The sequence below is a fragment of the Mustela erminea genome, chromosome 12 (genome assembly GCF_009829155.1).
Source record: "Mustela erminea isolate mMusErm1 chromosome 12, mMusErm1.Pri, whole genome shotgun sequence".
Classification (NCBI taxonomy): domain Eukaryota; kingdom Metazoa; phylum Chordata; class Mammalia; order Carnivora; family Mustelidae; genus Mustela; species Mustela erminea.
In genome coordinates, this window is record NC_045625.1 from 1,178,593 (window position 1) to 1,291,673 (window position 113,081).

At 63.3% G+C, this 113,081-nt stretch overlaps 7 protein-coding genes and 1 long non-coding RNA gene across 17 annotated transcripts in view; 4 read left to right on the top strand and 4 right to left on the bottom strand.

Moving 5' to 3' along the window:
- Positions 1-1,902: 1,902 nt before the first annotated feature.
- LOC116570582 lies at positions 1,903-4,653 on the top strand. 2 transcript variants are annotated; one of them, XM_032307862.1, is made up of 3 exons: positions 1,903-2,409; positions 3,759-3,803; positions 4,199-4,653. In XM_032307862.1, exons 1-3 carry the CDS (start codon positions 2,220-2,222, stop codon positions 4,651-4,653), a joined length of 690 nt encoding a protein of 229 aa, XP_032163753.1. In that variant the 5' UTR covers positions 1,903-2,219. The 2 variants fall into 2 exon arrangements, with proteins under 2 accessions (XP_032163753.1, XP_032163752.1); XM_032307861.1 differs by having other exon boundaries at positions 3,759-4,390.
- Positions 4,654-5,595: 942 nt separating this feature from the next.
- On the bottom strand, positions 5,596-14,647 carry MYMK (myomaker, myoblast fusion factor). Of its 5 annotated transcripts, none has more exons than XM_032307867.1 (5): positions 14,389-14,647; positions 10,018-10,132; positions 9,126-9,274; positions 6,367-6,483; positions 5,596-5,869 (listed from the first exon to the last, which is right to left on the bottom strand). In XM_032307867.1, the coding sequence occupies exons 1-5, from the start codon at positions 14,521-14,523 to the stop codon at positions 5,615-5,617; spliced, it is 771 nt and encodes a 256-aa protein (XP_032163758.1). In that variant the 5' UTR covers positions 14,524-14,647; the 3' UTR covers positions 5,596-5,614. The 5 variants fall into 5 exon arrangements, with proteins under 5 accessions (XP_032163758.1, XP_032163760.1, XP_032163757.1 ...); XM_032307869.1 differs by having other exon boundaries at positions 6,367-6,477; positions 10,018-10,135; XM_032307866.1 differs by having other exon boundaries at positions 10,018-10,135.
- On the top strand, positions 13,198-16,476 carry LOC116570596. The gene is made up of 3 exons (XR_004277485.1): positions 13,198-13,415; positions 14,323-14,412; positions 14,756-16,476. It is a non-coding gene; the product is annotated as an uncharacterized LOC116570596 (long non-coding RNA).
- Positions 16,477-22,023: 5,547 nt separating this feature from the next.
- ADAMTSL2 (ADAMTS like 2) lies at positions 22,024-53,330 on the top strand. 2 transcript variants are annotated; one of them, XM_032307825.1, is made up of 19 exons: positions 22,024-22,311; positions 23,900-24,133; positions 24,652-24,794; positions 25,646-25,721; positions 26,831-26,933; positions 27,416-27,561; positions 27,695-27,818; positions 30,355-30,435; positions 32,924-33,099; positions 38,776-39,124; positions 39,542-39,914; positions 44,041-44,138; positions 47,378-47,504; positions 48,297-48,510; positions 48,592-48,747; positions 49,245-49,415; positions 49,749-49,925; positions 51,744-51,888; positions 52,713-53,330. In XM_032307825.1, exons 2-19 carry the CDS (start codon positions 24,044-24,046, stop codon positions 52,829-52,831), a joined length of 2,868 nt encoding a protein of 955 aa, XP_032163716.1. In that variant the 5' UTR covers positions 22,024-22,311; positions 23,900-24,043; the 3' UTR covers positions 52,832-53,330. The 2 variants fall into 2 exon arrangements, with proteins under 2 accessions (XP_032163716.1, XP_032163717.1); XM_032307826.1 differs by having other exon boundaries at positions 48,399-48,510.
- A 1,349-nt stretch (positions 53,331-54,679) lies between these two features.
- On the bottom strand, positions 54,680-82,516 carry FAM163B (family with sequence similarity 163 member B). Of its 3 annotated transcripts, XM_032307879.1 has the most exons (4): positions 77,674-77,764; positions 77,490-77,531; positions 57,328-57,465; positions 54,680-56,785 (listed from the first exon to the last, which is right to left on the bottom strand). In XM_032307879.1, exons 3-4 carry the CDS (start codon positions 57,418-57,420, stop codon positions 56,387-56,389), a joined length of 492 nt encoding a protein of 163 aa, XP_032163770.1. In that variant the 5' UTR covers positions 57,421-57,465; positions 77,490-77,531; positions 77,674-77,764; the 3' UTR covers positions 54,680-56,386. The 3 variants fall into 3 exon arrangements, with proteins under 3 accessions (XP_032163770.1, XP_032163768.1, XP_032163769.1); XM_032307877.1 differs by lacking the exons at positions 77,490-77,531; positions 77,674-77,764 and adding an exon at positions 82,181-82,516 and having other exon boundaries at positions 57,328-57,443; XM_032307878.1 differs by lacking the exons at positions 77,490-77,531; positions 77,674-77,764 and adding an exon at positions 61,917-62,006 and having other exon boundaries at positions 57,328-57,443.
- Positions 62,312-66,817, bottom strand: LOC116570579 (translation initiation factor IF-2-like). Its single transcript, XM_032307855.1, has 2 exons — positions 64,691-66,817; positions 62,312-64,657 (listed from the first exon to the last, which is right to left on the bottom strand). Exons 1-2 carry the CDS (start codon positions 65,720-65,722, stop codon positions 64,568-64,570), a joined length of 1,122 nt encoding a protein of 373 aa, XP_032163746.1. The 5' UTR covers positions 65,723-66,817; the 3' UTR covers positions 62,312-64,567.
- LOC116570578 lies at positions 77,765-80,408 on the bottom strand. The gene is made up of 3 exons (XM_032307854.1): positions 78,435-80,408; positions 78,230-78,287; positions 77,765-78,128 (listed from the first exon to the last, which is right to left on the bottom strand). Exons 1-3 carry the CDS (start codon positions 79,179-79,181, stop codon positions 77,785-77,787), a joined length of 1,149 nt encoding a protein of 382 aa, XP_032163745.1. The 5' UTR covers positions 79,182-80,408; the 3' UTR covers positions 77,765-77,784.
- Positions 82,517-100,470: 17,954 nt separating the features above from the next.
- The window catches only part of DBH (dopamine beta-hydroxylase), a 19,573-nt gene continuing 6,962 nt past the window's right edge, over positions 100,471-113,081 (top strand). For both annotated transcript variants that reach the window (XM_032307834.1, XM_032307835.1), the window contains exons 1-6: positions 100,471-100,799; positions 103,225-103,371; positions 104,971-105,228; positions 106,016-106,192; positions 106,803-106,905; positions 110,214-110,380. In XM_032307834.1, the coding sequence (XP_032163725.1) occupies positions 100,482-100,799; positions 103,225-103,371; positions 104,971-105,228; positions 106,016-106,192; positions 106,803-106,905; positions 110,214-110,380 (1,170 nt within the window). In that variant the 5' untranslated portion in view covers positions 100,471-100,481. The remainder of the gene's footprint in view (positions 100,800-103,224; positions 103,372-104,970; positions 105,229-106,015; positions 106,193-106,802; positions 106,906-110,213; positions 110,381-113,081) is intronic.

Below are 113,081 nucleotides of genomic sequence, written 5' to 3' on the forward strand. Positions count from 1 at the left end.
GCCGTGGGCTGGCTGCCTCCTGGGTGGGGATCTCAGTCTCTCGGCCGAGGGCTCCCTGGAGGGCTCCGCTGCGGTGCACAGGGCTGGGTGATGGGAGCTCATGTGTCCACTCATCCCCGACGGCAGCTCGACAGTGTCGCCGGTTTGCCGGTCAGATTGCGGGTCCCGTGTGCCTCCGCCAGCCTTCCCGAGCCAGGATGGGGTTTCGGGCAGCGGGGGGTCGTGGGAGGAGGGGCCAGCCCACCCACTGCCCTGCTGGACGGTCCCAACAGGATAAGCAAGGGGCTCTCCTTCTGGAGGTGTCGGGGGCTGGAGGGTGACCAGGGTCACGTGGCCCTGGGGAGTGAGCACTGCAGAGACATCTCCTTTCCAACACTGGCCCCTCCATTGTGTTCCTGGCGTGCGGGTCGGCAAGGGGTCGAGGCCAAGGCTTCTGAGGTTACTGGCGAGCCATTTATCCCATGCGGGCTCTTCGAGGAGCCGCGAGTCTGCCCTCGCCAAGACATGGAAAAACCCACCCATTCCTGTGTTGAGAAATGTTTGGTAACTGTGCGTGGGGAGAGGCCGACATCCTCCTCCGACCCACCGATGGGACCTGCTCTGCAGAGCCTTCCCCGACCCTTGTGCCTCACTCACCTCTGTCTCCACTGCCCCACTAGCGGGTGTGTGGCGGGAAGGCAGAGCCCGGGGATGGCTCCCGGGGCGGGGGGGGCTCCCCACGAGGACCCTAGGCTCGGACAGCTGCTGGCATGGGTGGCCACTGTGGGCACCCATCCCATGGCCCTTTCTCGTGCAAGGCTGAACCCCAAGGCCAGCACACACCTGCTCTGATGTCCTGTTCACGGGCTCGGGTGACGGCACGCCCCACCCCACCCTGGAGCGTGGGCAGCCCAGGAGTGCGGCTCCTCCCCCTCCCCCTTTGGACCCTGAGCATGCCAGGCGACACCTGTGTAGCTCCCTCTGGCCCTGGATCACAAGCCAGAGTCGGAAGCAGGGAGAGCCCAGCCGTGGAACCTTCCCTCCGTCAGGGCAGCCGTGCTTCTCTCGTGGCTCTGATGGGAAGGAGACAGGAGGGCGGGGGAGGTACGCGGCACAGAAGACAGTCGGACTCAGAGCTGTGGCACGGTGAAGCTGGCATGGACGAGGCTCAGGGGCCAGGCATCTGCAGGCTCCCACGGCTCAGGCCACTTTGCCTTTTTGGTTTCAGATTCGAACCTGCCTCTTCCAGGCAGCCTTCCTTGCTTACTTCCTTCATCCATAACAAACACTTGTTTCCTTGGCAAATGGAGGCATTTGGTGCCATATCTGGGGTGAACGTCTCCTGGTGATAAGGGCCCCTTCGCTTGTTTGCCCGTGACCACTGGTAATGGAAATAACGACGCCCTTTCTTAAATGCCATTTATCCAACACTGTGCTAAGTGCTCTGTACTCAGTGACCTCATTCAGTCTTGGCAACGACCCTGCAGGGTGGGGTGGGCACTGCTACAGAGGAGGCCGAGGGAGCCGGGAGGGGGCTGGGAGCCCACGCTTGGTCACGGGGGAGAGCTCCACCCTCGTGTCTGCACCTGACCTCCCAGCCCAGCCTCCTGCTTCCTCTTTCCCAAGACCAGTCTAGCCAGCCCTTGACTCAGTTTACCCCATGGGCCGGACTGGGCCTGCAGGCAAGGCTGCCGTCCCTGGTCAAAGGCGAGGAAACCCGGTGTGGAGATGGGCCGACATGGGCCGCAGGGCCCCGTGCCGGGAGGGGTGTCTGCGGTGGCACGTGCCCCGTGCGGCCACTAAGCAGCTCGTGTTCTTTTTTTTTTTTTTTAAGATTTTATTTGTTTACTTGACAGACAGAGATCACAAGTAGGCAGAGAGGGTGGAGGAAGCAGGCTCCCCGCTGAGCAGAGAGCCCGATGCTGGGCTCGATCCCAGGACCCTGGGACCATGACGCCCAGCAGCTCGCGTTCTTAAGCGGCTGACCAGCCCCCCGGTTACGCCCTGGGCCTTCCGCGGGCTCTGCAGAAGCGTCTTGCCCACATACCCGGCACTCCTTCCCGCAGCTCCCGATTGCCTTACTGCGGGTCCTGGGCCAAGCCCCTGAGGCCGAGCCCAGGGCGGATTCCTGCCCGGCCTGCTTTCGCTAGCTAGAGCTCAGCCCCTCCGGCGGCCTCCACGAGGTAGATGGGGAGCTGTAAAGCCTCTTTAAAAGGGGCAATAAAAGTTTTGGGTTTCAGATGGTCTTACTGAAGAAGCGAGTAACAGAGACAGGAAATGTCGGTAGCAGCAGACGCCGGCCAGAGCGCACAGACCGCCTCCTTCCCAGCACGCAGGCTGCTGGCTCCTCCCGGCCCCACGGCCCTCGCCTGGCTCCCAGCTCCTGGGGAGACGCGGGGGCCCCACATACACTGTTTCGTCTGCGTGGTTGTAAGTGTTTCTAACACTTCTCCGTTTGCCGCGTTGGAGGCGGGCCACGCCCCTCCAGCGGAGCCCCACATGCGAGTGTGCGTGTGTGTGCGGGAGGTGGTGTGTGCTTGGGCCCGGGGCACACGAGGTCTCCAGCAGGGCCATCGGCTGCGTCCGCTCTGTGCTCCGCAGGGCCTGGAGCCCGGGGCTGGCCCCAGAGAGGCCCATGTCTCCTGCAGCCCCAGGTTCAGGGGCGTCCAGCAGGGGGAGGACGCCGCCCCGTCCTGCGTCCCACACGCTCAGCCCTTCTGCCCGCGTCACTTGGTGTCACTCAGGAGCCCCAGACCACACGTCCAGGGGGCTGCCCTGCTGCTTTAGTTCCCAACGGGCGTGCCGTCCCGAGCCGTAGCTGTGGGCCGTAGCCACGGGGAGAGGGTTGTCCCATGAAATACAGGGCACTGTGTCAAAGTCGAATTTCAGGTCAACAGTGATTCTTGGTTTAGTGTAAGCATGTCACGTGTAAACGTGTTCCAAATACCCCAGGAGATTTACGCAGGCAAAGTCATTACTTTTATCAGAAATTCATGCATAACGAGGTGTCCGGAGACCCTGCATCACTGCCCCTGCAGCAACTTGAATTTAAATTAATGAAAATGAACGGATACTTAGCTCCTCTGTAGCTCCAGCCACGCGGTGGGAGGGGCGGCGAGCAGCGGGCGAGCCCGAGGGCCCCAAGCATCTCTCGGTCTTGGAGCACTGTCTACCACCCGGTGCTCCGGGTTAGCCGGCGGCTAACCTCTGGGACTCCACGTTCGCGCCCCGCTGGAGGCAGACTCAGGACTTCTGGTTCCCTAATCCAGGTGGGTGGTGGGTCCTGTCCAGAGCCCCCGGGGATCTGGGAGGGCCTCGGAGGTCCTTGCTGGCTCCAGGTGCCGTGACTGTCCAGTTCTAAGGCCTGAAGAGCCTGGGCTGGGCGGCACTGGGGTTCGGCACTGTTTGATCTGAAGACCGTGACCTTCTTCCTTGTTAGTCTTGAGGTGAAGGGGCGGCCATTCCGGGTGGCCGCCTCCCTTGCGCCCCCTCCCGGGCCTCATGCCCTGGCCCTTCTAGAGCCACCAAGATGACAACGTGAGCCTTTGAGCTGGAGGAAGATGCCACTAGGAGGGGGAGTGAGACCCTGGGGACAGCCACCTCCGCAGCCAGGGTCCGGAGGCTAGGACCGGCCACTGCGCCCGGCCCTTCGTGTCCTCCTCAGCACGGTGGGTCTCCATGGCGCTGAGCCTGCTTGGAGTGGCACAGCGGGCCTAGAGCCCGAGAGGCGGATGGGGCTGAGGGCTGGAGCGCGCCTCCTAATTGTCCATGACTTACAGACTTGGCCGGGCTCCCGGACAGCCTCATAAATCAGCGCGGCCACAGTGAGGAGCCTGTTCGTGTGGGCCTTACGCGCTTGGCAGGCCCTCGCCTCCTCCCTGCTCGGGAGCACGCTGCTGCCTCCCATTTTCCATGGGCCGCCGCAGACCCGGGAGCTGGGATGTGCTCGCGGGGCATGGGGGGGCTGGGGGGCTGGTGGAGGGCTGGGGAGGAAGCCACCACCTTGGGGATGCCCGCTTCCAGACTGCTCCCCCAGGCCCCTGGCGTGGCCCTCAGCACCTTCCCTTCCCCTGCCGCTGGGTGTCTCCCCTCGTGGAGCCGGGAGCCGGGCCTGGTGGGAAGTCACTGCAGGGCGCTCTGTCTCCTCCTGGGCGAGCACACGCATGTGGCCTGCACGTGTGTCTACAGTACATGTGAGTGTGCCCACATCCCCCACCAGATAAGAAGCCACTGGAAGCAGCATCTGGCCATCGTGGCACCGGAGAAGGCGGGGACACGTCTGTCTGGGTGGACGGCACCGGAGCATGGAGACTCAGTTTCCTCATCTGGGAAGCAGAACTGTGGTGCATCCCTGCTGCCCGCGGCCCGGCCGGGACACAGTTCCAGCGTGAAGAGCTGAGCGGCTGCTCTGTCGTCACCGGCCTCCAGCGACAGAAAGGGGCTGAGCCGGCAGGAGGCCGTGGGTGTCCAGTCCCCCACGCGCGGGACCTCTGGTTGTCAGGGAGGCTGACAGACAGAGGGGCCAGGCTGAGGGGTCAGGCTTGTCCCCAGCTCTCTCCTGGCCCCGGAGGTGAGCAAGAGGTGACTTTAGGACAAGCTACGGGCCGCCCTCTGCCGTGGGGCTGGGTGCGCCTCTTCTGGAAATACAAACAGGCCCCAGACAGGTGTAGGTAACTTCCTGCCTGACAGATGTGCCCACATCATTCGGGAAGCTGGGGCTGCTGGGGAGGCTCAGGTTTGTGAGGTGACGTCTGGGAGGCCTGATGCCACCGCCCCCGGGGCTCAGTGCAGACGGGCTCGGGGCCGGGGCTCGCTGGCCTCCCACTGCACTGCGGCCAGCCGGCCTCGGGTGTCCAGCTGTGGGCCGCTGGCCTCCGCTCAGGTTTCCCTGCGCCCGGACCCCCTCCCCACACTGGCTCTGAGCTCGGGCGGAGTGCTGGGGTGCTCCGAGGACCCACACAGGTGTTCATGCCCGCCCGTGGGACGGCTCCCGGGTCAGGTGGCGGGCACGGCTCTGGGACCGGCGGGCTGGGCTTGGGGCCCAGCTCTGCCCTCACTGGCTTGGGGCCTCAAGCCCACCATTCCCTCTGAGCCTCAGGCTTCTGTCTTTAGAGTGGAATGATCGTGCTTTACTGCAGACTTGTCTGATGGATTAGATCAAGGGCTGAGTACACAGCTTTGGGAACCAAGTAAGGCATTGGGGAGTTTCACAGGTCTCCATTCCTGAAATGGCTTGATTCAGGGACCTGGCTGGAGGGCTGGCCACACGGGCCTGGGCCAGGGACAGAACTGCCCCTCTTCTGGCCTCGGGAATCCCGACCGGGTATATTCGGAGCCGGAGGGCACAGGGCATAAGTGGTGACTCTAGTTTCCAAGAGAAAACTGATGCTGTGAGTAGGGGGCGCGTGCAGAGCCCCTCTGCGGCCGGGGCTGGGCCGGAACTTCTGGGTGACGAGGGGAGGGCTGATGAGGTGGACACACAGGTTCCAGGCTTCTGTAGACACACCTGTTGGCCATGACTGTGGAGACGCAGCAGGAGGAGGAGGAGGGTGAGGGAGGAGGGAGGAAGGTCTTTTCTTTCCAGCATGATGTTTGGCCAGAGTGGAAACCTAGTACCTGGGGTCTCCAGGAGCACTCAGGGTGGGCCCCAGATCCCTGGGGACCTCTCAGGCTCGGAGGAGACGTTTCTCCGGGGCGCTCCTGGGTGTGAGATGGGGGGAGGGCAGGGGCTTGTGCGGGGGACGGGGACGGGGGCGGGCGGCCATGTCAGATACAAGCGCAGCAAAGGGTAGAGCAGTCCAGCTTGGCGGGGGGCCCTGCGCTTCCGGCCTTCTTGTTGACCTTGGGTAGCAGGAGGACAAAGGACATGGCCAGGGCACAGTGGTAGAAGCTGTGAACATAGGTGTAATCCCAGTCCTGCGGGGGCGGGAAGGGGGGTTGGGCTGTGGCCCCGGGCGGGCTCCGCCAACCCTCCGTGCCTCGGGGCACCTGCCGGTCCCCTCCCACCGGATCTGGCCGAGTACCTCCTCTAAGGGGCCTCCCCTCAGCGTCCAGCCCGTGGGCAGTCTTTCCCGACCCCAGCCCCTGGGGTGCTGGAGGGGGCGAGTGGACGTTCGGCACCGTGTGCTGGGCCTTTGACCGGGAGGCCGGGCTGCTCCCCCTCCCGCCCCCTCCCCCCTCCCCCCCCGCCCCCCTCCCCCCGTCCTGCAGGTGCCCCAGCCTCAGGCCCCATCCTGGCTGGGTGCCTGGTCTCAGATCGCCGCAGACAGAGCTGGGGGCCACGGGCCGTGCTGTGGTGGGAGGGGGCCTCCCTCCGCCCACCGGGAGGGGCAGAGGAGGCAGCAAGGGCAGCTGCCGAAGCCCCCCGAGGAGCCCCGGTCCCCGTACCTCGAAGAAGAAGCGCAGCATGAGGGCCAGCGCCCCGAAGCAGAGGCCGGGGCCTATCTGCTGGGTGTAGACACTCTTGTCGGGGTATAGACCCTTCTTCTCCTTCATCTGCTGCAGCTGCGGGGAGAGCGGCCGGGCAGGGCTCGCCCGGCAGGGAGGCCGTTCATGGCCGGCTGGAGAGCCGGCCCCAGGCACCCACGTGTCCCTTGGCTACCCTCGGGCCGGGGCATGGGGCTCAGGGAGGTGCCCTGCGTGCCTGGTCCTGCGGCGGCAGGCCCCCAGGGAGCCCCATCCTGGATGGCTTGGTTGGGAACCCCTGGACCAGTGTGCCCAGTGAGGACCGCCCCCATCCCTGCCTGCCTCTTTGGGCTAACAAGATAACCCTTGCACACACACCCCTGCTGGGCAGCGGGGACCCCCAGGGGACCAGACTCAGCGAGGGGGTATTGGAGGGCTTGCCCCGCCCACCGTGCGGCCCACAGGGATGCCCGTGTTGGGGTCCGACAGACCCTCCAGTGGCCCGTGGATCAGGACCCATGGTAGTGCTCCGGAGACACTGACCAGCGAGGGACTCTCTGCTTGCCCAGGTGTGCACGTTAGTGGGAGGCGTGAGCCGGCACTGACTCCTACAAGGATGGGTTCACGCACACGGACAACACGCAGTAAACGAGGGCCCACACCCTGCACCTTCCAGCCCCTGGGGCCGAGGTGCCTCAGAGGGCCGCTGTTGGGGATCTCAGCACAATGCACACCGTGGATCGTGGACTCCTCCCCGGCAGGGCTGGGGCCCCCCACAGCCACACACACCTGCTGCAGGGGAGCCCCGTGCCAGTCGGGGCGGGCTGGCCCACCAGAGTCTGGGTGCGGTTTTCTGGAATTAGCCATTGCTGATAAAACATCAGGCCCAGACGGCAGGTGGGCGCGGTTGTGGGGTCTGGGTGTGGTTGGCCACGGCCCTGTGCCTGCCCAGGGTCCCGTCCTAGCCTGGCCCGGCCCGCGGCCCCCACACCCGCCTCTCTCTGCTTCCCCTCCCTGAGGGCTGCTGTTCCCAACTCGGGCTCGAGAAGGGACGAACCTCTGGGAGAAAAATCCACCCTCATCCCAGGGAGAAACTGCCCTTGAAGATCCAAAATAAACACCATGCTAAATGGTCTGAAAAACACAATTTGAGCCCCAGATGTAGGGAGCCAGGCAGACCTCTTGGCTCCCGTGGCGGATCCACAGCCCGAGGGCCGTGGAAGTCGCCGTGGTGCTTTCCACGGAAACTGGCGAGTGGCTTCCATTCTGGCTAATTACAATCAAACACAGATCCAGGCCCGCCAAGTCCTGTGGGAGGAACAGCCCCCCGGGGCAGCCGGTCCTACTTCCTGCCGGGGGAGCGAGCCTGCACTATCGCAACCCGGGCTCTGTGTTTATGCATTCCGGCACGTTCATTAACGCGGTCTCTCCCGGGACACGGCAGACCCAACAGGCCTCCCCTGCTCTCACGGCAGCTCCGGGGGCCTCCGGGGTCAGCCTTCCCCCTTGGGGAGGCTGGAGGGAGAAAGAGACCCCTTCCTTTCTCTTGGGAAGTCAAGGCCTGACTTCAGCCGCTGCCGCGTGACTTCTTGTTGCTTGCTGACCTCTGTGAGCCCTACTTCCCTCATTAACTGAACGGCAGGACGAATCCTCTACTCCCTGCTGTGGGAGAAGCAGGACTTTATTTTCCCTCCCGCAGCTGTAAAATGGGTTGAGGGACACCTTCTGCGCCACCTGCCCAGCCTGACCCCTGTTCCCAGAGAACGGCCCTCCGCTCCCTAGGTGGCCTGAAACCCCTCCACCCCATCCCCTGAGGCCCTGCCATCTGGGCCTTAATTTGGGGTCCTTGAGTGGGTGTGTGCCAGCACATGGAGTTGGGACACCCCGAGATTCCGGGTGGAGCTCCAAAGGGGCGAAAATGTGGCAGAAGGAGGAGGTCACCTCGGGGCCTGCGCTGCTGCATGGCTGGAGAGTGGGTCCAGCCTCAGGCCGGCCAGCAGGCCGGGCCTGTGTTCTGGTCCCTGCAGGGTTCAGCTCCTTCCCTTCTGGGGTCCCAGGAAGTGCCCCTGGGTCCACTCTGCTCTGGCATCCCTTGTCAGCTGGGGAAGCGTGGGTGGCTTTCAGGCCTCGCAGCCAGGAGGGCCTTGGTACAAGAGAGCTGTGGGGAGGCCTGGGGACTGTGTGTCAGGACCCCCAGGGGACCCAGTGAAGAGATGGCAGAGTTGCAAAGTCTGGCTCAGGCTGCCTCAATGCTTAGGGGTTGTTCCAACTTCCTGTCCACTACACACCACAGCCTCCCTCCTCAAGGCTCTCCGCCTCCGTGAAGTCCTCCTAGAATCATCTAGGCTTTCGCAACTCTAAAGCAGTCATTCTCTGCAAAGAGTAATAATGATAGTGGCTGTTGCTCCCACGTGTCGTGCACATTAGAAGCCAAGTTCTATGCCAACACTTTTAGATACATTAACCCAACTTCTTTGAACCGAACCTCTGAAGCAGGTACTGAACTGTTCCCATAACAGCCACTTTCCAGACATGGAAACCAAGGCCCAGAAGTGGAGTCACTTGGGTTAGGTCCAGAGCTAGTGGGGACGGAAGGCACAGACGGTCCGTGGGGCCAGGGGCCCAGTGTTCCCCGTCTCCGTGCTCTAGGGGAAGCCCCGAGACAGGGACAAACGGAGACCCCGAGGTGGAGGCGTCACGGGGCGGGTGTCCCCGTCCTCCGAGGCGCGCATGGTACGCACCCACTTTGTGGCGATGATGAGGACAGCCGTGCCGATGGGGCCCGAGTACACCCCGTAGCCCCAGCGGTCATGGTGGATCCGCACCGCGATGGTCAGGACGCCAAACATCACGAAGGTCGACCTCTTGGGTTCGTCAAAGTCGGCCAGCGCTGCGGGTGGGGGAGGAGCCGGGAGGGGTGAGCAGCCCCTCGCCCCCCCACCAGCCACGGCTCCCACAGACCCACCCCAGAGGCACCCCAGCCAGAGAGACCCCCAGGGCCCAGCCCAGTCACCCTGAGGCCTGAGCTCCGGCTGGGTCTAAGGTACAGACTGGGACAGAGCTGCGTGGGGGTCACGGGCAGGGCATGGCACGCCTGCCCCTGAGAGCCCCAGGACCGAGGACAAAGACACGCAGGAAAGAGACAGGAAAGATGCGGGTCCTTCACGGAACCTGGGCAAGTACCAGGGAGCCCGCGCGACGGGGCCCGTGTGTCCTGACGTTGCCTCCAGACGGCGCTAAGTGAGAAGAAAGTCGCAGAAACTACGCTTTTGAGCAATTCCAGCCTCGTAGAAGCCTGAGCTGACGGTGGTGGGCACGGCGGCTGGTAAGGGCCTCAAGAAACGCCTTGGGGGCAAACCCTGGTGTGCAACAGCGGTCTCCCAGGCGGGGGGAGCTGGAAGCCCCTCCACGGGTTCCAGGCCAGGCCCTGCCGCGTGAGGCGCTCCGGACAAGGCCTCGTTCACATGGGGATTGAGCCGGTGCAGCCTGTCTCATCCATTACACCGGGCTTCGAAGCCCAGGAGAGGGCAGAGACGCTCCCGGTGCGGTGGGAGTCAGAGGGCTCGGCTATTTCTGGGAGCGGCAGGTGGACGGTGGGGTAGGGACACTGGGCGACAGGGCGCGGCCACTCACCCATCAGCGAGACCCACATGCTCAGCGCGGTCCCGTAGACGCTGAAGTACTCCAGGACGTCGTGGCGCATGAAGCAGACCACCGACAGGCCGGGCCCGTCGCAGGCGTGGTGCAGCTGCTGGGAAACCGCGGCGGTCAGCGGCTGGAGGGGACAGCACAGGCCCCAGCCGTGCCCGGCCCCCGCCACTCCCCGCCAGCCAGGCCACTCGCTAGCCGCGAGACTCAGGCAAGTCATTTCGTGCCTCAGTCTCCCCACCTGAAAAATGGAGGTGCCGCCAACCACTCCCCTCATGGTGTCTTGTGGGGATTCGACAAAACGTTCCCCTGAGGGGTTGGGAGCCTCGGGTGTGCTCAGAGCCCGGCTGGGCCTCTCCCGGTGCGTGTATGACGTGACCACACGGAGTCCAGGCATCAGTCCGTGAAGCCCGCCGAGGCGGGGACCCCGAAGACGCGCCCTGCAAGTTCCTTCAGCACCTGAGTTTACCCAGAGCAGGTGTGTGTGCGTTCCCTCAGCATCTTTGGGTATGAAGCCGTGGCCTAGTTTTTGGATGCCCGTCAGCCCTACAGGGGCCTGGGAGGGCCTTCTCCTGTCGTGAGTGGGCTGTCCCAGCGGGGAGGTCCTCAGATGTGAGTGGGCACCAGAACCCTGCGGGGGGAGGGGCCGGTGAGGACTTGCGCTGCTCCCCCTGCAGGGCTGGGTGGCGTCCGAGGTTTGCACTGTTAGGAGTTTCTTGGGGTGCTGCCAGCCACCCTTGTGGAGCCCACTTTGGGAACCTCCGGCCTGTCATTGTTTAGCTCCAGTTTCCTTAAGGTCCTGGGAGACTGCGGAGACCCCGTGTTGAACACGGCACGGCACGTTCTCCCGTCTCCCGTAGTCTCCCCAGCACCCTATTTAATAGCAATTAAAAAAGATATTTTATTTATTTATTTGGCAGAGAGAGAACAGAGTAGGGGGAGAAGCAGAGGGAGAAGCAGGCTCCCCACGGAGCAGGCGCCTGACATGGGACTCGACCCCAGGGCCCTGGGATTGTGACCTGAGCCAAGGGCAGACGCTTAACTGACTGAGCCACCCAGAAGCCCTTTAATAGCAATTTTTAAGACAGAATACCTCTGTGGAGTATTCTCAAAGCAGTCAACTGAATTCTTACAGAAAACAACAACTCTCTCCTTTTGCATACACATTTCATCACTTTAAGTAATATTTAATTATGTGATGTAATTATTTTGACAAGTCCCACGGGTGTAAACGAGTTTGGGAACCAGCACAATCAACTCTCGGTGAGCCCAGCTCAGCAGGAGGGAGGGGGCGTCCAGGAGATCAGCCCAAGTCTGGAGGCCCAGGGATGTTACAGGGGGAGCAGGAGCCCTGGGTCGCCTGGTGAGTCAAGCAAGTCGGGCTTGACTTAGAGCTCTTATTGGTTACAATCATAGGTGACCGAAAAGAAGGGTGCACCCAGGAGGCATGAATAGAGGTATAGTGTCCAGAACGAGGGAGGTGACAGTCCTACTTCTCTGCACCCTGGTCAGACCCACCAAGAGAACAGGGTTGAACTTTGTATGCTGCACCCTTTGAAGTGACGCAGGGAAAGAGGATGCAGGAGAGCAACTAGGCTGTGGACATGACTGTCTAGCTGGGGAAATATAAGCTTCAGGTAGGGCCTGATCAAGGTGCTCAGACCTTGGGGATAGGGCAAGGAGAAGGCCTCTGGATGCGCATAGTTCTGGCAGGCAGAGCTAGGCCCTGGGAGTGACATGGATATTCTCCTGCTACTTCTGGAACTACATCGCTCCCCACACTGCCCATCCCCACCATCTGGGGCTTCGGCTCCCCGGCCTCTCCTCTGTAGGACAGATCACCATGTATGATCATGGACTTAATCACTGTGAGATGATTGGGAGTGTCCACCTCGGCCCCATGAAGGGCAGGAGAGCTCTGTCTCAGCCTGGCCAGGCAAACACAGGGTCGGGGAGGCAGACTTTGGGGTGGTTGGGAAGGGAGCTGACCCAGGAGGCGTCTCCCCCAAGGCCCTCGATTCATCTCGATCAGGCAGGTGGGGAAGGGGAGACTCAGAGCAGTGCCACCTGCCAAGGGCGCTGGGCAGAGCAGTGCCTGGCATCCGGCCTCCCTGCCTGTGAAGCCTGCCTCTCTCGACGCAGGGGTGCACTGGGCCCATGATGGGGCTAGCAGAGGTGGAGTGCGCCGGGGGTCTGCTGGGAGATAGCACAGCCTCCAGAGGCCCACCTAACGGATCCCTGCTTTGTGAGCTTAGGTGGGTGGCCGGCAGCCTGGGGCCTCCTCTGTCGAACAGGGATGAGAATACCCGCTCTCGGGGACGGGCCGGGGGACTCTGTGTGACGGGGCAGATGGCACCGTGTTGGACACTGAAGTAGCGACTGCGGCAGGAGGATTCTGGCCAGAACACGGAAGAAGCCACATTGGAGGCAGAAGGGGCAATGGTGTCGCTTGGGGCTCTGGGAGAAAGGGGCTGAGTGGGGCTTTGAGGCCGGAGGACATTTGTCACAGGAGGCAGCTGCTTCTGCCACTCTGGGCGGGACAGGGCGGGACAGGGTGGGCCTCTTAGGTCAGCCTGGAGGCAGCTGGGGGCCAGCCCAGCCCAGCAGGGAGGGGCGGCCTGGCATGTCTGTGGTTTCCGGGGCTGGGTCTAACATAGACCTGGGAACAAGACCCCCAGCTCCTCTCCCTGACCCTAAGACCCTTGTACCCGCGGAGAAGTCCCAGGTCCACTCTGTGTCTGGGTTTCTCATCTGTCAAATTGACTTCTTGGAGCTCACCCAAGCAGGGCTCCCTTGTGGAGCTAACAGAATGGCATTGGACGAGATGCCTTGAATGAGCTGAGAGCCCCAGAGCGCATCTGCGACACTCAGGTTCTTCATCTGTCCAATGGGCTGGTCACAATCCCAGGCTCACGGGGAGCCGAGAGGACTACATGAGACAGTGTGTCCACAGCACGGGCACGGCCTAGAGCCTGGACCCTGGCCCACAGCCAGAACCACCGCGCCCAAGATCTCTCCCACCGGGCGTGGAGACAGAAACCCTAGGCAACCCCCAGTCCCAGGTCCTGCTGCCTGAGGGGGCACCAGCCCATGCGCACACAACCTCCCCCGTGGCAGATGAGCGCGGGTTCGGCTCACGAGGAGGTCGGCGTGACAGGTGCACGCATGTCTGCAAACACGTGCATGTGTTCACAGACCTGCCCGCCCAGGGCTGCCCCGAGGACCCCGACCCCCGCCCACAGAGGCCTGGCTGCTGGAGCAAGGCCAGCCGGCGGTGGGAGCCGTGCGAGCCTTCACATGTCTGGCGCTGCCACAAGGCAGTGGCTGGGAACGCTCGCCTCCCCCGTGCAAGCTTCTTGCGGGGAGCCGGGCTGCAGAGAAGGGTGAGTCTGACTGGAGCTGGGGCGGCAGACCGTGGCGGGGGAGGACTCAGAGGGATACAGGTCGGCCCGGAGACACGGGTCGGGGATGGTTAGAGGGATGGGTCGTCGATTAGGTCGGTAGAGCGATGATTAGAGGGAGAGGTACGTAGGTCGGAGGGTAGGACCCACAGACAGACCGAAGCTTCAGGATGGGAGACAGAGCCGCAGAGACACGTGGGGGGCCCGGGGGACAAAGCCAGACGGGGAAAGACCAGGAGGTTTGGCCCGAGAGCAGGTTCTGTGGAGACAGAGCTCCAGAAATCAAGAGGGACCCAGACACAGACACTTAGAAAGGGAAAAAGGCAAAGGTGGAGAAAACCAACAGGAAAAATGCAGATGGAGAGCGTGCTGCTGGGAGGGACGGACGGACGGACAGTCGCCAGCCTGTGCGCGGAGGAAGAAGGACTCGGAGGGAGACGCGAGCCTCCGAGAGGGAGAGACGAGCAGACGTGAGCAGGCCCTCCTGACCCGGGGCCAGCGCCGGAATTCTGGAATCAGAATCACCCAGGCCTCCACGTTCCCTGAACTCCACTAAGCCCCCCAGGCCTGGCTCAGCCCCTTCCTCGCGGCCCCGCTGCCCGGTGCTTGTAGCTGGGAGTGGGGTAGGAGCGGCGGTGGGGGAGGGAAGGGGGGGCCTGGGGTGGTCTGTCGGCAGCAAAAGGAGGGGCCCCCCAGGAGACTCGAAGGGCTCGTCCTGGACCAGCCGCCGCTGGCCCGCTGCGGGCTTGGTCTTGCGCACACCAATCCTAGGGTGGCTTCCCGACCCAAACTGAGGTCCAGAGAGGAGGAGGGGGGCCCCCAACCCTCTCTCCCGGTCTCCAGACTCTTTCCTTCTCCTCCAAATCACTTTTCTTCCTCCCCGGTGTAGGCAGGTGACGGAGAGATGACCCCTTCCCTGTGTCCCTGTGCCTTCGGGCGAGTGGCCCAGACTCACCGCTACAAAGAACATGGTGAAGAGGTAGACCATGGCCTCCATGTGGAACCGCCGCTTGGCAGCGATGCTGACGGTGGGGAGGAAGGCCAGGCTGCTGAGGGTCGGCAGGAGAAGCTTCGCCGCGAGCGTCCCCATGGGCCGGGGTGGAGGGGAGGGCGCAGGCCTCCCGGGTCCCCAGGGCGGAGGAAACCAAAAGGGACGAGTCCTGCTCCCTTGAACGGGGGCTCGGAAGGCAGCTGTGGTTCGAACGCCCTGGAGGGAGGCAGGGACAGGAGTGCATATGTGAGAGCCCAGGGATGGGGTCCAACAGCTGAGATGCCACGTGACCAACACTTGTCTCTGATTTTTTTTTTTTTTTTTTCTCGAGAGACCAGAGCTGTTGGTTCCAGGAGACCACACTTCTTTTCTTGCCTTCAACCTCGGCAACAACCTGGCAACAACCTCAGAGTAAAGTGGCCCTGAGTAGAACCCTCAGCTTGCAGCCTCTTTCTGTCCTGGCCCTCTCCCCCGGGCCCCAGGGAGCCGCCAGCGGTCTCGGCTGCTGGAGCCCCGTGTCTGCCGGCGGCTGGAGGACAAGGTGTAGTCGATTCTCGTCAGCAAAGAGCCTCGCCGACCAGCGCGGTGCTTTGCCAGCCCACGCCAGGTCCTGCCTGCTCTTTCCCCACCTGGGTTTCCTTGGCAACTGGACTAATGCGACAGTGTTTTCTCCTCGGCCACATTGTTTCGCATCTGTAGCAAACGGCCGGGCCATCCCTCTCTCCTGGGCTCCCAGGCCGAGGCCGTAGCTGGCGCGGCAGCCTCCCTCCGCTGGCCTTGGGGAAACCAAGGCCCCCCTTCCCTTGTTGTAAGAGGTTTTAGGGGCACTGTCTGGCAGGGTGTCCCCTGTCCTCTGGCCTAGGAATGATGGCGGTGGTGAGCTACCCAGGCAGACTCTCTCCAGCCTGATCGCTTGTGTCCTGACTGGTCTGCTTTCTGCCTGAGAACCCTCTTTAGTTCTACTCTTTTTTCATCCTGATATAGTTCACATAGGACAAAGTGCACGGTTGGATGAGTTCTGACAAGTGCACATAGCGATGGGACCACTGCGTCTCCCCATCAGCCTAGGGTGAGCCCTCACGCCCTTGGCCAGCATAAGCAAGCGCTGCTCTGCCGCACGCCTGACTTGGCCTGTTCCAGAATTCCGCACAGATGGGACCATGTGGTGTGCGTTTGGGGTCTGACTTCTGCTCCAGCGACAGAGCGTCCCCGAGAGTCGCCCACGTTGTGTGAGGTGGTTTCTTTGGTTGCCAGGCGAGTGGGGCTCTACCACGTGGACGGGCCACGCTTCTGTTCTCCTGAGAGCTGGACCGCCGAGGGCGACCACGCTTGGACAACAGGAACACAAGTGACAGGAACCTTTCTGCGGTTTGCAACAACGCATTCGGTGGTGCCGTTTCCCCGCTTCGGAGCCTTCCAAGGCGCCTACCATCCCTGGGGTAGTGTCCACGGGTCGAGGAGCACCCCAGGCCCCGCCGGCCCACACACGCGCGGGTCTCCGCCGCACTCTAGACCCCGTCCCTCCTCTACTCCACCCCCCGCAAGAACATAGTCCCTCCTCCTCCTCTTTCGGCCGTTGGCTCGATAGCACCGTCCGTGGGGAGGGCCGTGCCCCCCGCCTGGCGCCCAGGCAAACCGAGGTGCTCCTGTGCCGGGCCCGAACCTGGCACACCGTAGGTGTTCGACAAACACTGGCTGAATGAATGACTTTGTTCAAAGAATGAATGAAAGTCCAGGGAGGCCAGGCTCCTGCACATTTCAGTCTGGCACCGAGGAGCCCCGTTCCCTCTCCAAATGGGAAAACCAGATCCTGCTCTGCGTGCGGCTCTGGGCAGGGCAGGAGGCGGCGACCCCACGTGGGCCGTCCCAGAGGCCTGGTCCTCCCTGCCCACCTCTCCACCCCTCCGCTCCGGCCGCACCCAGCTCCCAGCCCCCGTCCCCGGAGGAATACAAACCCCGTGGTGTGGAAACGCGAGTAGATGTCAGGTGCTCAGAGAACCCTCTGGAGCCACAAACCCCGCGCAGAGGCAGGAAGACATTCCACAGTTGGTTTTGTGCATGAGTGTGTGTGTGTTTTCTTTGCAGCTGTGAACTCCAGGGCCAGGGCTGTAAGCTTGGGAAAGGGAAAAAGAGAAGGGGGAGGTGTCGGAGGAAGGCAGGGGTGCGGTTGGTTGGACATGTGTTGCAGTGATTAAAGCAGAAGGGGGTGGAGGGGGGGTTGCCCCAACGTGGGGAGACAGGTGACCGGGCCTGGGGCAGCCTGGGGAGCCGCTGCAGACCGGCCGGAAGCCCCAGGCCAGCGTGGAGGTGGGGACGGCGCGCGTGTGGCTCCCTCCGAGACCTGGCCGCCTGGAGACCGACCAGCTGGCTCGGGGGAGGGCGTCCAGCTCTGAACAGGACTGAAATGACCCTTGGCTCTCCCTGCAGCTGGCGAAGCCACGGGCCTGGGGGCCGGGAGAGGGGGAGGCTGAGTGGGAGACCCCGGCCGGCCGATTCAAGGGAGCAGAGAAGTGGGGGTGAGGGGCTAGGACGGGGCGGGGCTGGAGGCCCACCCCACTGGGGCACCCCACCCACTGGGCCGGATCCACCCACGGGCTGGAGTGACCAAGGTGCAGCCTGTCCCCGTCCTCTCCACTTTCCTGTGACCTCCGCCTGCCGGCCTGCCCTGGCCACCCCCAGCCCGCCACCCCCCAGCCCGCCACCTGCTCTAGTTCTGGCCACACCCAAGCCCACAGGCCGCACACCCTCCTTCTGCCTGGACGCTCACTGCCGGTGCCTCCCCCTTTCGTCCTGTCGCCCTCAGCCTCTCCTGACCCCTGCCAAGGGGAGGTCTCTGCCTTCTAACCCCACCACACTGTGTGCGTCTTGAAGGCCGCTCGCACACACGCAGACACGGATACAGCGCCGGCTGTGTGTAGGGCCCTGTGCCAAGCACTCTTGCTGCTTTGTCCTGTCGGGTCCCGTCAGCAGCTGGGGGGTGGGGTGGGGGGCGCCGTGTCTCCCCTCCCCATTTCACGGGGCGGCAGACCGAGGCCCAGAGAGGAGCAGGTTACTGGCGCAGTGCTGGGGGAGGGTCTCCGGATGGCCTGGCCTCCCCACCCAGCCAGAGGCGGCATCCCTCCTCCGCCCAGCAGATGGCGCTGGCCCTGGGGGGGACCCCGCAGGCGGGGATGGGGGGGCAGCCGCAGGGGGAGAGGGAGCCCACCGCCCGTGCCCCCTTCCCGCGCCCCCTTCCCGCGCCCCCTCGGGCCATGGAGCAGGCCGCGTTTTATAGAGGTGCTGAAATGCCTGGAATGCCACCCAGCTCCCGTCTCCCGGACAGCTGTCTGTCTGCTCGGCAGGCCCGAGAGCCAAGCCAGCTGCTGCGCCTGCGTCCTCCAAGTTTTGAACACCCGACCCACGGCTCTCGGTCACTCCAGAGCTCAGCGGCCCTCGTGCCCTGGCTGTCCGTGTAGGGGCCCGCTGGGGCGCCCCTGCACCTGGCCAGAGGGGTTTGGGCTTTGATGTTTTCCCGCTTGTTCCTTGGGGGCCCCCCCATTACCCCCCCGCCCCCGGACTGCCAGGCAGGGGGTCTGCTCCGAGCACGTGTGCGGGTCTGCAGCCGAGCTTGGGGTAGCGATCGTGCCTTGTCTGCCGCCGCCGGCTGAGGAAGCCACCCCCAGCCTCTGAGCGCCCACCCGGTGAGCCAGGCTGAGGGCTCCGTCCCTGCCTCACAGGGTCGCCGGGACGCTGATGAGAGTGCGGCCCTCTGAGCGGTAGCCCGGCCACCGTCGGGCCTCGGGGCTGCGTTTCCCGGGAGCTCCCGCGGCGGGCTCGCGTCTCAGCGGCGCCGGGCTTCTCACGCCACAGTCCTTGTTCCGTATTTGGGTGGAAAGGAGCCTCCTGTGCAATCTGAGAATCAGAGAGGCCGACGCACTTCCCGGGTGCCCATACTGGAGCTTCAAGCCTCGGCCTGACAGAGCTTAGGGCTTCTGGCCGAGAAGGAAGGACAAGGAAACGAGAAGCCGGGGTCCGGCTTCCACCTGCTGACCCCCAGGAGTTGGCAGGAGGACATTTTCCCTGAATGTCCAGCCCCTGGGCCTGGGGCAGAGAAAGCTGTCTTCTGCCTCGGGCTGGGCAGGAAGCTTATGACAAGGGGCTGGCTGCCGCTGGGGCTGCTCTCTGGGGCCTGGTCCTCTTCTGGGTCTGGCCAGTGACCGCCAAGCTGGCCAGATGACCCCTCTGGCTGAGGTCCCCCATGCTTCTGAGCTCTGCGGCAGACGCTTTCCTGGACGGGACAGCGCCCGGCTGCCAGCGTGACGGTTTGACTGCCAGCACCCCCAACCTGGTCACCCCATGGCCCCCCAGTGTCCCTCCCCGGCCCTGGATCTTTTCTTTGCCCTGAGCCTGCTACTTGCTGTGTTCCGCTGCCTCTCCTCGGCATCTGGTAGAAACATGCCTGTTTTCCTGTTTCCAGGCTTCTCCCCAGACATCCAGAAGGCTCTGGTAGAAAGACCGTCTACTAAAACACAGGTGTCTGCAGCACCCCTTCCCCAGCCGGGGCCCCAGGGAGCAGTGCCCCAGGGTGGGGTCCCCTGGAGGAATCAGCATGCCAGCAGGGAGCTCTGCCTCCGGAGAGCGGAGGACCTCTTGGCTTCAGGAGCGGCTGCACAAGTCCAGCCCTTTGTTTACTGAGCCCCCAGTATGTCTAGAACATGCTGGGCCTCAGAGGTGCCGTGTGAGCCAGGAGCAGCCTCCGCTCTGTGGGGTCCCAGCTGAGGGTACGGAAAGAGCATGCTGAAGCCTCAACAAAGCACTGGAACACCTGGGGGCTTCCCAGAGGAGGTGGCCCCAGCAGATCCTCTGGGGAGCTGAGTATGTCCAGAAGGGTGCAAAGAGTCGGGGGCAGGGCCCGACATGGGGGCCCAGAGTCCTCTCTTACAGTGACTCTCCAGGGAGCCCAGACGGTTTGGATCCCGGGAGGGACAGAGCCAGGAGGGAGTGACCCCACTAGGTGATCTGTGGGGCTCAGTGCAAAATGGGGGACCTTTGTTCAAAAAGCAGGATGAAACTTTTTCTTTCCTCCGTGGATTCACCGGACTGATTGTGTCATTTTTTTAATTTGAAGTTTGTCGCGTTCCTTTGGGCACGAGGATACTTTGGGGATGAGTGGTCACCCTTCCAAGTACCCAGGACCCCACCCGGAGACTTTCAGCCCTGCTCCGGCCCCTTGGGGGGCAGAGGGCGGCTGTGGTTGCTGGGTCCGGGCTGGGGGGTGGGGGTCAAGAACCCCAGAGGTGGAGGGAGGCGGGCCGAGGCGCTAAGGCCCAGCGTGTGCTCCATCGCCCCGTCCCGTGCCACTTCCAGAACACGGATGCAAAGACCGCATCATTCCGACCGCCAACACGGTGACCGCAGAGCCCCAGCCCCGAGCGTGGGTCCTTCTGAGCACGGGTCGAGCCGCGGAGCGGGTCCTGTGTGGCCGCTGGGCGGGAGGCTCCTCGGGCATCTTGGGTTTCTGCCGTGAGCTGGGCCCTGAGGGCACCAGGAGGCCCGGCCTCTGCAGAGGCCTCTGTGCTCGGAGCACAGTGAGGCCTTCGGGGAGGTGCTCCCTGCTTATCCTTTGTCCGTCACCCCCCCAATTCCTAGGGTCTTTGGGGGCCCCAGGAGCCTTCCGTGGCTCCCGGGGTCTCCCTCAACATCTCCGGGGCCACTAGGAGGTAAAGCAGCAGCCGTGGGTTCCCGTGGGTCTCGATTGGGGGGCTCCCTGTGTTGCACGGGGGGAGGGCCTGGACGGGCTCCTTCAGGTGGAGGGCGGGGTGGGGCGGAGGCCGCGGGCCCAGGGTCAGGCACCTGCGGGCGGTGGCGTAGCTGAGGGGTGGCAGGCGCGTCTCCCGGGCGCTGTCCCGCCGGGCTGAGAGGAAGCGCTAGGGTGTTTGTGTCGGCCGGCTGTGGGGGCCTCCCAAGGGAAACCATTAGTCACCCTGGCGCTGGCTAGACGTGGAGCCAGAAACGCTGGGAGTTTCGGGACCACGCCAGGGGGGTGCAGGGCCCTGGCGCTGGGCTGGAGGGGAGGGGACGGCGGCTGAGGCTCTGAGGGCGCCCTGGCCCTGTCTGTCGTGTGTCTGTGGGGCGGGGAGGGGGTGCAGGCGTGGGTGTGTGTCCTCCAGACTGCCCCAGAGACCGGCTCTGTCCTGTCTGTGCTTCAGCACGCGGACCGCAGGGGGCAGTGTGGACCTGGGTTCAAGTCTCCATCGCAGGGACTAGCCCAGCAGCCCCGGGGGGGTGGGGGGCGCTGAGAGGAGCAAGACCTGCCCTCCCACTGTTCTTGGTGGGGCGGAGGGTAGCACGAATGCGCGTAAGAACCCCTGCAGACACAGAGGATAGGGTGAGGGACAGTGGTGGGGTCCCTGCTGTGCCACCGACCAGATGTGTGACCCGGGGCGTCATTCAGCCGTCTCACAGCCCCAGTCCCTCCATCTGCAAAATGGGGATGGTGAGGATGCCGGTCTCAGAGCCCTCGGTGCCCAGGAAGGACCCCATGCAGGATGGGAGGCGGTGTGGCCCTACTCTGACTCCTTCTCCACTGCTCCTGTCGGGGGCCAGACACCGGGCGGAACTTCCCCAGGGCTGGAATGACCCTCAGCACCCAGGACGCCGCTGAAGGAGGAGCTCACCTCACAGTTCCTCTGGCAAGGGGCGGGGACGGAGGAGGAGGTTCCCCAGGGGCCGCTGGGGCCTAGGCCACCTGCACAACTGAGGCAGGGGCTGGATGACGTGCTCCGGAGACCTTACATGCTGCTTCCACCCCGACCTTGTGTTTCCAGGAAGGTGGGCTGGTTGGGGTAGGGGTGGGGGTGTTCCAGGCCTGGCTTTGGGTATACAGTTTGCAGAATCTGGGGTCTGCCTGGGTTCCTGGGGGCTGGAGCTCACGCCGTGTGCTCCTGTGCTCTGCCCTCCACTCCATGCTCTGACTCAGCAAGAACACAGGCCTGGAGCCCCACGTCTGGCCTGCCAGGGGCTGCCCGACTGGCCTGGGCCCAGGCAGGCCGCTGGGCCCTGCCAAGCCGGTGCTGCGCATCTGCACAGAGTTCCCCCCAGGCCTCCCCCCAACTGGCCCTGGCCATTTCAGCTGTCTGGTCGGCAGACCACCGGCACCCCTGCCCCTTCCCCGGAGCCCTCGGCGGGGGCCACTGGGTCTCCCTTCCTCACCCTACCTGCAGAGGCCTCTTCTCTCAGGAGAACCTTTCCAAGGCCGTCTGGGTGATCTGGACCTCACCTTTCCCATCTGTAAAATGGAACTGGGCGACTGGACACCTCCTACCACCCAGGGACCATGGCGGCGAGAGTCAGAGACTGGGCCCCTCCCCGAGGCAGCAGTCAGACGGACCTAGGCAGGGCTCTGCCTCCACCAGCCTTCCCGTGACCCCAGGCCGGCGGCTGCTCTGTCTGGACACCCCAACACACGGTTCCCAGTGCTGGACCCGGGAAGGCGGCCTCCCTGCTTGCTGCTCTGGGCCGCTGCCGAGGCAGCAGTCAGCAAGCAGCTGGGCCGGCCTGGCCGGGCTCCAGAGGCGCGGAGCGGGTTAAAGTGTGCGCCAGGCCGGCCGGTGGCGGGCGGGGGAGCAGCCTGGTGGGAAGTGTGAGTTCCTCCCTGTCTGCCTGACAGCTATAAAGGCAGACTGGCCGCAGAGCCGCCACTGGGCTGCACGCCTCCCTGGGAACCCCCTCTCCTGGGTGCTCTTTGAAGTGGAGGCGGGAGGCGGCAAGGGCAGGAGGAGGAAGGGCGCGAGCCCGCAGCGCAGCTCTCTGCACTCTGAGCCTCCCCCGCTCGCAGCACCTGGCGCCGCCTGCCCGCCGCGGCGCTGCCCCTTTCCCCAGGAGGACAACCTGCTGACCCCGGGCCAGGTAGGCCACCGCTGCATTTCCTCTTCCCCACGCAGCCCTCCCAGGGCCTGGGTGCACTCCGGGCGGGCTGGGGGGCGCCGAGCACCCCCTAGCCCCCTCGGGGGAGCTGTTATGTAACCAGAGGAGGGCTCATGGGGAGGGTGGAGACCCTCAGAGCGCAGAGCGGGCGGCCCCTCAGCGCCCAGCCTCGGATGCCTGAAGCTCTTGGCGAGGCAAGCTTCTGCTGCCGGCCAGTGGCTGGTTTTGGACCCCAGGGAGGGATGGATCCCGCGTGAGCCGGACCTGGCCTGTGGCCAGCGGTGTCTGGGAGCCTTAATGAAAACCAAGTGTGGGGCCGGCTCAGCACCTGTCTTCAGCCCGGCAGGCAGGGGCTAGGGCACCGATGAGCCAATGGGACCGCCGTGGGGTGGGGGGCGGGGGCTGCAGATGGAGGCCTGCGGGGGAGGGGTGGCGGGCGGGGTGGGGAGGTGGCAGGCAGGCAACAGGGGAAGTGGGGGTCGCTAGGACTTGGGCTCTGAACTCCAGGGTCTCCTGCTGCCTGGTCCCCGCAGAGACATTCCGAGGATGCACGGGGGTTGGCGGGCATAACCGGGGATCTGCAGGTGCTTGACCTGCCATGGCTGATGGAGGGGAGAGGGGACAGATCTGGAGGGGGCTTTGGGGCTGGTAAGGGTGGGGACAGCTTTCACACCTTCTGCCTTGGAATCAGCGGGTGCAGGGAGTCCCTGCGTTTACTCTGCTCTGTGGCTTCAGGCAAGTTGACTTCCTTCTCTTGGGTCCAGGCTCTAGGGGGTAGGTTTGCTGGTTTCTGAAACCCCTTCTCGGCCTTGCTGGCACGCGACACTTCCGACCAGGGACAAATCTTAGAAGCCGCAGAGGTCCCTGTGCCTCCCGGGAGGCAGGCGTCCACACAGAGAAACCAGATAGGGGAGCCAGAGAGCCCAGGAGGCCGGAGGCCTTGATTTGACCCCTGGAAGGAAGGTCAAGTGGTGTTTGGGGCTGACAGTGCTGACTTGTCAGGAAACAGACGGTCCAGTAGCTCTGGGCTGTCCTCACATCATACTCCGGGGGCAGAAGTGTCCATCTTGGTTGGGGCAAGTAGGGGCACAGATGCCCCGATTCTGCCCAGCCTGAGATCCCTGAGGGTCCTGGGCCCAGCCCCCTCGAGGGCAGGGGCAGGGGTGGCCAGGGAGGGGAAGGGCCAGGCAGAGCAGGTGGCCTCCGTGGGCCCCTCCAGCAGCCCCACGTGGCTGGCGGGGGGTTTACTCTCCCATGTGGGCAGCCAGCCCTGAGGGGATGAAAATCCCCAGGAGTTCTCACTCAGGCTGGTTCTGCCAGGCAACGAGCTCTGGTGTTTGGCTCCTTCATACAGTGGGTGTGGCCTGGGCCTGTGGCCTCCTCAGCTGTCCGTGGGGTTCTCCACAGGCACTACCTGAGGGGCTCAGGTGGTCCGAGGCAAAGCATGGAGCACGTCCCTGCCTGCCCTTCGAGGGGGCGGGTGGGGGGACAGGGTCAGCAAGCACACCTCGACCTACGACTCTTGCGCCTGCGCAGACTTCCTTAATCACTCACCGACCTCTCCCAACAGGCCACCAGGCAGCCACCAGCAACTGATCCCAGGTAGCCTCCCGGCCTCTGTGCTGTGTGGGCCCCGAGGACTCTCCCCTCTTCCTCGTCAGCCGTCAGAAGATCCGGGCCTGGCCTAGCAGTGACTGTGGTCTTGCTTCCTAGGATGGATGGCGGACGGCAGCCTTCACTCTGGGTCTGGTCCCTGCTGGCTGGGGCATTGCTGGCTGGGGGCAGGGCACCCACTGGGGCCACGGTGAGTGGCGAACAGCGTCCCTCACCCGGAGGGGCTGAGCTTGGAGGGGGTGTGGCCGGTGTGGGGCAGGTGTCCAGGGATCCCTGCACGCATTCCCAGAGCCCCAAGCAGCTCCCAGGACAACCCTTACAAGCCCGACCCCGGCCACTCAGATCCCTCTCTGATTTGGCAGGATGAGGTTGGAGGGAGCCGAGGGCTCCCTTCCAAGAGGGGCCTGGAGCAAGGCGTGTAGAGGGGCCTGCAGAGCCCGGGCTGGGGCCCAGGCGCTCGGGACAGAGAAAGCAAGGACGCTCCCACCAAGCCCCCGGGATGTTTCAGACTCAAGAACGGGAGGACCCATGGCCCACAGCTTCCAGGGTCTTCCCTCCAAGACCGCCCTGGAGACGTGGGCCCGGGGAACGAGTGACCCAGCCGGTGGGCATCTGGGGACCGTGTACTCCCGACCAGGGCACGGGGATGGCAGGCCAGTCCTGCCCGGGGCTTCAGCCTTCTAACCGTCTGTGGGGACTGCCGCCCAGGACAACAGTCCAACGTCCAACAGCCTGGAGGGGGGCACTGACGCCACCGCCTACTGGTGGGGAGAGTGGACCAAGTGGACGGCGTGCTCCCGCAGCTGTGGGGCCGGGGTGACGTCCCAGGAGCGACACTGCCTGCAGCAGAGGTAGCGGCTCGGTGTGGGGGTGGGGCCGCAGGTGCCGGGGGAGTTGGGGTGGCTGGTGGGGGTCGTCTCAGGTGGGAGGGGGTCTTCTGTTGGAGGCCTCACAGGCCAGGTGAGCCACAGGCTTTTCACGGGCCTGTCAGGGCTGAGGCTCTTGGGCGACTGTGTCCCGGGCTCCACCTTGCTCCGGGGTCGTGGGGACAACACTTTCATGAGAGCAGGATCCATTTCTTGGGAACCCCGCTTCTTTCTCTCCCTCGCTCTCTCTTTCTTTCTTTTTAAAAAGAGATTTAGACCCAACGTGGGTTTGAACTCATGACCCCGAGATCCAGAGTGGGTGCTCTAGCAACGGACCCAGCTGGCCGCCCCTTCTTGGGATTTTTCAGTGAGGGGTGAGGTCCTCCCTGGCTTTCTCTTCTGAGGACACGAGTTGCTTGAACATGGGGAACAGCGTACGGCCCAGTGGTTACCGTCAGACAGACCTGGGCTCAAACCTTGCCTCTGTCGCTTCCTAACTGGGTGACCTTGGCCAAGTGACTTAACCCCTCTGAACATCGGTTTCCTCATCTGTGCTGCGGACATCACTAGGGCCTTCTACCTACCAGCCCAGGGCTGGGGCACAGTAAACGTTCTTGGTTTTACTCTGAGTTCCGTGTACAGAGACCCTGGGCTCTGTGCCCGGAGTACAGAGGTGAGTTGGATAGCATCCCTCGCCTGGGCTGTGGTGGAGCCGTGAGGGTCAGAAAAACTAGGGGGGCTTCTGGGGCCCAGCCCAGAGGCCATCTGGAGTAGGAGTAAGTTTGGTGCCTGTAGCTCGTGGCTCCCAATCCTAGCTCAGCCCGTCTTCCCACCAGGAGAACATCCGTCCTAGGCGCTGGGAATAGGACCTGCACGGGGACATCCAAGCGGTACCAGCTGTGCAGAGTGCAGGTGAGGCCCCCACCCGGTGTGATTTCAACACCCCTCCCCCAAGCTCTGTCCTGGGCCTGCCCCCTATTTCCTGCCGAAGAGAAGGGTGGTGAGGCGTCCTGGGCTCCAAGCCCCCTTCCTGCCTCAGATCGAGTCTGTCCTGCACCCGCTGGGCTCCGTACTCACAGGGAGGAGGCTTTGCTTCAGGAGGGGGCTCAGAGTGGATCCTCATGGTTTGAGATCTCTGGCCACGGCCCCCCACTCTGCTCACAAGTCCTGTACCAGGTGCTCACCAGGAGACAGGCAGTCACCAGGCGTCCCCGTCCCCACCTGTGAAAAGTTCCACGGCAGCGCACCCCAGCTCCCCCAGGCGCTGGTGCTGTCAGCCCCCCCAGGAGGGAAGGGGGGGTCAGAGGCACTGACACTGGCTTAGCCTCCAGGTGGCTTTCAGTGGGGTCCGAGCTGGTCTGCACCCAAGCTCCAGGGTGTGGGGCAGAGGGACAGCAAGGCTTTGGAGTCTCTGTGACTATGACCCGGTATCCCTGTGGCTGTGTCTCTAGCTATGCACACGAGCAGGGAGTTAGGGCCTGTGTTGGCGTCTCTGGTCTGTTCCCTCCTGGCTGCCCATGAGCTCCAGAGGGAGACCCACCTAAGCCCGGAGTGACCAGCTGCCCCCCGCTCCCAGTCCCGGGGTTCTTCTTCTATGAACTCAAGCCCCCCTTCAGTCAGTGAGCCATGTTCCAGCACCGTGGCCATAGCCACGGACACCCGGGTGGGCCTCTGCCCAGGGACACAGGGCGAGCAGGCGCCAGTGCAAGCCCTGCCCACGCCAGGGCGCCTTCCCCGCCCCAGCGCGTCCGGGGAGGAGGCCAGGCTGGCGGGGACAAGGCAGGACCCTGCCCAGCGCAGGAGGAGGGCCGGCGCACGGACGTGCTCACGGACGGCAGCTGCCCTTTGCTTGTCCTTGCTGCTTCCAGAGAGCAAGTGACACTGAGGGAGAACGAGAGGCCACCATGTGGGCCTCGCTCCGGCCCGGCCATCCCGGCCGCAGCCGCTTCCTGCTCGGCCCGGACAAAAATGCCTTTGTCAGGCTGAGCTCCTCCTGGAGCCTCCTGTCTGTCGCCCTGCAGGACTGCCCGCCGGACGGGAGGAGCTTCCGGGAGGAGCAGTGCATCTCCTTCAACTCCCGTGTGTACGACGGGCGGACGCACCAGTGGAAGCCCCTGTACCCTGGTACCCGGCCTGGGGCGGCCCAGCGGGGGCGGAAGGCCGGGGCATGCCCCACCCCCCACCCGATGGCTCCCTAATGCAAACGGGTGGGCAGGCGGGAGGGTGACACCCGGAGGGAGGGGGCTGGTCCAAGGTCACAGGCGACAGAGAGCATGAGCTGGTCTCTCTCACTCGTGGAGTAAGTGCCGGGGGCCCGGGACCCACAGCGCAGGGCCAGCCGTTGGTTCCGACCTGCTGAGGAGAGGGACCTGCCCTCCACTTGCAAGGAGGCAGAAGCTGGAACTCATGGACCCCAGGCTGGGCCAGAGCCCCCGCATCTTGGTCTGATTTTGCCACTGAGACCCCGGGCAAGCCCCCTCACGCTCCAGGCCCGAGTTTTTCCATCTGCGCAATGGGTGGGCGGAGCTCGGTCTCCGTGGAGGGGGAGGGGGGCCCCAGTCCCACCCCCCCACCCCCCGCCCCTGAGAGCCTCCGTCTCCCCTCAGACGACTACGTCCACATCTCCAGCAAGCCCTGCGACCTGCACTGCACCACCGTGGACGGCCAGCGGCAGCTCATGGTCCCCGCCCGCGACGGCACGTCCTGCAAGCTCACCGACCTGCGGGGGGTTTGCGTGTCTGGAAAATGTGAGGTTGTTAAACATTGTAGCAAAAGTCCTGCTGGCCTCGGTGCACTGAGCGCCCGCCTGTCTGCCTGTGGCCGTCGCGGCCCCCGGGCCCGGGTCCCGGCGCCCTCCCAGCGGCCCTCTCCCCTCCTTCCTGCAGCCCATCGGCTGTGACGGGGTGCTCTTCTCCACCCGCACGCGGGACAAGTGTGGCGTCTGCCAGGGGGATGGGAGCAGCTGCACCCACGTGACCGGCAACTACCGCAAAGGGAACGCCCACCTCGGTAAGAGCCCGCACCCGGGGCCCCCCGGGAGCCTGGCCCCGAGCTGCTGAGCGCCTCTGAGCAAGTTCCCTTCCCTCTCGGGCCCCTGATCCTCCCCACTGGGCCCTGGGTGGCCCCGCCAGGTGCTCCGGGAGACCCCCCTTTGGCTAGGAATCCTGGGCCGTTCTTTATTGAGTACCTACTGCGTACCAGGCGCCTCAGGGCACCCTTGGGTGGGGGATCATGTTTGACCATTGCAGCAGCCCCAAAAGGGGGAAACTGAGGCACATTTCCCCCTCTTCACAGCTGATGTGAGATTTGAGTCTGGGTATGAGGATTCTGGGGCCTGAGCCCCCGAACCTGAGTTTCGGGGGGCCGAAGAGGTGCGGAGGCCGATTCCGGCACCGAGTCAGCCTCGCCCTTCCCCAGGCAGCGCACGTCCAATCGTCCGTCTGGCGTGCGGGTTTGGTGTGGCTCGGCTGGGGCTGGTGGGGCGTGGCGGGCAGCTAGGGGGGCTCAGCACGTGACAGTTTGTGGTTTGGAACAATGCACTTTAGCCCTCGGTGTGGAGCTGACTGCATTTCTGGGTCTCAGTGAATACTCGTGCGGTCAGACTGGGGAAGGCGGGGCGCGTGAAACCCAGCCGGCACATGGGGAAACCGAGGCCCGCCATGGGAACGCCGGCTCAAGGTTCCGGAGGGAAGCTGGGCAAGTCTGGAGTCGGAGCCACCTCGGCCCCGGGGCCGTGGGGACCCCAGCCGTGTCCTGGAAGTCCCACTCCCCACAGGAGGGCTAATTTCGGAGTTAATGACAGGCTGTGGATGAGAGATGGGCAGGCCGCACTGAGGAGGGACAGGATAACGGTAGGAGGGTCTGAGATGGGGGACCCAGAGCCAGACAGCCAGCGGGGGTCTGAAGAACACACAGCCAGGGGGCGGGGGGCTTTCTGCCAAATTCCGGGGCATGGAGACAGCAGCGCATCTCCCTCTGAGTGCCCAGGGCCATGTTCTGGGGGCTACACGAAAGCCTGGGAGACACGGTCCATGCCCCATGGAACTGCCCCCTTGGGGGGCTAGAGGCTGACACTTCCAATCCTGCCGACATCTGCTGGGTCGGTCCTGGGTGCCGGGCCAGGGCTCTCACACCTCAGAACATTGCCAGAAAGGGATGGGCACGCGGCAGGTACCAACACAGAGAGCAGCGAAGAAACTGGCGTGAGGTCACACAGCCAGAGGTGGCAGAGTGGGGTCCCAGCCCAGACAGCTTGGCTCTGGGGTCCGGGGTCCTAAGAGCCCCCCGCATGCTTCCCTGATAAAGGCGGGTGCGCTTACCGTGGCGCCAGCCCTGCCGGTGCAAAGGCCGTTATTAAAGGCGTAGGAACCTTGTGGGCCGGCTACTAATTTAAGAAGGAATTCTCTGAACCCTACAGTTAGAGAAATGGCCATTCACCGAAGCCTCCTCTCCCGCGCTTTCCCCACTCTCTGTACTACCAGTGTGCAGCGGAAACACTGCCAGGGCGAGGGGGCTAGTGCGCACCTCCCACCCCGTTCTCTCCACGCCCAGCCCAGCACTCAAGGAGCCCAAGCTCCACTGCCATGGGGGCGGCTAACACCGCGGGAATGGGCTCCCGCTGCAGACCACAGCCCCCCTGTCCCCCGTGCCCCGGCCCAGAGCCGCTTAGCACCCTCTGGCTGGGAGGGGCCAGCTCAGGGCTGGGGGAGGGGCAGGCCTGCAGGGGGCGGAGGCAGATGCCCGGGACTCTCCTGGGACACAGGTGTCACCCTCCGCAAACCTGATTTCTGAAAGCCCCATCACCAGTGTTTCCTGGGAAACGTTTCCATCTCCAGGCTTTTAAAATCTTTCCTCCTTCTCCTCAGACCACCCTCTACTCTCTGCTGGGAGCACCTCTCTCGTCCTCAGACCCCTGTCCCCCAAGACCCTAGGTCCCGTCATTGGGGGTCTCTGCGGAGGGTCCCCACGGCTGCCTCCCGTCCTCTGCAATGGGCCCTCAGCTCGGTGCCTTCAACCCATCCTTGAAGGCAGCAAGTGTTTGAAATCCCTGTGACGCTGGGACAGCATGGGTTTTTAAAATAATAGTAGTGACAGGACCCTCAGGGCGAGGCTCAGTGCCCTGCAGAAACTACCCCATGGGCCTTGAGTGGGAGCCAGTGTCCTAGATGAGGAGACAGAAGCCCAGGGGCTCAGGGCCATCTCAGTGGCACAGGGCAACGTAGGACCTAAGTCTGAGGGCCCCTAGCAGATTTAGGGTATCTGTGGCCTGTGGGGTCTGTCCAGAGGGGCTAGGGCAGGGACTGAGGAGTGTGGTCACCCATGACCTTGATAGGAGAGGGTCATGGAACCTGGGTGGCAAGCCAGGCCTCCAGTGGCACAGGGCTTTTCTGAGGGCCTTGGAGTTGGGTCTTGGGTCTGGGTGTAGACGTTCAGGGAGGGCTGCCCCAGCCCCTCACCCCCAGGAGCACGGGACGGTGGGGACGTCCCAGCCAAGAGGTGGTGGCCGTGGCGGACCCACTGTTCGCTCTCATCCCGTTTCCCCCAGGTTACTCTCTGGTGACCCACATCCCAGCCGGGGCCCGAGACATCCAGATTGTGGAGCGGAAGAAGTCTGCTGACGTCCTGGGTACGTGAGTGGGGCCTGGTGCTGCCTGGCGTGGGCTTCGGGTTTTGTAGGCTGCGGAAACGTCTGGATGCAGGAGGGGCGCTTGACCCTGGACCTGGCCCACAGGAGACGGTCAGGCCCCAGGAGCCAGAGCTTGACCTGCGTGTGTGTCTATGTGTGTCAGGGGGTGCTAGGGAAACGGACCTCACCCCCACGTGTGGAAGGGCCTATCCTCAGAGCCGCTCGACAAAGGGGGGGCCGGTGAGGACAGGTAGCAAGTTCCCCGTCCCTGGAGAGCTTGGCACAGGCAAAAGCTGGAGCTGGGGTTCTCTGGCTGCCCCCCCACCCCAGGGCACAAGAGTGAGACTCAGGAAGTGAGTAGGTTGAGACGGAAAAAGAGCAGGTCGGTGGCCAGCAGGAGGCCACGGGGCATGTGAAATAGAGGTTCGCTTCAGACTCAGGCCTGGTGGCTCTCAGGTCCAGGCGCTTGCCGCTGGAGGGTCTCTGGGAGGCCGCCGGGCCGGGGCAGGGAGGGGCCTTCAACTTGAGGATTCTGTAGTGATTAGCGTGTGTGGCTGAGGTGGGGAGGCCCCAGGCTGGTGACAATTTCTGGAAAGTGTCCCTGTGTAGTCGGAGAGTTGGCCTGGCAATGTCCTGGTCTACACTCCCGGAGGGCAGCCTGAGGCCCTTCTGGCTGAAGTGGGTGGGTGGGCGCGGCCGCTGGTAAGCCGTCCTGCACCTGGCCTTGCCCGGGGCGGGGCAGGTCGGGGACCCCGGCAGGGAAGCCTGCCCCGACGCCTGGCTCACTCCCCCGCATCTCAGGGCAGTGCGTGAGAGCCAGGCCGGGCGGGGGCACGCCCACCCTTCTCGGCGGATGCCGTGGGTGGGGACTCTGCCAACGGTCCCCCAGGAGGGACCTGGCCTGGGCTCTCCGTCCTTGAGGCCCCCGAGCCCTGCCCCCTTGCCACCAGCGCTGCACACTCCGGGCCCCAGGCCCCGCCACCCCAGCTCGGAGCCAGGCCTCTGCCAGGCTGGTGACTCTGTCCCCCGCTGGGAGGGTGGCGAGGCCCCGAGACACTGCGCTCTCGGAGCTGGCTGCAGAGTATCGGCCCGGAGACACTGCGCTCTCGGAGCTGGCGCAGAGTATCGCTCTTGAACCAGACGTGTGGAAACAGCAAGGATAGCCTCCGAGCCGCGGGAGAGCCGCAGGAAGGAAGGTCGTTACTGTCAGGAAACAGGCTTTGGAGGCCCGTCGGTGACTTAACCCTGTGCTCATACCTGGCTGCAGTACGTGTCCCAGGGCGCAAAGCCTGGGTGGTCATTCACGCTCTTTTCTGATATTGCTACCTCGAGGGTGTTTCTCCAGCAGATGAGTCTTGCTTGTTGCTCTGCCTGATAGTAAATGACTGGCCAGGCTCCTCTGCCCGGGTTGCATCAGGAGCTCTGGCAACGGAGCTCTTCCCCGCCCTCAGGCCCGTTTCCGGACCTGGCTCTAAAGACAGCCTCTGAAAGGCGCGCCGTGCCCCAGCATGCAGACCGGCTCCTCATTCCCGGCCCCTAGGCCCAAGGCCCCCAGCCCCTCTGCCAGCCCTCCACAGCCCAGGCCACCCAGCGGCCCCAAACAATCAGCTCTGGGCAGTGGCTCCGGCCTCTGGGGCTGGCAGGAGACGGGTGCTGAGGGTTGCACGCACGTTCCTGCTGTCCGGACGTCATCAGGCCCGGGTCAGGCCCTGGGAGTGGCCGTCCTTCGGAGGTCCTCTTGCCAAGCGTCCACCCACACCCCGTCTCAATGAGAGGGTGACTAAGCCTGTGCCCAGGCTGCCCTCTGCCACACTGAGGAGAACGGACGGATTGTGTAAATGGTCCTGGTCACGGCAGCTCTGGCCACAGAATGTCAGGGCTCCCAGGGACAGCAGGGAGCTGGTCGGCTGGCAGTAGTCCGGCAGGGCCCGCTGGGGCCGCTGGGACAGCGTTCCGGGCCAGTCAGACCAGGGCTACAGTGTCACCCCTGGGGTCCCCTCCCCACGTGTGGTCCCTTTTCCAAGGTGGGAAGCTTAGTGGGCGGCAACTCACCCAGGGTCACAGAGTGAGTTTTCAGCAGGGCCGTGCCGAGGGCCCAGCCCCGAGCCAGCCAACACCTGATGTCCGCCGTGTACCTTCCCCAGTCTCTGAGCCCTTCTGGTCCTCCTGGTCCCTTAGCCCTGATGCTGCTCATTGTGCCTCTTTAGAGGTGGCTGGACGGGACCACCAGGCTCCAGGCCAGCCCGATCCATCTCCTGGACAATTTAGGCTGATGGGAAAGTATGTTCACTCCTCCTTACTGTTCCCAGGGCAGGACCGCGTGCCCGACGTGGTCGGAGCCCCTGCCTGCCTCGAAGCAGGGAGTGTCCCGGGGCGGGTCACGGGGCTGAGCTGGCCGTGGCCGCCTGGGTGGGTGATGCGGGGTGCTCCACGCCCCTCCCCCTCCTCTGGCCCGGCCGGCTCAGGTGACGGGGCTTTGCCCTTCCAGCCCTGGCAGATGAAGCCGGCTCCTACTTCTTCAACGGCAACTTCAAGGTGGACAGCCCCAAGAACTTCAACATCGCGGGCACCGTGGTCAAGTACCGGCGGCCCATGGACGTCTACGAGACCGGCATTGAGTACATCGTGGCGCAGGGACCCACCAACCAGGGCCTGAACGTCATGGTGGGTGAGCCGGGCTGGGGCTGGCGGCGTCGCGGGGGGTGCCTGGTGCCCGGGCACGGACGGCCCTTCTGGCCCGCGAGGCGGAGTCTCCCGGTCGCTCCCTCACTCATCCGCCGCCCGGGGCCTGTCGGTCATGTCGTCTCCAACAACCCGTTAGTGCGTCAGCTCGTTTACCTGGTCACTGCCCGGCCGCCGCCGTCTCAGCCCCACGCCGGGGTCGGCAGCCGGTCCGGCACTGGCTCGCACGTCCGTCCGCTTGTTCCTTCACTCACCATTTCATCGGTCACTCACTCACTCATCCGTGAGTCGAGTCACCACGGCTGTTGGGGACCCTGGGTCACCCTGGGTCGTCGGGATCAGCGGGAGTTGCTGAGGACGCGATGCTAGTCGGGGCTGCGGGGAAAGGGGCCCCCCCACTCCACACTGGGGTTTACCCACCCCCCGGCCTAGTTCCCTGCCCCGCTCCACTGCCACGGGCATTCTTGCCAGGTCCGCAATGCTGATGTTGTGGGACCAGGGCAGTGCTGGTGGCCCCTGTTCCGTCCCCCACCACCCCTGCAGGATGCTCCTGGCTTCTGGGGGCAGGGCAGGGAGGGAGCCGAGGGGAGGAGGGAGTTTGCGCCAGCTCTGCTCAGCTTACCACAAGCTTTCCCATGGCCACTGTCTAGAACTGAGTGCCATTGCCGCTTGGTGCCCCAGCATCAAGCAAACGGGAGAGGACTTGTCACTGAAATCAGGGGACGTCAGTTCTGACATTTTTCAAAGTCTGGTGGCTGCTGTAGAAGCCGAGGGAGGCGCTGGGGCAGAACCCACCCACCTGACCTGTGTGATTTCCAGATCCCAGCAGGATGCGCCCCCATATCCCCCCTTGAGAGGAGAGGCCTGGGCACGTGGAGCCAGTGACCGGCGCGGGCCCAGGCTGCTCTGCGACACCGCTGGGCTGAGCCAGGTCAGCCCGCCGCCCCAACCAGTCGTTTCTGTAACGGCTGTGCGGAGCCGTCTGGAATCGGGGGCTGCCCGCCGCTCCCCACACGGCTTCTTGGCTGAAGAGCTTCCCAGGATGGTCCCAGAACCTCCTGGGGGCCACAGACCTCTGCACCTTCCGTGGGAGCGGCCCCTGAGGCAGGTTGGCTGCCCAGCTTTGCCCCAGCTGGGGGAGCCGTGTTGCAGGTCGGGGTCCCAGGACCTTGGGACAGAGGTCTGTGGGGCGGGGTTGGGGATGTTCTCAGGAGACGAGGTGTGGCGTCTCAGCTGACCCCCCGGGGGTCCTGGGGTTGCAGGGACCCCTCAGAGCCGTGTCAAGTTGAGGCAGAAAGGCCGGAAGCTACGGGGGAAAGGGCGTGACCTTGGGAGAGGCAGGTCTCTGGCTGAGGTTAGTTCCTGGGCCAGGTCTCGCTGCGAACTGTCCAGAGACACTCTGGGCATCTCACTGAACGGCAGGGCCTGGGGACACAGTGCCACACCTGCTCCTGTCCGTCTGCTCTGTGGAACGGGCTTACCTGGGCTCTAGAATTCTGGTCGGCTTCTTCCCAGGGAGCCTCCCAGGAAGGCTGGTGGAACGGACTGCGGCTCGTCGGCGCGTCACGGGGCTGCTGCGGCTCCTAGAATGTGCCTCCTCCCGTAGCCACTCCGGCCAGCCCTCTCCTAGTCTAGGTGGCTCACCTGGCCAGGAGTCCGTGTCCCTCTTACCGAAGGGGTCTAGGCTCCCCTTTCTTACCCAGTTACCCTCCGAAGTGGGCAAGGGGGAGCCGGAGGGGCCCCAGCGGGGAACCGGATACGTTCTCTGCCCCTAGGGTTGAAGCATCCTTGGCGGTCAGGGTTAATTCCGCGCCAGGGCGGCCGCTCCTTTCCCGATGCCGTCCTGACACGAGGCTCCCAGGTGGACCAGGTGGTGGTCAGAGCTCACAGTTGAGTGACATTCTTGCCCTGTCTCCTGCTGACAGCGTCCCTCACCCCCACCCCACCGCCGGCAAGCACAACCTATAGACCTGCAGACCCTCGAGCCCCAGGGCCCGGGAACCCCAGATGCCCGCAGGGGCCCAGGGAAGGGTGACCACTGCGGTGTCCGTTCTGTTTCCCAGACCCATGCAGTCTGCCCACTGGGGACCCGGGACATGGTGTAACAGAGTGTCCCCCCGCCAGGCCCCCCGTTTCCCAGCACCTTGTTCTCAGGCAGGCAGCATCTGCGTGATGCAGCCCGGGGTGGTCCCTGTGGATCTCAGGATCACGTACCCGCGTGGCGCCTCCTTTGCTAGAAAGTAGGTCCCTTTGTCCTATGCAGCGTCCCTGGCAGCCTGTCTCAGCGGATCAAAGGCCCTGTGAGCCCTCGGGTGTGGGCGTGAGGACTTGAGGGCGGGAAAGGCCACCTCAGCATCAGAGAATCAGTCACTTCCCCTGCTGGGATAGAACGTGGTCTCCAGCATTCACCTTGCCCTCAGAGAGCCAATGGCCCCTCAGGGCTGCGAGCTAGCTGGAGGGTCAGTGCCAGACGGCCTGCACCGGACGGAGAGACTTCCCGTCGTGGAAGTAGCTAGTGCTGGCGTGGCGGGTGAGCACCCTTGCCCTTGGGCTACGCCTCGTCTGCCCCTTGCCACCATGGCTGTGCCCATCCCACACCTGCCGTCCGTGGGCGAACGGATGGCAGAGGCTGGCCTGGGTCCACCCGTCACACGGTGGCTCAGCCCCCCCGTGGGGACACTCCCCGCTGTGCGCGGCATCTGACGCCCACGGATCGAGCCCCAGCATCTCCTCCAGACCTTCTCCTCCGCGGTCTTACACCTGGGCCTACAGGACCCCAACCCGCCACCCAAGCCACAGGCCACCCTGCCACGAGTCAGGACATGTCCTCACCTGTGCTGCTCTGCGTTTGCTACAGAGCAGGGCTCGCGCCGCACACACAGCAGGAAGCCCGCTGGGAGGAGTTCCCTCGGCGGCAATTTTGCGAATCCGCCCCTGAATGGGGCCCTCGTGAAGCGGGTCCCGTTTTCAGCTCGTGCCCCACACGGAGTGACCCCACCCAGGCTCGTGAAGCGGGTCCCGTTTTCAGCTCATGCCCCACAAGGAGTGGCCCCCCCCGGGCTCGTGAAGCGGGTCCCGTTTTCAGCTCGTGCCCCACACGGAGTGGCCCCACCCGAGCTCGAGTTTGGTTGTTTCTCTCCTCTGTGACTTCGTCGTCATGGCACCGCGCAGCGGCCGCTCTGAGCGGTAGGTGCTGGGTAGGGGCTCGGAGGCCGAGGGCTTCCATCAGCTGCGATCCAGCCTCTGCCCGGATTGTGCCTCGTCCTGGATGGGACGATGCCGGCTCCCCGTGGACCGCTGCCGGGCCCTCCCGACTGAGTAACTTGGCGGAGTTCGCGCTGGCTGCCCGGGTCCCTTGATGTCCTGGGGTCCCACGGTCCATCTCTAGCAGGCCCGGTACCGTGTCAGAAGCTCTTTTCCAAACACTGCATATTGGTCTGCCGCGGGCAGCACGGCCTTGCTCCAGAACGCCAGGGGACTCCTTTGTCACTGCCTTGTGGAGGCTGCCGGTGCGGTCCGCGTGCTGTCTTTCCCCAGGTCTCTCTGTTACTGTTTGCCCCACTGCCTTGACGGCCACAGAGCCCTTCTCCCCAGGACCCCACTGAGGCCTGGCAACTGCCTCAGGCGTCCAGGATGCGGGTGGGATCAGCATTCCCGGACACGAAATACGCTACGTCCCAAATCCGTCGTAGGGAGGAAGTAAGACGCAATGACGCGATCCTTACTTTCAAGGAGGTGTCCTGGCGCGCCCAAGGCCACCGAGTCCTGGGGTGTTTGCCGGTGGGGGCTGGGCACTGAGTCTTTATAGGGTTGAACATTTGATCCTCCGGAATACAGATGCTTTACCGAGGCCTCCTGGACCATTTCCTGGTCCGCTGGTCCGGTAGACACGATGTTAGCTGTGAAGAAGACCCGTGTGAGGTTCTGTAGAAAGGTCCAGACCCCTTGCACTGTAGGAAGTCGGGGAGCGGGATTTGCTGAACACCGCCCTGGGGCAAAACTGCCAACGTGTACTGTTGTCCGTCCCAGGAACGGAAACCACTCCTCCCTGGTCGGGCTCGAAAAGCAGACATTTGCCCCATGAGCGACCACATGCGATCAGCTTGGGGTCATGCTCATCTGCTCCAGGCAAGCGCCGTCTCTGTCGCAGGGCTGCCGCTGGGGCCCCGGCTTGGGCGGGTATGGGGGGGTCTCCATCGCCCTCCTGGACCTGTCTTGTTTCCATCGGGGCCAAACTGTTGAGTTCGGTGGGGGAGGCGGGGGCCACTGCCTCGTCTTCTTCAGGCTGCCAGGAGTGACCCTAATCTCTGTAATTTCCCCAGGATGCAATATTGTTTTCGATTTGCTTTCTCAGATGGGGATGGGGAGGGGCTTGGGCCCATGAGCTTCCGCTTAGCTCTCCCCGCTATAGTAGCTCTTACCTGATGGGCTGAGGAGCCGACTACCGCCATGAACTTGGGAACCGGGGAAGCCTTGCTTCCAGCAGATACACAGTGAGCCAGACTTGGGCCATAGTTGGGCCACTAGTCCCCCATATGCCCTCACACTCACAGGGGCCAGGGATGATGGCTTGGGTCCCTGATTAACCGTGACAACCCGGACCCTGATTCGCTAATACCGACCCATTTCTCCAGCGAACCTTAACTGTCAGTGACGGTCGGCTCTTCGGGAGAAGAGCAGGGAGCGTCGTTACCCTATAAACTTGTGGCCTTCTTCCAAGGCCCTGGCCGTTGGTCAGTGGTTTGTGGGTCTGAATGCCGGCCCTGGAAATCCGGTGGAGATGGGATTTCCCGGGGCAGCTGCCCTCGGTCCCTTGAATATTCATCCTTGATTCTCTTTCGAGCTTATAGATCAAGAAGCTGGTTTTCTGGGCTGGTTTATTTGTCCCCTGGGAGACCTTTGTCCTCCTGGCTGTGTGCAGAGGTCTCTGTGGGACAGGCCTCCTGGCAGCCGGCCTTGTTGCGACGATTGTGGGGATTCTGGTTATACGACGGTGTGTCCTGCCGTCTGCTGTGGTCCGTGGACACTGAACGGCATCCCTCCTTGTCCCTCCAAGTGATGCCAGCGCGTCCTCACAGGCACAGTTCCTTTCACGCTGGAGAACAGAGGGTCCCCCCGGGTGCTCCTGTGGGAAACGGTCGCTCGGAGGGATCTGCCGCCTTTCCTTAACGCCCCCACCGTCTGCCAGGGCCTCACCCTTCACTTAGCGTTGGCCCCCTTTCTCCAAGCCTCCTAGAACTACCCCGGCGGCAGGTTAGCACTTTCTCCCAGAGCTACACCCGTGGGATTTCTGGCCTGTGGTGAGAATCAAAAGCAGATCGGGTTATAGTCGGCTTTGTGACTCGTAGAACATCCTCCGGGCACCTGCCACGGCCTGTACCTGGGGAGGACAGCTCCCTCCGCCCGTCCCGGGGTGTGCCCCTGCTCCCCAGGCTTTGGGTCGGGCTGCCTGAGGGGTGAGGGGCAACCCGGGTGGAACCCCCTTCTTTGGTCCGGGGTGAGTCCCTGGGAAGGGCTCCGCTGCGGGCCACGGCCGGAAACGCGTCTGGCAGCTCGGGACAAAAGTGCATCTTTGCCCTCGGGGCTGGGGGTGCGGAACCTCGGCGCCCCTCCAGGCTCGTGTGGAAGGGGCGGGGTCCCAATTCCTCTCCCCCGCAGGTGTGGAACCAGAACGGCAAGAGCCCCTCCATCACCTTCGAGTACACGCTGCTGCAGCCGCCGCACGCCCACCGCCTACAGCCCGTCTACTACAGCTTCTCCGAGCCCGCCTCTGAGAGCGCAGAGAGCCAGGAGCTGGACGGCGCCGCGCTGCTGGGCTTCCTGCGGCACAACGGCTCCTTCTACGGCCAGACCTCCTCCGAGCGCCTGGGCCTGGACAACCGGCTGTTCGGCCACCTGGGCCCGGGGATTGAGCTGGGTCTGAGCAAAGGCCAGGAGACCAACGAGGTGTGCGAGCAGGCCGGCGGCGGGGCCTGTGAGGGGCCTCCCAGAGGCAAGGGCTTCCGAGGTAACCAGGAGCGACAGGCTGGGGCGGGGGCTTCCTAGGAAGAAGGGGGTCTTCTGTCCCCAGCAGCCCCGCAGACGGGAGGCTTGCTACGTGTGTCTTCCTGGGACAGGCAGGCCCATTTCAGATAAGCTCACGTGCTGAGGTCCAGGCCAGTGGGAGCTCTGGGGGGACCCTATTTAATCCACGGTGGAATCAAGCAGATTTTCCTGCCAGAGGGTGTCCGGGCCGGCTTGCACATGCACCTTTACTTGGCACCCTGCACCCCGTCCCTTGGGCAGAAACCTGCCTCTGGGGGGCTCCCGGTTCGGGTCTTTGCTGCCGGCCACACCAGCCCCCCTCCTGCCCCCTGCTCCCAGGGGCAGCCCTCGCGCCCACACGAGGGAGCGCTTGAGAGTGAGCTACCTGTCTCCCTCATAGACGGCAATGCCACTGGGACGGCTCTCGCGGGGGACAAGGATGACCAGGAGGTGGACGCACGTCTCGCCTCTCAGCGGCTCCTCTCTGCCAATGTCATCTCCGACCAGCTCTTGGGCGCAGGGTCTGACTCCAGGGAGCTCCCCTTCAACGAGACTGGCAACAGCATCTTCGCGCCGGGCGGGCCGAGGAGCCCGGCAGCCGAGAGCCTGTACGCGGACTACGAGGAGAACGGAGGGGGCGGTGCTTATCTGCTCAATGGGTCCTACCTGGAGCTGCACAGCGACGGCATGACCAACGTGTCCTCCGAGGCCCCGTTCCCCAACGCCAGTGCCAGCCTCCCCACGTCGGCCGGGAACCGGACGCACAAGGCCAGGTAGGGCTGGAGCTGCCGGGCGAGGCTCGTCGGGTGAGGCCAGACCCTGGGGCGGAGGCGGAGAGCCCTTCCTGCGCAGGCTCCTGCCCCCCGGGATCTGAGGAGGCGGCAGAAGCCTGGCTTTTAGGGAGCCCTTCCCGCCAGTTTGGACCGTGAGTCAGAGGGGGTGCCGAGCGCCCATGTGTGACCCCAGCTCTGGTTCAGGAGAACCATTCTGAGGGGTCATCGTGAGCCAAGCTCGGGCCAAGCATCCACGCGCATGGAAACACCTGTCACAACACTGTGTCGGACAGTGATAGGGACCCAGAGGGAGTTGTGCCGTGGAGCCCAAAGGCCTGGGATCCGGCGGGTGCTCCAGGCTCCTCAGTGCGTGTGGAGTGGCTCGGCTCGACCCTCCCTGCAGGCCAGAGAGGAAACGGGAAAAGGTCCAGTGGGGCCTCGGCGAGTGGCCAGACCCCAGAATCAGGCCTTGGGAATAAGTCCTTCTGCTTCAGGGGCTGGAGGTACCCCTAGGATATGTCAACCAAGGGTCTACCTGGGGCCAGGGCCCCAGAGCTGGGACACACCTGGAGACACCTGCACAGTCACAGCTGGCTCTGGGTTGGAGGCTGTTGGGAGCAGCGTGGCCCCAGTCCTGCTGCTATCCCGGCCAGGAGACAATCCCTGGTGACAAGTCCCTTGTGCTGTCGATGGCCACCATGGAGGGTCTCTTGCTGTTCCCCAGAAGCTCGGGGAGCAGCTCCAGCTGTTTCAAGCAGAGCGAGTCAGGCTCGGCTGTCGCTGGTGGAGGCGGCGGGGCGGGGGTGCTGGAGGTGGGAAGCACTTGGCGGTTTCTGTTTTGTCTCTGGAGACCCACCCGAACCCCCGGCTTTAGACCTCAAACAGGAATGGGGCTGAGGGTGCGGAGGTGGGCTTCCTTGGGACCCTGGAGGACTGGGTTTAATAGAAGGTTTGGGCTTCACTCACAAGGTGACATGGTCGGGGTGACCCTCTCACCCGTGAGCCTGGGGACAAGAGCAGCAAAGTGGCCTCCCTCTGGGTGGAATTCTTTGCAAATGTGGACAGTGAAGCTTCTGAGGCTGCCCTTCTTCCCGCGGGGCCCGCCAGGGCTGTCTGCCCACCTGCCTAGAGACCCGCAAGCTTGCAGGGTATGGGGCCTGGGGGCACGTGGGACCCAGCGGCGGGAGGGGCGGTGAGCTTTGCTTCTAGGAGCACGTCGAGTCAGAGAGTGGGGTCCAGGGGCAAAGGGCCGGTGTTCACCACGAGCCAGCACCCGGGGGGACAGCCGGTTCCTGAAGCCTCTGAGCCTGGTCTCCATGTCTTTCGCTGCCCTCTTGTCGGCTCCAGGCCTGCCTGGAGGGTGACGGTCTATCCCCAGGGGAAGCCCCGGATGAGGACTCGGGAAACAGAACCGGCAGTAGCGCGGAACCTCCAGCGTGGGGCCGGGGTCCTTGCAGGCGCCCGAGACGGTTGGCGTCCCTTTCTGAATGGCCTTCTTGGGGCGGCGCAGAGGCCCGGCTGCCTCGTGCGGCTCACTGCGCGGAGAGAGCTCAGGAAGGCGCATCGGGGCCCCCGGCCACCGTCCCGACTTCCTGCGTGACTCAGGCGTGTCTCCTGTCCACTCCCGGCTTCCGTTTCCGCATCCCCAAGTGCGGGGCTAGGAGGACGCCCCAGGGCCTGCCGGTTGGGCAGCCCGGGATCCCCAGGCCAGACCACGAACACACGAGCTTTTGGGTCCTTAAGCCACGTAGACAGTGTCTCCCCTGCCCCAAACCCAGACGACTGTTCCCCCTTCCCCTGCCCCGGGGCCTCCTGGGCCATAGGGATTGATAGGATTGATTGTGGCCACTCAGCCAGCCTGGCCGGTCCCAGGCGGACCTGGGGAGATGCGGCGGCGCCAGCCCCAGCCATTGCCCGTCAAAGGATGCTGCTGCTGGGAGACCAAAGATGGTTTTTGGAGATAAAGGGCCCAGGGAGGCCGTGGGGAAACCAGCAGGCCAAAATAGCCCGGCCGGCGCGCTGTCCAAACACAGGAAGTTGTGTCTGCTCCGAGAGGCCGAAATCAAAGGGGCAGCTCAGAAAGGAAAGGTTATTTTCATCTCTGCCGAGCAGCCACAAACAATCAAGGGAGGCCCCTTGGTCACCAGGCGCAGATGCTGGGAACCAGCACACGGGGACTTAGCACCCCCCACCCCCCCACTAGCCCCGGAGCGGGCAGAACGGCACCAGGCTTGCTGGTTCGCTTGTAAACAAGAGACTCGGCCACTGTCTGAGCGCGTCTGGCCGAGAGGGGCAGCACTCTCTTCCTTCCAAAAGGAGGCAGGAGAGGCGTGGGTGGCGCAGAGATCCTGGGGGTGTTTTCCTCCTGGGGCGCTCACTCCTTCCAAGAACAGAAGCTGGCAGGCGCGCTGCGGTGTTGGGCACGGGCGCACTGGGTTTTCTAGAGGGGCTCTGGTGGCCTGATGTGGGCCGTGGGAGAGAGAAGCGTGGGCAGCCCCTCCAGAAATACAATTTGTGTTTCAGCCCCGAAGGGTTATTTTGAAGCCGGCTGCTCGCTCGCGTGCTCTCTCTCTCTCTCTCTAGTCGGAATGAGTCACGCAGCCTGCTGGCTAAGGAGTGTGTAATTAGTTGAAGATAGTACAGCTTCCCCATGGGGGGGTGGGCACGGGTGGGATCTTTTCATCTTTCTTGTTCTCGGGGAGAATTTAAAGTCACGGAAAGGGGGGCACCCGGGGAGCCAGGTTCCAGTCCTCCCAGCCAGGCACTGGGACGGGGGCTCCCTGGCCCTTCCTCCCCGGAGGACTTGTGCAGGGCAGCTGGGGCTCCCTTCCAGGTTCCTGTGGGTCCCTTGCTCTGAGATGACAAGGTCTTAGGTGGGTGAGGGGCCCAAGCACTTCTTCTCGCTCTTAAGGAGGAGGGAGGGGAACCTCCCCCCGCCCTGGAGGTCCGTGAGACGGAAGGGCTGGCTGTTGGCTGTGAAGTCACCAGGTGAGGGGCTCGGTGGCTTTAGCAACATGTGCCTTCAGGGCCACGTTCCCCGAGAGTGGACCGTGGGGCTGGTCCACGCAGCAAACCCGGAAGCAGAGCGAGCTCCCAGTTGAATCCAAACCAATGTCTCGGTCGCAGAGGCGACGGGCAAGCCCTTCAGAGCATGCGCCCTGGGACCTGTACTGAGCCCGGCCACCGAGGGAGCCGCAGGTCCCCGTGAAGGGACCTGGGAACGTGCCCACGTGGACGCCTCGTGGAAGGGTGGCGGCTCGGGGCAGTCGTCAGCCGGCCCCCACGGGCGTGAAGGGCAGGGGCGCGGGGCAGCAGAGCAGTGTCCGGTGTGCCAGCGGCGCCCCACGTCCCCTTCTGGGGGCCGCCCTCCAGCGCCGGTGGCCACACCTTGGAGCCGAGTCTGGGGCGCCGCTTCCCTCCTCCCCCGCTGAGCCCAAACCCGGCCTGCACGGCGGATACGGAGGCCCCAGCACACCAACTGGTTCAAAGAAGCAAACAGTCCTAACAATAGTTGGCTTCAGCCGCCCGGGCTCTGGCCAAGAATCATAGCTGGTCGCTGGCACGGCCTCAGCTCCCTCTCCCTGCACAACAGCCATCGCAGACCTGGGCAGAGGCGTCTGGAGGGGACCGGCCACTCCCCTGTCTGCCGCTGGGCTTTGCTGTTTTGATCCTGGGAGGCCGAACGGCCAGTGTCCGCGTTCAGGCTGCGTCCTGAGACGGCACGTTCTCAGCGTGGAAGGGGCCTTCCGCGTCCCTTGCGGGGCAGTGGAGGAAAGCGGCTCGCTTGCCCGGGCTGGGAGGCGGCCGCGCGGAGCCAGCACGTGTGCGGGGAGCCGCGGCCATGCGGCTGAGCCCCGAACTCGCCCCCAGCCTGCAGCCGGGGCCGCTGCCGTGCCGTGTGCCGGGACGGCCCCCGGGCGAGGACAGAGAGAGGCCAACGTCTGCTGCTCCCAAAACGTGCCTCCCTGCGGTGCCGCCTCCCGTCCCCTGTTCTGGACAGCACACGGGCTGACTCTGACGGTGTAGACTCTGCCCGGGGCCAGGGCAGGCTCGCTATTCCCTGGGGGCACGGCCTGGGGGCCCAGAGCCCCTCCGGGAGTGCTCACGCCCTCTCCGCACCTTTCAGGACCAGGCCTAAGACGCGCAAGCAGGGCGTGAGCCCGGCGGACATGTACCGGTGGAAGCTCTCGTCACACGAGCCCTGCAGTGCCACCTGTGCCACAGGTACGGGCCGCCGGACGGGCCACACACGCTCAGCCTGCCTGCACCGGGGTGGGGTGGGGTGGGGGGAAGCTGCGGGCCCCCTTGCCCCCGGGAGCTTATCTCCTGATTTCCTGATGGGAACGGCATTGTGAGGGGACAGGAGTCGGCGTCCTCCGGCTCCCAGGGGCCGCACCAGACCACAGTCCGGCCTGGCCTCCTGGGGCTCGTGCCGGCTGCCCCCTGCACACCGTTGTCCGCCGTTCTTTGTATGGCATTTTGTTAGGGCGGACGTCCTTTTGGTTGAAAGTTAGACCGCCCAAGTGGTATGGATTTTACTTCTGTTCACAGCAGTTGAGGAAGGGGAGCTCGACCCACGGGGGCCGGGGGCAGAGTCGAGGACCCTGTCAGGGGAGCAGCTGGGAACAGAGACCCACCCCCAACCCCCACCCCCGCCTCGGTCGCTCCTAGACAGACAGACACATGTGGTCAGTTACAAGTGTTGAGCTGAGGTTCGGGCCCGCGTCTGTCTGCCCACGCGGCCGGCCACCTCCGCGCTGGGACCCGGGCTTCCCTCCCCGGGGGCTGCTACAAGTTCAGAGTCAGACCCAGGGCCCGCGCCCGAGGGAAGCATTGCAGGGAGACCCCGAGGGCCGCCTCGCCCGCGCCTGCGACTTCGTATTTGGGTCAACACCCGGGGCAGCTGCTCGAAGTGTGTGATGCCCCAACCCCGTCCCACAGCCCCACATCGGCCTCTGCCATCTCTGGCCTGCGGGGGGATGAGATGAGGCAGGCCGCGGGTGGTCGGGGCGGGCTCACGTGCGCCTCCTGCAGCCCTGGTTAGCATAGGAGATGCCCCGGGGGAGGAGCTCGCACATGGGCACCGCCTCCACGACGGCCACCCTCCGCTGCCCCCCCGAGAGAGCCTGCTCAGCGGGCTGACCCGAGGGGGCTGGGCACGTGGGGGCGGGGGGTCAGGTTTGCCAGAGGCTGTCTCAGCAGTGCACAGACGGGGCCGGACAGAGCCGCCCGGTCTCCCGGACGCTGCGGGTGTTGGAGTTGTCCTGACATTCTGTGTCCGGGAGCCTCTTGTTTCCCTCCCAGAGGCAGGGCTCCCTGCGGAGCTGACAGTGCTTGAGATGGGGTGGGGGGGCAGTGCCTGGCCCTGGGCAGAAGACAGTCCCCAGCAAGGACACAGAGCCACTTTTCCTGGGTCACAGAGCGGCCAGGCAGGGGACGGGCTGGCTCTGCCTCTTGTGAACCAAGGGACACGGGAGGGCGAAAGAAGAAGGGAGGCCGACAGACAGGCCGGGCTCTGCTCTAGGACGCGCTCTCCTTTACCCGAGGCTCCCCGTCACCAGGAAGGCACCCGGCTCCGCCCAGGTGGCCAGAGGCAGAAATGGCCGAGGCGGGTTCCTGCTGAATAGCCCCCCGGCCACCACCTCTTGTACACGCCACCGAATTGGAAGCTTGTGACTCTGGCCAGCTACTCTGGAAACCCCATTCTGTAGGGTGCCGAGGCCGGGCCAGGTGGTAGTGGGGTCACGCGCCTTCTGGGGCCCACGGAGTCTGTGCGGGATCACAGGCACACAGCAGGGGCCCCTTGGCACCTCCGGGGTGAGGGCTGGGAGTGGTGGGCCCGGTGGGCCCTGAGCCCCGTCCCCTGCCCGTGCAGCACGCCCATCTGTGTTTCATGAGCCCAGGCTCCCTGCTCGCTTTGGCTTAAAGGGAAGGTCCCGTGCGTGAGGAGGTTTGAAAAGCTCTGCACTCGAGACGGATGTGACGAAGTAATCTGGTACCTCGACTCACCCAGGCTCTCAGGGACGTTCCCAACCTGGGGGTGACCACGCTGAGGCCTGGAGAGTCTGACAGTGTTCCTGCGACCCTGCCGTGATGAAGGAGACAAGGAGCTGGGTCTTGAACCCCAGTCCCTTTTGCTCCAGCCCTGCCATGTTCCCGGTCAATGGTGAGGTCTGAATGGATAGTCAGGCACTTGGCAAGGGTCTGCAAGTCCCCAGCGTTGGACCTCCCTGGGCCCCTGAGCTGGTGTCTCCAAGGCCGGGAACATTACCAAGCAGACTTGGCCAGGAAGGGCCCCCTCCTCCCCGCACCCCCACCGGCCCCAAGAGAGGGCAAAAGACGACGCAGCCCAGGGCTGGCCCCGAGGAGCGAGTGATTGTAACCTGGCTCGTCCTCTACGGAAAAAAGAAAAAAAAAAAATCCCCTTGTAGGCTGCTTCCCAGGCAGTTTCATTCCGTCCAGGCCTGGGGCTTGGAGAGACGGCGGCTTTCAGACACGCGCCGCCGGGAAGGGAGGGCTGGGGCTCTCCATCAATGGGGAAATGGATTTCCTCCTGGGGCGCCGGCAGCCCCATTGAGGAGGACTCCGCTGTCTCCGTTACTCAGGGAGGTTGGGTCTCCCCATCTCTCTCTCTCGCACACGCACACCAGCAGCAACAGACCCCAGCCCCACCCGGCCTTCACCGACCCCCTCCAGTCCCACCGCGGCATCCTGCTTCCTTCGCAGGGACACAGCCGCTGCTCAGCGCGTGGGGCCCAGGTGTCCGCGCAGGGGCGCGGCAGGGCTGCCGGGGCAAGAGGACCAGAGGAGGGATGGGGGTTGGGGGAGGGTCAAAGAACCAAGAGTAACGGGCGACAGCCGGCCCGTCACACAGGGTCCCCCGAGGGGATTTACGGAGTGCTGGGGCGCCAAGGGGGGGGAACACACATAGAAGCGGCTCGAGAATGTTCCCGAGAGTCGGCTAAGGGTTCCGCTGTGCCACAGGAGGGCAGGGAGAGTCTGAAGATGGACTGTAGCACCTGGGGGCGGCCCGGCGGGGCCGGAACCACGCGCGCTTCAAACACGGCCGCCCACGTCCGTCCGCCCGCCCACCGGCCCGCTCGACGGGGAGGGGGCTGCTGAAGGAGTGAAGTTGGTCACACGCGGCTGTGCTTCCTCTGGGCTGTAAAGGGCCGGTTTGAGCCCGGGCTTTGTGACAAACGAAGTGGGCGCCCGCTCCGAGCTGGATGGCGCCGGGGTGGGGCTTGCGACGAGGGCTCAGACCCGGAGGCACAGGCGCGGAGAGTTCAGGTCCACGAAGCCCTCGTCCCTGGGCTCTGCCGCTGTTCTAGAAGCCGGTTGTCCCCAGCGCGAGCCGGGGGACCTCTGAGAGGTCGGGTGACCTGTCTGTGCTCGCGTGGCCCACCCGCTGGTCTCCAAGGGACTCGCCTGGGCTCACGGGCCCTTCCTGTGTCCTGAACCAGGGGTCCTGTCGACCTACGCCATGTGTGTGCGCTACGACGGCATAGAGGTGGAGGACAGCTTCTGCGACGCCCTCACCCGTCCGGAGCCCGTCCAGGAGTTCTGCGCCGGGAGGGAGTGCCAGCCCAGGTACCTGCCACCCAGCGCCCTGGGCGGGCGGTGTGGGGGCAGCTGGGGGGCGGCTTTACCTTGGCCCCAAGGAGCAGCAGGAGTTAGCTAGCATCCGGCCCCCACCGCCGGCTTTGTGGGTGGGGGCTGGCGTGGGCGTCCGAAGCTGTTCCGCCCTGTCCCACGCTGCAGCACAAAGGGTCAGAGACTGGGCCCTCAGCACGTTCTCTTCCTAGTCATGACCATGATGGGGTCCCCAGAGGAGCGCAAGGCTACAGGCCTCTCCCCCTCCAGCTTGCCTCATCTGGGCCCTCTGTCTCCTGCATATTTGCTCCCTTCCAAGAAGCTGGTTATGCGCTGGGGCCTGCCCTTGCCCCCCAGGAGCCCTCATAGGGGGCAGCACAGGGCTCGGGGACACTGAAGCATGACCTCGCATAGAAGCAGGGAGGGCACTTTGGGCGGAAGCAACAGTATAGGCCACGGAACAAGGCCAGAACGTGGGTCCTGAAGTGGCGGGAAAGCCAGGGGTTGTGGGGAGGGCGGGTGAGGGAGGCAGATGGAGGTTGTGTGGGCTGCTAGGCAGGGGGGCGGGCGCAGGCTCTGGGCAGGGGCCCCCACGCCTGACCTTGGGTGACTCCCGGGGGGCTCAGGACCTCCACCCTGAGGCCTCACCAGGTCCCGGGGAGGGGGGGTGCTTAGGCCGCCGTGGCCGTGGACGCGGTCGGGGGTACGTTCCCCCCAGGGCCAGGGGTTGCATGGGGTTCCCGCCGCGGGGAAGGGGGCGTCTCTGAGGGCGGCCCCGTCCTGAGGCAGGTGGGAGACCAGCAGTTGGAGTGAGTGCTCGCGCACCTGCGGCGAGGGCTACCAGGTCCGCATCGTGCGCTGCTGGAAGATGCTGTCCCCCGGCTTCGACAGCTCCGTGTACAGTGACCTGTGCGAGGCGGCCGAGGCCGTGCGGCCCGAGGAGCGCAAGACTTGCCGCAACCCGGCGTGCGGGCCGCAGTGGGAGATGTCCGAGTGGTCCGAGGTGAGCGCGCGCGGCCGAGCGGGTCCGCCCAGGGGCCGCGCACGGGCCGCCCTGACCCCGCGCTCCCGCGCCTGCCCGCAGTGCGCCGCCAAGTGTGGGGAGCAGAGCGTGGTGACCCGGGATATCCGCTGCTCGGAGGACGAGAAGCTGTGTGACCCCGACACCAGGCCCGTGGCGGAGAAGGACTGCACGGGCCCCCCCTGCGACCGCCAGTGGACTGTCTCCGACTGGGGCCCGGTGAGGGCAGGGCCCGGCTGGGGCGTGGCGGGCTGGGGAGGGCGGCTGCCACCCCTGCCCGGGGACGGTGGGTCCCCGCCCCTCGCCCTGCGGCCCCTCAGTCTCCCTATTTGTCTCGAGTAAGGACGTGGGGTTCGAACACCCAACCAGCCGCCCTCCCTGCTATTGTGAGGAATCTAACCCTTTCTTGTGACCTCCCCGTCTGTCTCTGGGTCACAGCTGCTCAGCTGCTCACTGGGGTCCCCTGTGGGTGCTGGGTACACGATGACCTTTTTAGGTATTTTAGGTGTGCTTTTCTGTGTCTGTTTTTCACCGAGCATGGAATATTTCTGTAATTAGAACAGAAAATGTTATTTAAAAAGTGGTAGCCATGGCAACTGCTCCCTCCCCCACGCTGCTGCTGCCCGGGGAGCCCGGGAGCCGGTCCTCTCTGGGAACGCAGCAGGTGGGGGGACTTGGAGAGGGCCCCGCCCCTAACCCCAGCCTCCCCCCTGCAGTGCAGCGGGAGCTGCGGCCACGGCCGAATGATCCGGCACGTGTACTGCAAGACGGGCGATGGCCGGGTGGTGCCGGAGTCGCAGTGCCAGACGGAGACCAAGCCTCTGGCCATCCACCCCTGCGGGGACAAGAACTGCCCCGCCCACTGGCTGGCCCAGGACTGGGAGCGGGTGAGTGCCGGGGGCCAGCAGCCATCTGTTCCCGTGACCACCTCGTCTGCCCTCTGGACCCGTGGTTCCCACCAAGCTGCTGCGGGGGGCCCACTGTTCGCCGCATCCGCTTGGGACAAATGGTCACGCGCCATTCTGTTTCAAAACAGTTGGTTTTCTGCACAATTGCTTTTGATCCAATGTGTCTGGGGCCCGATGGTTTTCGACCAAAGAGCTCACCCATCTGCCAGGGGCGCCTTACGGACCGGGCCGTATCCCGTAGTCGCGTGTGCGATGTTCTGGTCCTCCTGGCCTCTGGCCTCTGACCCGGCTCCATCTGTCCCCTGGCCCCAGTGTAACACCACCTGCGGCCGAGGCGTGAAGAAGAGGCTGGTCTTGTGCATGGAGCTGGCCAACGGGAAGCCACAGACCCGCAGTGGCCCTGAGTGCGGGCTCGCCAAGAAGCCCCCCGAGGAGAGCACTTGCTTCGAGAGACCGTGCTTCAAGTGGTACACCAGCCCCTGGTCCGAGGTGAGCACGCCGCCGGCTCCTGCGCTCGCGGCCGGCCCTGCGTTCCGGTCCTGTCGTAAGCGGCCCTCACTCACCCCCGCTGCGCTATCCCCATGTGTCCTTAGCAGCAACGCCCCTCCTGGGCCCCCAGACCTCTCTCCACCTAGTGACCCACCCAGGGACGGGGTGGGGGGGTCCACATGTGGTCTTTGAACGTCCCTGGGGAGGGGGCAGAGAGCGGGAGCCCCGGGGCCAGTGCGGCTGTGGCCAGGCCATGTGACCTGGGGTCTCCAGAGCCTCCGGCCTCCGTGACCTCATGGGCACTCATAATGGGGGGAGCAAGGGGGACACGAGATGGACACTGCGGGGTGTCGCGTGGGACAGGGAGCCTCAGACACTCAGCCGTGATGTTCTGCCGTGTTCCTCGATACACACACCCCAGGCTTCCATGGTCTTGGTCGCTAGGATGATGGAGGCCAAATGCCCCAATCTTAGAGTTCAAGGTGAAGACTTGGGGAGTAAGACAGGGTGAGTCTGGGGGCTCCACGAGTGCCGCGCCCCCACGTGGGCTCAGGGTTCCCCTGGAAAGACTTAAGGTGACGCCAGTCTTGCCCCACATGGGACCTCTGCCTTCTACAGCACCCACGCACGCTCATTCAAGAGCAAACCTCCACTCTGCGTCGCCCACGGGAGGACCCACCTGGGGAGAAGGAAAGGGGCTGAGGGTGGGGTCAAGGTCTGCCCTCCCCTCCCTGGCCTGGCTGGGACGGAGGGTGGGGAGGGCCTCAGGTGGGGCTGAGGGGCTGGTGAGGGAAGAGCCAGCTTCAGAGGACGGGGCGGCTGCGGAGGTGGGCCCGGGGCCTCGCAGGGGCGGGTGCTGTGCTGGGGGTTGGATGCCAAGACCTGGAAGTGAGGGGAGCCACAAAGAGGGAGCAGGTCCCCCCCAAATGGGCTGAGAGCTAGGGGGGACATCCCCGTATTGCCCTGTTGACGATGGGTGGGTGCGGGGTGACTGAGGCGTTGGACCTCTGGCGTCCTGTCCCTGCGGCCGCCCCCCAGGATGCGGGCTCCACAGGCGCTCACTCCTCTCCAGTCCCCCCCGGGCGGAGGGTGCCCTCCGGGGACACAGTCAGAGGCTCCTCAGGGTCCCCGCAGTGGGCGGTCCTCTGCGCCAGTGCCCATCTGACCTCCTCTTGGCCCCGACGCCGGGAGGGGCTGAGTCTAAATCAGTTAAGTGGGGTGAGTCCAGGGCTGGGGCCTTCCCCCCGCTTGGACCCCTTGGGGAACCGAAGGCTCAGGTCCCAGATGTGCCTGGGTGACGCGGGGTCACCCAGAGCCGGGGGAGCGAAAGGGATCCACCGCCCGTCGGATCTTGGAGGCCGGCGGGGCGTCTGGGGTCAGCAGATGTCCCTGGTGTTCAGGGTAGCTCAGCGGGGTTTTCCAAGGGGAACATCTGGACGGGGGAGCCGCGGGGGGGGAGTGGTGACTTTGGAAGATGGGTTTAAGTGGCCCACGACAAACACAGTTATTTTACCGGAAACCAGTGTTCTCCGTCAGCCATGGCCCCGTGAGTCTGGAGTGTTCCGTTCCACGGGCCCTGGGAAAGCTGAAACCGAAGGACCCACCCAGGGACAGTGGGGGGGGGCACGACTGGTAAAGCTGGTAAAGCTGAGTAGCCCTGGGTGGGGACGAGTGTCAGGCCTTGTGACCCCCACCCCTACCCCTGCCAGCGCGCTGCGACTCAGCAGCCTGCGGGGAGGGGTGGGCTCCCTCTTTGGCCAGAAGCCCTGTCTTGCCAGGTGGGGAGGGGGGCTTAGGTCATGCTGTCCCTCTCATCAGTGCACCAAGACCTGTGGTGTGGGCGTGCGGATGCGAGACGTGAAATGCTACCAGGGGACAGACATCGTCCGGGGCTGTGACCCACTGGTGAAGCCTGTTGGCAGGCAGGCCTGTGACCTGCAGCCTTGCCCTACGGAGCCCCCAGGTAAGAGGGGGAGGCCGACAAAGGTGGGCAGAGCCAGAGGCCGAGGGGTGAGCAGGTGTCCACCGAGGCGCCAGGAGGACTCAGTGGTTTAGTGGCTGTGACGGCAAGTCCTACGGGAAGCAAGGCTCCCCCCGCCCACCCCCTGCAGAATGGCTGAGCCTGGCTGGGAGGTGGGGTGGGCAGGACAGCAAGTGAGACCTGACCGGGAGCTGCGCGGAGACGGGCATCTGGCTTCAGGAGGTGGGGCCGACTGTGGGCGAGGTCCCCCAATCCAGGGTGGCTTGGCCTAAACAGGGCGCACAGCTCAGGGGCCGGGCGCAGGAGGCTGGCTGGTGCGGGCCGACGTGGGGCTTGAGTGCCCGGAAAAGGGGCCGGGTGCTGGGCTCCGCGGGGGCACCCGGGAAGGTGATGAGTGGCTTCGTGCCTGCTCAGCAGAGGGGACGCCTGTGTGCCTGTGGGCCTCCTGGGAAGTGAGGTCAAGGTGTCCTCCCGCCCTGGCTCTGGCGTTGCCCTTCCCGTGCACAGGTCAAACCCTGGGGGGGTGCTGGGCCCTCCTGGGGAGCTGCGGCAGGGGCAGAGAGGGCCGGCAGAGGAGCGGTGCTCAAGGGCCCGAGGCGGGCCGGGGGGCCCCACTGCCCCTCACCTGAGATCATGGGCAGGTAGGGGCCACCTGACCCCGGGTGTTCCGCTGCCTGGACCACCCGCGAGGAGCCCCAGTTCCCGCAGATGGGGAGATGAGGTGGGGGTCCGGTCCTGTTGAGTTCTCACCCCCCGGCCGTCTCTGATGCCCGCCTCCCCTCCCCCACACCGTGTCCCTCCCCCAGATGACAGCTGCCAGGACCAGCCTGGCACCAACTGTGCCCTGGCCATCAAGGTGAACCTCTGCGGCCACTGGTACTACAGCAAGGCGTGCTGCCGCTCCTGCAGACCCCCGCACGCCTAGGCCCTGGGCCGCCCCTCGGACACCCGAGCGCCCCGCCCCTGGGGGCCCCCCACGGACACCCTTCCGGAGGGCGCCGGGCTGTGAAGACCCGCCCTGAGCCTCTGTTCTCCCCCCGGGGATGGAGAGCACTCCAGCAGAGCCGCCCCTGCCTGGGAAGGCGTTTGTTTGTGGTTCCCACCTGCAGCCCCCGGCCCGGCGCCCGGCCCCCCCGGAGGAGCCTGGGAACGTCCTCTCCCGCCGCGGGGAGACGGGGTCGAGGAGGGCTGCGGCGGTCGGGGGTCCGGAGGCCACCTCGGACCCGGATCCTGTCTAGGGGAGCTCCTTCCAGAGGAGTCGTATCTCGCACTAGCATCCACTTGCCTCGTTACACGAAGCTGCCACGCGCACGAGGGACCCGCTGCACTTTACGCCCCGGGAGGAGGCACTGTTCCTCACGCTAGGGTATGGTCGTCTGTCAGTACTCCTGTATGTCAATAAAGTGGTCGTATTTATGGTGGCATCATGGGCTCCTGGTGGCTCTGGCAGGAGGGGTGGGGTGGAGTCGGGCTCGGAGAGCCAGGCCGTCCAGCCCGTCCAGCTGGCGAGTTCCGGAAGGTTTGCTGAGGCCACAGGCAGAGCTGCAGCGTCTCCCTGGAGAGGTCCCGTCGGGGGCAAGCAGAGAGATGTGGGGCCCCTGTGGGGGTGGGGGGGGGGCATCAGGACTCTGATGTACTCAGAACAGAGCCAGTCTCATGGCCACTCGCTGGTGTGGAAGCTGGGGACGGGGTTCGGGGGTCTGGAGGGATTGCGTGTCCTGAACCTCGGGAGAAAAGCCCCCGCCTCTGGGTGTGTGCAGGGAAATCAGGCAGGTGGGGCACTCAGGAACGCCCTCCGTTGCTACTATTTCTGGATCTCGTAGAAGGGCTACTTAATCTGGATTTCGCGGGGGGGGGCAGGAGGGCTTCCCGGAGGAGGTGATATTTAGGCCAGTCCGGCAACAGGAGTCCTTCCCCTGGATGAAGGGGTGGGGAAGGGCGTGCAGAAGAGGAAGCAGCAAGCACAAAGCCTCGGGGTGGGGGGCGTGGGGAGATGCTGAAAGCAACCTGCTCTGGCTTCGGTGGAGGGAAGGACCGGGGTGTCCACCCGTCGCTGGATGGGAGAGGGCCGCAGGGCCCAGGAGGCTACAGGAATTGTCTCCTTCAGGGACGGGTGGCTTCCCTGGGATGCACAGCCTGCTGCTCCCCAAACCGGGGCCAGAGTAGGGTCACCGCACGGTGTTCAGGATGGCATTAGGGGGGCTGTTATAGGGGTGGTTGGTAAAGGCCACTGAGGCCGTGGGGTCCCCAGCTCAGCTCCAGGAGAGGTGGGTCACCTCAGCCCAGGGGTCTGGGCCCCCGATGCACCCTGCTGCTGTGCCCTGTTGTCACCCTCTCCTCTCCCTCCCCCCACCTTGGCCTGCCCCCCCACCCCCCGCTTTCCAGCAACATGTGCACTCACTGTGGGCCGGGCTCTGTGTCACACGTGCCCTAAGAGCCCCGTGGAGCGGGCATCCATCTCACCCCACCGTGTTGCCGCTAGCACAGGCCCAGAGACCATCCAGCCCTCGTCCCAGGTGACCCAGCCCGTCTCCTCTGCCCTGTGCTCCAGGACCTCAGCGTCTAGGCCAGTGGCTCCCAGCCCCGGCCCATAGACACGACTGCTCTGGGAAACACCCTGAGACGCGGCGTGCTGGGGCCGACCTCGGATGGGAGAGGCCAGGCCGTCTCCGCCCGGCACGGGGCTGCGCGCCACCCCTTCCCAGGAAGTGCGGGGGAGGGCTCTGGGCTGGCCTGGAGTCCCGGGGGACTGAAGGTGGCGGCAGTGCGGTGGTGCTGGAGATGACTTTTATTGGTTTTCGCTTATCCCAGGGAGCACCCGCTCCCCGCAGGTCCCCGCAGTGCGGCTGCGTGAGCTCACACGGAGGGGTGCTTATCTCATTTCAAGAGGATCTATGAATCTACACAGAGACTAGAGACCAGAGAAGGAAAGAGGAACCCGGAACAGGACCGCTGCAGGGAGTGCCACCTCCCGGGGCTCGCCCCCCACCCCAGCCCACCCCCCAAGCAAATGCACAAAACAAAGTCATGGGGCCCCACAAAGGCGGGGAGCTTGGGCTGTGGGAAAGTTGGGGACGGATTCCACGGGTGTGTCCAGACTGAGGCAGGAGGAGAAAGGAAGAAGGAGAAATAATCCAGAAAGCTAAGAACAGTTCCGTCTTCCCCAGCTCTGCTCACGCCCGACCACTCCACCCTTTGGAGCCTCCGGCAAGAAGCAGGTGCTCAGGCTGCCCTCGGCTCAGGGACCCTCAAAGATCAGTTTGCTTTTTAGGAAGGGGCTTAACTGGGGAGCTTGGCCTGTCTCCCGGCAGACAGGGGCGACCTGACCCTGGGGGCTCCGTGGCAGGCCCCAAGAGGGCAGGGGGCTCTGGGGCCCTGCTGCAGAGCAGGAAAGGCTGCCTCTGGCTGGGTGGGGGAGCTGCGTTCCCCATGCCTGGGGCCCCTAGGTTTGGACCATTTTCCTGGGGTGGCCGTTGGGCATTGCTTCCCCAGCCGGAGGGAGCGAGCTGGAGGGTGGGCTCCCAGGGGGACCCCGGCCCTGCTGGGAGGCTGGCGGTGAGTGGGCTAAGAGGTCCTCCATGGACCGAGGGCAGGATCACGGGCCTTGCTCCCAGACCCCCCCCGCTGAGACACAGGGGCTGTGTGGGAGAGCTTGGGGTGTCTCCCCTGGGGACCAGAGCTTGAAGGGCCCCTGGAAGCTGAAGCCCAGTGGGTGGGAGGGCCTGTCCCAGGCCTCACGGAGAGATCGGAGGGCTTTCAGGTCCTGATCCTTGCTCTGTCTGCCCAGCCCCCCGGAGCTTCGGACCTGGGCGCGTCCCGAAGGGTGCACGCTCCTGAGGGAGGTGGTCGGCTCGTGGCTTCCTCCTCCCTCTGGGCCTCTCTCTTTCACCAGAAAGCCAGCTGGGGCTGGGAGCGGCCCCTCCAGCTCTTTGAGGGCAGAGGGCCCGGCCCAAAGAGAGTCTCAGCAGCCCGGCACTGGGAGCCAGGGGTGCGTGCGTGCGGGGGAGGGAGGCGGAGGCGGCGGCCCCCTCCCAGGACAGGATACTTGGTCTGTACCTGCTTCCGGGCCAGTGGCATTACGGCTGCTGCCTCCTTGTTGAACAGGTGGGAAGGCCCAGGGATCGGGGGACGGGGTCAGCTTCCCAGGCAGGGATGGCCACATTCCGGGGCAGGGCAGCCTCACTCTCGGGAGCCTGATGTCTCTGCCCTGGAGCCCTGCCCTGTCCTGCGACCTGCTCACCCGGGAGCCTCGGCTCACCTGTGCCCGCCTGCCCCGGGCTCGCAGCCCCTGCCTCTGGTGGCCACCCGGGTGTTCACTGCGCCTCACCCCTGCTGTGAGCCACCGAGCTCCCCGGTGGCCCCCCGTGGTGACAGAGAGGTGCGGAGGGCTGGCCCGAGCCCTGGTCCCGGCCTGGGGCCAGGCCGGTGTGCCCTGGACACCCCACCATGGTCTGGGGAGCCGTGGGGCGGGCGGCGCGGCTCAGACGTCGGTGCTGACGCTGCGGCTGCGGGAGAAGGCCTCCCGCATGGCCGACAGGCGGTTGGGGTTGAGCGCCTGCAGCCCCCCAAAGCCCCCGGGGGACAGCTCCGCGTCCTCCTGGCCGCCGCTCTGGTAGGCCACGCGCTCCCCGCCGTTGCGCACGCCCTCGTCCTCGGGCTCCCGCAGGAAGAAGGTGGGCGGCTCGTAGTGGGAGCAGCTGCGGCAGAGGGCGCGGGCCTGCGGGCTCTTCTGGCTGAAGGAGGTGGAGGCGGCCGGGTAGAGTGCCGGCCCGTTGGTCAGCACGAGGCCGCGGCCGCCGGGCAGCGGGGGCAGGTGCGACACGGCGAAGTCAGGCTCCTCCTCGTCCTCCTCCGACTCCTCCCTCTTGCAGCAGTAATACTGCGGGCGGAGGGCGGGTGAGCTCCGGCCCCCGCCCGCCCCACGCCGGGCGGCCACGCTGCGGGGAGCACGCTCCGGCCAGACCCCCCCACCCCCCGAACACTGCAGGAAGGACCTGGCTGGTTTCATCCCCGCAGGAGGCAGGGCAAGGGTCATCGCCATTTTGCCGGTGGGGAAACTGAGGCACAGAGGGCTCAGGCAGCCTGACGGTGGGTGCTGGGTTGGGCTGCCTTGCTCTGCACTCAGGGCTTCCCCTCCCCTCGGGGAGATGTGGAGGGCCCAGGGGCTCACCCGCGCTCCCCTGCTCGGCAGCTGCGTGCCCCTGGCTAAGCGCCTCACCCTCCCTAAGCCTCCGGGCCTCTCCTAGGTGAGGTGCCCCCGGTGGCCCCCACCCTGAGCCCCCAATCTGGGTCCCAGGCCAGGGCCGTCTGCTTTGCCCCTTCTGCAGGACCTGACCCTTCCCCTCTTCCCGGGCCCCAGCCCTCGTGGGTAGGGTGGGGGGCTCCCTCCTCACACCCCCCTCAGCGCCCGGGGGGCAGTACCTGGAGCCGACAGTAGCACAGAACGGCGATGATGCAGAGCAGAATCACAGTCGCCAAGATGCCCCCAGTGATGACCACGGTCCCGGCTGTCATCCGCCCCCTTCTCCATCAACAGCCTGCAACACAGGCCACCGGCGCCCCTGGAGCATCCTCGCCAACTCGCGGCCGAAGCAGCCCTCCCCCCTTGGGGAGTCAGGGAGATGGGCTGAACGGGGGACGTGGAAACCCCAGGGCATCCGCGCGGGAGGGAGGGGCAGGAGGAGACCCAGGCCGGCTCTGCCCTCCCTCTCCGGGCCTGGCCTCCACACCTGGAAGGGCCGAGGCTAGCCGCACGCCCCGGCCTGGCTCCCGGGGCTCCCAGAAGATTCCGGGAGGGCGGGCGCCCTCCGGCACTCGGCGTAGCACGCTCTCAGGGAATGGCGCCCTTCCAGCACGGCTGTCCCGAGCTCACGCATTTTTAAATTCACCCAAACACAGTCAAGCTGAACATATGGTTTGTAACCTAACAGGATCTTCCTTATTTTTCCATATCATTACATCTTCTCCCGCGACATGATTTCTAGGCATAGCCCATCCTGTGACATAACCGATCTGGTTTCTTATAAAAATTTTGTGTTGGGGTAAAACGCGTATCGCGGTGGTCCGAGAAAAGATATTCCAAGTGGATGTGTTTCAGTAAGCGCTGTTGTGGCTAAATGCTTAGAAGTGGGCTTTCTAGGCCAAAGGACAAGGCCCTTTGTAAACGCTCCGTCACGGCACAAGTCGCAGACACCCAAACAGGACGGACATGCGTCCTTGGCCGCGCTCCGGTTAGCCGTTCCGACCGTCCAGCCGGGCGCCGGTGAACCCGGTCTAGAACGAAAGCTCCCTGAGGGGAGCAGTCACGGACGCCGATTCTCACCAGGGCCTGGTCCAAGTTACAAAGGTTTGACGACGGCTTGCAACGTTCCGGGGCGGCGAGCAGGGCTCTCCCGCGAGCCGGCGGTCGCTAGCTCCTACACACCCTGCTCTAATTTGCCGTCGCTCCTCTGCAGGGGTGTGGCGTGCGGTGGGGGCGAAGTTAAGGATAGCACAGGAAATCCCAGAGCGCATCAATTTGGTGCAAAGTCGGGCAGATAAAGACTTAAAAAAACAAAAATACCCGGTCTGTGTTCAGCTTCCTTCCATCAGCTCCAAAATGCCTTTCTACAGTGCGTTCAAGTCAGGCTCCAGTCCCATTTGGCTTTTTCGACTCTAGAACACGTCCGTTCCCTCCCTCTCCTCGTCCACCCCCCGCCAGGTTGTTGATCGAAGAAACTGGGCCATTTCTCTGACCTGGAGCTGGCTGGGTCTCCTCCAGTGGCCGTGGCCCCCTATTGCTGTTTTGTCCCCTACACTGGCTTCCGGTCACATCATCTCCAGGACTGAGACTCCGCCCCTCTCGTTGCCGTGTCAAGAATAACCAGTGGGTTCAGCTGCGGCCGGCCCAGCTCCTCCTCCGGAAAGTTGCGCATCGGCCCCTCCACCTGGTTGAATTAACAGCCTGTGGGCTTGGCCCCGAGACCCATTATTTCATCAGGGACCGCAAAGAGTGACCTTTTGAACACTATGATTCCTTCTGCTTTTCTCAACTCTGGTCCCTCTCTAAGGAACTCTCCTCCCTAAGACCTACGTGGTTATCCTAAAACACAGTCTGCAGGGAAAGGCCCGGAAGTTCAGTTCTGTATCAGTTTTCACGACATGTTGGGTCCCCGAGAGCTGTGTGGTGGTTTCCTAATACCACTGTGATCTCGTGGAGTTTTATATATTGAATGTACTTTTTGGGTGTTCAAAGGATCCCAGTGGGATTGTGGGTTTGGAGGCCCCTCCATGTTCACTCCTATGTCATTTGGATGGGACTCTCCCCAATCCTTGATAATAGTTGACTTTTAGGCTTGTAGGTTGCAGCTCATCTTAACTTTGGGACCTACGGTTCCTCTGCCACAGCTGGGGTCTCTTAGTGGGAAGGGGTTTGTAGAGAACATAGTCTGAGCACTCGGGGTGTTAGCTGCCCCTGGGTTTTTATTGGTTCTAGGCTTTTTCAGATTCCAGAGCCAGGGAAGGAATGGATACACACACACACACACACACACACACATATACATGTATACATATATATGTTTTAGGAAGAGGAAAATAAAACGTAAGTCTATGTTGACTTTATTCCTTATTTATTTTGCCCTGCTATATACAATAATTTTGAAATAACATCACCAGTATTTTTACTAACACGTCTACTGAATGCAACACGGTACTTACTGTGTTACCCTTTTTTGTTCTTACCCCCTAGGGGTGGATGGTAAAAAGACTATCTCAAAGTCACTTGAAATAATTCCTAGGATGGCTTTTCCAACTCGATACTCAGACTCACTTATTCCAGTGAGTTCTTAGGTTTTTTTCCCCTTAATCGATATAGTCTCTGCCTTGTAATGGTAGAGAACATTTGGGTCCAAAGTCAAAAGCATAAAACCAGGTGCATTCGGAGAGGTCACCCTTCCTGGCTGCCCCCTGATCTATCCCAGAGGAACAATTTTACTTAGTTCTAGGTTTACCACCCATGGCTTCTTTCTAAAAATACAAGCGAATATATCTTTCTTTCCTTCTCTTAAGCCAGAGGGCATTCGGCAGATACTTCCCGCCCCTTTGCCGCCTCCCCAGGCCGCCTATCCCTGCATGGACCACATGCGCCCTGGTCACACGGAGCACCCCCAGGGACCCCTGTGGAGCCTGGCTGCTTTTCTGGGCTCCGTCGTGCTCTGTAGCGTGGGGAAGGCGAGCTTCCTCAGCCAGGCTCTATGGGGCACCGTTCCCATTATTTCCTCCTTTTTATGATCACAGGAACGTGCAACGAAGAGCTTTGTGGCGTGCGCGTTTCTAAAGTTTTTGGATAAACCTTGCCAAAGACTTGCTGGAATCTGGGCCCATTTTTCCCCCTTCCAGGAATGTGTGAGATTTGACATGGGATTTTCATTCGGAGACTCAAGATCTGAGCAGTTGGTGCATGGGAAGGGAGGGGCCGGGCCCCTGCACCGGGGCAACAGTGGAGGAAGGGGTCCAGCAAGGGGGAAAGGGCAGGGGTTTCCCTGCAGACTCTCCGGTTAGCTGGGGAGGGGCCCAGCACCCCGTCCACAGATGGCGGGGAGCACAGCCCTGCACTGACATGGAGAGTGGGCTGGGCTGGGAACCCAGACTCTGGACAGACAGACAGACAGTAAGGCAGATCTGGACAGACGCAAAGTGATGACACAATGAGACCCAGACTCACAGACAAACTCAGACAGAGGTGCGGACAGGGCCCAAGCCAGGAAGACAGAGTGCAAGCCGCAGCAGACAAAGCAGGAGCCCCGGGGACCCCCGCATTCCTGGGCACCCTGCCGGGCAGCTCCCACCCGCCTTGGCCCCCCAGCCGGCGGAGGCCAGCTGGCCTGCTGGCCCTGCCAAGGGTGCAGGCCGACCTGGGGCCGGATCCAGGGAGCTGGGTGTGCAGGCGAGGCGGCTGGCGGGGGGAGGCTGTGTGGGGGCCAGGCCTGCTGTCCAGATGCATTTCATGCTTTTCCCTGAGGTGAGGCAAAGCAGAGCCGACAGCCGCTGGCCCGACTCCCCTGCACCCTGCCCTCCTCCGGGGCTCTCAGGGCACCACAGGCCCCCTCATCCTTGTCCCGAAGGGGCCAGGAAGCGGCAGGGGAATGGACCCCAGGCAGCCCTCCCTAGTGTCCGTGGCGCCGTAGGAGGGCCGAGCGGGCCCTGGCACCCTGACTTTGCACACATGAGGTGAGGTGCGGAGATGAGCAGCGCCATTTCCCGCGGCCCAGCCAAGCCCCAGCACCCCATCCAGGTGGGCTGGGGCGCACCATTCCGGCCCACCACCCAGAATCCGGGGTCTCCCAAAGGGCCCTGGCCTCTGCACCGTCCTGCCCAGCACTTGCCAGGTGGGACCCCCGGGAGACCCCGCGGGTGTGGTGGTTCCCACACCCACACATTTGAAGATGAGCAAACCAGGGCTGCCGGGGGCCAGCGCTAGTCGTTCCGGGGCCTGGGCGGAGGTCAGACCGGCCGCAGCATCACGTTTTGGGGCTGAGCCGGGCCCCCATTGTCCCCCACCGTGCGAAGCCCTGCAGCCCGCGGGTTTCCGGGCGCTACCCAGCCCCGCTGTCCTCTCCAAGCCTGGTCCTCGGCCGTGTGTTTGTATCCCGCCTGCCCGCCCTCTGGCCGTAACTCGCCAGGGTCGCCGTGGACGCATGTCCCAGGCTGAGCCAGTCCTTCTCTCTCCCCCAAGAAACGGGCCCGGGACCCAGCCCTGCCCTGTCCCTGCCGGTCATCCAACCCAAGGCGGAGAGACAGGTGCCCTCAGCCACGCACGCAGGCCGCCCGAGGAGCTGGCCCTGGCTGGGGGGAGCGGAAGCACGCGGCGCCCAGAGACGGCCCGGCTGCGGCCCCGACCGGCGGAAGTGCGATTCCCTCCCCGCATGCGCACAGTGACTCACTGTGTGACTGTGTCACCTTGCCTGAGTTTCTGTTCTTTATGTCCCAGAAGATAATTTCGCTCCTGCTTGGTCACTGAGGGCACTTACTCAGCTCGCAAGAGTCAAGAGACGCCGCACAGGGATTGAAGCTCTGCTGGGCAGTCCAGCGTGCCCAGGCCCCGGCACCCCGCAGACGCCCTACAGCCAGCCTGGCTCCCCCCCCCGTCCGCTAGTTGTGCCTCTGTTCTCGCCTGGCCCGGCGGTGATGTCAAAGGTCCCACCAGGGCCGGCGTCCTGCGTTCGGATCGCTACCGGGATCGCTACCGGTAACACACGTGTCCCTCCCCAGCTCTAACTGCTCTGTCAGGTCCGGGAGGACGACGGGGGAGTGGCCGTGGTGGCCACAGGGCCCCTCTCCAGCGTCTGAGATCCCGGAGGCCCCTTGCTCGGCCTGGCTCTCGGGGTCCCTCCAGCGGCAAGCAGCCTGCTGGCGTGATGGGAAGGGTGCCGACCCAGGCCGGGCGCCCAGGGCTGTCAGCAGCCACGGCTCCAACACCAGGGCCACGTCCAGCTGGAGCGTCTCCGTCTCGCTCTGCAGATACACGCATGCCGAGGGCAGCAACACCCGCGGCGGGCGCCAGTCCCGGGGCCAGGCCCGGCCAGCAGACGCGCACACGGCTGGCGGGTCTGCCTCAGCCCGCGCCTGTCATCCGTCCACAGCTAACTCCAAACACCCCTTCTGAGGGACATGGCCTCCCTCGGGCCCACCCTCCTGCCACCCTCTGTCCTGGTGGTGTCCATCCCCAGGACGCCCTTCTAAGACCCAGAGCATGCTGCCACCTCCTCCAGGAAGTCTTCTTGAATTTCTCAATCCTGGGAATGCCAGGGCTGGGATGTCCCACTCCTCTACTTAGTGGTGGAGGCTGGGGAGGCCGAGGCCGGCAACGGGGAGCGGGTGTGGCTCATCCATGACCTCACACGTGCGTCAGTGGAAGAAGGGCTGTCAGACGCGCGCTTCTCCGACACCATGGGGACGAGCCCGAGAGGCCCTCATCCTGCCCAACACGGGGGTGGGGGCAAGTGAGGAAAGTCCTGCCATGTACTTACTGGTCACCCTGGGTCAGAGGCCTCTCTCTGGGCCTCAGTTTCCTTATCCTGTAATGCGGGTATGCCCGGGTTTAGAGGCCAATTTCTGCAGCTCTGGACGTGAAACATCTAAGTTTGTGTCTCTAACCAGCCCAGCCTGCCGGGGGCTGGGGTGATGGACACGCAGGGCAGACGCTGAGGATTGCAAAGGTAAAACAGCGTCAGCCATCGATCTGGACCGTACAGCAAAACGGCATCCCCCAGGGCGGGCAGAACAGAGAGCTGTGGGCTCATCGGGTGATGCTTCCCCGGGAGCCTAGAGGAGATCGGGCTGCCCCGGTGGCCCCTGGGCACCTGTGTCCTGAGCATGGCAATGCTGAGGGCCCAGGAGACCAATAGAGGGCTCTGGGGGTCAGGGCTGTTGACAGGTGGCCTGCCCTGGGGTGACCCCAGGGGGCTCCCTGGAAGGAGGGGCTGGCTGGGCTGCCGGAGGAAGGGGATGGCGGGGGGTGGGGGCTAGCAAAGCAAAGGCGGAGCAGAGAGGCGCTGGCAGACCCAGGGCCGGCCTGGTGGACTTCCTCCGCTGAAGTCTTCACCACCCTGCCGGCCGAGACGGTTTGGCCGGGATCGCGCTGAATTGTTCATCTGGCCCTCGGGACCATAAATGGTTTTAAAGCTTTATAAACAGCTTTGCTTCCCTGTCCCCACCCTCGGTTTTTACAGGGACCGGCTGTGAGATGGGGCCTGCCTGTGTGCCCCCGCCCCCACCCCTGGCGTCTGGGGAGGGGGCTGGGCAGGGGAGCCAGCGGCTTTCGGAGCTCTGGTTGTCTCCGGAGCAGGAAGACCCGATGGGCTGGTGTCGGGGCTGGGTTGCAGGAAACACCTGGTGGCCCAGCCAGACGCCAGCCTCCACCTGCCTCCCGCCACGGAACCCCCTCCCCACAACCACCCTCCTCTGGCAGAAGACCCCCGGGCGGCTGCCATCTGGACCACACGTCCTGCACCAAGTTTCAGACTCCTGTTTTCCTGTTCCTCTCGCCCCGTCCCCCTGCCAACTCCCCCCACCCCCCAGCCCCAACCCGTGCAGGGTCATGAAAGCTTCTGTCCACTGCATTCACCTTAGATGCCCGGTGCTCCTTTAGGAGCCAAAGAGAAGCCGAGCCCAGCACCCTTGAGCCCCAGCCGGGCCTCTGGCTCTTCTCCACCAGCGACTTCCAAACCCACCAGGTACCAGAACGTGGGGGCGCCTGGGACACACGTGGATGCCCGGGCCTCCCTGAGTCTGTAGGGGGCCCTTGGCATCAGCTTGTGGGACCAGCAGCCCTTCCAGCCAAGGGATGAGGTCGCCACTCGCTTCCAGATGGGGAAACCGAGGCTAGGGGAGCCCAGCAGAGGGTCCTGCCTCCCTGCAGGCTTCGCCCTGTCCCGCTGTCTCGTCAAGGGCTTATGGAGCGCCGGCCCGCCTTTTCCTGCACAAACACGTCTGTCTGGTTACAAAAGCGCTCCTGCTACCTGGAAGCCCAGGGGCCCCGTGGTCCTGAGCGAGAGCGGCCGCCGAGTTCCTGTCTAGACCTCCTCCACATTTGTTCCTAATTTCACGCTCCGCGGGCTCCCGGATTCCTGTGTTTGGTAATGAATAGACAGGGCAGTTCTCAGCAGCTCTGCGGCTGGTCTCAGAGATACTCTCCAGAGCCTGGCTGGGCTGGGCCGGGTCGGGCTGGCGGCGGGGCCTGGAGGCCTGGAGGCCTGGAAGGGTGCTTCCCAGCGGCCCCTGGAGATCTCCCCTCCAAGCTCCCCAGACCACAGCCCACCTGGAGCCGGGCCCAGAGAATATCCATGTGGTGGTGTGGGGGGGGGTGGGCACGGGGTGGGGGTTGCCTAGAGCCACCGTGTACGGCTGGGGAGCGGGTGCCCTGGGCTGGCCTGCCACACGCCGTGGGCACCTTGAAGGACTGCCATGAGGGGCACAAGGCACTGGCCGCATCTGGGGTCCACAGGCTTCCAGAAGTTGTCCCTGCTGGAGAGCCCCCCACCAGGGTCAGCACTGGGGAGCAGGACCTTGCCTGGGGTTCCTGGTCTGTCCCCACCACCCAGCCCAGAGCGCACAGCAGGTGCTCAATGCTCAGAGGAACTTCGAGTGAGCGCGGGGTGGGGGGGTGAGAGGGCAGGGGGGTGGTGGTGAGGGGGTGAGGGGGGCTGGGAGCTCTCGGGGAACGAGGGGAACTTCCAGGACAGACCCAGGCAGAGCCAGGAGCCCTGGGCAGCGGGACGAGGCGGGAGACCCTTCCAGCTCCTTCTTCCTCTTGACGCCCCCCCACCCGCACGGCTGCCCCACCGCGCTGCCCAGGCCACGTGGGAAGCGGGGAGCACATGCATCTCTTTGCAAACTGACCCCACGCACACAGTCCGGGGGCAGACCGCTGCCGGAAAAACGAAGCCTCCCCCTGAGCAGCGCCGTCTGGTGCCTGTGTCCCATCCGGGCGTCCCCGGATGCTGCCGAGGCTGCGGAGGCGAGGCCGTGTGCTGCAGGGAGAGTACTGAGTGGCCGCCCCAGGCCCTGGGCGGCTCGGGGGCCTGAGCCGCGGCCGGGAAGCTGGAGGGAGCTGCTCCGGGGGCCGCACTGGCACCGGCCAGGCGCTCAGCCTCCCCACTGCCTGGGAAAGAGGGCACCCCCAGCCTGGGGGCCTTCCGGCCTCCTCGGGCACGGTCCCCAGGCAGTCGCTATCTCCCTCCTCAGGAACCTTTGGGAAGGCCCTCCTGGCCTCTGTCACGGAGCCCTGCCAAAGCCACCCGGATCCTCCTTGTCCTTTGGGGCACCTTTGGGGCATGCAAACCTGCCAGTGGAAGGCCAGCCTGGGGCCCTTTCATGAGGTAGGCTACCGTGCTCACGGCCTCCAGAGCCTGATCAAGATTAACAAGTCTGAGCTGTCCCGTTCCCGTTGGTCCCAGAGCCCCCACCTTAGCACAGTGTCCTACCGGGCCAGAGGAGGGGACACTCGGGGTGCATGGGGGGTCCTATGGGGATCAGGCTCAGGGGCATATGTTGCTGTCCCCTCTCTGTGCAGAGGAGGCTTACCCAGAGTCACCCTGGACATCTGGCACAGAACCAGGGTTGGGCACAGGTCAGCGGCCCTGAACTGCCTCCTTGGGCCCCAGAGTAGTTGGGGGTGGGGGGGGAGGAGGCAAGGCACCCACTGTCTGATGCTGAGCTCCGCCATGTCCGGCCCTGGGGTCCCAGCCACCCCCAGACCTCTCCTGCCTGACCCTCGTGGTCTGGAAGACGTACGTGCGTCTGTGCCAATCCATGCTCACGGTTCAGGCCCAAGCAACTCCAGCGCAGCAAAGACACTGGCCCGTCAGCAGAGAGGCTGCCCAGGGGTCCCCTCCGCCCATGCTGCCCTGCTGGGCTTCCTCAACCTGTCTGGACAGGCCACCGCTTCCCTCACACACTCCGGGTGGCTCCCAGGTACCCACATGAGAAAGAAGCACATGGTCCCGTCCTGTGCCTGGCGGGACGCGACCCTCTGCGCCAACATCTCAGTCCCTCGCAGTCTGGGCAGGTTCACCCTCACCCCATTTTACAGACCAGGACACAGAGCCAGAGCCGTGCACAGGGGTCACGTGGTTCGGAGTGGGGGAGCAGGGGGTAAACCTGGCTGTGCCGCCCCAAAGCTGGTGTCTTGTCGTTCCCTCCTCCTGGCCGCCCCCTCCAGCTTGCCCAAAGGTGGGAGGGTCAGGACAGGCCTGCGTCCCTCCTTGCCCCACCGGACTCCGAGCATCGTGAAGGCCAGACCCCGGTTGGCCACGTGTCCCTCGCCCTGTCACCAGGGGTCAGCACAGCGCGAGGATGCAGCGAGGGCTCCGAGATAAGTGGGATTGGAATGGGGTTGGGTCGGGGGGTGGGGGGAGCCCCCACTGACCAGGCTCTGGTCGCTGACCAGGCCACGGCGGCCCCCGCCTCCCGCACCTGCCTGCCCCCCACCCCTGTGTCTCCCGGGCAGGTGGGAAGGGTGAGCCTCTGCTCCGCTGTCGCTGGGCTGCCTTTTTCTCTCCTTTAACAGTAACAGTGGGTAGAACCTGGGTTTGCAAAACCCCTTCTGCTGGTTGACTTCAACGTCGCTTTCTGCTTTCAGCTTCCTCGTCCGAGCACAGAGCGCGGCTCCTGGGCCAGGTCAGAGCGTGGGAGGCACAGGGACGGGCCCCGGCCGGGACTTCCATTTATTAAACACACGCCGCGTCCCAGCGCTGAGCGGAAGGCACTGCCCTCGAAGTGTCCCCTAACCCTCACAGGCGCTCACCGCCCAGGCCCCATGCGTGTCCCCACGGGAAGACAGGGACGCGGAGACACAGAGAGCGCGGTGCGCCAGGGTCTGGACCCGAGGATGAGGCACGGGCGGGATCTGATTCCAGGCCTTTGCCCATCCCCGCGGCCCGGCTCCTGCGGTCTGATGAAACCCTAATGACATCTGGGAAAACCCTCGTGGCCTCAGCCTGGCAGAACGGAGCAAGTGGGGCTCGGGGATGCTCCGCTGGGCAGCACCTGTCCCACGGGACCCCTGCAGGCCGCCGGCTGTACCCCTGGGCGGCACAGCTGCCCAGAGCAAGGAAGCAGACATCCGGGCAGGGCCTAACAGTGGGTCCCTGGTGTGTGGGCCTTTCTGCCGGAGGCCCACTGGCTCGACGCCCCGCGGCTGCTGTCCTAGGGGAAGGACAGTGACATGTGGGACCACCCTAGAGATTGGGGATCGCTAAGGCACCCGAGGGGGGCAGTCAACCACACCGAAGGAAGCGGTCATTGTTTCCCTGACCCTGGCGTCATCTAGTATGTGTCCGAGGCCGACCCCGACCGTTGAGGACTCCTGTCTGCTGGAGCAGCACCTGTGGGTTTGGGGCAAGAGAGGACCCTGGACCTTTCGGTCACCGTGCAGACCTGCGGGGACCCCGAGAGAGGCCCCAGCTCTGAGCTTCTCTTGCCCCCTCTCCTGCCTCAAGGCAGAGGCTCAGCCTGGGTCCCCCGTGGCAAGGGCTCCAAGAAGCGCAGGGCCCAGTCGCGGGGGGGTCCTGGCTGGCCCTCCGAGGACTAGTGCAAGGTCCTTGGCCCTGCCGGGGCTTCGGGGTCTCCCTGCTCGGTGAGGGAGGGTGCGGTGGGGCGGGACAGCATCGCCCACGGCTCCCAGCACCAGACACTCTAGGCTCTGACCCCTGCCCCCTCCATTCCTCGTTTAGGATGGGATGCCCGGCCTTGGCTCCCTGCGACATGCACCCCCTTTCAGCCCAGCTCCCTGCCAAGCGCCAGCCCCTCTGGTGCCCCAGCAAATCGAGATCTTCACCTGGGTCGCACCCACTGTCACCGGGGGGCTCAGCACCACTGGGTTCCCCTGGAAGGTACGGCTCAGAGCCCCAGGTGTGTCAGGGGCTGGGGAGCACAGGTGGGGCAACTGTCCTCCATGATGACCCCCGCCTGCCCCGGAGAGCAAGTCTGGACCGGATGTCCCCAGTTCCTCTGAATAAAGCCCACACTCGGCTGGGCCAGCCCCGACCCCCACCTTGACCTCAGGATGGGGACCGCGCCATGGATACATATGCTGGTCCCAGGTCTGTCTCTAGGCTTGGGATGCCCCCGGGACCACTGCTCACTGCCTCCCAGGTGGCTAAGAACTTCTGGTCCTTTGGGACCGCGCTCGGGTCCTGCCTTATGCAGGAAGCTTTTGCTCCCTCTTCCATAGGCCTGGCCCGTCTTCTGCATTGAGCTCGGTGAGGGATACGCCACTGGCCTCCCCTTGACGCGCGGGCCCTGGCGAGCAGCAGGAACTGCATATGTGCCTGTGGAGTGAGTCACCAGCCAAGACGGCGCTCCTGGGAGCTGAACGCCAGGGCAAGGGGGGAGGGGACATTGGGGCCGTGGGTGAATTTCGGGGGAGAAGCCCAAACCAGCTATGGAGGGGCTCCTGTGTAGGGACAAGGGGAGCCTGGAGACTGCGGAGACCCTGACCCCATTAGGTTCTGCCCCCTGCTCTGGCTGTGTGCCCCGGGGGAAAGCCCGCGGCTCCTGGAGAGGTGAGAGCGCTGACACCTGCGTCTGCGGCACTGGGTAGGGGGAAGGCGTGCCTCACCCCATTCGGGCCTCCTCCTCACCCTTGGGGTTCACAGATGAGAGAACGGGGGTCATGGAAACGGTGTCCCCTGCCCAAGGGCACCTGCGCACGGCTGGTGGGAGGCAGAACTGGGGGCCGGGTCTGGTCGTGGGGGGCTTTTTCAGAAAGGCTGACTGCCTTGGGCATCTCAAGGGTCGGACAAGCACCTGGTCCATCACTGGCAGCCGCAGGGGTCTTGCAGCCCTTGGCCCCTGTCCCCTGCAGGGGCGGTGGGTATCTGCAAGCAGTTCAGGGCGGAGCATCAGCAATCAGGAGGGCTTCCAGGAGGAGGCAGGGCGTGGGGTGGGGAGCCAGCTCCCTGTCACAGAGAGCCCAGCTCTCGTAGAACAGAAAACCGACTTCTCTGACCCCAGCTTTTGCCCTCCAACCTGGCAGCCTGCGGACCATCAGCTCCTGAACCTGCCTCCGGGCCTATAACTCCTTCCCTCAGACGCCCAGAGTCACCCGGGAAGCTGGTGAGCCCAGAAGCCCGGCCCCAGCCAGACCTACAGATCAGGAGCCCGGGCTTTAATGAGGCCCCCAGGGCAGCGACACACTGACCCCAGGCTGTACATCAGGACCACCCGGGCAGCCCACCGCCCAGCCCCAACTGAGCCCAAATATGGGAACATCCCCGGGGGTGGCCCAGGACCAGGTCTGTTGGGTCGGGAAGGCGGACACCTGTGAATGCCCTGAGCCGCCTGCCATGCTGGGAGCGCCGCCCCCCAGGGACCCGGGCAGCACTGGGAGTGCCCCCTCCCCGGGAGCCCAGGAGGGGCTGGGCCCTGATGCTGGCTCCCCCGCGTGGCCCTCCCTGGTTCAGGAGCTCCGGGTAGCTGTCTCCATTCTGTGGGGCTGGACACCCCCATCACGGCGAAGCCCTGCTCTGCGGCCCAGGTGAGACCCCCGGCTCCGCTTGACCGACCTCCCTCAAGTCCTGCCCCGTAGCTCCCAAGACACCTGCCGCCTCCATCATGCCCTCTGGCGTCCCCTCGCCCAGGCCGCCCTCCGCATCTCATCTGAGCCCCCGTGGCTGACGCCGTCTGTTCTGTTAGGGAGCCCTCGCCACTGCCACCCGAGGCCCGGCTCGGATGCCTCCTCCTCCAGGCAGCCGGCACTCATGCCAGTGGGGGCGGGCCTCTCCCCCTACTCCCGGTGCGCCTGGGAGCCGTAGAGCCCTGAGTGTGAATCCGGACTCTCCTCCTTCGTGGCAGGGTCTCTCGTCTTTCAAAGCGGACGTTCGCGCGGGTCCCCAGCCCCAGGTCCTCGCTCTCCCTCAGCCGGTTCTGCACCCGCTGGCGTCCGGCTGTGCCAAGCGCGGCAGTGACCGGGACCAGGGAGCAAGACTGTCAGGACAGATGTGCACACGCGACCCGGAGCTTTAAATGCTGCCGGGGTCCGCAGGGGACGGCGGCTTCGATGGAGCCCGCACCGACCTGCTGTCCTTTTCTCTCTGTTCGGAAGCCCGTGGCTTCTCTGTTCTCAGGCTGCGGGCTCTGGGGCCCAGGCGCCTCAGCACCCAGCTCAGGGTCTGGAGAGCCCGGGCCACTTTGAAGAGTCTACTAACAGGTATTATCTTGATGATTTTTTAACGAGACAAGGCCCCACACGCAGACGGCGCTGGGTTATCTTCCTGCTGTGTCTCATGTCTGTGCATTCAGAGCCGTGGTTTTCCTCCGCAGGCACCCCCACGCTCCAGCCAAGTAGCCCCCCCAGAACCCAGGCCTGCGCATGACTCTCCTGGTCCAGGCCCCAAACATCTGGGTGTTCCCGGCCCTCCGAGCTTGTCCCTGGGTTCCTTCCTCACCGTGGCATTTGCTGTCCCTGCCCTGCCTTGGAAACCCGCCTGGCTAGAGGATCGTTCCCTGGGCCTCCCAACCACACGCTACATGGTCTTGCCTCTGGGACTCTGGCGGTATTCCATGGGCCCTGAACTCCCTTCCAGTTCTGCTTATTAAAATCTCTGGCTATCAGTTGGCACGCTCCTTGAGCAAGCCTTTCCTGCCCTCCAGATCCTGGGTATGGCTCTCTCTTCTGGGATCTACTAGCATTCACTGTCTATACTATGTTCTTGGCATTTATAGCTTATCAACAATTCAACAGCAAATATTTATTAAGCTCCTGTTGCGTCCTGGTTTCTGCTCTGGGTCCCTGCATTTGAAACAGGAAGTGCAAAGGCCCAGAGGCACAAAAAGCAAGGCGGGCTCCAGGAGCTGGTGCATCAGAAATTGCATGGTGCCAGGGTGGGTGGTCGGCGGGGTCCGTCTGCCCCCGAACAGCCTTCACGGAGCCCTTCTGCCTGCTGCAGTCCAGTGTCTTTTCCTTCCTGAAGTGCTTTCTAGATTGTCCATCCTCACCTTGGGAGATGCACCAAGTCTACCTGAGGTCAGAGAGAGAGCCCTCGGAAAGGATTCTAGAGAACACTGCTCACGGCCACACGGGTCCAGGAATAGTTCCTGCTCCCAGCTCTTAGAGGAGAAGTTCGTAACATAGAGGGGCCGGACTGAGGGATGCTGAGAAAAAAAAAAAAATAGCCAGAGCAGGAAGAATCAAACCATTTCCAAATAACAGCCACAGCCCAGAACGGGGCTGGCAGAGAGGCACAGGGTAAAACTGGCCACGTGCGGCATCCAGTGGAAAGTTACCTGGCATGCGAGGAAGCCCACAGAACAATCCATAATAAGGAGGAACGTCAGTCCCTCGGGACCAACCCGGCAATGGCACAGGCGACGGGCTTAGGAGGCAGGACGTTAAAATAGCTCTGGCGGCTGTCACTGCCGTGGTCCGAACTCGGGAGGAGGAACTGGGTGCATCAGGTAGAAACACAGGTGACACTGAACAGAACCAAACCAAGTTTTCAGAGATTATAAAAAGCCTCGTCCCCCAACGACAAACACACTGGATGGGATTAACGTCAGATTAGATGTCACGGAGGAAGCAGGCTTGGGGACGCGGGGAGAAACCGCCAAAGGGAAACCGTGCAGGGACAGGCCCTGGGCGAGGGAGCAGGGCTGGAGGTGGTCGCGCCCGCGGGACCCGCACCCCCACGGGGAGGTGCGCGGACAGACGGCCCGTGAGCAGAAACGCCGGCTGGAACTCAGGTCCGAAACCGTCACGCACCAGAAACACCCGGGGCACGAGGGGCCGCTCTGAGCAAACTGTCAGGACAGGCGACGATGCGGACATCGAAGGAAGACTAGAACCCTGAGCGACAGCGGGGGCAGCGCGCGACGTCCTGGCGAGGGCGGTGGGGCCAGGAGACCGCAGGCGGCAGCGGTAAAGCAGGGAAAACGCACCGACCCGGAATCTTCGATACAGCAAAGATCTTTCCGAAATTACGGTGAAATAAAGAGCAGCATGAGGACCTCTCCTCCTCCTGGCTCCCAAGTCCCGGGGGCAGGGTCACAGCCCGGCTCCTGGCCAGGGCACGCCCTCTGGGTCTATTGCTGGAAGACTCTTAATTTCTCATTGCGTCTGGGTCTCTTGCCGTCCAGCCTGAGCGCGGGCCGGGGAGTCGTGGGGAAAAGACTCTGCTCACGGGGGACTCCGTGGAATCGGGCTGGTTTCAGGTAAGCCCAGGCGAGGAAGCAGCAGCCCTCTGAGGGCTCCCCTGCAGGGGACCCCAGCGTCTCGGCCCCGCAGCGTGGGCACAGGAGGCGCGAGGCACGTTCTGTAGGACGACCTGTGCCATGTTGTCACCTCCCCTATCCCCACAGGAGTGTAAGAGCCAAAAGGACATCTGCATAAGGTCTTTGAAAACAATAAACCAGACACACACACACACACACACACACACACACACACACACACACGTGCTCTGGCGGTTCACAAGGTTCCCGCGGTTTCCACGGGCGCCGTCGTAAGCTGCGTGCACCGAGGGAAGGAGGTCAGCTCTGCTTAACCCAACAGGCCGGGCGCCCAGACCTGGCTGCTGGCGGGAGAGAGGGAGCAAGCTGGAGGGTCCGCGCTCTCCCGCGCACCCCGTGATCCCTGCCCCTGAGTCTGGACAGCTGCCTGCTGTTTAAGACGAATTTTCAGGTGCAGCATCAACTCCGAACACAGCCCTGTGAGTTAGGAAGACAAAAGTCCTCATCCTTATTCACAGGGGGTCCCCCAGGGAAGGGGGTCGGCGGGGGGAACGGCCAGGCTGTGGCCGCACTTGTCCAACTCCCAGGGCCCCCTCCTGTGTCACCACCGCGGCGACCCTGTGCCTGTTAGCTGCCCTGACATTCCCACCGCAGCCAGGCCGGCCCAGAGCCGATGGTGGGGGGCACGGCCACCTCCTCGTCCCAGGGCTGTGTGCACGCGTGCACATGTGCGTATAGATCGTTAACCTTAAGAACACGAGAGCTGGTGACTGTCTTAGCAAAGCGTGTGCTCCGGAATATACGTATGCAGCACGGAACGGCCGCTCGGACTGACCGATGTTTGTGCTGTCGCTTGCACATGTTGAATTGCAGTTCTCGCTGTGCTTGGATAAATACACGCGTGTGTATGTGTGTACACGGCACGTGTGCATAGGCCCATGTGTGTGAACAACAGAGGAGCTCAGGCAAAGGTGGGCTGAGTGACCTGGCGGTCCCAGAGGGACTGGCCGGACAGTGCAGCAGCTGGGGGATGTGCTGTGGGCTCCACTGCCCCCTGGGCGCCCCCCTGGGAGTTCAGATGCCATCCACGGGACCCGGAGCCTACCAGGGAGACCCCTGGATCCCTGCCTTTGTCTGAGGTCAGCGCAGCTCATTCAAGGCAGGACCCCCACCCCCGCCCTGGTCCTGAGGCTCAAGGCAGCGTCTTGAGCCGGGTAGGGAGCCAAAGGCCTGCTGGAGCCTGGGAGGCCAAGCCGAGGGGGCGGCAGGGCGAGTCCCAGAAACCGAGAGCCACGGGGCCGGGCGGGTTGGAATACCTGAATGACGGCGCTTGCAGTCTAAGGGTCCCCTGCTTTCCCCCTTAGACTGGGACTTTGGCCGTGACCTGCTCTAAGCACCTGTGCAATGAACCCCGACGGAGATCTCCCCCTGGAAACCGCAGTTCATCCAAGACGGCCAAGCGGAGTGGCTGGACACACCCTCAGGGAGGGGAGGGGGCAGCTCCGGGCCACATTCCAGGCGCTTCTCCCCTCCCGGGGGTCACGTCAAGTTCTCTCAAGTACAAGCCACGAGGGCCCCCAGGGGGCCCACCTGTGCACGAACCTGCCGTCCTGGAGGCCTCCGGGGGCGGCGGTCAACCCTCCGCCCAGCACCCACCCCCTCCGTTCATCTGACGCAGGTGGGCCCTGGGCCCGAGCACAGACCCGCCTGTGTCCCCTCCACCGGGCTCTACCGCTACCAGTAAGTCAGCGGCTCCGCTGGAAACTGCTGGGGGCCGCTCTGCCACCGCAGCAGTCTCGGGTGGCCCGGGCTCCAGCAAAGACCCTGCCTGCAGCAATCTGTTTCATATCAACTTCCCTCCGTAAGAAAACTGGGCTCAGCCATTTCTCAGGGAGTGTAGGCGTGTTGTTGAAAGAGTGCGTCGCACAGATTAAGTGGTGGGGTTTTTTTTGTTTTTCTTTTCTTTTTTGTTAAACCAGTAGTTGTTGTCAGTGAAAAATGGCAGCATTAACCCCAGAGGCCTGGCCGGGAGCTGAGGCCTGACCGAGGGAGACCCGCCAGCCCCAGGATGGCCCCACCACGACATTCCTGCTGCTGGAAAATGCCAGGCGCTGCCCGGAGCAGACCCACTGACGCCCCGTGGGTCAGCCGGCCGTGCTCCCGCCATGGGGGCTTACGTCCATTTCTGGATCATTCTGAGTCCCTTCCTCGCTGAGGAGGCTCTGCGTGTTTGGAGGGCGCTCCTGATGGGAAAAGAGATGTCGTCTGGGGCTGTAAAGGTTGGGGGGGGGTCTCGGTCCAGGGGGAGGCCAGGCAGAAGCCGCTCTAGCCCCTGACAGGCGAGGAGGGGGCTCAGAACAGCACAAAACTTCCAGCCGTCCAACAATTATCTACCGAGTGCTCCTATCTCTGTGCTAGGGGCTCGGCTCACAGGCGGACAGCACCAATAGGTGTCCCCCCCCCCCGAGGCTCCCCGTCCCGGGTGCAGGGGGAGACCAGTCAGGAAGCCCCACAGAGCCAGCGGAACAGCCGGTCCAAGGGTGCGTGCCATGGGCTGACCTCAGGGAAGGTGACGAGGGGTCAGGGACTAGACCCTGAAGCGTGCCAGGGCTGCCGGGACCCACACTAGCCAGGAGAGGTGGTCCAGGCCGAGAGGGCAGGAAGCAGGAGGACCCCAAGGGAGGAAGGTTCTGGGCGTGTTCCAGAGTGAGCAGTGAGCCGACAGGTTGGGGGCTAGTAGGGCCGAGGCAGGCAGGTCCCTCTGCGCCGCAGCTGGGGTCTGGGCTCTGCCCTCGGCTGGGACTGGACGGAAACAGGGTACTGACTCCCTGCTGCGCCCGACAGCGGGGAACCTGAGATCCACCCGGGGAGCCATGCAACGGGCTCTGCTGCCCCCCGTGCCCAGAGACCCCAGCATCTAGCACTGGGTTCCTTCCATCACTCTCCTACGGGGTGACGAGGAACCCTCACCTCCACCCCTGCGGGACGGGCACAAACGTCCCGTCTCTACGGACCAGGAAAGCAGGACGCAGAGCGGCTCAGCAATGCCTCTTGGCTCACCAGCTGGGGGGAGCCTGCGTTGGGAGCTGGGCTGAGCTGGGGGTCCTAACCCCCTGTGCCCGTCAGAACAACCTGTGGGTTTGGCAGCCTTGCTGCCCCCCCCACCTGCTCCCACCCCTCCCTCTTGCCCCGCCCCCAGGTCTCACGGCCAGTGGTGGGGAGAATTCTGGAGAGAAGGGGGGGGGCGCAGAGAAAAACAAGACAGCCAGTGACAATAAAACCTACCACGGAAGTGATTATGTAAGACGCTGCACCGTAAACCCGAAATTTCTTTTTTGAAATAGAAATCTGTTTGGTAATTAGAGGAAACGCTCGTGTGGGAAGTTTCACGAAGGTAAAATTAAAGTTGACTGTATTTTTAATTTTGTAAATGGGTTCGCACTGAGCCAGGAGCCTTCTGTATAATGAATGTTTTAACCAAACAAACTCTAAACACAGGTAAATACCAGAAGCTCGCAAATTGACAATGTTACGAAGAAGTTGCTGTTTTTCTGCAAAACACGAGACTTTTTCGCTCTCTTCCTTCGAACCAAAATTGGTTCGTCATATCCCAGAATGAGCCCTCACAAAGCCATTGCTGGTTTCACAAAGTGTCCAGGGGGAGACTCTGATTGCAACAGACACACAGGTCGCGGCCCTAAATGTGGGTCCTTCCTGAGCCAGTGGGGTCTGCTGGGCTCTGGGAGCGGTGGGGGTGGGGTGGGGTGGGTGGGGAGTGTCCTGCCGAGAGAGGGCGTCTGGACGAGGCACTTGCCTTGAAATCTGAAACATGAGCATCGTTGCTTTAGGAAGGCTCCCGAAGGTAAAGAGGACGTCCATTTGCCAACAACAAATGGACGAATCGGGACAACGGGGAGTAAGTGTGACGTTCAGACACGGCGAGGTGAGCCCCACCCCCAACGCAAGTGTCAGGGACGCAGTAAAGATGCTCCCCGGCCTCCACCCATGCCCTGGGACACACACTCCGGAGCTCCCAGCAGCCCCCGTTCCCGCTCCCAACAGTCTGGCAAAATAACCCCAGCCAACGCTAGGGCGACGCACGGGCGCGAAGCACAAAGCCAAAGCCAGGCTGGCGCTTTGGAGCTGAGGCCATAAGGAGGGGTCCCTTGGGTCTCTGCCTTGGGTCCCTCCCTCGTCGGCAGCACCGGGAGGGTGCGGAGCCTTTTCGAGCCGAGAGGCCAGATGATGAGGAAAGGCGACCTCAGTCATAACAGATTTGAGGCTCAGAGCCGATGAGACCACGGGGAAGTGGCCAGCTGGACCCCCACCCTCGTAGGGGGCGGATTGCTGGAGAATCTTCTGTGAGTCACTGATTACCAGCCCAGGTCAACAGACCGGCGTCCCACATCCCAGTGATGGCAGAAATGCCCCACCTCCCCAGCACTCCCTCCTCCTCCCTGCCCGCTTAGCTCAAGTTCCACCTCCAGGAAGCCCTCCCTGACTGCTCCGTCTGGCCCATGGGGTATCTTCCTCGGAATCTGGGGTGCCTGCTGCCGCACACCCATGTTACAATCCATCAAGAACTTCCGGAGCCCTGCTGTCCCGTTCTGTTCACAAGCGCACACCCCCTCAGGCCCCTTCCGCCGCCAGTTCCTCTCCTGTTGGGCTCACACCCGGGATCAAGTGAATAACGCCACCCAGCACACGCGAAAACCCGGCGAACCCCAGGCCGGCCCGCTAACGTGGGGCCCGGCGAACCCCGAGAAGGTGGGTGTGACGCCGGAGAGGGTCTGGATCTGCCGCTAAAACGGCAAGGGAGGGACACACGCAGACGAGCCCCCGGAAGACGCGGGGAGGGCGTGCTGGTCACCGCGGGGTCGGGGGCGTGGTCACCGCGGGGACGCCCGCAGCGTTTCCTTCGTGAAAAAACAAGGAATGCAGGGTTTGATTTTTTTCTTTTTGAGCTGGCATAAATGGATTTTATCTAAAAATCCCTTTAGTGTATTAAAACGTGCTCCAGATCAGCTGGAGACGTGGTGGCTTGGAGCAGACCGTCACCTGCGGCAGCTTTCTGCAGGTGGCGTTGGTTTTCTGTTTCGGTGAGCAGCGTGTTTTCCAGAACAGTGTGTCTCAAACTTCACTGAGCACAGAAATCGCCCGGGGAGCCTGCTAGGGCAGAAGGTCCGGAGGGGGTCTGAGAGTCTGTGCCCAGCCAGCTCCCGGGGACGCCGACGCCGCTGCGGATGGCAGCCACACCGGGGTAGCACGGCTCCGAGTGCCGGCTCCGATGGGACGCGCCACTAAGTGCTCCGGAGGACGATTAACAACAGGGGCGAGGGGAATAAGTGGGGGGTGGGGGGGCTGTTCTCCAGGGATCCAGGCCAGCAGAGGGCCCCACCGGCCAGCACCGGCCTGGGGGCGCCCTGAAGGGCCACCTCTGCCATTGCTGTTGCTTTGCAGAAACTGTGGATCTGGTCGGGAAGAAGCCAGAGCCAGGGGGTAGACGACGAGCCAGGGCGGCCCCGAGGCCGCTCCACGGCCCCGCAAGGAAACAAGCGCTGGGCGGGGCTCCCCTGGGGGTGGACCAGGCCTGGAAGAGAGGTTTCTGCGGGCGTGCAGCATGCCCGGACCACCCTCCCCAGTCGGCCCGCTGAGTCCTGATCTGGCAAACGCTAGGTGGTAGATGTTAATATCATCACTGCAGAACCCAAGGCCCAGAGAGGCTAAGTCACTTCCCCAGGGACACACAGCTTAGGAGAAACATAGCTCTGGCCAGCCCCAGTGGCCACTGCTCTCACCCACTCCACTACTCTACCAACCTGTTCTCGTGGCCAGGGAAGGTGGCAGACGAGGCTGCAGCCATGGGAGCCTGGCCAGCCTCCACGGGGGCCTCCCGACCGGCCCAGGCTCCTCCCACCTCTGCCACCTGGGAAAGCTGAGTGCAGGGGTCTAGTGACCGGCTGGGCACGACCTGGGCCCCCGCCCGGGAAAGCCCCCCGAGGCAGGCAGGCCACATGCAGAGGACAGGCCGTACCACCGAGCCAGGCTGTGCCGGGCACTTCTGACACTGCTGCTGGAACACAACAGCCCCCTCGGGGGTCCAGGACCCCACCCCGCGCAGAACGGTGCTCTAGGGACACTATTTGCTCAGTCCCCAGCCTCTCCCACCACCCAATGCTCATCCAAGCGCCTCTGCCTGGGTTAGATGGTTGTGGCTTCCCACTTCTCACGCTCCCGGTCCGGGCCGACGTCGCTTCGCTCCCGACTGGAGGCAGGGGTCCCCTCCAGAGCCTTCCCGCCTCCAGCCTCGCCCTCCCCAAGCAAGCCCTCACACCGCAGCCCACGAACGTTCTCTCGAGGCCGGACCCGGCCGTGTCCCTCGCAGGCTCGCGATGCCTGCGGTTTCTGGGGACCCTCTGAAGAGAGCCACCCCCAGAGCAGGGCTTCCAAGTCTTGCCCGCTCTAACCTCCTCCTCACTCCCCGGCTCCGGAGGCCCCAAGCCTCTCACCAGCATGATTTCTTTCATCCTGCAAGGCCCCCTGGGAGGTAGGGGCCACAGTCCCATTTCAGAGCGCGGCCCAGGAAACAGCAACGCCAGACTCAGAGATGAACCCCGGTGCGAGTTCAGGGCTCTTGCCGCAGCCTAGTCTCACCCGGGGACAAGGTGGCCCCTAGAATTCCTCCTCAGACAGCCCCCGGCCAGGCGGGCTGGGCCGAGCCCGGGGGAGGAATCCCCAGCTTGAGCCTGTTCTGGGGGGGACCTCGTTCCCAAAGGAACAGAGAGCTCTGAAGAGAGACCAGCGCAGCCGCGAGCCGGTGGAGGGAGAGAGCCGGCAAACACGGGAGGGGCCGGGCTCGTCAAATCCCCTCTGGAGCGAGTCCAAAGGGATCGGGACGCCGCAAGGAAAACCAGTGCCAGGAGGAGAGCAGAGCCAAGCTGAGAAGCCCCGGTCGTCCTGGCCTCCGCGGAGCAGACTGTGGGAAGGCTCGGGGCATCCAACACCTCGGGCAGGCCCAGTTTCTCAGTGGCCGCCGTGTGCTGTGGGGGAAGCCAGGGGACCCTCAGTTCTGCACACGAGGAGGCTGAGCGATCTGCCCAAGTTAGCCCCAGATCCACTGTCCACCCCTCCCCCAACAAAGTGCCTCTTACTGACGGACAGACACAGACTTGCTTACTGGGGAGACAGTGGCAGGGCAGGGAGCTCCGGGGAGGACAGGACAGGGGCCCTGTGGCCACTGGGCCTTGCCTCTTGCCCGGAGGCAGACACAATCGACAGACAGGTACTAGTTCTTTCCCGCAGCCCCACCTGCTCCCTCACCCGTCCTGACTCCGCCCGCCATTACGCCTCACGGGATCTCACTGCCTCACTCTGTAGAGCAGGCCTGGAGGCCTCCCTGTGGGAGGCGGGTTCCTGCTGTGTAGCCTCCCGCCGGCCAGGCCATACGGCTCCCCCAGCACCAGCACCAGCGCTCAGCGATGTAGAGCCGGCGCCCAAACAGGCAAGGCTGGGGGGACCGCTGGAGTGGGGGCCTCGGACTCAGGTCGGCCCCGAGAGTTCAGGACCCTCTGAGCTCCCTCAACCCTGCAGCTCCTCCCAGCCTCACCGCTCGGTCCGGGGCTCTGAAGAACAGAGTGGTAACGGCTCATCAGGGACATAACACAAGCCGCTCCGTCATTTCACAGCTGACACTGTGAGGGAGAGTGACTTGTCCAAGGTCATCTGGAAAGGTGGACGGAACTGGGCAGCTCGGTCTTGGCTCCTCCGGCTGTGCCCACCCTTTCCCCCGAGCGTCCTTACTCACGTTTGACGATCGTGCCGCGTAAGGGAACTTGAAGCCTTGGAGGCTGCGAGGCGCTCTGTGGCAGGCGCCCCCCTCGCTCCCCTGGAGAGGCCAGGCTGGAGAAGCTGCGACACTTCTGCAGGCCGGGCTCTCGGCAGAGAGTGGCAGTGAGCGCTAGAAAGACCAGCCGATGCTCCCCAGAGCTCCCCGCGCACCCATCCCCGGCAGCCCTGGGCGCGGAGGCTGAGAGAGCCTGCAGGTCCTTCCCAAACCATGCAGGAGGCCAACTCCAGGCCTTCCGAGTGAGTCCCGACCAGTGAGCCCACTGGGAACTCGAGTGGCAGGGAGACCAGAAGTCGGGGGGACCCAGGGCACAAGGATCACCCTGTTTTTTTCACCCTGTCATGCAGGCGCCCCACAGCCACTCAGATGGAAAGATGAACAGACCCCACATTGCCTGAGCCCCAGCCTCGGGAGCAACACGAATCTGTCACAAGTTCCCAGCTCCCGAGCTCCCGAGGAAGCTTGCGGTAAGTGCACAAAAGGCCAGAGTCAACCCCTCCCCTGGGCCCAGGGAGGGCCGGCACCACCTGCTTTGGGAAGAAGAGCTCTGGTCACCGAGGCTCTCTCCTCAGCGCCGCTGGCAGAAGGGGGACGGAGGCTCTCCTAGCAAGTGGGAAATTGCTGGGTTTGGACGTTCTCATGGTGTCTGGAAACGCCCCCCTCCCCCTGCCCCGACCGAGAGCCTGTCCTGGCGTGAGCAGAGAGGAATGCCGGGGGGAGGCTGGCAGACTGTCCCCGTGGGCTCTCCGGAGGCTCTCCGGAGGTCCGGCGTCCTGAGGAATGTGAAAACAGGGCAGGCAGGGGCTCAGGCCTCTGGAACACTCCCTTATCCTTGAGAAGGGTCAGTGAACTTGACCTTTGAGATTCTTGTCACTGAGTCATGGGCGCTGGCCTGAGATGTACCCTGGCAGGACCATTAGTGGCCACGTGGCCCCTGGCTTTGGGAGCACTGGACACGGGTGCGACGAGGTAGCAGAGCCGGCAGGGTGGACAGGCAATCTCTCTCGGGTCTTTGGGGTTTGGAAGGTCTTTTCATTCCTGGCTAGGAAAACGCAGACGCCAGTCTGAGACTCCTCTCCCACATTCAGCTGAGATTTCAAACAGGCAAAGGTGCGTGTGAGGCCAGTGGCGGTGACAGACGATGGGGGTTTCAGGTCAGCTGTACCATTTACTGGCTGTGTGACCTCGGACAAGGGACCAGATTTCCCTGAGCCTCAGTTTTCCCATCTGTCAAATAGGGCCAATGCCCCTTTCTCACGGGTGTTGGGTGAATGGCATGAATGATTACTCGCAGGTCGGGTGCCCGGCAGGTGTCTGGTAGAAGGCAAAGCCTCAGCAAATGGAAGGTCTTAGTTCCCGGCAACAGAGAGAATGGGGGCCAGGCTCCTCTTGGAAACTTTCTCTCCCCAATTTCCTTCGTGGCCAGGCCAAGACAGAGCCCAGGCGTCCCTTGGCACAGTGGGTCCCCCGCCTCCCTCGGGCCCTCGCTGCCCACCTGGTCCCCGTTCACGGTCCACAGCCACCTCCCGGGGGGCGCACTTCCAGGGCCGATGGAGATGGGACAGGTGGTGTGGCGGGGCTGCTGCGGGGGGCAGGGGCCTGGCTCCAGGCTGCTGCAGGGGGTGCTCCAGCCCAGGTGGGCTGTTACCCAGTCGGGGCTTCCCTTCCTGCGTCCTTGGCGTCCTGGGCCCCCGCGCCCCGCGACCGCTCGGCTCTTACCTTGAACCATGGGAACGGCGCTGCCCCGGCCGGCCGAGGACTTGGGCGCACGTGACGGGGCGGTCCGGCGTCCGTCCCGGGCAGGGCGCAGCTACCGGCGGCCGCTCCTGCCCAGGCCACGGGCTGCGGCGCCTGCTGGGGCAGGGCGGGCGAGACTGGCGCTGGGGAGGCCCGGAGGCCCGCGGGAGACGACTGCGTGCCGGGGCGGGAGCCCCCTGCCAGCTCCGGCTGCGGCCGCGGCGGCTCGGGACGCGCAGGCTGGCTCCCTGCGAGCGGCACGCGCGGCTCCCTCCCAGTCCCCGGCGCGGGGCGCGCGCTGGCGGGAGGGCGCGCGCCCGAGCCGGCGGGGAGCGCGCCGCCGGTGCCGCGCGCGCCGCCGTCGGGGGCGGCCGGGAGCGGTTGGGGAGCTGTCCCTGGTGCTGACGGCTCATCTGCCTGGGGCCGAGGCCCGGCCGGGGCCCTGAGACCTCCCGCCGGCCTGGGGGGCGCCCCGGCCCCCGCCACGCGCCCTGCGGGGGCTCCCGTTGCTCTTCGCCTGCTTTCCGGCGCTCCCCGTTTCCACAGCGCTGGGATTGGGAGTCAGGCTGAAGCTGCTGCTGCTAACCCCACAGTGCGACCTTGGGGCAAGTTCTTCCCAGGGGAGGGGGAGTCTCTGGTCCTGAAATGAGTCATGCCGGTGCCTGTCGGGGTGGTCTGAGAACGCGGGGCAGGGACGTCCAGGGGCCTGACACACAGTGAGTGCGCAGCAAACGCTGGTCTTTATCGTGGTTTGTTTCCAGTTCCTGGCGAACAACCAACCACCCGGCCAGGGAGAGAAAGGGCAGTGCTTGTCCCCCTCTGGGCTGGTGGGGCTAGGGTCTGCTAGCTGCCTTTGGACCTCTCAGGGCATCCATAGGGGAAGGGAGCAGACGTCTTCCTTGGGACCACAAAGCACGGAGTTGGGAACAACGGCTGCACCTTGACGGAGAACAGATAGGGCCGATTCCTTCCTGACACGAGGTCCCCCCACCTGAAAGGAGTCTCTGAGAGGCAGTGAGTGACCTCGGCCCCTGCAGGTAGATACTCGAGCAGAGGTTGAAGCCACAGGACCCCTGGGCTGGAAGGGGTCTGGAATGAAATATTAGAGTATGTGGGGCATTAAGAGCCATGCCTCGTACACTGAAAACAGAGTAGAATGTTTGCTTTTTTGACTCTGAAGTTCTTTGTAAGAAGCTATATCCTGGTAGGAAGAACCTGTGACTTCACTCCCATTTCAAATGACCAGCCCAGAGATCATTTCCACCTGATAGGTGGGCTAAGGAGAGAACGGGAAGCAACTTGCTCAGCGTCACACCCCAGGACCGAAAGGGTGAGTCCTTACAGACCAACACATGTCCGGCCTGCCACCTCACCCTGTCAGGTCCCCTGGGCACGGTGACTGCCCAGCTTCCCAAAGCTGTTCAAGCCATCCTGACTCTAGAGAGTTTCCTTATAGCAAAGCGGGCAGGTACCTCATTCCACTTAACTAATGGAAAGAGCTGGCGTCTGCCCCTGTGAGTACCTCTGTCCCTTCCAAGCGGGATAATTAAACGTCACCTGCCTCATTTCCTCAGGGATCAGTGGCTCTGCTTGATTCACTAATTAACTGTGTGCAGTACCTGCTTCCACCAGGCACTAATTTCATGATAAACATCCCTCATCGTGGGCTCAGTACGTCCCAGACATGAGGCTGAACGCGTTGCCTGCACTGTCTCATTTAAATCTTCTCAACAATCCAGTGAGACAGACGCTGGTAGTGCCCTCAGTCTGCGGCGAAGTTCGGAGGCTGGGGAGCTGCAGACCAGAGCGGGGCTAGACTAAGTCCCAAACACGTGCTCCTTACACCCTCCTTCCGGATTTTTGTGTTCTCCCCAACCTAGGAAAAAATATGGGAACATTAATGGAAAGTCCATATAAGGAGGCTGGGGGGGGGGGCGTATGAGAGATGCAAACCAGCCAGCCAATCAGTGCCCAAGGAGTCAGCTTAGAAATCCTTTAAATTGACATTTTCTGTCAAAATCCCGATTATGACAACTGAGCCACTTTTTTTTTTTTTTTTAATTTCAGGACTGCTTAGATCCTGGCAAACATGTGCCAAGAATTTTAAAAGGAGCATCACTGCCAAGTCCTCTTCACCAGCCATCTCCAGCGGCCTTCTTCCCACGTCTGCTTTCCATGCACACGCCGCAGAATTCCCCAGCTGTGGTCTGGGCAGCTGCAGACCTCCGGAGCTCCTGACCCCATGAGGCACTGATTTCTTTCCCATGCTCCGCAGAGTTGGGCTCCGGGGGCATGTGACGATGCCCTCAGAGCCCGTTTTACTTAATCCAGGACGGAAAACACAACATATAAATTAGAGAGCCTTTTTACTCTCCCTTTACCGGTGGTCACCGAGGCATGAAGTAGCTGACCACTGGTCCCGGGGGGGGGAGGGGGAGGACGCACTGCATTGAACGGATTTCCTTTGGAGAACGATATTCCAAGGTCACCATTGAACTCACTCTTTGTGTGACCGAGCCATGGCCTGGCTCAAGGAAAAACCCCATTTCCCAAAATAACAATGGGGGGAAAGTGAGGAGTGCCTGGTCCGACTTGATGGGAACCATCCACTGTCAGGTTTCCTTGAGCAGCCAGTTCTCCTGGTGCCGGCGACAAGAGGGTTTGAGCTGCACATAGTTCTTTCAGGTTGGCCACAAGCCGTCGTGGGGGTGGGAGGAGCGGCTCCGCGCCACCCCGCCCCTCCCCGGTGCTCCTGCCGCCCCCATGTGATTCCTGCTTCATGACAGCGTCTGCCGATGGCGGCTACCACGGCCGCATCACCAGAATCTTTCCCAGCACAGAGCGTCATGGACAACACTCAGATCCAACAGATGGCCGAGTTGGTTAAAAAGCCCCAACCCGTTCGAACACGTGTGGCTGTTTACAAGGGTTCATTTTCCACTGGGGCCAAATGGGGCTTTGGATGATCATCCCTGTGCTCTAAAGACAAGACCTTCGTGTCCATCTACTTTCTTGGGGGGCCAGGGTGGATCGCTTGTAGGGGAGGGGCCGTGACAGCCAATGCCCGTTTCTCTCCGGGGCTCCGCCGCACTCCCTGACTTGACGTCTAGGAATAAATCATGCCGGTGACTGCGGGTGCGTGGGCCTCCTGATCGTAGCCACACACGGAAGGTAGTCACGTGTCAACTCAGACGGAGGAAATTGTGCTCTTGGAGGGAAAGGGTGCGCATGCAGCTGCTGCTTCTGACCTGAGTCTCATCGGGTGGGGACACCGGGGAGCCAAGTTCTTGATGAGTCATGATTCAGCCCGGATACGAAGAATGGCCCGGAGCTTTTCCAATTCCCTTTCTGGGAATCCTCAAGAGGGAGTGAGTTCACCGTCACTAGACGTGTCCAAGCAGCAGCTGGCTGACCTCTCATAGCAGACAAGCTGGCTGAGCTGGCCCCCAGGGGACCCCTCTGGTCTAGGAAGTCCCTGAGGTTTCAGAAGGGGTGGCTGATGGCAGCTCAGCCGGGGCACCCCCCTGCCCGGCCCCCATTTCATCTGCCCAGCGGCTCTCAGGCCACCAAAGGGGGCCCCATGTGGATGGAGTCTTCCAAGTTCTTCTGTCCCCAAATAGGCACTGGGCCAAATGACCCAAATGGCTGCTGTTTCCACCAGCACGGACTTTGGAAATTGCTGGTGCCTTTGGGCAATTACTAAATTAACCTTTGTTTGGTCTTTGAATTGTTTTCTTTCCCTGGTCTGCACTCCTGGCCCTCCTGAGGGGTTTTGCCGTTGATCGAATGGGCTCTGTGTCACTTACGTCACTGAACCTGTGTCCACCCAATTCCACAATATCCATCAGGCCAAGCCCATTTAGAGAGTAGATTTGGGGGGGGGGGTGAGGGGAGCTGAGCAACGCCATGACATTGTGATTATTTTGTGATGTTGGCGAGGCAAGGTGCACTCGCGTTCCAGATCAAGGGCTCTGGGCGGGGCGTCTTCTAGGTGTGACGGGAGAATGACAAGGCGGGCAGGAGAGGGCGAGAGGGCGAAGGTCAGACGCGGAGCCCGCGGGGCCACGGGAATGGGCCGCTGGGGGTGTCCGTGGGGCTCGGGCACACGCCGCGCGGTGTTTCCATCGCCTTGGTTTGAACAGACAGCCTGTCTGTGTGAACCGGAATTACTGGTGGTTTTCATGACGGCAACATTGTACAACGTTGTGACAGCGAGCTTGATAGCTCGTTCTTGAGGAATCTGCGGCGAGGATGGATGAAGGCGGGGCGGCGCCAGCCGTCGGGGTCCCCCGGGGCTCCTCGGGTGAGTCACCGTTCATCGCGACACGTCCTGCCGAGGGTGGGGCGTGAGGCGGGGGCTGCGGGAGAGTCTCCCGTCTCCTCCGCGTCTGGGAGTGTTTCTCCCGAGGAGCGTTCCCAAGAGCGCCGCCGCTGTCTGTCATCTTCGCTCCCCGGCAGGCCCACTCGCCACAGCTTGAGCGGATGCCGACCGCGCGAGCCCGGCCGCGCCCGTTCATTCACGTCACGCACCGTGGTGGGCGACGGAGCGGGGGCCCCGCAGCCGGGAGGTCGGAGTGGGCGAGGGTCCGAGGGCTGAGGAGACGGGGCTCCCTGGGTCGGGCGGCACGGGCCCCGGGACAGGACTACACACGTGGGGTGAGCTCACTAGTGCGCGGCTCTCCCGACAGCCCGGGGATGGGGGGCAAGGAATCTTGCCTTGTTTTACCCGTCTGACACCGGAGAAGGTGAACGGCCTGCTGTAGGTCACGCCGAGCCCCCCAGCTCCCCGTCTGACTCTGAAGTCTGTGCGGAGCCCGTCCTATGCTGCCAGGGAGGCCCGAGTCTCTCCTGCTGAAAAACAGGAGATAAAAATAAGACATTGCCTATTTGGACTGTAGGATCCTAAAATTAAAGCGATGTCCCCATAACCTGTCTGCTTCTGTTAGCACGGGCTTCTGGAGGAGGCGGAGTGCTGCTCACTTGAACAGAAGGGCGAAGGTGATGTGACACGGGCAGACGTCACACGTGCCGATGCTGTGTCATGGGAGGTGGGGAGAGCAGGGCCTTCCCGTGGGACAGTCTCTAGGGGCCACGGCAGTCACGCCCCCTGGGGCCCTAGAGCACCCGACTGTCTCTGGGGCACAAAGATGGAAAACAAGGGCTTGGCCGTTGCTGTCTTATCAGACCCATCCCTGCCACCAGCCCCTGCTGCCGTGGCCGACAGGACAGGTTTGGACTGGGGGCCAGCAGGAGGGAGGCTGTGGGAGCAGAGGAAGAGGGGGAGCCATCGGGTTAAGATGCGGAAGCAGAATGAGCACGGCAGACCGAGGACAGGGACTAAGCCGGTGCTCTGCAGTCAAAGGGGCAGGGTGAGGTGTGGGACCCCAAGGCTCCCTCCTGCCCTCACCTGGCTGCCCCCCACCCCCATGTCTGGGTGGCCTGGGGCGGCTCAGGAGCCTCACCTAGGGTCCCTACACAGTGCCATGACCTGGAGATGCCCACGACCCTCTCGTAACCCCCCAGAGGAGGGCGGAGGATGAATTCATCCTCAGGAGCCCCCGCCTCGCTCCTCTCCACCCAGCCCCCGTGTGCACTGTTCGTGGTCCTGATTCCAGGCACAGTCTCAGCCGTGGGCTGCCTCGTCCCCTGTCCAGCCCTGTCCGTCTGCTCGGGGCCGGAAGAGCCGTGAGGACAGAGTTTTGCCGTTTCTGTTCTCCACTGTCTCCTAGGGCCAGCCTCGGCGCAAAGGCAGGAGCCGGAGGATCTGTGCTGGTCCAGGATTTTCTGCACCCCCGACACAGGGTGACCAGAAGCACACCGTCCCTTCGCTCCTCACACCCCCGCTGGGGACCACTGGCCACTGAGACTGTTCCTGCTGGACTGACGAGGAAGTGCAAGTGACCAGCCAGGCTACAGAGGCTCTGAGCAACTCAGGGGTGACTCGTGACCAGAGCCCCCTGTCCCCGTCCCAGGGCCTCCCAGGAAGAAGGGGCAGAGCCCATCTGAGCCCATCAGCCCTGAGGACTCTGGGATCAGCCTGAGACCCTTCAGCAGAGCTTCTGTGCCCCTGAATCTGTCCTGCACACATCCCAGGACCCCGGTGCTTCAGGAAGCAGACAGACTGTTCCCCAGATGGGGGGTAACCTCAGCTCTCCAGGCTGGCCCGGCCCACCATCCCTCCCCCGGCCCAGCCCTGCCCTCTCGGAACCGATGTTCTAATGGGTCTACTGCCGCCTCGCGGGCTCAGCCCGCAGTCTGGGCTGGTCCCAAACTTGGACCTAAGGATGCAAATCTGGTGGTGGTCAGACCGACAAGCTCCGCACTGCAGTGGGGCAGGGCCACGGAGAGACAAGGGCTTAGAGGCGGGCTGGAAGGGACCGGGTCCGGGCCCTGCTCCCGGGGTGGGTGCGTGCCCTTCCCACTCAGCTGCCGTCGAGGCTCGGCTTCCCCAGGTGTGGCTCTGAGCTGCACAGATCCGCGTACCACCGAGGGTGCGGGCGAGGGGAGCCTCGGCTCGCCCAGACTCGGCAGGGCCCTACCAGCACGATGCGGCCAACCTCGTAGCAAACCCTTTGCGGAGTACCAATCCCCCGTCTCTTCTGGCCTGGAGCCTCGGGGCTGGTGTCTCGAGCCCTGGTCCCGGGGGCTTCCTCCATCCCGGGGGGTAGGGGCCTCGGCGGGACGGCCTCCTTAGCTCTGATGGGGCCGGGGGTGGGGTGCTGGCATTTACCCGTGGCCCCTGCCCGTGGCCGCTTCCCACTGACCGGCCCGGGGACTCCACAGCCCTGCCTGGCAGGCCTTCCCTCATCCCCTGGGCTCTGGAGAGGGCTTGGCATTCTTGTCTTTCCCTTGGCAACACTCTGCTGCGTGCGAGGCTCTGGGGAAAACATCTGGAGACACGTCAGCGGGGCCCTCCGAACGGGGGCCGGTGGAGGCTCTGCCCCCGACCTGGCCAGGCGCCAGGCCGCTGATCCGCTCTGCGAATCGCGGTCAGAAACGTGGCAGGAAGGGGAGGCCCCAGCCGTAAACTCTGCCCTCCACGTGCCCTCCAGCACCGTCCCTGGTCTTGTCGCTGACCCCCGGCACCCCAAACCGGGGCCCTCCCCACAGCTGAGGCTGCAGAGTGGCTCCTGGGTGGGGAAAGGGACCTGGACCGCTGTCCTCATTACGAAACCGTCATCACACGCAAGCACATGTGCCCTTGCCCCGAGCCGGCCTGGCCTCTCCCGCTGCACCATTTTCCTTTTGCTCTGTTTTTTGTTTCGTTTTGTTTTAAGATTTTACTTATTTATTTGAGAGAGAGAGAGAGAGAGACAGAGACAGAGAGGGAGAAGCAGGCCCCCCGCTGAGCAGGGAGCCCGACACGGGACTCGATCCCAGGACCCTGAGCTCATGACCCGAGCGGGAGGCAGCGGCTTCACTGACTGAGCCCCCCAGGCGTACCTTGCTCTGGTTTGTTGTGGTGAGAAGCTGGGGTATTCACACCACCAAGAGACCAGGAGACCCATGGCTTGTGTTCCCCAGAGGCAACGTTGCGAGAGACTCATGTTTGAGAGATTTACATTTCCCGTCCCTTCGTGGGGAGCCTCCTCCAGGGCTGCCTGGGTGAACTGCGCTTTCTTCCCCTGAAACCTAGGGTTGAGGACCCCCTGCCCTCGCGTGTGGCGACGAGTGGCTCTTACAAGGGGCTCAAGCCGGGAACCTGGGTGGCTCAGTCCTTAAGCCTCTGCCTTCAGCTCGGGTCGTGATCCCAGAGTCCTGGGATCGAACCCCGCGTCGGGCTCCCTGCTTGGCGGGAAGCCTGCTTCTCCCTCTCCCACTCCCCCTGCTTGTGTTCCCTCTCTCGCTGTCTCTCTTCATCAAAAAAATAAATAAAATCTTTTTTTTTTTTTTAAGGGGGTCCCGGGGGCTGTGTGTCAGAGGCGGGTGGTGGGGGCTTTTCGTGAGGCACTGCCTTGCCCCTTCCCGGCTGGCGTGGCCCGGATGGGGAGAGAGGTGGGGGGTCCTCGGGCTGTGGCTCCTTCACTGTGGGGCCAGTGCCAGGTGGTGTCGTGTCTGTCCGTGCCACACACCAGCTCCTCTACCCCTTTCTCGGGCGCCTCGCCCCTCCCGGCCCAGTCGCGGCCTCTCCCACGCGGCTTCCTCTCCCTGGCCCACTCCTCTTTACAAACTGCTTTCTGAGGCTCCTCGAGCCTTCTCGTCCCGGGGCCCCTGCTGGACGTGCCCTCCCCTCCGCCGTGCTGGACAAGGCCCGTCTCTCACATGCCCACCAGTGCGGGTGTCAGTAATCCGGGCTGTTTCCTCCCACTTGTCGGCGGAAAGCGCTCTCGCGAGGGATGACTTAGCGTCGTCCTGCCTGCCGGCGAGGTTGAGAACCTTCCCCACGTCTGCTCCCATCACCTGCCCGCTTCCCCGTTCCCCGGTTCTCGGGCCCCACGCCGATGTGCACACGCTCTTTACACGCTCGGGACAGGAATCCCGCGCCTGCTTGACGGGACCCAACTCTCTCCTCCCAGGCGGGTGTTCGTCTTCCCCGGGGTTCAGGGTCTGCCGTGGAGGTGAGGCCGCCAGCTCTCCCGGGCGCTGTCTGCCAGGCTTGCTGGGAGGCTCGTGAAAGTGGACGGTATTTTCTTTACTGTTGGAGCCATTCTGAGCTGATGTTTGGTTTTTAATCCACGTAGGATTTCCGTGGATATGAGCTAGAAGTTTACCTGGTCTTGTTTGTGTTTTGTTTTGATGCACGAAGAGCCAGGCGTCACCAGTTCCCTACTGAAGTGGAAACTGCGTCCATCAGACACCCAGGGGTCTGGTCCCGGAGCCTCTACTGCCCTACGATCCCCGCACCCGTGTGTTCGCCGGCACACGACACGTGCCACTTTCCCAGGACCCCGGAGCCGCGGTTACGTGGAGGCTTGCCAACATCCTCTTACTCTGCTTCACGGTTTTTTTGAGTTCTCCTCTTCTGAATGATCTGTATAATCCACCTGGGAGATTGGGAACCCTGTAGGGGCCCTAATCAAGCCTGGATTGAACTGCAGATCGGCTGGAAGAAACCCTACATCCGGAGACGTGGACCGAAAGTGGCCGAGATGCTCGGACCAAACAGCCTCGTTCAAGCCCCAGCCCTGCTGCCCCCCGCTGTGTGCCTTTGGACAAGTTGCTCGACTTCTCTGGGCTTTGGCTTCCTCAGCTGTAAAATGGGGTAATAATGAACCAATACTGCTCCAAGGGTTGGTATAAATAGTAAGTGAGCTATCAGACGGAAAGCGTGTGTGGAAATCAGACAGCATCTCTGCTAAGGTCCAGAGCTACTGCGTTTACTACTAGGAAGGGAAACAAAACGCGGCCAGTTCTGCTGTGACTCGCCCTTGACTGCAAAGTCTATCTCTGCTTATTAGAATCAATATGCTGGAGCTTTGTCTTTGCAGCACGACAGCTCCCACCAGGAGGACAAGGTTTTATCTTTGCTTACATAGATTTTCCTTTTTATCCCACAGTAAAACTTGGAAACCTACATTCTGCATGTCGGCTCTTAACGGTCTTCGGAAATTTTTAGTAGCATAAAGCGATCTCGAGGCCCGAAGATTTGAGAAGCGGAGCTCCGCCTTCTCAGAAAGGCCGGGAAAGCTTGGACAACCTGAGTAGAGGCCAGAAGGCGGCGAACACAGTCAGAGGCTCCTGCTGATCGAAAAGGAAAGGAGAGAGTCTTGCTAACCTGCGGAAGGGTACGGACATGCGTCGGCAGCAGGTGTCCTATCCTGAGGCTGCCTGCCCCTGGTCCCCACGCAGTTGCTTCCCCGAGCCTGGCGAGAACGCGGGACAGAAATACAAGACACAGACACGGAGCCTGGAGACGCCGCGCTGGGACGATGCCCTGACACTCGGAAAATTCCGCTTTGTAACTTCAAGCGAATCCAGCGGAGATTTATCAAGACAATTACCAGTTTAACAAGGTGGCCGGTTACGAAATAAACACTTTAAAAAAAAAAAATCAATGTTTTTGTGCCTGTTACTTTAACCCAATTAGCTGTGAGCTGAGAAACGGCTTTGATGTGAGGGGAGGTCAGGCAGCTTAACCGAACCTGGGATGGGTGTTAATTTTATAAAAACAAAGCAATCGTAGCACAACAGTCGCACAGGCGGTCTGAGCGGTGGGCACGCGAGTCTTTGTACTCTCGCTCTGCGCGAGTTTCTTGTGTTTGAACCTAACACAGTGACAGCGAGAGGTGCTGATAACAGCGGAACGGCCCAGACTTCGCTCGGTTCTGTTCGGTTTCATCTCCCCGTCGATGCCTGCGTCCCGCCTTCCTCTTCCTCGGGTTAAGATGTTGGCGTTGTCAGGTCGAGTCACGGGATGTAGCGCTGACAGAAAGGGTGGGGGTAACATCCCCGAGCTGGGATGCTGGGTTGGGCGGCATCTCTTCTCCGGACGTGGAAGGAGGGCCTGCGTCTCCTGCCGCCTGGTGCCACCCACAGGAGAAGGGACAGGGACCCGCTCCCACGCCTCGCGGGTGCGTCCCTGCCTTCCTCACCGCGGCTCCGGGCGCCAGCGCGAGGCTCTCTCCGGGAACACGGGAACCTTCGCTCTGCCCCCCCCCACCTGGAAACGGGCTGCGCGTCTAGAAGGGGCCTGGGTCGCTGGTCTGCGCCCGGCCAGTTCTTGGAGAGGAACGTGGGCATCTCTCTGTGGCTGCGTCTTTCTGTGGCAGCTTCTCCTCTCTGTCCTCAATGTGTCACTTGGGGAACGTCTATCGGATGGCCAAGGGGCGTCTGGCACTGTCCCTAAGGTCCCGACTTCTGCCTCGTCTTTCCGTGACTTTGCCCTTTAAGACGAGCTCCTGGCGCAGCACCTGCCCAGTCTTCAGCCGATTTGTTCCTCAGATGCCTCCTTTCCGCTTCCAGCCCATCTATTTTAAATTCCAAGATCTCTAATTAGTTCTTTTATATAAAAGCCCATGCTTGCTTCATGGATCCGATAACCCCTCTTATCTCTCTAAAGGTAGTAATTATGCGTATTTTAAATTCTCCTTTTGTTGACTCAATCAGTTTGCTCCCCTGGGCGTCAGGGTTTCTGTCTCGGAGGCGGCGGGTCTCTTCCGCGGGGCTGCTTGCCTCGCGTGCTCGGTCACGTGGCTGTCGCCTGTTTCGGCATCAGCTTCCCCGCGGATCTCTCTGCCGCTGCCGCGTCTGTCTCGAAGCCCCTGATGGAAGACGGGGAGGTCCGCGCACCCAGGCGAGGCGGGCGGGGAATGGCTCCCTCGGACTGGGGGTCCCTTGCTTCACCGAGGTCTGTGGTTTCCTGGTCACTGTCCTCCTATGGTGACCACCCTCTGCTTTAATCTGGGGACTTGGGGGCTCTCTGCCGTCCACGCCGGTGGGCAGGGAGCACGCAGACCGTTGCCCCCACCCCACCCCTGTGTCCCACCTCCCCGACTCCTGATGGGGGCGGCTCCAGCTGCGTCAGCAGCTGCCCAATCTGGGCATCTCTTGGAACGTGGTCCCCTCCGATTTTTTTTTTTAATCTTTCTGTGATTCCTACAGAATTCCGATCCCCTGAAAAGACTCATTTGTTCAAACTAATTTTATCTAGATTTTTTTCTTTTACTTATTTTTCAAAATTTTTTTTCTTTTAAAAACTTTTTTCTGACCCTTAGTAGGACTGGGGAGGGGGCTTGTTTAGCTCCTCGTGTGACCGAAGGCCCCGAGTACTATTAATCAGCCTGCAGAGAGCGTCTTGGCCCCGGATGCCCAGCGGGCCCCTGGCCAGAGCCGGGGAGGCGCCACAGGTCCTGCATGCAGGCCCGCCCCCAAAGCACACGGCGTCTCTTTTCCGCAGAGGATATTGTCAGACTGAGACTGAAAAGGGGGTCTTCCTGGCATTCTTAGTCTGTACAATGGAGAATAACCAAGACGCCAAAGCCACACAACTCATCGGTGACTCCTGGGGCCTTCCTCCGAGCGAGGGATGTTCCTCTGCTCCCCGACGGAGACGCCAGCCTCCCCGGGGTTCTACTGCCCCTTCGTGTCAGTTGACTACTTGGTTTTTCTTTTTCTTTTTGTCTTTTTTTTTTTAAAAGATTATTTATTTATTTAATTGACACAGAGCGAGATCACAAGTAGGTAGAGAGGCAGGCAGAGAGAGAGGGGGAAGCAGGCTCCACGCCTAGCAGAGAGCCTGATTGGGGGGCTCGATCCCAGGACCCTGAGACCATGACCTGAGCCGAAGGCAGAGGCTCAACCCCCTGAGCTACCCAGGTGCCCTGACGACTCGGTTTTTAAAAGACCGGCCTCCGTGCTGAGATGTTCTGAGGGACAACAAACAACCAGGAGACTGCGGCAAAGGACTCGGCCAGACGTGGTCCTCCAAGGCTCCGGGATGGATCTAGAGCCCTTAGCAGTGACCACACGGTGACCGACGTCCCAGTCCTGCTGTCCGGGGACGGGGGCACGAGCTTTCTGCAGTGTGACACTCAGACACTCAGCCCTTCCGAAACAACCTGTTGCCCCAGACACCGACCAAGTGCCTCCGGAAAGACGCCCACCCGCCTGTCCTCCAGCTCCCGCCGCCCCCTCACCTCCTACGTGCGCGGCAGATCTGTGTCCTGGTGGTTTTAATTCGTCTCCGAGCACCCCCCCCACCCCCCTCTGGTGCGTTACTGAACGTGTCTCTCCCTAACTTGATCAGCTGCGGGAAAATTGGATCAGGGTGGGCAGATCGTGTCCCGTTCTTACCACGTGAATGTCAGAGGCCCCCGGGCGTGGGGACCTGCTCATTTCTACAGCTTCCTCTTTGAAAAGCAGATGGCCAGCCTTGGGCTTTATTGAATTTGTGTTTATGTATGTGATGCATTTGACCGTAGCCGGAGGGCGGCTGCCTGGTCCAATAGCAAATTTGGCCCATCAACGAGGTTGAAACCTACTTACCTGTAAGCAGCGGTTTGTTCTGGGGACGCAGCTTGGTCTTTGGGGTAGCAGAGACAAGCCAGGTTGGACGAGCTCCTCGGTCAAGGCCTTTGAGCCTTGGAAACGATTGCGGTCAGGAAGCCCGGCTGCCTTTGCACCCACCCCCTTCCCCACACCCCAAATTCCACTTCCAGGGATTTATCCTGAGACGCCACAGGCCCCAGCGCGAAGGATAGCCATGCACGAGTGTTCAGCGCACCACCACCGCCCCTGCTCGTTTAATTAAAAAGCAAACCCAAATATTTGTCAACGGGGAGCTGGCACATGGATCGGAGCCCCGCCGTGCTGGGCTGAGAACCGGCCGGGCAGGTGTGCGAACAGCTGCTGTGTGTCCACACGGAGGTGGAAAGGGCGAGGGCGAGCAACACTGACCCATCCCCAAGAACACGGGGTTCCTGGGGGAGCCGGCAGCCCCGTTTCCGCCGGGAGCCTCCAAGAACCGCCAACCACCAGGACCGGAGCCGGTGTTTGCCCCTCAGGGCCCAAAGCCCCAAAACGACACCTTCCCGACCACCAAGTGTCCGTCCGCGGATGATGGGCCCACAAAGCCGGGTCTGTCCACAGCGCGGAATGTCACTCAGCCTCCGAAAGGAAGGGCACAGTGACACCAGCTACGGCGTGGGCAGCCTCATCACGAGGCAGGGTGAAACAAGGCAGCTCTGAAAGGGCAAATCCCGTAGGATTCGGAGGAGCCCAGAGTGGGCGGGTCCATGGAGATGGAGAGCGCAGCGAGGGGGCGGGGAGGGTCTGCGTTCCACGGGGACGGCGGGACTCGGTGGAGGAAGACGGAAAGTTCTGGACACCGGCAGGAGGACAGCCGCACAAGAGTGGGAATGTGCCTCACGTCCCCGTGCGCCTACAGACGGTCGCGACGGTGAATGTTATGTCACGTCATACGCGCACTACGCAAGTAAACAATAAACCATGGATGGGAGTTAGAAGTAGATCACGGAAAGGGATGTTGAGAAGGGATTCATGGAGCTGTTAGTAGTAGTTACGTTCTTTGTTTAGAGATTTTATTTACTTGACAGAGAGAGAGAGAGAGAGAGAGAGAGAACACAAGCAGGACATAAGCGGGGCTTGGCAGGCAGAGGGAGGGAGCCCGAAGCGGGGCTCGATCCCAGGACCCTGGGATCACGACCTGAGCCGAAGGCAGATGCTCAACCCACTGAGCCCCCCAGGCGTCCACATCCAGTAGTGGTTGTTTTTTGAGGAGGGGATTCTGGGGGCTTTTACTTGCCCTCTGACCCATTTGGGGCACCTTTGCCTTTGAAGGTGGGGCTGACCTGACTCCATCACCGCCATCCCCCGCCCCCGGCCCAAAGTGAGATAAGCCACCAGGGGCAGAGAGGCTGAGTCCTGTGTTCCTGCCCGTCTCCCTCCGTCACTCTCACTGGGGTGAAACCCCGTTCCCGCGGGTGACGCTCATCTAAATGCCGAGGGACGGCGCTCCCCCGCCATGTCCCCAGTGTCCCCCAGACGCAAATATGGCCGCTCTGCGTCACCTTCACCTGGGGCAGGACCTCTGATGCGGTTTGCCCTGAGCCTGGGAGGGGCCGCCACGCAGCCTCCCTGAGCTGATTTCTCAACGTGCCTGCGTCTGAGCGGGCAGGGCCCCGGGGGCTGGGGGTGGGGGGGCGCTCCGAACCTGCTGCCGGAGTTGTGTTTGTTTGGCTGAGGCTTAAGGAGTGGGGGCCAGGCCAGAGGGCCCCCGGCTGGGTGCTCCGGCTGTCTCTTGCGTCCCGCGGGGTGTGGCAGCCCCAAGCTGCTCCGGACCAGGGAGGAGCGTGGGGGTGTATCCCCCAGAGGAGACACCGGCCCCCCGTCTGCCCCCCACAGCTCCGTGTCCCGCCTCTTGCCCAGCTAGAAGGCTGGATTGTCCCTTCCCAAGCCGAGGGGGCACAGCCTGCAGCCACCCTGCGGTCCCAGCGGAGTGGCCTGACCTGACCTGGCCCACGGGGCTTACGGCCACCGCCGCCCCTGCTTCCGTTCCCCCCACTTGCTCCAACCTGGGGGCCCGGGCGCCAGCCACGGTGGGCGTCACGCGGCAGAGCCATGGGGGATTACAGCAGAGGGTGACAGCGTCGGAGAGATGCGGAAAAGGAAAGGGCTTATTAAAACGCTGAAATTGGTTCCGAATGAGGTCAGCCATCGAAGCGCCTTGGAGGGGAGCCAGGCGCTGAGCCGTGAGCTGTGTTTATTTCCCGACAGCATGCGGTGACGCCCCGGGGCCACCCCCAATCCCTCTGCTTCTGGAGGGCAGATGGGACCTAAACACCAGGGCTGAGCCCGAGGGCCGAGGGAGCAGGGGTCAGAGGGCGCGCAGGAGGGAGCCGTGCGGCACAGCATTTGCTGCGTCCGCCGGGCCCCCAGGGAGGGCAGGTGGGTCACGGGTGGCAGACTGGGGCTGGAGGACCGCTGAGCGCGACTTCCTCACCCCGGCTCAGATTGCTGGTTTGTAAAAATCCATTAATGCAGGGAACCGCACATCGCGGCAGAGGCCCTGCGATTGGCCCGGGTCCCTCTCACCCCCCGTGGGGCGCAGAGCCTCCCCAGCTTTTCTGCCTGGTTGCATTTCTCATCCGAGTGTCCCTTCCTTCCTGACTCCAGCGGAATGTCCCTGACCTTGGCCGCCTCCCAGGGCAGCACCCTCCCCCCAACGCCACCCCTTGCTAGAAGTGCACTTTGGGGTCCTTGACCTGGTACTTGGTCTGGCCCAGCCCCAGAGGCAGGTTGTTAACCTCTCTGAGGCCCAGTGCCCTGGTATCTGAGGACAGTCATGGTTCCAGCCCTGAGGCTGGGGGGCGGGGGGGTGGCCCAGAAGGCAGCTGGTGGCAGGCTGGGCGTGGACGCGCTTTCTAGCGCTTTCTAGCGCTCGCGGATTCCTAGCGCTCCGTAATTATGATTTCTGCCACCGCTGCCTCAGCCTTGTCACCTGTGAGGGGAACGCCGGGACTCCAGCCCAGCTCCGAGCCGGAGAGAGACGGTGCCTTCGGAATCCTGGTAAAAATAAACGTGTGTACAGAGGACTCTGCTGTTTACTAAGAGCGTCACGGGCCTTCCCTCCTTCAGGAGGAGCAGCTCCGAGCATCTGCGCATCTCCCCGTAACCAGAGAGAAACGGAGGTGTGCTCGGCGGCCTGAAGTCCTGCTCGGGGCTGACACTGCCTCCCGGGAGCTCCTGACCGCCAGCTGGGCCGTTGCTCCCAGGCCGCAGGGGTGAAGCCGGACAGAAGGTAAATAGTTGCTGCGCCCCAGTCCTCTGGTGATCTGGTGGAGAAGGGCTTCCCCAAGGATGCCTGGCTGGGAGCCGGCAGGATTCGAACCCAGAATGCTGACGTCCAGGTCGGTACACCGTGAAGGCCTTGGGGTTTCAGTGCCCCAGAGTGTGGTCCCTCTGCTCCTTCTGCCTGTCTTTCAGCTGGACCACCTGGCTGGTGGCTACCAAGGCCGCCAGGAGGCTCACTCACAACGGGACCCCCGCATTTGGCCTGTACTGATGCCTGGGCCCCCCTGCAAGGAGCCAGCCAGCCCCACCCACTTGCCGTGGCCACTCCCTGATCCCGGTGGGGAGTGTCTAGAGCACAACTTGACCTCAAATGACAGACATCTGCTTATAGGGCAGTTTGGAGAATGTGGGCTGCCTCTCTCCGGGGAGAACTTCAGGGGGCCCCCCCTCTTCTGTGCAAGGCAGCTCTGCCCAAAGGCCTCTGGTCCTGAAGCCAGACACCCCCAGGTGCCCCCCGACCACCAGCACGCGTCCTCCCCGGCCACCGTGTCCCTCTGCAGCCTCCAGCAGGCTGGTCTGTCGCCCCAGGCCTGGGGCCTCCTGGGCTCCAACTCGTCCCTGTCTGTGCTCAGCGTCTGCGGGTGACAGATTCTGGAGAGGGTGTGCTCCAGGGCTTCCAGGGCCCAGCTTCCCCCTGCCCAGGCCTGTGGGTGGACCTGCCGTAGACGGGAACGGTCCATGGCCTCCGCGTGGCTTCCTTCTGCCTGGTTTGGCTTCGTAGGGCAGCCGGGCTCTCATGAGGCAGGACGTACTCCCGCCAGGGCCCAGGGAAGCTGGAATGTTCCCTCGATTCCATCTTCAGGCAGATACACTCATTCCTTCCTAAGGAACAGGGTTCAGAGCCGACCTGAGCCAGGCACGACCTGGTCTGGGTTGGCCTCTGCAGATGCGTGAGGACTAAACGTCTGCCAGCTGGTGACATCCCCGTGAGCCTGTGGTTGGGTTCTGGGTTTCTCCAAAGAGGGCAGGAAGAGGAAGAGGAGAAAGAAGGAACGGAGAGCCGGAGAGAGGGAGCCAGGAGACTGGAGGGAGGGACCAGAAGTGAGAGCAGAGGGCAATCAGGGAGAACTTCCTGGAGGTAGCAGCACAAGTAGTCCACTCTGCAGAGGAAGATGGGTGGGGCTGGGGTGCTGCACCAGGGCTGTGAGCCCCAATGGATCTGTGCAAAGGCCCTGTGGTAGGTGTTGGAGAAACAGTGCTATAGGCCAGCTGGCCTTGGAGGGTTCACTTTCAGGTTGGGCCCAGGCTAGGCTAAGGGATGTCCTAGGTCTAGGAGTTTTGGTGCTAGGGAAGCAGGCCTGTTGCTTGCACCCTTTTCTTTGTCCCCCACCAAGGCACCCTGTGCCATCTGGCCCCGCCCCCCTAGCGACGCACCCACTCCTGTTGGAGCAGCCGCGGCACCAGCTGGAGCGTGTGAGGAAATAGACAGGCGACAGAGTGGGAGCAGCAGGCCATGGGGAGAGTGTCTAAACACAGGGACTATGTGGGGACCGTCTTTTATTTTTAGCCTGAAATTGGTCCACCCTCCAGCCTCATAGAAATGGCTCACTGGGCCAGGCCCTCAGCAGCAAAGTCTCGCTACTCACCGGTCCCCTCGGCAAGGAGCTCTTGTGGTCTCGGTCTGCCCATCCGTGGACGGGGCGGCGGGGGGCCCATCCTGCTGGCTGCTCCGGGACAGGCAGCACCAGGCCTGCCTGCCTGGTGGTCAGCCTGGTGCCTGGCCGGAGGCATCTGGAAGGCCTTCTGGCTGAAGGAGGGGCCCCTCTGCAGACAGCACTTTAGAACGTTAGGAGGGAAGCCAATCAGCCAGTCGGCTCCAATTCCCACTGATGGCGCCCCCGTGTCATTAGGCCCAATTAGGAGAGTGAGGAAGGCAAAAGCTTTGCCCCAGGGCACGCGCTGGTGGGCGGGTCGCCAGGACAACTGAATTCCCCCCCAGACAAATGTGATTAGCAGTGCAGCCTGGGCCCACCCCGCCCCCCGGAGGGCCGGGACATAAATGTCCCAGTGGGGCAGCCGAGCTCACCGCGCAATGCAGGTCCCCGGCCCCAGCGCCCGTGAGGTGGCCTCCATGTACGGCACGGCGGTGGCTGTCTTCCTGGTCATCCTCGTAGCCGCGCTGCAGGGCTCGGGACCCCCCGAGAGTCCCTTCCCCTACCGAGTACACCTGGACCCCGAGGGGTCCCTGGAACTCTCCTGGAATGTCAGCTACACGCAGGAGATGGTCTACTTCCAGCTCCTGGTGCGGGAGCTCAAGGCTGGGGTCCTCTTCGGGATGTCAAACCGCGGGGAGCTGGAGAACGCTGACCTGGTTGTGCTCTGGACCGACGGGGACACTGCCTACTTTGGGGTGAGTTGTGCCCTGCCCCCGCGCTCCTGACCTTGTCCCTTGCCAGCCCCCACCCGGCCTTCCTCCTGCACGTACCCCACCTTAACCCAGCAAAGGACGTTCTCTTGCCTCTCCATTCCCGGTCCCTCTGGTCTTAGCCAAGTCCGTGTCCCAAGCTTGGGTGTCTCAGGGCTGCCCATCAGAGGGCAAAACGGCAGACAGAAGCCCTCCCTGGTGTCCGAGCACACACCCGGGAACAGCAGGCCGTGCTTCCGAGGCACGCACACCAGGGACGCACACACCGCGTAAATGAAGGGACCGACTGCCCCCACCCTCATGGGGGTGGACCCCAGGTCCCCCACCGGTGCCAACACCACCCAGGACCCCAGAGCCTCGCGGTCACACGTGGCCGGGCGCCACGCCAGGCGCGCACACCCAGTGCCCAGGACGCAGCCCTCGCAGCCCTAGCTCGCACACGAGGGTGAAGTGAGCAGGTGCGGACGCTCCCCCCACCCCCGCCCGGATGCGGAGCAAATCTACCCAGCGGACCTGAAACAGGGTGTGCTTTTGACTCCTGGCCTCCAAACTGTACCCCTCTTCCTCCTGGAAAGCGCAGAGGAAGGGGAGTTTTCCCTGCAAACTGGAGATGGAGAGGTTTTGGGACGCATTGCCAGGTGATGGGGGGCCCAGGGGACGGGGCGGCCAGAGCCTCCGTGGGGAGGAAGCACCCACCTCTCCCCACCAGAGCAGACACGGGAGGGTTAAACATTTATTTTTTTTAAACTCAGGAGGCACTTTCTTTATCTGTAAGCAGAGGGCTTTCCTTTCTTCACTCAAATGGGGGAACCTGTAGGAGCTGTGCAACCAGCTCCTGGCCGCAGGACTCGGTTTCCCTATCTGAGGAGTGGGGACAGTAATCCCTCTCCACAGGTCTAGGTTGTGTGAGCTCAGGCGAGCTGGCAGCGGCTGACATTTCTAGAGCCCAGCAGTGCTCCGCCCAGCCCCCACAGAAACTCAGCCGGTGCGGCGCAAGCTGGGGACAAATGCTTGGGGCCCCCCAGATAGGACAGGTGGAGGTATGGGTGGGGGCCCAGATCTGGCTGGCCGGGCTGCACTGCTCCGTGTCTCATGCCGGGGGCAGGGGCTGCGTCATAGCCAAGAGACCTGGGGCAGCCCCAGCTGTGCACCATCAGCCCTTCCCAGTGGAGTCCCCAGGCCCCCGAATCAGGAGCTCTAGCTCCTCTGGGGACAGCTTTTCCTGGCTGCCCCGAGCCGGGGTGACTTCGCCCTCCCCCACACTACAAGACTAATTTGCACAACAAATTCCTGTGCAAACAAATGTCAGACTTGTTTTTCCTCCGTGGCCCATATGTTCAACAAACAGATTCTAGATTTCCAGCCGAATATCAAACTAACTTTCTACCTCTACAAAATGAGTCTGCGACTGAGCAGTGTCCCTTAATGGGTTTTCCTCTAGGGGAAATCTTGCAAACTCTTTTTGCAGGTTTCTTTTTTTTTTTCTTAAAGGAAATGAAGACAGCCTGCTTTAGGTCTGGTACAGGGTTAAAAAGAATCCTAAGGCCAAAGGCTTGTGGTGCTCCTGAATGGGAACAGAGTCCTCTGGCGGCGGACCTGGGGGGCCTGGGGGGGGGGTTCTTCCCTCCCTCTGAGCATCCCCTGCACTGGCCTGAAGGGCCCTGGATGGCTGGGCCTGACAGCCAGGTGCACAGGAGTCGGGGTGGGGTTGGGGGGCAGGTCAAGGTCAGCCAGATCCACCACCTACTAACGTCCTTGCAAAATGCATTTTGGCCCTCCCTGGGCCTCAATTCCCTCCCTGCAGGCAGAGCTAGGGCTGGGCGAGGGGAGCAAGATGCCCAGGGCACAGTGTTTAAGGTGAAGCTCGGTCTCAGGGGTGTGCAAGGTCCGGGTGGGCCCTAGGGAAAGACAGCCACCTTGAACCCCTCCATTGGTTTCTCCCTTGCTTCCCAAATCTGGCCCAGCCTCCAAGCATCCCCTTTCTGAGGCTCCAGGTGCTGTCGGGACCCTCTGCAGACCAGGGGAGTGGTATGTGTCCAAGGCACCCGTTTGCCGTCCTGGCAGCTTCTTGGGGCTCAGAGGTCTGGACACCTGCTCAGGGTTGGCTTCTCTGGGCACACTGTCCTGGCATGCTGGGATGTCCAAGGCCCGAGTCCCCACATGGGGTCTCAGAGGTGTGCGGTGAGATGTCCCTGTCCCTGCCCAGCCCCCGCGAATCCTGGCTGGCATCTGAGAGCCCTGCTTCCAGGAGTAGAGGAAGCCAGTGGGATTAGAGCTTGGTTTTGCCATTTCCGGGCAGACACAGAAAGAGTGAGTGACCCCCCAACCCCGGGAGCACTCCCGGGACCCACAGGGCTTGAGCTCCGGCCCTGCTGCTTGGCCCTGGTGCTGACGGCGCTTGTCCCCGCAGGATGCCTGGAGTGACAAGCAGGGGCGGATCCACCTGGATTCCCAGCAGGATTACCAGCTGCTGCAGGCTCAGAGGACCCCGGAAGGCCTGTGCCTGCTCTTCAAGCGGCCCTTTGACACCTGTGACCCCAAGGACTACCTTATTGAGGTGGGTGGGGACCCCGTGTGCCCAGGAGATCGTGGCGTACCCCGAAGACCTAGGGCAGCACCCCTGGTCCCGTTATGCAGACAGAAAGCCAGGGAGGGATTCAGAGGCCCTCGGTGAGGACAGGGACCGGCTCTGCCATCGGCCTCCGGTCCTTCCGGAGGTCCTCCTGATGGACACAGAGCTGAGATATTTCTAGATGCGGGTCCGCCCTGAAGCCACCAGGATCTTGTTCCCAAGCCGCTTTCCCTCTGGTGCATCACCTTCAGATGGAATTCTGGAAAGAGCCCAGGAGACCTGGTTTCACAAACTGCCCTTTTGCCAATGGGCTGCAAGGCTTGGGACAGGTTCCTCCCCTCCAGACCTCATTGGTTGACCTGCCTGTAAAGTGCGGGAGAAGCAGGGTGACCTGTAAGGCCGGAGCAGTCCGGGAGTCCGGGAGTCCACAGCCATCGGGGATCCGAAAACCACAGGCTTCCCGCACTGCTCCAACACACCCATGAGGGGAAACCGCCCATCTTGGCCTTGGGGACAAAATTCTGTTAGGTTTTCCAGCACACGTTGACCTCGGTCACCATGTGTGACCTTTCCAGCCTGGCCTCAGTGGCTACGTGTGCCAGAAAAAGAGACTGAGGCCCAACCGGAAGGACTGGCTCGGGGACCCCCAGCATGCTGGGGACAGAGCTGGACCCAAAGCGTCCTTCCAGCACTCCGTGGAGTCCGCGCACCCCTGACCCCCTTCCCCACGGACGAGGCAGGGAGGGACGGGCGGAGGACTCTCTCCAAGGACTTTGCACAGGGCGCAGCCACAGCACACGTGCCGCTCAGGGCCTCGGGGTACCGGGGGGGGCCACAGCCTGAGGCTCTGATGTGTCCTCGGACGGGAGCCTTCACGGTAGGCCCAGGTTTCTGTAAACTCAGAGAGCAAAGGGGCTGCCCACCACGGATACAAACACAGACACACACTCTGGTGCCCAGAACACCCGCAAGGCGTTTTCAGGCCCACATCCTAGACGCAAACCCAGGCTTACAGTCCCGGCAGCACAGCGGGGGAAAGCCCAGACTCTCACCTCCTTGGGTCTGTCTGTGACCTCTAGCCCAGTGCCCACTAGAACTTTCTGTGTCTGCCCTATCCGGCACCAGCCGGACGGTGCAGCCCTCCGAGCTCAGCGGGACTGTTGAGAAGCCCTGGTCCGGTGTTTTTCCTTCATGTGGCTATGGCTCCGCACGCCCAGTTGTCATTGGACCGGAGGGGATGACCCACACCTGGTCCCCTGTGGCCCTGGGGATGGTGGATATCTGAGGTGGGGGCCCATGGTGCGGCCCAGCAGTGGCTAGAGGAACTGGAAGTTTCGCAAGTGTAGATAGATTGTGTTTGCAAAGAAAACATGTAGTTGGCGCCTGGTGCCTGCTGTGGGCTGGGGGTGACTGGCCGGGGACAGAATCTCAGCCGGGTCCGCGGGGAGCCTCGAAGACCCCCTCCTTCACAGAGACAAGAGCCGGGCGTGTCACCGGCCAGGTCAGGCGGCAGGGACCTGGTCGTGCCTGGTTATGGGAGCCCAGTGCTGGGGTGGGGGGGGTATCTGCATGTCTCCGCTGCAGGACGGCACCGTCCACCTCGTGTACGGAGTCTTGGAGGAGCCTTTCGGGTCGCTGGAGGCCATCAATACGTCGGGGCTGCGGATCGGGCTGCAGAGGGTCCAGCTGCTGAAACCCAACATCTCCATCCCGGCCTTGCCCTCGGACTTGCGCACCATGGAGATCCGTGCCCCAGACGTCCTGATCCCTGGCAAGAAGACCACGTACTGGTGCCACATCACCGAGCTTCCAGATGGCTTCTCTCGGCACCACATCGTCATGGTACCTGGGGGGAGGTGGACCCGAGGGCCTTGTCTCGTCTCTGCTTCCCGCGGCGCCTCCGAGGCTGCTGGAGAAACATCCCAGCGTCCGTGGTTCCGCTGGCCCCAGGGTCCCCTCGCTGCTCACCCCCACCCTCCCAGGGTGGCTGTCCTCTGGCCCCTGCCGCCCAGACTGGACCAAAGGACGCTGATGTTTTGATTTCTGCGTCTTCCCCTGGGACTGGAAGGGCCATCTGTCTATCAGGTCATACCACCTCCTGTGGAAAGGCAGCTCACCTCACGACTCAGTTGTTCTAAACACCCACCCAGAGACACCACGTGAGGGCAACAGCTGTTGACTGCCCCGTGTCCCTAGCCCTGGGGGACGGGGTGGGGGGACTCACTCCATCTCCACAGTAGCACACTCAGTGGAGAAAGTGCAGCCCAGAGAGGTTGTGTGAGTGCCCAAAGTCACACGGGAGTGGCCGGTCTGTTCCCCTGGGCTCGGGCTTAGCCTCAGGGAAGCCTCTATGTCCTGGCCCAGCCACGGCCACATTCACACGAGGACGGCTGCCTTCCTGTCCCCGCCTTATCGGGAAATGGCTTGCCGGGGTCCTCGTGCCCTCTGCTCTGTTTAGGGTTGGTGGCTCCCCCTTCAAAGCCCTGAGCCCCAGAAGCACCCCTGGAAATTGCTTCGCTTAACCCTCCCATTTTACAGATGGGCAAGCAGAGGCCCACGGTGGGGCGTGGCTGTGGGTGAGCGGGCGGGTGATCGCGGCCTCAGGCTCGGTGCCCTCTCGCCCCCCCAGTACGAGCCCATCGTCACCAAGGGCAACGAAGCCCTGGTCCACCACATGGAGGTCTTCCAGTGCTCCACCCAGTTCGAGCGCGTCCCCCCGTTCAGCGGGCCCTGCGACTCCAAGATGAAGCCTGATCAGCTCAACTACTGTCGCCACGTGCTGGCCGCCTGGGCGCTGGGTGCCAAGGTGCGCCCGCCCCTCCCCGGGGCCCTCCCCACCTGGGTCCCCGTGCCCTGGAGCCTCCGAGCAGGGCACTCCAGAAGGTGCTGGCGAGGCCTCCAGAGACCCCCGCCCCGCATGGCCCCTACCCCCAACCCCCTTGGGCCACGAAGGCTTTTTCCAGCCTTTGTGGCATTTCTATAGAAACGAAATTTGAGCGTTGGTCCTTGGTGCGAATCTATCTTGTTTCCCCACTGGACTTGGGGTTTGTGCACCTGGTGGTCCCGGCAGGCGGCTGCCAGGGCCAGATGCCACGGCCTCCGCAGGCTGCACCCGTGAGGTTTCCATCGGTGGCTCCCACCGAGGCAGAGGAGGGCGAGGCCAGGGCCATGCAGAGGGCCTGGGGGGTTAGGATCGTCCCCGGGACACCAGCTCCCCCTACTCCCTGACCTCGAGTCTAATAGGGGTATCTGGGTGGACTGGTAGTGAGCTGCCTGTCAGTGGGAGAACACGGTTCTAATCCCGCTGCCCCGCCAACACCCCCCACCATAGCTCAGGCCGCAACAGCTGGGTGGAACCCTTGTGAGACACACCAGTGTGCCTGGGTCCGACTCCCTCCCCGACCCGTCCTCCGCAGGCCTTTTACTATCCGGAGGAAGTGGGCCTTGCCTTTGGGGGCGCCGGGTCCTCCAGATTTCTCCGTCTAGAAGTTCACTACCACAACCCGCTGGAGATCCGAGGTAGGGAGTTCTCGGCACACGTTTCTGCCCCTGACTCTGTCCTCCCTTGGGAGTCCTCGGGCTTGGGCGTGCCCAGTCGGGGGGGTGACTGGGGGGTCTGCCCAGCATGGAACCCCCCTCCCCGTGGTGCAGCCTCCTCACCACTCGTCGGGGCAGGCGTCCCTCTTATGCCTCTCCCCTTGCTCCTCTCCTGAGACTGTAGTGGGCTCACTGGGCTGGGGCCCCGTCCTGCTGGCTCATCTTGTATCCCACGCGGCGGGGGCCCCGCATCCCACCTTCCCCACAAGCACCCTTTGCCAGGTACTGCCCTCCAGAGAAGGCAGGCACAGGCTTCTTGCGTGTCCATCTGCTGATGAGGAAATTAAGGCTCAGGGCTCAAGGGACCCCCACTGGGGCCACGAAGTGAGTAGGGGGGCCAGGAGGTCTGGGTCTAGGCCGACCGTGACCTCAGTCACACAGCCGTGGCTGAACGGCCCTCGAACGAGCAAGGTTGGTCGGACTCTACAGCTGGAAGGAATCGCTTAGATACTGGTCTGCTCGGAGTCCACATGGCCCACCCTCCTCCCCACACCGCTTCCTTGCTCTGTAGTGGGGTCCACAGCTTCAAGGTCTGTGAGGAGAGGTGCCAGACCGGATCGCTGTCCTGTTTCCCGGGATGTCCCACTTCTCTGAGGCTGCTCAGACCAGTAGCTGCCTCTTGTGCCCAACTGCCCCTTCCCAACAGAGTGACCGCTGGGACCCAGGCACGAGATCTCTGCCCCCTCCCCACAACAGGCTGGGCTGCCCCGTGACACCTGACAGGATGGCAGGGGCAGGCCACTCCAGAGCCAGCAAGGCCCCTGCCCAGAATCCCCCCTCCGACGGCCTGACGCCTGGGAGGCACTGCCCCTGGGATTATCTTCAGGTTAAGGGAAGAGCCCAGGCTCACCCCGGGGGCATTGCTGGCTGGGTGCCCTGCCCCCACTTTTCAAAACACATCCCAGCAGAGCAAACGCACACTTGCATGTGAGCCCGCATCTGGGATTTTCAAATCCATGTTTTCGGGGCAATGGTGGCAAACAGGCTTTGCTGGTGGGGTCTTCTATGTATGGGACCGCCCACAGTGGGCTCCCTGTCGGAGAGGTGTCTGAGGCTGCCCGGGGCCCGGCAGGGCTGTGCTGTGCGAGTTTAGGGAGGTAGCTCTGCTCTGCACAGCGCGAGCTGCTGGATCGCCCCATGCCTGCAGACGCATAACGGGAGTCGATCTTTAGGATGGTGATGCCAGTTGTTATGGGGTCAGAAACCGAAACGTTTCTGTCTGCGGCAGCAGCCCCTTCCACCACACGCGGCCACAAAGCCCTCTCCCTCTCTCTTTCTTTAAAAGGACGTTTATTTTCATTTGTGGAAATGAGGGGCAGAAACAGCCTGAGAGATGAAAGCAGGAGCTCCAGCCTGGGTCCCGCCGCGTCCCTCTCAAGCCTTGTGACCCCTGCCGCTGTCCCGAGCCTGGGAGAGCTCCCACACCCGGCTCCCGGCTGCATGTGGCCACCGGGTGTGCTCTGCCAACGGCTGCCAGCGAACTTCCCGCTGGAGGCGTAACTAATATTTTCTGCCACTGCTGGAATTATCTGCAGTGTGCACGGAGAAGGGCCGAAGTCAGCTGGGGCTTTCGCATGATATGGGATTTATTGCTCATTTAAAACCTGAGAGCAAATGGATTTTTGAAAACTCCTTAAGCGTCAGGGAGGTCTGTCTCTTCCTGATTATCTGGTTATATTTATGGATCCTTTGCCAAATATAAGGACGCTCTGTCACTTCACAAATCTGGAGATGGGCCGCTCGGCTATAAATATCAAAATGCCACAATTATTTCATTATTTAATCCCCATCTGAATTTTAACCAATTGCCTCTCTTTTTTATTATTATCCTCTGATGTAACCGGCCCAGAGACACAGCAGCTGAGTTTGGACATTGCGGGGGGCGGGGGGGCTGGGGTGGGGGGGCGCCGGAGCAGGGAAGGGGGAGGCAGAGGCAAGAGGGGGCGTTCTTGGCTCCACCTTGAGGTGACGAGCAAGGAGACCGCTGGGCCCCTGGCAACGCTCTGGGCTCAGATCCCAGCTCTGCCACTTTCCAGTCCCGCGATCTCGGGCATAGTATTCAGCTCAGGCTGCGAGACTCAGTTTCCGCATCTGTAAATTGGGGAGGATGACCCTTCAGTTGCGTGGGCTCCCCAGCTCTCCCGTACATGCTGAGAGGTTGGGCCCGTGGCCAGGGCCCTGAAGTACTCGGGGACTCGTCTGACCAATTTCAGGCAGGGGCAGAGCGGGGGCCACTGGAGGCCACGTGGTGGTGTGGCTGTGCCCGTGGCTTCTGGTGTCCGTGACCTCTGACCATCAGCTTTGTGTGAGCTCCAGGAGGCCTGCCCAGGGAGCTTCACAGACTCTCCCATTAGCAAACCACAAGAACCAGCAGGTGTGACCGGACAGTTCTGGGCAGAAGCACAGCATTCTCCTTTGGAAGAGGCTCTTGACTTTGAGCCCAGAGAGGCCCAGAGAGGGACAGCGACTTGTCCAAGAGCACACAGCACCCTGTTGTTGACCAGGTGGAGTCTGGGGCTGTGCACGAGCCAGGGGCCGGAACAGCGGACACCGGCCCTGCTCTAAGGCTCCAGGCTCCTGCACGATGTCGTCAGATGCGTCCCCTGGGTGCACCGTGAACTTCTGGCGGTCTTCAAAGGACTCAAGTGGGAGGCTGCGAGAAGGCTGCATCTTAGGTGCCTCCCGTCGGCTTCAGCACGCGGATGCGAGCGCTGCCCCCCCACCCCGGCCGGGCACCGAGACTCGTCCGAGAGACGGGGCAGCCATGGTTCCCTGCCCTCCCGTTTGCACAGACGCCCCCAAAGGTGGTCCTGCTGCCGGATTCCCTGGCAGAGTCCTTTGCAGGGGGGAGGAATGCGGAGTCTTTGCAGAGGCAGCTGAGGAAGTGCCGGCTTCCCAGATGTCCTGGGATATCCTGCAGATAGTCTGCAGGCTGCTCAGCCCCAAGGACGCAGACGCTCGGTTTGAGTTACCCGCCTTCATCAAGACTTTCCAAAGCATCCACTTAGTTTTCGTAGAAACAATGTTTCTTTCTCTCTACGTGGGTGTCGCACAGGGCGTGTGAATGCCTGGCACAAACAGGTGTGGCGACCGAGGCAGCTGGTTTCTGGGGTGCGCCGCAGGTGGGAGCGGCTGTGGGCGCCAGCGCGGCCGAGGGGACCGGGGGGCGTGCCGGAGCCCAAGCATCGGGGTGAGGGCGCCTCCGCCCACCGCCAACCTCTTCCTCCCAGGCCGACGAGACTCCTCCGGCATTCGCCTGTACTACACCGCCAGGCCCCGGCGCTTCGAAGCGGGCATCATGGAGCTGGGGCTGGTGTACACGCCCCTGATGGCCATCCCCCCGCAGGAGACGGCCTTCGTCCTCACCGGCTACTGCACCGACAAGTGCACCCAGATGGTGAGTGGCGCGGGGCGGGCTCCTGCCGCTCCGTCGCCCCAGCTCCCCGGCGGAGGTCCTATGGGTGGTGAGGGCGGCTTTGGGGCTTTGGTTCCGCAGCCCTGCAGTTTCCCCACGGTCCCCCCTCCCCTGTGCGCGCCAAGGAGCCTCGCTGTGGGCCTCCCTCTCTAGCAACAGCCTGCCTACCCCGGCCCGGTCGGAGCCAACCGCCTGAAACAATGTGAGTAAAACCATCGCGCCTTCCGGCTCCCAGGGTAGGCGCTGCGGCGGGGCTAGAGCCCCCCTCAGCTGCAGGCCCCCCCGCCCCTCCTCCCCAGACAGTCAGACGATACATTGTTACACGCTCTTGTATGTGGTGTCTGAGAGCAAAGCAGCAGAACAGGAAAACCTCCGTCTTCTAACTCGCCATCTGGCGGCTGCGTGCCCTTGCCCTGCATGGTTTCACGGGGCGCCTCCCCAGAGTTGGACCTCTGAGCCCAGGGGGCACCATTCTCAGGGCTACGGGAGGGTAGATGGGGCACAGACCCCCGAGCAAATGCCCCCCAGGTGTGGCAGAGACACCCCGATTCTGCGCCCTCGGTGCTCCCCTGCCTCACCCAGCCCTGCCTGTGCTGACCTACCCCCGGGTCGCCAGCGTGCGTCCGCCAACGTTGCACCTGTGGCAAGAGGCTAAAGGGAGGTCCTTGTATGCCAGGAACACGTTTTACCAGGTAGATCCCATAAATTGTCATGCGCAGAGGACATGAGCTTGAATAAATCTCACAAAAACTCCAGCCAGAAAGCGCGTCCAAAACTTCCCACACACGGCCCCGTGGGCGCCCGGGTCCCACACCTGCCCACCCCCCACATTATCCATATTTCTAAATATTCCCTTTCACTCTTGTTCGGTGTGAGCTCCCCCGACTAAATTGTAGAGTTGAGGATCTTTTCCTCCGTCTCTTGGTGGATGTCCTTTGCTGTGGATAACCTCTTCGTAACCTTTGTCTGGCGTTCCTGGTGGGTCTCGTCTCGCTATTGGCTTCTGGGTTCTTTTTTATGATGTCTGCGAATGTGCCGACACTTTCTCCCACACCGTACCTCTGCGTCCCACAGCACGCTGCTAGGGACGTGCTGTCACCCGCTCTCTCAGCAGGGGACACGAGTGGGGCTCACTGGGGCCAGAGTCCTGGCAGGTGCAGGGCGTGGAGCTGAGCGCAGCTCTGTCTGACCTCTAGAGCCCTGCCCACCGCAGCAGGCTGCAGGGGTGAGGTGCAGGGTGCACATGCCTCTCCAGGGAGCTGACTCTCCAGTGGACTCTGTGCTCCTCGTGGGCCCCTGAGCTTGCAGGCTTCCCGCCATTAGGAGAGCAGACCACCCGGACCCGCAGAGACGGAGCTATTAGCTGCACAGGAGAGGAGCTCCTTTTGTCCGAGACCAGCCTCTGGCACTCTTTCCCGTGTCCCCAGAGCACCCATCAGTGACACCTCCTGCCATGAGAAAGACTCCGTGGCCTGGGCCTGGAGCTGGGGGGGTGACCTACTCAGGGTGCCCCAGGGAAAGGGGCCCCAGGACACTGTGAGCTGTGCCCTAGAGAAGGCGCCTAGGGAGGCTGGGCGCACAGACCTGTCAGCTCTTTCCAGTCTCCAAATACTTCACAGCAGGGAAAGGACTTACTCTTCTTCCCCTAAAGACAGTACGTTCTTCTTGAAAGTGGTGTCACGTGGGCTGCTCGTTGAAGGGACCCCACGGAGCCTGGCCTTGCCTCTCCTTTAGAAGATCCCTGAGGGGCAGAAATTCGGCATTCGAAAGGCTGGCATAGTGGAGAGCAGTCGAGATACCCTTATCGAAATGGACCGGCCAAGGGGAAGCACAGCTTTGGGGACCGGGGGCCACGGGACGGCCCCTCTCTGTGCCGTCATCAAGCTCCCGCATCTCCGGGCGATCGGCCAGAGCTCGGGGCCCTGCGAGCCCGGAGGGGCTCCTAGGCCCCACTTCTAACTGTCACATGTGTGGCCACGTGGTTCCCTCGTCCTCAAATCATTGCAAGGGGGCCCGAAGTTTCCCTAAGGCCGAGGCAGGACAGCAGCGGGTGGAGGGCACGAGGCAGACAGAAGGCCCCGCCCCGGGATCACCCAGTGACAGAGCCGCGGCCGCGGGGGCGCCCTGAGCCGCGGACAGCGTGGACGGCAGCTAGCGGAGCGCGGTCCCGTGCGGTCAGGGAGACAGGTGGTTGAAGAGTAGCTTCAAGTGTGTAATCCACTTAGGAAAGGTTCGGTCTCAGCAAAGCTCACCTCAAGTTCTCGAAAGCGGCATTTGTCTGGGAAATCTCCTTAGGCGCTAACGGTGAACAATGGCGTCTCGAAGGGACATGGTCAGTGCCATGGCCGTGAGACCGGGGCAGGTGCCCCGGGGGCTGGCCGGAGGCCTGCGGGCATCACCTCCCGGTGGGTGCTGCGCGGGACGGCCTCGCCCCAGACCGAGCCTCTGGAGCAAGGAGGTCCCATCGTGCTCGTCTCGGTGCCCGCCCGGGCTGGGCTCCCCTTAAAGTCCGTGGAATAAAAGGAGAGTGGGCTGAGCAAGCTTCAGGGGTTCCAGAGAGAAGGGCGCAGGCTGTCCACCCCCTACCCCAAGCCTCCTGGGGCTCCTGGCCAGGCAGCAGATTTGGAGGCCCAGGGCAGTGACAATGACTTCACCCTGTGGGCAACTCAAGCCCTACTGAGTT

Bases quoted from the DNA above. Each gene is read 5' to 3' on its own strand.
- LOC116570582 (XM_032307861.1), top strand. From the start codon at position 2,220: ATGGTCTTACTGAAGAAGCGAGTAACAGAGACAGGAAATGTCGGTAGC. The intron at 2,410-3,758 runs GTAAGTGTTTCT...CATGACTTACAG, and splicing joins ACTGTTTCGTCTGCGTGGTT to ACTTGGCCGGGCTCCCGGAC.
- MYMK (XM_032307866.1), bottom strand. From the start codon at position 14,523: ATGGGGACGCTCGCGGCGAAGCTTCTCCTGCCGACCCTCAGCAGCCTG. The intron at 10,136-14,388 runs GTGAGTCTGGGC...GCGGTTTCCCAG, and splicing joins TCACCATGTTCTTTGTAGCG to CAGCTGCACCACGCCTGCGA. The intron at 9,275-10,017 runs GTGAGTGGCCGC...CCCCACCCGCAG, and splicing joins CATGTGGGTCTCGCTGATGG to CGCTGGCCGACTTTGACGAA.
- ADAMTSL2 (XM_032307825.1), top strand. From the start codon at position 24,044: ATGGATGGCGGACGGCAGCCTTCACTCTGGGTCTGGTCCCTGCTGGCT. The intron at 39,125-39,541 runs GTAACCAGGAGC...TCTCCCTCATAG, and splicing joins CAGAGGCAAGGGCTTCCGAG to ACGGCAATGCCACTGGGACG. The intron at 48,511-48,591 runs GTGAGCGCGCGC...GCCTGCCCGCAG, and splicing joins AGATGTCCGAGTGGTCCGAG to TGCGCCGCCAAGTGTGGGGA.
- FAM163B (XM_032307877.1), bottom strand. From the start codon at position 57,420: ATGACAGCCGGGACCGTGGTCATCACTGGGGGCATCTTGGCGACTGTG. The intron at 56,786-57,327 runs GTACTGCCCCCC...CTCCGCCCGCAG, and splicing joins TGTGCTACTGTCGGCTCCAG to TATTACTGCTGCAAGAGGGA.
- LOC116570579 (XM_032307855.1), bottom strand. From the start codon at position 65,722: ATGCCCCAAAGGTGCCCCAAAGGACAAGGAGGATCCGGGTGGCTTTGG. The intron at 64,658-64,690 runs GGGAGCTTGGAG...CCAGGGGCCGCT, and splicing joins TCCAGGTGGGCTGTGGTCTG to GGGAAGCACCCTTCCAGGCC.
- LOC116570578 (XM_032307854.1), bottom strand. From the start codon at position 79,181: ATGGGACTGTGGCCCCTACCTCCCAGGGGGCCTTGCAGGATGAAAGAA. The intron at 78,288-78,434 runs GTTGGTAGAGTA...TCTACCACCTAG, and splicing joins TTCCCTGGCCACGAGAACAG to CGTTTGCCAGATCAGGACTC. The intron at 78,129-78,229 runs CGCCCGCAGAAA...CGGGGCCGCCCT, and splicing joins GGTGGTCCGGGCATGCTGCA to GGCTCGTCGTCTACCCCCTG.